The sequence below is a fragment of the Eulemur rufifrons genome, chromosome 8, assembly GCF_041146395.1.
Source record: "Eulemur rufifrons isolate Redbay chromosome 8, OSU_ERuf_1, whole genome shotgun sequence".
NCBI lineage: Eukaryota > Metazoa > Chordata > Mammalia > Primates > Lemuridae > Eulemur > Eulemur rufifrons.
The window spans coordinates 5061512-5201554 of NC_090990.1; the positions used below are offsets into that span (position 1 = coordinate 5061512).

The 140043-nt window shown below is 55.9% G+C and overlaps 2 protein-coding genes across 10 annotated transcripts; both read left to right on the top strand.

Moving 5' to 3' along the window:
• The first annotated feature begins 993 nt into the window (after positions 1–993).
• Positions 994–30497, top strand: H6PD (hexose-6-phosphate dehydrogenase/glucose 1-dehydrogenase). Of its 9 annotated transcripts, XM_069479302.1 has the most exons (7): positions 3614–4286; positions 5581–5784; positions 7219–7333; positions 10085–10721; positions 11850–11967; positions 23517–23786; positions 25224–30497. In XM_069479302.1, exons 3-7 carry the CDS (start codon positions 7281–7283, stop codon positions 26585–26587), a joined length of 2442 nt encoding a protein of 813 aa, XP_069335403.1. In that variant the 5' UTR covers positions 3614–4286; positions 5581–5784; positions 7219–7280; the 3' UTR covers positions 26588–30497. The 9 variants fall into 9 exon arrangements, with proteins under 9 accessions (XP_069335409.1, XP_069335408.1, XP_069335403.1 ...); XM_069479303.1 differs by lacking the exon at positions 5581–5784; XM_069479301.1 differs by lacking the exon at positions 3614–4286 and having other exon boundaries at positions 5077–5784.
• Positions 30498–52030: 21533 nt separating this feature from the next.
• SPSB1 (splA/ryanodine receptor domain and SOCS box containing 1) lies at positions 52031–117991 on the top strand. Its single transcript, XM_069477317.1, has 3 exons — positions 52031–52156; positions 108181–109022; positions 117497–117991. The coding sequence occupies exons 2-3, from the start codon at positions 108329–108331 to the stop codon at positions 117622–117624; spliced, it is 822 nt and encodes a 273-aa protein (XP_069333418.1). The 5' UTR covers positions 52031–52156; positions 108181–108328; the 3' UTR covers positions 117625–117991.
• The last annotated feature ends 22052 nt before the right edge of the window (positions 117992–140043 follow it).

A 140043-nucleotide genomic window follows, 5' to 3' on the forward strand; every position in this document is an offset into this window, starting at 1 on the left:
ATGAGAAAAGCTTCAGACAGGCAAAGGTGCTGGAGCCAACGGCAAGACCCACGTGGGCAGGTTTTAGGTTTTTGGTTTTGGGGGAACAATATTCTCACACCTAGATGACTGGGGTTTAGCATGACCACATTGTTTTCATGATGGAAAGAAAGCAAAGCAATTGCCCAGATCAGACTAGTAGGTACAGAGGTAGCATGAGACTGAGATGGAGACAAGGGGAGGAAGGAGAGGCAGAGAAACGAAACATCTCCGAGCCGTTTGGGAGTGGCAGTACCAGTGAGGAGAGCAGAGGTGACATTGTGGGCTCATTCCTTCCTCAGAACCCGCCCCAACAAGACCTGAGTAAGTGGACACGCAGGCATTTTCTTAGTAAGCTGATTACAGCTGCCTTGGTTTGGGGGTATTTTAAAAGATGTCCTCCAGGTAACAGAAGGTCACCCTTGTGATGGCTGCCTAGAGGTCCGGGAAATGCCCCTCAACTCTTCTGGGTCTCTGGACACCTGCCCACTCCCATCTGCGCCTTCCTTGGCCCTGGTTCTCATAGCGTGTGGGTGTATGACACACCCAGGTGATGGAACACGGGATGGGCTCTAGGCCAGGAGTCCCGGCATCACCAGAGTGTGGCTTGGCTGGCCCCTGCCCTGAATCCTCCTGCTCACGGCCAGCTGTGGAGCCCGCCCAGAGGGTGCTGGCCCCTGGCACCCCCCTCCCAGGCTCGCTTGGTATGACCTAAATCCAGCCCTCAGCTGGCGCCCCAATGGCCCCTGGCCCTGGTAACAGTGGCGCCCAGCCCCCCTTGGCTCCCCAGCCTTCCTGGAACCCCCTTGCCCAACATCCTGTGTGGTAATCACGCCTGTTGGCCTCACGCAGTCCTGCTGGCCACCGCCGAGTTCCCTCTGCTAGTTCCTGGCGCTGCCACCTCTAATGGAACCATCATGAAATAAAAAACTGCTGCAAGTTCTCTCTCAGGTCAGAATCCCCTCTCTTGGGGGGTCCAGTGTTCTGCAGCAGAGGTGACCACGCGTTCTTCTGTCCTGGAGGAGGCTGCAGGTGGGTCTGAAGAAGGGACCGAGGCCAGACGCTTCAGGAGTGGGGATGGGGCACCTACGTCAGGAGCCCTGCCTTAATTAACCCAAGGTCACTTGCTGAGGAAGGGCCACAGAGGTAAGAAGCAGCTGTCTCTTCAACCGCAGGGGCCACCCAGGGGACTGACAGAGCTCAAGAGTACAAGAACAGCAAGCACGGGGCAGGGTGAGGGTCACGGACCGACAGCCGCGATGAGCAGGATGGCGGACCATCCACCCGTGGCTGTGACAGGCAGGTGACCCGAACCTCATTTACACGCCTCTCACCCTACAGAGAAGGCCTCACTCCATGCGCTGTCTCTCTTAAAGCCACACAGGTACACGCTACCACTTACTATGCATGTATCCCCTGCCAGACAAGCCCTGACCATTCCCATTGTCCCCATCATACAGATGAACAGACTGAGTCTCAAGGTCACGCAAGTGGCGTAAGCAGAGATGTGACGCTGTCTGGTGGAGGTGTGGCAGAAGCGTGCACTCTGACCCTCTGGATAGTGAATATGGGATGGGCCAAGCCACTTATCCTACACAGGGGCAGGAGCGAGGCCTGGGGAGTCCCAAAGCTGGTGCCAGATCCTGGGGGGAGCCAGTCGCCGCCTCCCTGGTCTCCTCCAGGACACAGCCACCCTCCTCGGCCACTTCGGGCCCGCGCGCGCCTCAGACGCAGCGGGCGGCGGGCGGGAGCGCGGGGATGCGCTTGGAGGGCAGGCTCGGCAGGCCCGGGCGGCTGGGGGCGACCCCGAGCAGCGCCCCGAGGCCCCGCCCCGCCCCGGCGACCGCGAGCTGGGGGCGGAGCTCCGCGCGCCCCACCTCCGCGCGCCTCCGGCCCCCGCCCCGCGGCTCCCGGGGTCCCAGGCCCCAGCGTGCGCGCGCGCGTGCTCGAGCCGTGGCCCTGGGGCTAGGCCGCGGTGGCCTGAGACCCGGCGCGGGGCGGCCGCCGGGCTGGTCTTGGCTTCGCGCCATCCCCTCTCGCCGCCCCCGGCTCCGCGGGCGAAGTCCGAGCGGCCGTGAGGCGCGGGGCCGCGTGACGCGCGCACCTGTCGGGCGGCCCGCGGAGGAGGAGGCGCGGGCCCGGGTCGTGCTCAGGCCCGCGCCGGAAGCCCCTGGAGCGGGCTCGGCCTGGCCCGGCCCGGCCCGCCGCGCCGCCCGGCCATTTCCCGGAGCAGCGGCCGGCTCTGACGAGTGAGATGAAGTAAGCTGCAGCCCCCGCTTGCCGTCGCCGCGGCCTTCGTGCGCGGGGCCTGTCCGCCGGCCCGAGCCGGCCGCGCGCGTGCTACTCGCAGACCCGCGGCCCTCGCTTTCTGCCCTGCGGAGCCCTGGTGGCCGTGCGGTTTGGTGGCTGCTCCGTAGGAGGCAGCCAGGCCCCTTCTGGGGAGCCCTGAGGGGCCAACGCGTCCCTTTTCCCAGGCTTCCTGGAACTGAGTCCAAGGAGAGTGGGAACTCCATGCTTTTCCCCTTGGGATATGCTTAATCTTTGGCATCGGCCCTCAGGTTTCAAACAGCGTTTCCAATACACCAGTCCATGAATGGTTTTCCAGAGGCAAACCTCTCTCTGGGTCTCTGAAAACCAGCTCACCCAACCTCAAATGTTTAGCCAAAATGAGAACTTCTGAAAAGATCATAAGTCTAAGATCCTTGCCCATCCCCTCTCCCGCCCCCAACAGGCCCACGGCTCATGAAAAGTAGCAGATGAGGGAAAACTGGTATAGAATGGTCATGTTTTAAAATATGCATTATATCCCTTTAATCTTTCATCAGTATGATTGGACAAGCTGGCCATGAGTTAAGTTGTTCCTTGGCATTTTTTCTGTTTGAATAGTTAATTGGTTTTACAGTAGTTCCAAGAAGCTAGCAAGAAGGCCTTCATTCTTGACGCTAATGGCTTAATGAGAGAGGCTTACATTTCTTGAGTGCTTGCTGTTTGCCAAACATTGTGCTAAATGTATGTGGATTATCTGCTAAATGTGTGTGGACTAATTTTCCCATTCTGTGGTTGAGGTAGAGAGGTTAAATAACTCGTCTGGAGTCACAGCAAAGATTTGAATCCAGAGTTCTCTCACTTAACCAGTTCTCTAGAAACTAGCCTTCGAGGGCTTTCCAGGTTTTAACAAGGCAACTCAGGCTTAAGTGTGATGTCTTCATGGTTTCAGAAGGAAGAAGCATGAATCACAATTAGGGAAAGTGACCCCTGAGAGCCAGAGGCCAGTTGCAGCAGTTAGTGTTCAGGGCAACTTGACTTCATGGAGCAGAGAAATAGTCTATTGGGCTGAAACCACTCTTGTTCCAGTCCTTTAGAGAAGCAGAACCAGTATCTAATACAATGTTTTACATCTTGCCATTTGGGAATGTAGTCACATTTTGCAGGCGGGTGGGAGGTTAGCTCTGGAACCAGACTGCCTATATTAAAATCCTATCGCCTCTAAGCTGCCTGACCTTCAGGAAGTTATTTTACCTCTCTGCACCTTAGCTGCCTCCCTACATACTGCTAAAATGGGGATAATAATAGTACCCACCTCACAGGATTGTGGCAAGAATTAAATGGTATGAGGCATGTCAAACTCTTAGCCTAGCATTTGGCATGGAGTTAAATACTCTATAAATAACTCTTTTATTATTAGTAGTATTGTTACAAGTAGTAAGCTGCCGCTGATGTGTGCTGTGTCACAGTGCTTGAAGTCGCCATTAGCGTTATTCCTTAGTGCCATCATTCAAATGCAGAAATGACAGAGGTCCTATGCAAATGGAATTTGTTTGTTCATTCAGCAAATATTTATAGAGCGCCTTCTGTATGCCAGGCCCTGATTAGGGTACTGGAGGTACTGCAGAGAGCAAAACAAAAATCCCTGTCCTCACTGGCACCTACATTCTTGCGGGGAAGAGTGGCAGACAACAAGCAAAATAAATGTAATTATCACAGAGTATGTTAGAAAGTGGTATGTACTACAGAGAGAAATCAAGCAGGGAGAAGGATGGGGGCTGGAGGTTTACAGTTTTACAGAGCGGTTTGAGAAAGGCTCACTGAGCAGGTGCCATTTCAGCAAAGAACTGAAGTTAGCGAGAAAGTGAACCATGTGGACATCTGCAGGGAGGGGGTGGGAGTAGCCCAGGCAGAGAGAACAGCAGGTGCAAAGTCCCTGCAGCAGAAGCACGGGCAGCTGAGACCTGGAGTGGGGCCGAATAGTAGGAGAAGAGCACAAAGAGGTAACAGGTGGGAGGCCAGAGTGTGTAGACCCTGTGGACTTCTAAATAGAGAATGACATGATCTGACCAACACTGTAAAAAGGTCACTCTGACTACTGAGTTGAGGTTCAACTATAGAAGGTCCAGAGGTAGATGCTGGAGGCCGGTTAGGAGGGTGCTACAGTAATGCAGACAGAGATGATGGTGCCTTCTATTCTAGATAAATTTTGAAGGTAGAAACTGGGATTTGCTGACAGATCAGACGACCCCAAGGGCTCTGGTCTGAACACTTGGAACGTTAGAATTGCCATTTATTGAGAATGGGGAAAACTGCATTTGAAGCAGGTTGGGAGATAAATCAATTCAATTTTTTACATGTTAAGTCTGGTAAACATCCAACTAATGCTGTCAGAGTAGCAGTTGAACGTGCGAGGCTGGCGTTCAGGGGGCGAAATCCAGGCTGGAAATACAGACGGGGCAGTTGTGCGCTGGGAAATGTTTAATGACTGACCCTGCAAGGGGTGGGAGTCCGTGGTGGGAAACCTGATTTAAAACCTTTACCGACATCTGTGGTGTCACTATCGCCACGTTGGCCTATTTCAAACACACCATTACAGAATATCTCCACCGTGTAGATACAGTGGATGTAAATAATGTCAAGAGCATAGATATTAGTAAAATGTAGTCAAATGATTAGGAATTGATGAGCTTTGAGCATTTATTACCTTTGTTTTAAATATAATTTAATTATAAATTTATATAATTTCATTTTTAATAATAACAGCTGTGTTTAACGACTGGCTTGAAAAATTCCTGGAAATGTAGCATTTGAATCCTGTGTGCAGTACAAGGTGGCCTCAGCACATCCCTGATTATAGAGACCCGGGATTGGGGCCTACGCGTGGGAATGACTGGCTTCTGCCTGGACGCATTTGGCACAGATGGGCCAGAACAGGAAGGGAAGAATGCAGGAAAAATAGGTGGCTTGGGCATGATGAAAAGGACCGGGCACATCACCTCGTGCCCAGTTTAAAATGCTATTTAGTTTGAATTCTTGTTTTACTCCCACATACATGATCTTTTAAAAATTCCCAACTCATGGGCCGTGATTTGAAGAAAATTTTCTTTCTTCTTGCCTTGCACACAGCAGAAGGTAGCATTGTCAAAGGCTGGGAAAGGGGACAGGGGACAGGTTGGCAGTTGCCACTGACCTGTACCTTCCAGCTCCTTCCCACTCCCTCTCACTCCTTCTCTGCTGGGTGCGGACAGACGGACAGACGGACGATTAGAACTGCTTCCTCCCCTGGTTTACCAGAAACTCTCTGCAGCTGGAGCTGTAGCACCAGCTGGGTCAGTCTGTGCCAGGGCTGGGCAGGGACAGCTGCTTGGGTGCCGACCAGACCTGCCTCTTCCACTTGGACAAAAACACAGACCAGAACCTGGATTCTGATCCAAACCCCTGGCTGGCCAAGTCAGTGTTCCCATCTTCTGGGATGTTAGCAGAGACCTTCTTTAACAGGTGAGTCTCTCCCAGAAGGACTGATAGGAGCCCCTCAGGCTTGGACTTGGGGACAGGGAAGAGTGCTGGGGACTGGGTACGTGTGCCTACAATCAGTCCTAACTCTAAGACGAGCCTGTCATAAGAATGTCTTTTCCACCTACCTTTAGCAGCCCCCACAGCACTGTATTTTGTAGTGAGTATATTTCTGGCAAGTATTTTGAATAAGAATTGTAAATGAAATTGCATCCTCCACGCACTTAAGTCCTAACTTCAAAGAATTTTGTCTTAACTTCTGAATGACGCACAGTTGTCAGCTCTTTGCTTCCTATTTTAGTTCTCTGTTTCCCTGCCCAGCTGCGTTGGTCTAAGGCTCTAAGCACTTACCTGCCCTTACAGAACGGTGGAGGGCATCTCCCTGACAACAGGGCGGGTATCTCCTTTCCTGGGAAGACATAGGACTTAGGGGCAGTAAAATATTAACATCACAGAGATCCTTTAGCTCAGCCTCTCATTTTCTAGATGAGGAAACTGAGGCCCAGCCGGGTTAAATGACTTACTCAAGGTCACGTGTTTGTTTAGAGGGCCTGGGCAAGGATCACCACATATTCTAGTTCCCAGTCTCATACCCTGACCTCTCCTACAGCTTCTCAAACTTTTCACTAAGGCCTTTGATTTATTAATTTTGAACAAAAGAAGCAATTCATAGTTGGATCAGCCATTGGAGGGCCACTTCCATGCTTTTGGGCTAACTTCAGGCACGCAATTTTGGAAGATTTATTTCACAGCCCTCGCAGAGCAGGCAAGGAGGCAGGAGGGAGAAGCGCTTCAGAAACCCCCCTCAATTCAGAGCCTCCGCAGAGCGAGGGGAGGTTTAGAGCACAGTGGGGAGTGTTGGAACCCTCCCCTCTGCTCCCGGGCTGGGGTCCGGCTCCTGACTTTGACTTACCCGTCTTCTCTGGGCACATGTGTGTTTCCCTGTCCAGGCGGCAGGGGGGATAACTGAGCCAGCCTCCCCCTGCCTCCTACAGCATCAGGACTAGTCTTCCAGTGTCTGTTCTTCAGTGCTGTCTGCGGGGCTTGGCGCTGTAGCTGCAGGAGATGGGGGAGCGGCACAGACAAGGTTTTCCTGACAGCAAGGGTATTATGCCACCCTTGGGGGCCCCGAGGCACTTTATATTTAATTAACTTAATGTTCGTATATGTTTTTGTCACCTGTATCATCCCAGTCAGTCTTCACAACCCTCCTCCCCTTTAGGTTGGTGGTGTTAGCCCTGTTTTATAGACGAAGAAACGTGGGCCCAGACGGATTTAATAAGCTGCTTTTACTAGGTCGTACAGCTGGAAAGTGGCCTTGAGCCCAGCTCCCCGGGCCACGATCCCATGTTCTTCTCCTTGGACCCACAGTGCCTGAGGGTCCAGACTTGTGACTTCGAGGTTTATTTCACCTCCCAGTTTCCTCATCTGTAAAATGAGAATCTTCACAGAGCCTCCCTCACAGACTGCTGCGAGGAAGGATGGAGACGGTGCATCTAAGTCGTCCGGCACTTGCTGACTACTTGGTGAGCAGGTATCGGCAGTAGCCAGCAACCAGTTTCGCAGGGGATGGGCAAATTAGGCTTTTAGAGGCTGTTTTGAAATACCTGTGTCAGGACCTACCCCGAACCTACTGAATCAGAACTTCTCCGTCTTGGCGAAGGGAGTAGGAGGGTAGGTGTGTGTCTCCGTTCTGACGCCCTCCTCTGCCGAGAGCCATCGCTCTGCGCAGTACTCCAGAGTGTGCTATGCAAAGTGTGCTCTTTGGACCAGCTGTCAGCACCACAGACCCCTCCCAGACCTTCTGCATCAGAATCTGTGTTTGAAAAAGATCCCCACGAGATGCAAATGCATGTCAAAGGTTGAAACGCACTGTTAAGGTTAAGAAACATGCTAATAAAAAAACAAATGCACACACATACCACCCACACCCATTTGGGAAAGAGTTGTTTTGCAACCATGGAGTAAGCAACTGTTTTGAAATACCTGATATCTTGGGTTTGTTTAAAGGAGTGCTGGGAACATAGTCAAGAGATAAGGGAAGCTAACCCCAAACTGGAGACCAGGAACAGGCCTGGTTGGGGAGAGTCCCCGTAAAACTTCAGAGTCAGAACAGGAGTGAACAGAGGGCCGGGAGTCCATTCAGGCCAGGCGGCCACGCAGCACAGCTGTCTGTGGTGTTCTGGGAGGGCCAGGGCAGTGGTGCTGGCCCTTGGGGCTCCCCTACCTGCCCGTCCCGGCACTCTGAGGTGCCTGGGCTCCTCCTCTTGTGCCAGGCACGTCCAGGGCCCTGGATACCAGGCTCCAGTCAGGAGCTCTGGGACACAGCCTGCCAGCTGGCGCTCCTCCTTCTCCAGGCTGTTCTCTGGGCTTCAGGTTTCTCACTGCCTCTCCCGCACTGACCTTGCAGCTTTTCCGTCCCTCCAGATAGGCGATTGCCAGTTGAGAAAAAAATGCTTGAAGGACCAAGGACAGGGATTGGAAAGCAGAGGAAAGTAGAATGGTCTTGTGGTCTGTTTCTGTATTTGGGGATGAGTGCAGATGAAAGGAGAGTGGGGGAGGGAGGTGGGGGAGCCACTCACGTGGTCCCTTGCCCCTCCAGGTAAAGCTGCAGCGATGGGAATGTCGGGTGTCCTGTAGGCACTGACGCAGACACTGTCGTTGGGTCCTCATCGTGGTTTGGCCATGCACGAGGGCCATTTTAGGGATGGATCTCGAGATGGGGTCTGCTGGCAGGTCCAGAGGTGACTTGGTCCCCTTATATTACAGGGGGTATGGGGGGAAGGTAAGCTGAACGTTCTGTGGGGCCTTTTAAAAGTCCACTTATCTCTTTAAACCTCAGTTTCCCTGTTTGTATTACCAGATTACAGCCTTCTAAGGTCAGTGAAGATTTTGTTAATCCTTTATCTGGTAGGATGCCAGGCATATAAGAGGTGCTAAATCGGTGATCTTAGTTCCTTCTTTACTACTCCACCCCAGGCCGCCCCATTCCACTGTGGTGCTGGCCACGATTACTTTCCTCCTCCCTTCTACCCTTCCCTCCAAGCCTGGCTTTGGTGGGAAACTGAAACAGAGAGCAGTGGAGCAAGAATTCAGCACAGTGAGCCCTGCAAACGTGGCCAGAACAGAAAGCCAGAAAAACAAATACTCCAGTGCAGATGTGACCTGACCTAGGCTTCTGCCACTCGTACACGTCAGCCTCTTCAAATCAGGCTGAAAACCACCAGGTGGTGGGCTTACCTCGGGGAGGTTGTAGTGTGCAACTGCCGCACCTGCGGCTCAGGAGCCAGGGGGCCTGGCGTCAGCCCAGCTCCCCACTTTCTCACCGTGGGACCTTCATCTACCTGAGCCTCCATTTTCCATCTGTAAAAGGGGGGACTATGATAGAACCCACCCATGTGCTCCGTTCAGGATTCTTGTCTGGATTCAGTGAGATCTAATGCACATAAACACATAGTTTGGTATTTGGCACATACTAGCATTGAGCGTTTGCTGCTGTTGTAGCTGTTTTATGATGACAGCTACCGCTTCATAGTGCTTAGTAGGTGGTAGGCACTGTCCTAAGTGTATTATAAACATTAACTTATTTTATCTTTATAACAACTCCATGATGTAGGTACCTCTATTCCCCCCATTTCAAATGAGAAATCCGAAGTACAGCCAGGTTAAGTAATTGTCCAGTTACTAAGGGGTTGAGTTAGGATTCAAACTCAGACAGTTGGTTCCAGAATCTGTGTTTGTCATCGCTATGCTGTGGCAATTATCAGTGATCATTTTGTACTTGGAGCCTAGTAGACATAGGGAAAAGGAGAGCAAGAGGTGAGAAGAGGTGGTCATATCCTCTCACAGTCCAGCCGTCATCTGAGGGCCTGCCACCATTCCTGGGCTGGGACTGCCCTACTGGTCCTGGCGACCTGTGCTGCTCCTAGTTGAGGCTGGCCTTGTCATAAAATGGACAGCTCCACTCTCAGCCCCACGGGCCTCCCAGGTGGCTCGTGCCACTTTCTCATGAGTGCTCCTGGCGGCAAAATGGTCCATCTCTAGCAAGTGGCCTTTGACTTCCCCAGGCACAGTCCCTGTTTGCAGGGCAGGCTCCCTACTCACTGCCTGCCTGGCACAGAAGCCGAGCTGCCCAGGAGGGAAAGCTATGGGCCCGTGGCATTTTCTCAAGAAACATGTGACAGTTTCTTGCCTGGCAGGAAATGTTTGATGCCCAGGAAATGTGTTTGCTTCTGTATGTGTCTGATCCTTCCTTGTTCCTTGTCTGTCTTTCCATGCACCCCAGGCACCCAGGCACTTGGAAGATGCTCACAGTGGCCATGTGCGTGGCCCTTCTGGGCTGCCTGCAGGCCCAGGAGCCCCAGGGACATGTCTCCATAATCCTGCTGGGAGCCACCGGGGACCTAGCTAAGAAGTACTTATGGCAGGGGCTGTTCCAGCTCTACCTGGATGAGGCGGGGAAGGGCCACAGTTTTAGCTTCCATGGGGCTGCTCTGACGGCCCCCAAGCAGGGCCAAGAGCTCATGGCCAAGGCCCTGGAATCCCTCTCCTGCCCCAAGGACATGGCACCCAGTCACTGTGCTGAACACAAGGAGCAGTTCCTGCGGCTGAGCCAGTACCGCCAACTGAAGACAACTGAGGACTACCGGGCTCTGAGCAAGGACATTGAGGCACAGATCCAGCATGAAGGCCACCAGGAGGCTGGCAGGATTTTCTACTTCTCCGTGCCGCCCTTCGCCTATGCAGACATTGCCCGCAACATCAACAGCAGCTGCCGTCCAGGCCCTGGCGCCTGGCTGCGGGTGGCTCTTGAGAAACCCTTTGGCCATGACCACCTCTCGGCCCAGCAGCTGGCCACAGAACTCAGGAGCTTTTTCCAGGAGAAGGAGATGTACCGGGTGGACCATTACCTGGGCAAGCAGGTGAGCATCGGCTCGGAGCCTGCCAGTGTTGGGGCGAGCCAGTGGACCCCACCAACAGGCCCACACCACTAATGGTGAAATGAGGCCTGAGGGCGTTGTGAAGTCTGCACTTCCATGGTCTCGAAGGTGGGCAGGAGGTGAGGGGCAAAGGAAAAGCAGTGGGCCACGGGCAGGACTGTTTGCTCCTTGTCCGTGCGTCTGGCCTCTCCTATTCTTTGTGAATCCTTGGTCCTCTTTGTTTCCCAACCAGGGTCTGGGCTTTGATTTCTCAGCATGGCCCTGCATCCTCTATAGAGGTGGTCCTGGGACTTCTGGGGTCTGCACCTGGCTTCTGGTTAGGTATGCTGTGGGAATTAGAATTAGCTTTCTTATCCTGCACCCATCTGCCCTTTTTCAAAATCCTTTTCTTCCCAAGTTCTGTTTTGAGCCACAGGGTGGTAACAAGATCTCAAAACCGAATAGGGAGCAGTGGGACCCTAAGGCTATGCTTTTCAGCCAGGCCCGGGGACAGGAGCATGGGGCTGACCTCCTGGGGGACACAAATCCGCCGGCCAGTTCACTTGGATGTGCCTCGGAGCCCCTTCCTGGCATCCAGTCCCAGAAACCCCAGCAGAGAATATACCTGCAGCTGTGTTCCTGGGCACGGAGGCCGGCAGGCCTGGGGGCATGTGAACACAGTCCTCTAGGACAGAGGCATCACTGTCATGCCTCCTGTTTGGAGTTGCCTGTAACAATATTCCCAAACAGTGTTCTCAGACCCGCGCCGTCCTGTGAGTTTTCACTTGATTATGGCAAAATGGGGAAAAATACTGAATGTGTTCAGTTGGAAACTTTTCTTGCTACATTTTTGGTGTTAAAATATCTTAATTTTACTAAACGGTAACAGAAGATAGGTAATTTAAATTATTTTCTTTCTTGGCAAAGTAAAAGCTGGTTACCCTATGGAGGCCACTTGAAAGTTTTTGGAGTCTTTACTGGGCTGTGAAACGCTGAAGTCCAGGAACTGTTGCTCAGACGGCATCTTCTCCTCTGAGTGGGGGATAGAGAGGTCTGGAGCCTTCCTGGAGTCCGGGTTCCTCCTTCACTGCGAGAAGAACCTGCGGCACAACCAGTCCTCTTCCTTGACAGGCCGTGGCTCAGATCCTGCCTTTCCGAGACCAGAACCGCAAGGCTTTGGACGGCCTCTGGAACCGGCACCACGTGGAGCGGGTGGAGATCGTCATGAAGGAGACTGTGGACGCAGCAGGTGCGTGAGCAGCCCAGCGTGCTGCAGGTCCCTCGACCTCTGCCCGCCGCTGTCTGTAGCGAGGTATTGGGCCCTGCAGGGCCAGAGCCTCGGCCGGGCCTCTGTGCCTTGGCTGGCGCGTCTTGGAGGGAAGTTTTCTGCTGGTGTGTGGTCTCCTCCAGGGCCTGCTGTGTGCCCAGGGTGCCTGCTGGCAAAGCCCACGTAGCTGTTGCTGCCTGTGGGGAGTGTGTGGCCCCGTGTCCCAAGCCTGGCACAGATATGGGAGCAGCTGGCAGTCAGTGCTGGAAGTTACCCCACGTTTTACATGAGCGTGAGGGCTTCTCTGACTCTTGTTCTTGCAGGAGCTCCTGCCTGGGTTGCTCCCCTCTTCCCACCTCCCCCTAGCCTGGCCCCCCTCAGGTGTTAGGGCTCAGCTCCAGGCATGTCAGGAAGCCCGAGCTACGCTGGGACCTGCAGAGCTGCTCCCCTTTGCACTCCCCGATGGTGCCACACGTCTCCCTGCACTGCCCCTCCTCCCGTTACCCTGGTCTTGTCCTTGTCCGGTCTGTCTCTCCCACCAGACAGCAGGTTCCAGGAAGGCATCTCCCTGGCCCCTGCCACATGCCTCAGAAGTATCGAATAAACACCCAATGAACAGCGTTGGCCTGGGAGTCAGGGGCCCGAGCGTTAGGCCTGTGTCCTCCTAGAGATGACTGGGTGACCTCGGCACGCCACTCCTTCATCTGTGAGACGAGCAAGTTGTGTACATGGTGACAGCTCAGGTCCTTTCAAGCTCTGGCGTTCTGTGGTGTTACAAATATTTTGAGCATTGGCCATATATGTAAAGCATCGGTTCTCACTCAATAGTAATAAAAGCTAATTCTTATTGTGCATTTAGTCCCCCCAACAGCCGTATGAGGTGGGCTCCTCTAACAGATGAGGTTTGGTGACATGGCCAGGGTCCCATGGCAGAAAGTGGAGGAGCCCGATCCTAGACAGCAGTCTGGCCAGGTGGTGCTGGACGCACAGCGCCCGTGTCCCCCTCACCCCGTGACTGCCTTCTGCAGCTGCAGTGGGAGCACTGGAGGCTGTGGCCCCCCAGCCCCACCCCCCAGTGTGCACCTGGCCGGAGGGGAGGGCCCAGAGCCCTCAGACCTGGGGCGAACTGGAAGATCTGTCTCTTTCTTTTTTTCTCTTCACCTCATTCTTCCTCTTTGCCATTTTCTTTTCCTTTCTTTTTCCCTTGATCACTCTCTTCAGCTTTCCTCCCCCACTCTCTGAATGTGTATTTAGTGCTGGAAGCTCTCTGTGGGGCTGAGGTGCTACAGTGAGGTCTGAAATGCAGCCTCCGTCCCCTAATTCTGCACAGATTCACTGAATCTGAGGGGGTGACAATATAATCACACTCTGATGGTGGCACAGACTCCACAGTGTGTGTGCAGGCAGGCAGTGCCGTGGTGAGCAGGAGGCCAGGCAGGACTTCCCGAGCCAGGCGCTGAAGGACATCGCTGTGCTGAGAAGGTGCTGGGCTTCTCCACTCAGAACCCGATTGGAAAAGAGGCCCTGTCCCCTGCAGCAAGCCTTTGGGGAATCGTCCCCCAGCCCTTCCAAATGTCCCCTCCTGGTCCTCAGCAAGGGCCCAGGCCATGGGTTTCCTGCTGTGCCTGTGTGTGTCTGATGTCCTGGCGGCCATGTGTGCCTTGTCCTTGCTTCACCTGCAGAGAGATGAGCTGCAGATCCGGTGCAGAGAGCGTGGAGCGGGAAGGGAGCGTGGCCCTGCCACCGCGCTGCAGGCCAGCGGCGGGCACCCGCACCTCTCTCTGCCTGGTCTTGGCCCCGTCCCTGGCAGGACCGGGAAACCAGGACTCCTCTCCTCCTCCCTTTCTGGCAGCTCCTTCCTGTGCCCACCCAGGGCTGCGGAAGAGCCATCATGTCCACAGTCGCTCGTTGGCACGATGACCTCTTATTTCTTCCAATCTTTCCACCCTGTTTCCTTCTTGGTATCTCATGTTGTTTGCGGGTTCTTTGTAGGGACCCTGTGGAGCCAGGGGCTGGGCAGACTGCAGGCCTGATTATCCTAGCATAGGTACCTTTTGATCTGAGAGAAAAGAAAAGAGAAGACGTGGCAGGAAGGCAGGCAGAGGCCTGGGCAGGTCTGTTTGCTGTTTGAACAGCAGCACAACAGCCGGGGCTGGCTGTCCCCAAAGTCTGGCAGGGAGAGGCACCTGGGGCTCTGTCTAGGCCAGAGCACAGGCCTAGCTTTGCCTGAAGTGTGGGGTTCTGAGGGGGAGGGTCCCACTGCTCCTAAGACCCAGAGCACAATGCCTTTTCACTCAGCTGGGGTCTGTGCCTACAGCCCAGAGGCAAAGGGAGCCCAGGAACAGGCCAGGCAGCAGGGAATCGACCAGTCGGAGGGGACAGCAGCTAGTGAGGTGTGGCCAGAGTGGCTAGTTCAGCCCACTGTCCTTGTCAGAGTGGTCAGCAGCACTGCAGCTGTCCCGGGGCTCGGGTTTCCCTGGTCGGCCTGTTTCCCTGCCAGTTGCATACGCAGACCCAGAACAGTCGGTTAACAAGGAATAAATGTCTACCTGCTGCTGTGCCCATTCCCCACAGCAGTGGGGCCTCTGGACAAGGGGGTACTTGGCAAGAGAATGTGTGTGCTCTCTCTCTCTTTTGTGTGCACTTGCGTGCCAGAGGACAAGTTTTGTCTGCATCCCAAGAAGGTGGCCTGGTCAGCCCTGGTGGTCCAAGCACAGCTCCACACTGTCCCCTCAGGGGGGCCCCTGTCTGTAGTTCAGGCTGGAGAGAGAGGACAGGGCTGCAGACCTGCAGCCCACCCCACCAGGGCCCACCCCACCAGGGCCAGCCCACCGCAGCCCAGCACATCAGGGTAGCGGTGGGAAGCAGGCAGGGGCAAAGACTGCCTTCCTGCTGGCGTTTGGTGGGCTTAGCAGGCATGTGCCACTGCGGTGGGACTCAGCGTGGGCAGAATGTTTCCAAGGCAGGGTTCAGAGCCCTGCAGTCTGACCGTTGGGCAGGACAGAGTACACAGGCAACTCTCCCCGCATTCCCTCCACCCCTCACGTTCTGACCCTGCTGAGTGGTCGGACAGATCCCCAGCTTACCGCCTACCCTGCAGTTGTGCGACCCTAGCTGGCTCCTGTGCAGAAGCAGCACTGGACTAACCCAGCACCTGGAGGCAGCCTAGGCCACCACCCTAGCGCTGGGAAGGGAGGGGGCTGCAAGCCAGGCCTGGGAAGTGGAGCTTTCCTGGTCCAGAGCTGCCGCAGACTTTGGGACAGGGACTTCTGAGCTGCAAGGTCATTTGAACGTCTTACCCACCCCCATTCACACGTGTCCAAATGGGTAGAAGCTGGCTTCCCCAGCTCCCCCTCCGTGGCTGCATGCGAGTGCTTTTTTCTGCTGCAGCCTCTGGCCCAGAGGAGTTTGCTGCAGAGTCATGGCTGCTGCACAGGCCAGAGAGGGGGTGGTGGGGGGAGGAAAGGAAGAAGTGATCCAGGGCTCAGCTCCCTCTCAGTCTGACCTGGGGTGCTCCTCCCAAGAGTCCCAGTCCAGAGAGCCCCCGGGAGTCACAGATACCCTGGGTACCCTGGCCGGGGTCTCCTGAAGCAGCAGCATGGGCCATCGAAGGACAGTCACTTAGCCTCTTTGGGGAGATGACCCTGGCTGGCCCTTATCAAGGCGTTGGGAAAGGCTCTGCAGACAGGAGGGAGCTTGTCATTGATGGGCAAGTGTTCAGCTGTCTGGGTCAGGCTGCCTTTGCTTCTGGGAGGGCTAGAATTTGAAGCAAGGTCTCTGGCATCTCAGAACCCAGGCTTCTAACCACTGCACTGCACAGCCTCCCTGTCCCACCGGGCCCTCAGTAGTCGGCCCTCCTGCCACAGTGTGCTCAGGAACAGTCTCTCTGCTGCCCTAGTTTCCCCTCTGGGGAAAAGGCTTTCCTTTTTTGCCAGGGGAAAAAGGGAGACTTCCTGAGGATGTCCCTGCTTGGGAGGGTCCCTGTCTGGACACTGGGGAGAGGAGCCTGGTGCACGCTCACCTCTGAGGGTTGGAGTGACCATTCAGTGCCTCTCGCCAAGGGACCAAGGCAGCCAGGGTCCTCCCGGGCACACACCAGCTGTCCTGCCTTCCAGCCTGGCCTGCCAGAAGGGGCTGGGAGCTCACTCAGCAGGGCCGGGTCCCCTTCCCGCCCATCTGCAGAACTGTCTGCAAGGTGAGCCCAGGGCAGCTGCCCGGCCTCCTGTCCAGAGAGCCCGCCAGCCAGCCAGCACACCCGTGCTCTCCTTGGCCCTCACCTCTTTTTATTTTTAGTAATCCCAGAAGGTGTTGGTAGCAATTGCAGCTGGCTTTTCGTTGTTTTCCTTTTTCTTTTTTAAAAAAATACCTGTTTTTGCTGGGAAAACCTGGATCTCCCACAATGTGGAGGCAATGAGGGGTGGTGGGGGGTGTGTGTTCTGGTCCCAGTTCCGAAGGCTGTGACCTTCAGCACGCCTCTATATAATGCTGATAACCCTGGTACCTCTCTCTTGGGGTGGTTTTAAGGATTAAATCAGATAATGTACACGGAAATACTTTACAAATGGAAATGTTGTTCTCCTTCCAAGTTTGCAAGGAGAGGTAGCAGCAGTGTTCTTACAGTGTCTCTGATTTCCACGTGACACACATTGGACCATTATATATAGACCTGTACTGGGCTGTAATGCTCCTTTATGTCCGTTCTTCACCTAATATTTCTCTCTCACACATACACACACACTCTTATATACATATTTAAAATTCATACCATAGAATGTGTGGTATAAATTCTGTTATTAGGCATTTTGGTTGTTTCTAGTTTTTTTGCTATTTTAAATGGTACTTTGTGAGTTTTTTAAAAAATTGAGATACAGTCCACATACCATAAAATGTCCCCTTCTGCAGTATAAAATTCAGTGGCTTCTAGTGTATTCACAAAGTCATATACCCACTATCTAATTCTAGAACATTTATGAGCATTAAAAAATATTTTCCCTGTGAGTATACTTTTGCAGCCAAAGGGTAAACAGCACTTTCCAGCTGTTGTTGCCTCGTATCAGACTGAGCCGTGTGACCAGGGGCAGAGCAGTGGGTCTCCCCTGCTTTGCCATCCTGCAACCATGAACCAGCTCTGGATTTGCACAGATGGGAGCCGGGTTTAAGGGAGTCTTTCTTCCAATCGTCCTACCTGGTTGTGCTTTTTTCCATTCTTTTCATACACTGAAGGGTTTTAACCCTCAACTTTCAACCTAGGAAAACATACTCGGAGCCAATATATCATTAAATAGATCATTTTAAGGAAAAACCAGTCCACAATAACTGGCAGTCACTAGAAAAGATTAACATGTCGGATGTCAGCATGAGGACTGGCCCCCAACTTCCTGCCCTGTGTCCAGTGTGGTCACCTCCCCGTGGGGTGCTCTTAAGCTCTGCAGACAGAGCTGGTCAGAAGAGCAGAGTCCATAAATCTATAGGCTGTGTTAAGCACAGGCGCACCCCCTGAAGCTTGAAATTAAGGAATAAAGGAAGCTCTCTTTTACCCAGCGGGTAGTAAACCCAAAATGCATTCTCCCTGAGAATTGAGATGGGATAAAAATAGGAAAAGGACCACTTAAGGATTTGCTAAATTAATGAATAGTAAGCAGATAACCGGCTTTTTAAGGACTCTGTTGCTTTCTCTCCATCAAAAATTCATCTGTTTTTAAAGCTGTAACTATCCTCTTTACATGTAGATCCGCTGTAATTCATTGATTCTAAGGCACTCATTTTTCGTCCTTGGCCCTTTCTGAAGTTGGGTTTGCTCTTGACAGGGTGCCACAGTGGAACTGGCAGCCCATTTCTTTCTCAGTGGTTGTACAATATCGGTGCTCTCACCACTGATGGCGTTTTAGGTTTAAGGAAATCCAGTTTATCTCCAGCATCCACAGTCTCTCCAAGTCCTGGTCTTACGCTTCCAGCTGCCTTTGAGACATTTTCCTGGGATGTTACATCATTACTTCAGGTTCAGCAGATTTGGAACTAAACCGTTACAGCCCAAGCAGATTCACTGCCCGCTGCTCAAGAGGAAGCCAATACCCTGAGACAGCAGGGGTTACCGGGGAGAAAGAGTTTCGTATCGCAGGTGCCGGGCAAGGAGACGGGAGGAATTTCTCAAATCCATCTCCTTAGAATTTGGTAGCCAGGGTTTTTAAAGATAGTTTGGCAGGCCAAGGGCGAGGGAATTGGGCCTGCTGATTGGCTGGGGATGAACACGTAGGGTCAGGAAGCAGAATGTGTCTTCTTGTGCTGAGTCAGTTCCCAGCACGCAAGACCGGTGAGTCGGTTCCTTGGTATGCAGGGTCTGGAAGATATCTTGGGGACCAGCCTTAGGTTTCACAAGGGCGCTGTTATCTACGGGGGCAATGAAGCAAGGTAAGAATCTTCACGATCATCAGCTTTGTGACTCCTGAGCTGAGTCAGCAACTATGGGAAAGCAAGCGAGGGAACAATGGCTGGTTACATATATTTGAACTGTGCCTGCACCTTTGCGGAGTTCAGGCCCTCACCACAGCTCCCACCTTAGGACCTTTTAGTAATTTTACAGAGGGAGATTTCAAAGCCATCATTGCCTTTTTCTCGTGAAATGCCAACTACTCATTCTAACTTCCTTATGTCCAAATGGTAACAGTGTCCTGAGTGGCCTGGCTGGTAGCCCCTCTCTTAATAGCCCCATGGGGATAAATAGCAAAAATGCCAACCAATGTTGATCAATGTTTCCTCTTGTTCCATGCCCTGCAAATATGTTAACTCCTTGGTCTTCACACCAGCCCTCCAGGGGAGGCACAGTGACTATTGCTCTTTCATACATGCGGTCACATCACTTGCCCGGGATCACGGGGCAGAATGATGGCAGAGCGGGTATTTAACCCCAGGCAGCCTGGCTGCAGAGACCACGCTGCAGGCCACGACTCTGTGCCACCATTCTTGGATCCAACCAGTCACCAAGTAGTTTTTATCCCTCTACTAAATAACGTCTTTGCAGTTCACTGTCACTCCCTCTGATTGCCACAAAGACTGCCTGGTTGGTTTCATCACCCCAGGCCCCATCTCTGTCAGTTCATCTTGCAGATCGCAGACGGCTCCATTTTCTCGACGCTCCTCTTCCACGGTTCACTCCCATGAGATATAACTCGCATGCCATACAGTTCGCCCATTTAAAGTATACAATCCATGGGTTTTAGTCTAGTCACAAAGTTGTGCACCTGTCACAAGTTGAGAACGTTTTCATCACTCCAGAAAGAAACCTCGTACCCCTTAGTGGTCATCCCCTAAATTCCATCTCCCCCCCAGCCCCTGGAAACCGCTAACCCACATTCTCTCTGTGGATTTGCCTCTTCTGGACATTTCTTATAAATGGGGTCTTACAATATGTGGCCTTTTGCCTTTGGCTTGTATCACTTAGCATGATATTTTCAAGGTTCATCCATGTCGTAACGTGTATCAGTACTTCATTACCTTTTATTGCTGAATAACATTTTATTGTAGGAATATGCCGTGTTTTATTTATCTGGTCAGCTGCTGGTGGGCATTTGGGTTGTATCTACTTTTTGGCTGTTATGATTAATGCCGCAATGAACATTTGCGTATGAGTTTTCACGTGGACGTACGTTTTTATTTCTCCTGAGTACGAACCTGGGAGTGGAATTGCTGGATGCTAACTCTGTTTAACTGTTTGAGGCCAAGAAATCTTAAACGCTCCTTAAACTCCTCAGTCTAGTTTCCAAAGCCCTTTCCATCTGTTCTCGGTTTCTGCTTTTCTGAATCACAAACTGGCTGCTTCTGCCAGACTGCGCCCCGCTGCCGTCTGAACTGCGTGCGGAGGCCTCTGCTCGTGCTGTTCCCCCAGCCAGGGTGTGGCCGGGGGCACAGCCAGCCCCCACACACTTTACTTGGAGACACACATCATTTTAAAAAATCTGAATTATTTGTGCACATTTAAAAATCATGGGAGATTGTACTTAACAATACAAACCTTTACATTCTCCTGACAAATTGAAAGATTGGTCTTCCTGGGCCCACACTCCTGTGAGGCACCACCTGACTGCAGCCGAGGTGTGTAACTGTCCCCACGAGGGACAGCAGCCTTACCCCATCCTCCTCACTGATGCTGCCTGGTAGGCGTTGGAGCCCAGCCTCTGACCTAGACCCCTCCTTCTAGAGCTCGGCTCTGCTGGCTTCTTCCCCCATCCCTGGGCTCCGCTCTAAGAGCCAGCTGTGCTCATGCCGCTCAGCTTCACGCAGAGTCCACCGTTCTTTTGTACAGTGGGGTAGCAGGGAATTAAAAGGGAGATGTCTTGGTGGTCAGGATTGCAGGCTCTGGGGCCAACTTGCCTGGGCTTGAATCTCATTTTTACCTCTTTACCAGCTGTGTGACCTTGGGCAAGTTACTTAACTTCTCTGAACCTCAGACTCCTTACGTTTTAACACGAGGGTGTTAGTAGATTCTTCTTATGTATCGTTATTGTGAGGGATAAATAATATACATACATTGTTATTATTATCTTTTTCTCAACGTCGTCTCAACACTGTTGTAAGAACTTGGAGGACCAGAACACTATGGGGGTCGGGGAGCTCAGCCGTCGTTTCCTCACACACTTGCCATTTTTTTGCATGATCCAGTTGGATTGTCCTGCTCAATTCAGGGTTTAGCATCTCAGGCCACAGCTGTGCCCTCAAGCTCTGGCTGAGAACAAAGCAGTCAGGTTTCTGTCCCTGGGGACGAGGGTGCCTTCCTGCCAGCGGCCGCCAGCTTCATTTCTTGCCCACAACACCGGCGCTACTGTCGGGAACGGCATATCGGGCTGAACTGGGGCAGGTGGTTCTACCGGCAGAGGCCCGGCCTTGCTTGCTGTGCGGCCAGCCCGAGCCAGGGTGGCCGCTGGGATGGAGTGTGCCAGGCCCGGCAGGAATGACGGGATCTACCATTTTTTATCTATTTGAATTAAATATTAACTAGACACTGGGTAAAACTAATGTTTACAAAATACATGTAGGATCTATAGAGCTATGATACAACGAACACCAACGCACCTACCACCCAGTTTTTATAAAAGAACTTCATCCTCTCCTGTGTGTCCCTTCCCAAATTCTATCTCATTTCTTCTCCTTTACTATTGCAAATTTGGGGTAGATTATTTCTTTGCTTCTCTTTATTATTTTCTCATATGCCTGATTCCCTAAACAATCTGTTGTTTAATTTCGAAGAAGAGATCATACCGTAGGTGTCCAAGTGTGGATCTTTTTGTCTCTTTAGGGTAATTGATGCAGACCTGTCTTCTATGAGCTGACTCTTTGCAACTGTTTTTCTAATCTGTAAAAGCCGTCTATTGAATGTCTAATTTCCAATTATATTTTCCATTTATTGAAGTTCTGTTTATTCTGGTCACTTTATATCCTATTTTCAAATTAATTTTTATTTTATCAAAATAATCATGTTTCTTTCTCACAATATCCAGTTTTTGAGATTTATCCATGCTGACTGACATGTGTATTTTCACTCTCTCTGCTGTCGCTGCATGAGTAGCACTGTATTTGGAGCCGGGGATGCAGCTTTGGGAAGATGGATATAGTTCTTACTCTGGTGGAGCTTCAAGGGTAGTAGGGAAGAGAGAAACAGGTGCTGAATTACAGTCAGGTGGGCCAGGAGACGACAGGGCCCCTCAGGAGGGGTAGGCCGAAGCTCCTGGGAGCCGAGACTATAAGGATGAGTAGGAGTTAGCTGGGCGAACAGACTGATCCCATGATACAGATATGCACACAGACGCATGTGAGAAATGGTCGCTCTTCATGTCATGACATCGGGCTCTGTGTGTGTAAGGCATGCATGGACTTTGGTGTTTGCCAGGCAGTGGCATGTGATATCGCATGCGAGGTGGTGTGCACTTGAACCCTAACCTTTGAGACTGTCGTGTGCATTTGAGTCCCTGACAAATGGAGGGAGCCTTGAAAGAGGGAGCCTTGGAGGAGGGAGCGGAGTGGAGCTCGCGGCTAACCAGCTCCGGACCCTGCCCTGACCAGCCCTGGCCATCTGTCTCCTTCCTGGCGTGCAGAGCCGGAGTGACTGTGGCGCCTGCTGCGGGGGGCCTTTGTGAGTGTGGGGAAGAGTGGCCCGTGTCTGGGGCTCAGCTCCGTGCCAGGCCCGCGGTCAACATCAGGGCTGCGTGCTCCGTGCCCTCCAGGAGCTACTTCCTTTCTCCCCCACAATAACCCTGTGCACCTGCCAACTTGACATCTCCACCTGGATGTCTTAAGCTTAAACCTACTAAAACGGAATGCGTGATTTTCCCTCCATCGAGCCACACCTCTCCCATCCTTCCCATGTCTGCAAATGCCACCACTGTCTGTCCCACTGCTCAGGCCCCCGTTCCAGGGGTCATCTTTGGGGCCTTCTTTTTGCCCAGGCTCTTCCTGTCTTCAGCAAGTCCAGTCAGTTCTGACCCCAGGGTGCATCTCCCCTCCCCCCTACCCCGCTGCTTCAGAAGTGCTCCTGCTTTAGTGACACTTTCGTTCATGCCCTGTCATCTCTCCTCTGGGCAGCTGCGTGGCCTCCTCCTTGGTTTCCCTGCTTCCACACCCATTCTCCCCCAGCAGGCCAGGGACCCATTCTAAACATGGATCAGCCGTCCTCTTCTCGTGCTTCACACCCTCCAGGGCTTCCCCCCTGGAGTTTAGACAAGGCCAGCCTCCTTGCTGCGCCCTACTGGGCCCCGGGACCCCCCACCTCGTCTCATCCCCTCCCTCTGCTCACTTCCGGACCCAGCACACCAAGTTCTTTCCTGCCTCAGGGCTTGTACACTTGAAGGTCTTGCACTTGAAGGTCTTGCACTTGAAGGTCCCTCCATCTGAGAGGCTCTCTCCCTGGCTCTTTGCAGGGCTGACTCTTCAGGTCTCGGAGGGGCTTCCCGTTACCCTCTGTCATAATTGGTCTGTAATATTATTTAATTCCTTTTGTTCTCCTTCCCACTTTCCCTGCCTCCCACTTCCCTGCACATTACCTGGCACGTAGTATTGGGGTGGCATTTGTTAGCCTCACCTAAGGGTGGGACGCAGAAACAAAAGTCGAACAACCCGCCCAAGATCACACACTAGTAAGCAGCAGGCAGACTGGGGGGCCCTCGTGGTAGTGCCATGGCCTCCTACTGCCAAATTTCTGCTGGCCGGTGCCTGGGGAGGGCAGGGCAGAGAGCTGGCCACACACCTGCAGATGCAGTCTGGCCTTTGCTGGGTGTGGAGCCTTCCCCGTGCTCATGCCTGGCGAGGCCCAAGGACTTGACACCTTCTCTTAGTAGAATAGTTCTCATCTACGGGAGGTGGCTCCAAGACGTCCCTCGCTTCTCTTGTTGAGGTTGCTTCTGGGGTGCATAGTTTTGTAGGCTCTTTGGACTGCGGAATGAGGGTGCAGGACCAGTGTGTGGGGTGGGGGTCTTGGTGGATCTCAGCTTGGGGGAATCTGATGCGTTGGCCCCTTCATGACATCCCACCCCCACCCCGCTCAGGTCGCATCAGCTTCTACGAGGAGTACGGCGTCATTCGAGACGTCCTCCAGAACCACCTGACCGAGGTCCTCACCCTCGTGGCCATGGAGCTGCCTCACAACATCAGCAACGCGGAGGCCGTGCTGCGGCACAAACTCCAGGTCTTCCAGGCACTGCGGGGCCTGCAGAAGGGCAGTGCCGTCGTGGGCCAGTACCAGGCTTACAGCCAGCAGGTGCGCAGAGAGCTGCAGAAGCCAGACAGCTTCCACAGCCTGACGCCAACCTTTGCAGGTGGGCCCTGGCCCCGGGCAGGGGCTGCCTTTCCCCTCACCCCCAGCTGCAGGCAGCTGTCCAGACCCAGGTGCCCTTTGGTTTGGGGCGGAGGGGACTTAACCTGGGATTTTCACAAGGCTGCTCAGTGGCAAGGATGACACTCCGCTGCCTCTCTGGCCTTCCGCCCGCCTAAAGCAGCAGGTCCCCTGTTGGCGCTGTCTGGGGGAAGGACATCCCAATGGCTGCCTTCTCGCATCAGCCAGTTCAGTCCAAGTCCGAGCTGTGTCCTGAGGGTTTGCTGGGCGAGGCTCAGCCCCCGGTTCCTGCCATCTCAGGGCTCACTTCTGGCCTCCCACGTGAGGCTGCAGACCTCCTGCCCAGCCTCAGCTGGCCACACTGCGGTGGGCGAGCACCACGCTGGTCAGCAGACGGCAGGGCGTCCTCTGGCAGTTTGAACAGCTCAGAGCTTTCTGGGGGAGGGGAGCTCCTCAGCACGTAATAACCACACACCCAGAGCTGTACTTAATCCCCACGTGCACGAGCCATGGGGTAGGTACGTTACCGTCCCTCTTTTATGGGAAGGAAACATGAGGCTTAGTGAAGTTGTGGAAGCCAAACCAGACCCAGAACTTGGACGTGGGTCTAGTCAGCATCTGGCTCTTACCACCATGTCCCCGGTCCCCCCACAGCCCCGTCATCCTACACACCACCCTGGCCTCTGGGGAGGGCCCTGCCCCCCACCCCATACCTGACCTTGCTTCAGGTGCATCCCTGTGCTGCACAAACGGGAGGGAAAGGAGGGAAGCGCCTCTCTGTAGCACCCCCTACCGTGAGACTCCAGGCTGGAGGCTCTCAGCCTGGTTCTCCTCTGCCTGGGGACTGTGACTCTAAGGGGCTTCAAGGGATGTAAATGTCCAGGCTGCAGAGACGGCCCCAGAGACTATTTTTCGAACACTGACTAGGAAGAGAAGATGATGGAATGGATGGAAGGTGAGGGGTGGATGTGGCAAGGCTGGGGGCTGGCTGGGTGGGGGCTACCCAGAGGAGAGGCCTGCAGGAGAGAGGGCTACAGAGGAGAGGGCTGCAGGGGAGAGGGCTGCAGAGGAGAGGGCTGCAGGGGAGAGGGCCTGCAGGGAAGAGGGCCTACAGAGGAGAAGGCTGCAGAGGAGAGGGCCTACAGAGGAGAGGGCTGCAGAGGAGAGGCCTGCAGGGGAGAGGGCCTACAGAGGAGAAGGCTGCAGAGGAGAGGGCCTACAGAGGAGAGGGCTGCAGAGGAGAGGCCTGCAGGGGAGAGGGCTGCAGAGGAGAGGGTTGCAGAGGAGTGGCCTGCAGAGGAGAGGAATGGAGAGGAGAGGGCTACAGAGGAGGGGCCTGCAGGGGAGAGGGCTGCAGAGGAGAGGGCCGGGCATGCTGGTCCTGCCGGCGCGTCACCTTCTGCCGTTCCCCTCACCCCAGGCATCCTGGTCCACATCGACAACCTTCGCTGGGAGGGCGTTCCTTTCATCCTGACGTCTGGCAAAGCCTTGGACGAGAGAGTGAGCTACGTTCGGGTCTTGTTCAAGAACCGGGCGTTTTGTGTCCAGAACGAGAAGCACTGGGACGCGGAGCAGAGCCAGTGCCTGCCCCGACAGATCATCTTCCACATCGGACACGGTGACCTGGGTGGCCCCGTCGTGCTGGTCAGCAGGAACCTGTTCAGGCCCTCGCTGCCCTCCGAGAGCTGGGTGGAGATGGGGGACCGGCCCGGGCTCCGCCTCTTTGGCCGCCCTCTGTCCGACTACTACGCCTACAGCCCCGTGAGGGAGCGGGACGCCTACTCCATCCTCTTAGCGCATATCTTCCACTGCCGGAAGGACTCCTTCATCACCACAGAGAACCTGCTGGCCTCCTGGGTCTTCTGGACCCCTGTGCTGGACAGCCTGGCCCACGAGGTCCCACGCCTCTACCCGGGAGGAGCTGAGAATGGCCGCCTGTTGGACTTTGAGTTCAGTGGCAGCCAGTTGTCCTTTTCCCAGCAGCAGCTGGAGCAGCTGGTCCCCGGGCCAGGGTCTGTCCCGGTGCCCAGTGAGTTCCAGGTCCTCAGGGCCAAGTACCGAGAGAGCCCACTGATCTCCGCCTGGCCCGAGGAGCTGATCTCTAAGCTGGCCGACGACATCGAGGCCACAGCCGTGCGGGCCGTGCAGCGCTCCGGCGAGTTCCACCTGGCGCTCTCGGGTGGCTCAAGCCCGGTGGCCCTGTTCCAGCAGCTGGCCACGGGGCACTATGGCTTCCCCTGGGCCCACACGCACCTGTGGCTGGTCGACGAGCGCTGCGTCCCACTTTCAGACCCTGAGTCAAACTTCCAGGGCCTGCAGGCTCACCTGCTGCAGCACATCAGGGTCCCCTACTACAACATCCACCCCATGCCCGTGCACCTGCACCAGCGGCTCTGCGCCGAGGAGGACCAGGGCACCCAGCTCTACGCCGGGGAGATCTCAGCCCTGGTGACCAACAGCAGCTTCGACCTGGTGCTGCTGGGCATGGGCACCGACGGGCACACGGCCTCGCTCTTCCCGCAGTCGCCCGCCGGCCTGGACGGCGAGCAGCTGGTGGTGCTGACTAAGAGCCCCTTCCGGCCGCACCACCGCATGAGCCTCAGCCTGCCCCTCATCAACCGTGCCAAGAAGGTGGTAGTCCTGGTCATGGGCAAGATGAAGCGTGAGATCACCCTGCTGGTGAGCCGTGTGGGCCACGAGCCCAAGAAGTGGCCCATCTCGGGCGTCCTGCCTGGTTCTGGCCAGCTGGTTTGGTACATGGACTACGAGGCATTCCTGGGATGAGGGTGCCTTTTCCCTTTGCCCACTCCACTCCCGAGCTGTCCCCACCTGCCTCATTCCCTGCCCTCTTAGCCCCGCCACCTGCCCGGTATGCCCCCGTTCTCTGGAGTCTGATGCCCCGGAGTCAGGCCCCAGCGAGGGCAGGACGGGGCCCAGTCCCAGTGCCTTTGGCAGTCATCCTGTCTAGCTGTGGTGGATAGGTGCAGACACAAGGGGGAAATGGAATCTCTGCTCCCAAGAAGCTTCAAATCCAGGCCAGGAGGGAACCCTTAAGAAAAAGCCTACAGCAGTCACATGTTAACATCAACTGCCCAAAATAGGAAGGAGTGAAAGCTCCCAGGTTCGGAAGAGGGAACGTGGTGGCCTGAGCTTAATCAGGGAGTTTCCTGGAGTAGGTGATCCTTGAACTGGCTCCTGTGGAAAAGAACAGTGTGATTGGCAGAGAGAGGGACGCAAAGGCACCCAAGGGAGTACAGCGCCCTGTGCAAAGCAGAAACGCTGGGACTGTTCTGAGACCTTGAGCAGGTTGGGGCCTTGCTTCCTCCCAGAGCCTCTGCACGGTCGGCCTCTGTCCCTGCCTCTTTCAGCGGCCTCCATCTGCTCCCCGTCGCTGGTCCCTCCCTCTCCCCTCCACCCTGACGGTGCAGTGGGTGTTTCTGGTGCCCCTTGCTTCTTTGCTGTTGCTCAGATTTCTAGAGAGACAAGGGGTGATGAAGGAATGTGGCAGCAAATACTAGTCAAAAGCTTCCGGAACTCTTACAGCTGTTGTTTGGAGGCCCCACTCTCAGTTGCTGAACTGCTCTGCAAGGGAGGGTGGGGTCCAGTTCCCCAGCTTCCCGGGGAGGACCTCTGCCCTCCGTCCTCTCTCAAGCTGGCCTCCCTCTCTGGAGCACGCTGGGTACAGACGGTCAGGCCGTTCCAGGGATCCCTAACGTAAGAGGGCCGCTTGCATCTCAGGGGACTCCCAAGTGGCTGTTTCCACTCTCCATAGCCTCTCTTGTAAAGATCCAGTTAAATCATTTACCAATGGCGACAACTCACTTGGCCAGAGAGATGTGCATCGAGTGATGCTGGGCCGTCCAGGGGGCTCTGATCCGACCACACGAGAGCCCGCCCTCCCTGGTGGGCAGCAGCTGCCCACAGCCTTTTCAGGGCCCTAATTGGCGGGTTATAGGGCTGCAGCTAGCCCTGCTCACTCTGACAGCCTGCCACCTCCTGCTGGTCTCGCCTGCCACCTCTCCAGCACACTGGGACAGTGAATAGGTAGCTTCTCTGCGAGCACAGGCTACAGGCAACGGAGTCTCTGCTCCTGGGAAGCCACGGGCCAGTAATACCTGTTTTTCTGAAACCCCCAAGAAGGGTTCTGAAATTCTCTTAAAAAACAACAGAAAGCAAAATTCCCAGGACACCTGTAATTTTGTTTGTTCAACTTCCCACATAGTCACACCCCCGAGACGCACTCTGAAGGGTTAAGGCAGATTTTTCTGCGTGACTTCCCCCATCTTAAAGTCACACTCGGTGTCAGGCAAGCACGGTTTCATGTCATGCAGAATGTTCCAGGAGAGGGCTTTCATTTGGTGAGGAGCATCACGAAGTCTGTTTCTCTACTTTGGATTGTTTACACTTTCTTCAAGGCTACGGATTTGAAAGAATTCCGGCTTTCCTTTGAGCTGTGTCCCTGTGAAATGGTTCCAGAGCCAGTGGCTCTCGTGGGACAGGCACTTTGACCCAGGCCAGACGGAACATCTCTTTATACCCAGAGAGCTACCGTTGGCCAAATAGAACCACAGCGCCCGGCCCAGAGGCCTCCCTTTCTGTCTGCTGGGCTGGGCCGGCACTCGGGGGTGGGCGCGGTGCCTGTGGTCAAAGTCCCGCCTCTGGCCACATGGGGGAGCCCTTGCACTGTCCCGCCGCCGGGCCATCTAGGGTGGTGGCCTCCCCTGGAGGCCGGTTCCTGGCCGTGCTGCCTCCCCGGGCGCCCGGTCCCAGCACTGCCCATCTGTTCTTTAGGAACTTACTCTGCGGTTGCAACACCGGAGAGAAAGGGGCCTTCACATGCCCAAGTATCCCTCCAGGATCAAGGGTGAGCAGGCCCCTGATGTCACTGTTTCTGAATAATAGTGAGTCACTGCCCGGCCTGGGCCTAGAATGTCCTGTTCTTACTCAGAGGAATGACTTGCCTCAGCGCGTACCGTTTATCTGTGGACAGTGCGTGTATGGGAGTGGGGTGGGGGCCAAAATGCCAAAGGGCTCCTTCCCAGAATCAAGTGCTCTCTGCAAATCACACTGGGCAAGTCCGAATTCCTCTGCTCCCACCCAGCCCTTCTCCCGCCCCCCTGCGTTAGGAAGGGGAGAGCCTCAGAGCCAGGAGCCCCCAGGCTGGCGGTTCCCACACTGTTCAGACCATGATCCACAGCAGAACGTGTTTCCACCGTGCCTCAGCCCATTTATACATAAATCTCTGTCTCAGGTTTTATAAAGAATTTCTTGCCCGTAGGACCTGAGGCACCCTCTGTTTTCTAGTTTTCCTTTTGGAAAAACTGCTGCTTGTAATTCACTAAATTGAGTTGATACAGAATTTGCAAAACACCGCTCTAGGCCCACTTTCTCCCCAGTTCTGAAGGGAGGACCTTTGCCCAGCCCACACGGGGAGGCCGGACTGCGCCGGCCTCAGGTCGGCGCAGAGGCTGTGCCCTTGGGCTGCCCGGCCCTCGGTGCTGGGATCTTGTCTGAGCCTTTGACAACCCCGTGAGGTAGGTGCTGGGATCCTGGGCCCCTGATGAGTTTGGACCTGAAGCTCAGGTTAGGGAACTGCTGTGTAAAGACAACAGGACAGTGAGCCGCCCACTTGGAACCCAGGTCTCTAGGATCCCAGAGCTGTGTTCCCAGACGCCCTGCTGTGCAGCCGCAGCCACCAGGGTCCAGGCTGGGGTCGGGACCAGTGATTCATCCTGAGGAGCCCACATGTGCACTCGGGGGCCCGGAAGGGCAGAAGGGCCCCTCCTTTGGGAGACCGTGTTAGTCAGCATCTCCAGAGCAAGCAGTCTTATCTTTTGGGGCAGGGAAGGACTCGAGGGGCCTGCTAGGCTGTCGTAGGCTGATTCTGTTCCCAATCTGGGGGCAAATTTTTCTGCTAACTGCAAGTTGAAATAGTCTCTTCTTGTTGCTTTCCCCTGTTGCTTGTTTCTCTTCAGACAATGCTTCTTCCCACTCTTGGGCCCCCAAATTAGCAGCATAACCAGAGCATCCTACCATTTGGACCGATGTCCTGGCATGTTCCCTGGAATACTCCAAACGTGCAGGGCCTGAGCTCCCTGGCTCGGGAGAGCCACTTGCTGTGCGTGCTGCTCCTGTCCCGGGCGTCACAGGGCCCAGGCGGAGCAGGGAGCGTGTGACGGAGAAAGAAGGCAGAGGCTTCCATCAGGGGCTAATTCCTAGAATTTAGTTTTCAGGAACAAATATCTTTTCCTGCGAGATAGATGCCGCCTCACATAAGCAGCTTCCGCAGCAGCGTTACCCAGCCCTAAGCACACGGGGCTCCCATGGACCCCACTCCACGGTGGGGAAGCTGCTCCGCACCATCCAGTGTCAGAGAACAGACACGGCCCAGGAAAGGCCAGTAGGGAGGAGGACGGGGTGGCCATGGTGGCGGGCCATCATCGCACCTGTTCACCCTGCAGATGAGACTCTGGAGGGGGAAAGGGCCTCGGAAGATCTGTTGCCTCCAAATGTCTCGGGCCATGTGGCCCACGGGGGGCCATTCACCCCCACCATCCGCCGGCAGGACTGAAAAGTGTCTGCCTCAGTGTGTTCCCTCTCCCTGCGACTGTTCCACTCTGAGCACCACTGGCCATGAAGAGGCCTTGGCGCCTGGAGAGGTGCTAATCCAGTTGTGCCAGTGACATTTCCATGGGGAAGAAGGTAGCTCCTCCAACCTTACCAGCATTTGGCAGCTAATCGGAACCCGAGAGGGCATCTAAACTAATAATGCAATAAGAACATCTCAGTTGGTGCTGCTCTGCCCTTGGGGCTCCGAGCATTTTAACCGCAGCGATTGGAGTTGCCTAGGTCAAGTGCAGATTTATTCCTGTGATGGTCCTGCCTGCTTTTATCTCTTGCCCACTGGCCAGGCAGCAGTCAGTGCAGTCCCGTTTCCGTCTTCAGTTGCTTGGATGAAGGTTTGCGTTGGACGCTGGTGTGTTCTTTGCTTCCCTTTGCTGCATACTGTGTAGTCTCCATATAAAACGAAAACCCCACACCCCGCCGTTTCTAGAGCAGAACTCTCCGTCCTCGAGTATATCAGTCTTCCCTGCAAAACGTGTCTCCCCCCGGGTGAAGAGAGCGGGAACCCAGGGCAGCATGTGTTCTTGGAAGACTCACGACAGCAGATGCCGTCCAGGAACACGCGCATACTCGGTTCTCCAGGCCTGGGTCAGCAGCTCGGGTGGGGTGCGAATGAGAAACTGAAGCTCCCTCAGTTTGTCACTGAGCAAAGTGCAAACTCACGCTGTCACCAGCACAAGACAGGGAGGGCGAGGAAGTTGAGGATGCATTTCTGACACTGCAGCCAGCCATGGGAAAATGATCCCTTGGATGAAAGCTCCCTCCAGCCAACTTTTGGGAGTTGCCTCCGTTTGTAGAGCAGGTCAGTGGGGATGTGCGTGTCTGTGTGTGACCCACGCGTGGGAAGGGGAGATTTGGATTAATTACACTCCTGTTTATTTGATTCCCAAGGATGATCTCCTTTCCAACCCTTGTCTTTCTCTCACGTGTCTCCAAGGCAGTCTCTGCATCTTTTCTGTCCCTTGGCATGGGAGGGGTCGACACATTTTCACTTGCTGAGAGCTGTATCCAGCGTATTTGAATGGCCAGTAGTTAGCTTTGAAAGTGTGAACGGTTTTGATCCTTAGCTTTACCCCCAAGAAGTCTAGAAGTGTCCATTGTAAAGTGTTAGGAGGTGCATGAGTGCTGGAGGAAAGGACCCTGGATTAGCTGACAATCAAGAACCTCGTTTGCCTCCATTTCTCCGGGACGTGCCGTGTACAGTCTGCCCCTCCCGATTCTGTTCACCCAGAAGACCCCAGGGCAGAGCCTCTGCTGGGTCCCAGGAGCTCGTCCCTGCCTGTGCCTGCCTGAGAGCAGAGATTCCAGCCCAGGAGGTCAAGTTGGAACAGAGCTGAGAGGCTGCAGCAGCAGCAGGACTAGGCAGGGGCGGGGCCCCGGTGCCTCTGGGTCGAGTCCCTGCACTCCCTGCCCTGCGCTGGGGACTTGGGGTCTGGGCTTCTGCAGGTGAGGAGCAGAGGGACCATTCCCTGTGGGGTGGGAGGCGTGAGCGTGAGGGCCACACACTGCCAAGCAGCAAGAATGTGCCATGCTTCAGCGAGGGAAACTGCCACTGTTTTTTATGGAAATACTGGAAACTTAAAGATGCCTGAGATGATGAGACACATTCAGAACAAATGCCTTTTTAAAAAGTTTTTAAAACGCCTTTTTGTATGTCAGATGTAACATTTATTTTTTAAACAATCAAACTGTTTTGCCAAAACCTATGCTGTAATTCTTTCTTTGGGGGTGGGATGGGGTGTGTGTGTGTTGTGGGCCTCAGTGTTGTGCTGTGTGTTCTTGGAGGAAGGGGAAGGGGAAGGGTGGGCCCCGGGGCCTGAGGACAGCTGCGAGCTGCCTCGAGTGTGGGTCTGTCTGCGGGCCTCGGGGGAGAGACAGCAGTGGGTGAGGCAACCGGGCCTCACAGATTCCCAAGCAGCCGTCCCTACAGCCCCCTGGGCGGGAAGGAGCTCACCCCAGTGGAGTGTGTCGGGTGCCTGAGAGATGTCGGGAGGGACAGGGAGGGGAGGGGTTTGGGAAGCAGCCGTGCCCGACACCATTGCTTATCTTCTCTTCTGTCCCTGCCTGTCCCACTTCCAACCTGTGTCATGTGCCCAGGAACCTAAGTGTTTTGGGAGATTTGCACGTTGTCACAAATACCAGGCAGGACCCAAGCAGGTTTGGTGACATCAAGAGGCAGCAACAGGAGCATCGCAAGAGGGGGGCTCCGGGCAGGGACCCCACGGCAAAGCGGATGGAGACAGATGTGAAACACACCAGCACCTCCAAGGCAAGAGGTCAATGGAGGCTAGAAACCAGAGGCTGCAGTGACCGTCCCTGCCGTCCCCTCCGACAGGGAAGCACCCAGGAATGTACTTGCTGGGGGAGAAGCCCAGAGCTCTCCTCTGGCAATGGCTGGTGGTTCTGCAGTGCTCAGGGAACACGGCAGGGGCTCGCTGCCCCCCAGCGCTTGAGTCTGGGAGGGCAGCACTGGAGGGTTCCCTGGTGCCACCCCCACCCCCGCCCCGGGCCTGCCCTGTACATGTGTTCTGGGGGATTCAGATGCAGGTATGGGGCGTGGGACCCAGGGACTGGTCAGAACGTCAGTGCCCAGAGCTGCGGGAGGGATTGGGAGGGCTCGAGGACCCAGTTGGTCAGGTCAGAGGGACCCCATGGACTCAGGCTGACGAGACTCCATCTCTCTGGGGTCAGACCGGAGGCGGTGTAGCCCTGGAGCTGCTGGCAGCCATCCGGGTGCTGCTGGGGACCTGAGGATGAGGCTGGAAGAGAGCAGAGCCCCAGAGTGCCCCGGGGTGCCACGTCAGGGGCTGTCACCAGGGGCCTGATTTCAGTCTCGCCTGAAGTCTGCCTGCAGGCCTTTCATTTTCCTAAACTAGTTAAGATTGGGCTGTACTTCGTAACAGAAAAACCTAATAGATAAGAGAAGCCCAGCAGAAACCCCACGCTGACCTAAAAGAAGGTGATTCAGGCTAATCAAGAGGGCAAAACTTCCTGTTTGGGGTCAGGACCGTGTAGGTCCAGTACCATGCAACTTCAGTTGTTTTCCTATTGCTTAATTGGCGTCATATTCCTGATAGACCATAGTTTTTGAAACGCAGAGATGGGAGGGCAGGAGGGGAAGAGTTGTGCAAATAGTAAAAGGAGTCGTGGTGGAGAAAAGCTCAGAAACTGCTGGCCCGAGCCCGCCTTCCCCAGGGTCCCTTGCAAGCTCTTTGGATGCACAGCCAGAGCCCCGGCGGGGCCAGCTGGCCTGCCCCACTCCCAGCAGAAGGGGAGGGCCTGCAGCTCCACCAGATGTCCCTGTCTCCCCGCCATCTCCCCACTCACCTGTCTGGCTGAGGACGCACACTCTGCAGACTCCACATGTACAGGCTGCCCTGCAGGGAGTGTGTGAGTCCGGGAGTGAATGAATGAATGGCAATAATGACAGCAAGGCAAGAACTGCTGGATGCTGCCAGGAGAGCTCTGAGATTGTCCGGGGGTTGTCAGGTTGTCTTCCACAGGTTGCCTGGACACTCGCTGGGGTTTGGTGCTCTGGACACCAAAACCCTGTGCCCTCTCCTTCTGAAGGGGGCGTTGAGCAGGGCTGTCTTCAGAGAGGCTGTGCCAGCAGCTGTCCCGCCATCGCTCATGCCCTGAGGGTGAGTCCCAGGAGAGGCTCCGGCAGGGTCTGCTAGCGGGACCCGAGGCCCCGGCCCGGTGTCTGTAGACGAGGAGAGAACAGGAGCTGGTGGCTGCAGCGCGAGGCTTCCACAAGGGTGTGGGCAGCAGATGGGAGAGGGGGAGGGGTGGAAGACAGGGCAGGTGTGGCAGCCAGAGGGGAGCCGGCCTGTGGCATCATCTCTAGGGGAGGGAGGTTCTGAGAACATGGATCTCCTGCGTTCAGAGCAGGCCAGGGGTACAATGAGTGGGCAGCCAGCCACGACAGGGCCATCACGCCCCTCGCCTGGCGGTTTCCTTAGGGCTGGAGGTGGAGAGTAAGGCCGGGGTCAGTGCCCACAGTCAGGGGCCGCTCTGCCCTCTGGGGCGCGTTTGCCACAGCCACTTCCTCTTCCCCTTCCCTACTGCTTGCAGTGGAAACCCACCCTGACATTTTCTGTCTGGAGAAGCATTGTCGGAAATAAAAACCATAAAGCAAGGCCCATGCTGTCAGGCCCGCCCTGCTGCTCCATAGTCTTTACCTTTTACTCAAAAAAATAAATAAATAAATACAGAAAAGCACCAAGATAGGAATACTAATCCATGCAGATTACCTCCACTCAGCATAACGACTGTAAGATCTTTTACGTTGCTTATTTATATATGTAGACAGAGTCTCGCTCTGTTGCCTGGGTAGAGTACAGTGGCGTCATAATAGCTCATAGCAACCTCCAACTCCTGGGCTCAAGTGATCCTCCTGCCTCAGCCTTCCGAGTAGCTGGGACTATAGGTGCATGCCACCACCACACCCAACTGATTTTTTTCTATTTTTGGTAGAGACGGGGTCTCGCTCTTGCTCAGGCTGGTCTTTTTTTTTTTTTTTTTTTTTGTTGAGACAGAGTCTCACTTTGTTGCCCAGGCTAGAGTGAGTGCCGTGGCGTCAGCTTAGCTCACAGCAACCTCAGACTCCTCGGCTTAAGCGATCCTCCTGCCTCAGCCTCCCGAGTAGCTGGGACTACAGGCATGCGCCACTATGCCCGGCTAATTTTTTCTATATAGATTTTTAGTTGTCCATATAATGTCTTTCTATTTTTAGTAGAGACGGGGTCTCGCTCAGGCTGGTCTCGAACTCCTGACCTCGAGCGATCCACCCGCCTCGGCCTCCCAGAGTGCTAGGATTACAGGCGTGAGCCACCGCGCCCGGCCTCAGGCTGGTCTTGAACTCCTGACCTCAAGCCATCCTCCCACCTCGGTCTCCCAGAGTGCTGGGATTACAGGCATGAGCCACCGTACCCTGCCTTATATTGCTTTTTGAAGGAAAAACAAAATCACAAATATTTTTGCAAAAATCATTCATACTTGCTCTAAATGAATGCGAACAGTACAGAAAAGTACACAAATGAATGTTAAAAAAAAAAAAAACCACTGTAGTCTAACCCCCTAGAAATTAACAACAGTAGCATTTCAAGACCCAGATACAAACAGAAGAGATTTAAAATATTTTATAAAAATAAGATCCTTCTCTTGATGTTAATTTTAATTTTAATAGTGCATTAACAATTTTACTTAAAACTGAAGGTATTGCTGAACTTCAAAAGAACATTTTGTCACACCATAAATATCATTTCCCAGAATGTTGGAAGTGTATGAAAAACACTGAGAGGCTGGAGTCCTTAGTGGTTTTTAATGTGATGTCTAACTCACTGCCTCAGTTTTGGTTTTGGGGTCTGTTGACCTTGACCGTTCCAGACACTGATTCTCCATCAGCTCCTGTTGCCTGGCTCCCAACTCTGGGTGTTTGTAGGCACATTGTTTTCATCTTGTTCTTGTCCAGGGTCCTCAACTGTTCCTTCCTTGCCGGTTCTCTTGCCCCCTGCTGCTTCCCATGGGCTCCCGCCGCTGCCTCCCACTCTCCTGAGGCCCAGACTGGAGACCCTCCCTGCCAGCAGGACGGAGGCATGACTCTGCATCCCCTTTGTCTTCCTGCCTGGAGTGTGCCCGCCCTCTCCATGTCCTTCTCTTGTCAGGGCTGGGGCTGCACCATGTGCTGGCCCCGCACACGGGGTCGGCTGCCCGCACGGCCCTCACAACTGCCGGCTCAGGGCCAGGCCCCATTCCAGGGCCAGGGGCTACAAGAGGGACCAAAGACCCTGTCCTCATTGGGCTTATGTTCTTTGTTCTTGAATCCTGTATTTCTCCTTTATTTGGGGTCCATCTGTCCATCTTCAAAAGAGCCTTCCTTCCCCTTTGCTGCCTCTGCCAGTTCTCACCATTTTCACCCAAAGACTGTTTTGCAGGGATGTCTCCATGTGCTCCGCCCTGGAGGACCCCTCCGTGGCCTCCTGGCTACTTCCACCCCCCTGTCCTACTAGGAGAACTGTCTGGAAGGCCACTACTGACCTCCCACTGGACCCATCTTCAGTGTGAAGTTTGCTGGCACAGTAAGGTAAGAGGCCACCACCCCACAGCACCTACCCCTTACAGCTCAGGTGAGAGACCCTCCATCTGCAGAGGAGAAACCAAGGCATCAAGAGGTCACCTAACTTGCCCAAGGGTCACAGCTACCAAGTGGCAGCGCCACTAGAGTCAGCCCAACCCCGAGTCCACTCTCTTAACCACCACATCACATCAGGAGCAGTTGCTCCGGGGAGAGAAAGCGCTGGGCAGACCAAGGGCTCTTGGTCAGTGGCTGCCCCATCGCCAGGCCATCTGCCATGTCTCAGCCTCTGTCGGGCCCAGGTAGGGCTCCAACCAAGTCCGGGGATCTACTTTGCCCCGCTTGCTTCCTCTTCGGGGAAGCTCGTTTCTACTGAGCCACAGCAGAGAGAGCAGCCTTAAGCTGGCACAGGAGTTGTCACCAAGACCTCCCGGCTGCTACCAAATCTGGGAGACTGGAACAGTGTCCACCAATCCTGGGAGCAGGTCCCAAGGGTGTAGCCTGTTTTTATTGCTCGGGCTGCTGCATCTTCCCCGTCATCTGTTCAGTTCGTGGATTTAATTCTGGGTGTCACGTAGCTAAGCTTTGTCCCCTCCTCACGTCTACCCAAGAGGGAAGGCGGTTTGTAAGAGGTGAATTTCCTCCCCTTCAGGTTTCTATTTATCTATAAAAAGTGCCATAAAAGACTCAAAATGACCGGAAACCATCCGCTGTGCCTGCCACTCTGCCTGTGAGTTGTTTCAGCGATTCCTTCTCTCCTGGGAGTTTGACATCTTAGCAATCTTTGTCAGCACAGCCTCGCATCCTGCTCTGTTTTGTTTACACCCTATCCTGAGCATTCTCCTTGCCGCCTCCTGGTCCCCATGCCTATGGCTTCTGCACGTGCATGACGCCCCACGGAAGTGGCCGGGCCAGTCTTCTATTGCTGAACGTCTAGGTGAGTCATGATGCTTAGATGGAGATGATGTGGCAACACGGGTATTTATAATGCAAATGCCTCCCTCCCCCCCTTTTTTTATTGTTTTCTAAATGATGGAAGTATGAGGTTTAAAATGACCTGGTCAAGGTGAATTACTTCGTAATGGAAAACAAACCCCCAATGTGATGATGATTTTAGCTGCAATCATAACCAATGGCTTAGAAAAGGAAGGAAGGAGAGTTAGAAGATGCGGTGTATCCCAGGCACGGGCAGAGACCCGAAAGCTCTCGGTCAGGGTCAGTGCAGGTTACATGCTGTGCAGGCGGCAGCCCGGTGCGCCCACCATGGGAGAGACGTGAGAAGAAGCTGTCGGGGCTGGAGGCCACGACACCAGGCCCAGAAACCCCCTTCAAGAGTTCTGGAGCCCTGGTCCTAAACTTTGGGTCCCCAAGACACTGGATTTTCATGCCGTGGATTATACTACTTCGTTCCTGAATTTTGGCCATCACTTGCTGTATTCACCAGGACTCCTTTGGTTGCAAGGGACAGAAACCCAGCTCAAACTAGATTAAAGAAGGAGAAAAGGGAAAAAAAGGAAATGCCCTGGCTCCTGTCCTTGGAAGGTCCCGGAGTGGAAACAGCTTCAGCGTGACTGGATCCAGGGAAGTCGGCGACGGAGCCAGGAAACTTTGAGTCCAGCTCCCTGTGCACTGGGGTTGCCAGAGGTAGCAAATAAACCCTCAGGGTGCCCAGTTAAACCTGAATTTCAGATAAAGAACAAATAAAATTTTAGTGTAAGTATGTCCCATGCGACATTTGGGACATACTTATACTAAAAAGTATCTGCTGTTTATTTGAAATTCAGATTTACCTGGGTTCCTGTGTTTTCTTTGGCAACGTTGCTGTGTGTATTGGCCTCATTCTTGCCTCCTCCGTTTGGCTTTTCCTGTAAGGGAAAATGGCTGCGAGCAGCTCACAGCATCTTGATGGCCCCAGATGCCAGAGGAAGAGAGGGCATCAGGCCTCGTGGCTCCGTCCCGGACACGCTGGGGAGGCCTCTGTTGGGTCCAGCGTGGGTCGCTGTGGTAGCAGCACTAGGAGGTGCCTGGGGAGCCCTCTCACTTCCCCCGCCTCCTGCAGCCTCCCGACCCCCGGCCACCTCCTGGCTATGAACAGCTGAGAGCTTCCCTCTGCCAGGGGCTGTGCCAAGGCAGCTCCCAGGCAAGTGCCACACTCCCTCTTCTAATCAGAGTCTGCCCCGAAGCCCCTCCCCTTGGGGGTCCTGGCGGGACCCCTCTCCGAGTCAGTGACTGCAGGGGGCTGGGGGGGGTGGCTGTCCATCCTGGGGGCGTTGCTTCCCCCCTCTCGCCCCCGGCGAGACACTCCCAGAAAGGGAAGATGCGGCGCAGAACCACACAGAGCCACCCCACGGGCTGGGTGTGAAAGCTCGTGAGGGATCTTGGAACTTTCCACTGCATGTCTCCTGGTCCATAGAAGCGCAGTTTAGTAGAAATAACAACCGTAGCAGTCGTTACTCCATGTTCCAGGGAAGGGAACATCCACCCAAAAGTTTTTCTAATCATGAAGTTATTTCAGAAGCAAGTCACCCCCCAAGAAAACCCAGCCGAGGGGTGTGTTTACAACAGAGTCTGGCAGGCAGTCTGCTCCGCCGCCCACCAGCGCTGGAGACCAAGCTCAGGAGAGGGAGGGAGGGGAAGAAGCCTCTTCCTGCTCTCGAAAAGCAACACGGGCGGCAGCGCTTTACTTAGCTCCCCCGCAGCAAACTGCTAAAATTACTCCTAGTGCCTCAAAAATTCCAGGGCCACCACAGCCTCTCCGTGCTTAGCCACGGTTTGATTCCTTATAAATATTATGACTTCATGCGCTGCCGTGGAGGATTTTCACAAAATCCTAAAATGCGGTGTAGCGGGCCAGGGAAGAGGGACGTTGTCTCTTGGATGCAAGTGACATTCTAAGCTGGCTTGGATGCCAATGGACCGGCCGAGAGCTGCTGTAGATGTGGAAAGGTTGGTCACCTGAGGCAGGAAGCCCCCTGAGCCAGACTCCAGGTGACACAGAGGCTGACTGTGGGCCGGGGTCCACCTGCAGCCCCCACACTTCCCCTGGAGAAAGTAGAGAAGGCCCGTGGGGGGCCTGACCCCCTGAGGCCAGACCCTAAGGCCTAGAAGCTCAGATGTTATCCCGGGTGAGCCCGGGCTTCTCAGACTGGAGCCCGCCATAGACCTAAAGCCACAGGGCAAATGAGACACTACCTGCCAGAACAAAGACCGTACCCCAAGAGTTGAAAGAAAATATTTTTACGATAAAACAAGCCCGGAGCAGAGTGCAAAATCCCATCCCTTTCAAATATGAAACACACTTGAGGCGGGTTCGGGCGGTCTGGGGGAGTCTGAGACTCACTTGCTGGGCGCTGGGGAATCAGCACAGGGTTTCTGACTGGGGAGGTGCCACGCCAGCTCGCCACGGAGTGGTTCGCTCATTCACTCAACAGGTAAGTGCCGAGGGCCAGGCATGTGGTGAGTGGCGGGTTCCAGCCGTGAGCAGGGCAGGCCAGGTCCCCCTTCCACCTGGCTGGAACTGCCCGGGGACGAACCTCCCCCCGCGGTGGGGCGAGGGCCAAGTGCTCGTCTCCGTGGCCTCGCTGCAGGGTCCCGGCCAATGCTCAGCGAGTGCCTGCTGACTGAGTCAGCCACTGAATCAGTGATGGCTTGTCAGGTCTGAGCCGGGCCCAGCGTGTTGTGCTGCCCGTGGGCGTCTCCTCTTCATGTGTTTTCGATCAGCGGCGGCAGCGGCTGCAAGGTCCGCGCGCCCAGCGGCTGCCAGCCCCACACTCTGCTCCGAGCTCTGCCCACACACCCGGCCCCGGCTCGCACAGGGCTCCTGCCAAGAGCGATTTCCTTTCAGAGCGAGGCCTGTCCAAAACACGCAAGGGATGCTCGACTTGGCCTGTGGTGCATTTTCCGCCCTCTTTGTAGGATGGAAGGAGCAAGGATATGGGGTCCCTGTTGTCCTTGGCCTTTTGAGGACACCTGGGAGGAGACAGCACCTTGTAAGGGTAACAGTTGGACGCTGAATCAGAAAGTTCTGAGTTCAAATCCTGACCCTGCTGCTTAGCAGTGGGGGACACAGGACAATGTCACCACTGTGAGCTCCGGCGTCCTCCTTTGGGAACTGGAATTATAAACCCTGCTTTCCAGAAAGGAGGCACAAAGATGAGGCTGCATCGTGGCCCCAGGGTCCGAGCGAGAGAGACCTGAGGCACCCCGCGGTGGCAGGGCCACATGTCTACACGCACGCACGCACGCACGCACACCAGCCCCGTTCAACTGCCCCGCGCAGGGTTCTCCTGTGCCAGGGCTTTGTCTTATATAAGGATGACCGAGACATGGCCCTGCACTCAGGAAATGACAGACAAGGAGTGTTCTCGGGCTTGCAGGTGTCATGAGAGAACGTGGGACGGGAGCAGCAGGGCAGTCAGGAAAGATCCCCGTTAAGTTCATGGCCACAGTTTAGTTCAGCAGACGCCACAGACTGATTTCACATCACTCCACAAGCATTTCTTGCCCGCCTACTTGGTGCTGGGATGTGCAGGCAGCAGGACAGAGGGGGACCCTGCCCCGGGGCTCCCGGTCTGGTGGGGAGACAGACAAGCACCAGGCGATGGCAACGCCACAGGGCCAGGGCTGCGCTGCGGGTGCTGCGGGAGCACCTGGCAGGGGCAGCCAGCCCCCCTGGGGAGCAGCACAGGATGGGATTCCAGCCTGGCAGAGAGGATGCTTCCGCTGGGCGCAGACATGAGGAAAGCCCTGCTGTGTGACACCGGACTGCCGCGCTCCCACTTCATGACCTGGAAGCCCTTTGAAAGCTCAGCTCTCTCAGTGTAGGAATCGCGGCTTGTGGAGGCAGGTTTGCCGGCAAAGATGCACACACAGAAGCTCCACCCAGGCCGGGGGTCTGCTCAGCGGGCTTCCTCTGCACCTGCATTGCCCACGTGCCCAGGCCTTGCCACACAGCACACCTCTCTCCCCAGCTACAGCCCCAGAGCCTCCCTGCGGGGGGCGGGAGCAGAACTTCTCTCTGGGCCCTTGCTGTAGCTCCGTGTCCTCCCGGTTGCCCCAGGAGCCACGTGTGACCCCACCGAGCTGCAGAATCACCTTGTGCACCTTCCTGCAGTCAGCCCTGCTGGGCACGGACGGCCTTGGAGGCCTGGACTTGAGGAACACAGGCTGACGGTCCTGGAGCCGGCCTGGCTTTAGGCATCCCAGATGCAGCTTCCAGACAGAGTTCAGCCTGCTCTCGGTAAGTGCCAGCCGCCTGGGTGGTCTGGTATCGGAATGAAATCCAGAGGCCAGAAGGAGCCCGGGTTCAAATTGCCACCAGTTTCCTGAAAGCTCCTCTGGAGCTCCAGGCAAACCCACCAGTTGAGTGTGGAAAATAACAGAGCCCCTCACTTAAAACCAGATGTCAGTGTCTGTCCTGAACCAGCCAGGGAGACGGAGGCCCCCCTGCTCTCTCCCCTCCTTCTCTACCTCTGCCTGTCCTAACTCTGCAGACAGCGTCAGCCACCACCCAGCCACACAACAGACCCTCTGCAAAGGAAGCAACTTCTTAGCTGGCACCTAAAAATATTGACTTGTGTTTTTCTTTAGATAGAAAGGAAATTCAGTAACTCACTCCACCCCAGCACTGCTCCTTCTGGATTCCGAGTGGGCACCCTGGAACCTCACCCAGACTCAGCCACCCCCACCCTGAGCTACTGGCCTGGAGGGATGAGCAGTGTCAGGGTGGGGGACAGGGTGGGGCCAGCCTGCTCCTGAGAGGCTTCCCGGGAGGGATGGCAGCGGGGCTGACCTGATAGCCCAAAGCACCATCCGTCCAGAGAGGGAGGTCTCTGATCGCGGCACGGGGCGTCTCCGTGGCACATAGAAACCAGAGCACGGGGGCCGGGCTGCCAGACAACCCACCAAACAAGAAGGGGGACAGGGAGGCGCTGGTGGTCAGCTAGCAGGGCCTCACCCAGGGCCACCGGGCTTGCCTTCCCAGCTCCCCTACTGGGCCTGCGTGGACAGCGAGAGTCAGTGGGCAGTGGCCGGGGCAGGAGCGTCTCCCTCTGGGCTGGGCACCGGGGCCCTGAGCTCTGCCTGTAAGGAGGGGCTGCCGGGCCCAATGGCTCTGCTCTGGTGTCTCTGTGGCTGGCTCCATGCAGGTCCTCGGGGCACACATGGAAGAGCTGCCCCCGAGCCCCCTGCAGCCAGGAGACCCTGCTTGATGACAAGCCATGACCATGCTACGGACACTAGGGAGAGGCCTGCACCCCGATGGGAGCCGTCTCCAGGGCAGACTGCTGGGGGCAAGAGGCAGCACCCACGTCAGAGAGCACAGGTGAGTCTGGAAAGTTCTGCTGGTATGAGGCTGGCCTCTGGGGAGGGGGACTGGGGTACTGTTGGAACGAATCTCCTTGTCTCGATTTGATTTACGTTTTAACCAAAATAATGCATGCTGTTAGGGTCTGAATGCTTGTGTCCCTCAAAATGCATTTGTTGAAACCCTAAGGCCCCAGGCAAAGGCATTAGGAGGTGGGGCCTTTGGGAGGTGATTAGGTGGTGAGGATGGAGCCCTCATGGTTGGATTTAGTGCTCTTGTAAAAGAGTCTCCCGAGAGATCCTTCGCCCCTCCCACCAGCCACAGGAAGCCAGCCCGCACTGCCTCTTGGGCTTGCCAGCCTCCAGAACGGAGAGAAACAAATGTCTGTTGTCTGTGGTATTTTGGTATAGCAGCCTGGGCAGACTAAGACACGTGCAAATAGTTTTTTAAAATATCAGAGTGCTACAAGTAAAACAAAACCCCCCAGCACCTTCCTGCTGCGCTCTTCCCATGACCAATCGGTACACCCTGCAGGTGACAGCTTGCAAATCTTTTTAGCTGTTCTGAAATTTACCACCGTATTTCTCCAATAGCTGGCTTATACACTTCTGTTTTATAATTTTTTCATTTTTGAATTCACCCAGAGAGGGATGGTCTCTGATCAGAGCATGGGACGTCTTTGTGGCATATATAAACCAGAGGACAGGTGGCCATAATTTAGGCTACATAGCATAATGGTTAAGATGCTGACTTTTGAGCCAAACTACCTGGGTTCAAATCCAGGTTCGCCACTTACTGGCTGCGCTACCCTAATCAAGTTACTTTTCTTACCTGTGCCTCAGTTTCCTTGCCTATAATATGGAACAGTAGTACCTACACCATAGGGCTAATGTAAGGATTAAAGGAGCTGACACATGTAAGTACATATTCTGTGCCTGGAACATAACAAGCTCCCAAGAATGTTGGTGCTTATTATTATCATCATTGTCATCCTCTTCCGTGTATGAGAGATGAGGAGTAACACTCTTCTCCTGCCAACTTCATAATATGGTTATATCACAATTTTTGTTTAAATCAATATTGCTTGTGTCCATTATGATGAATATATAAATATTGTTTACAGCTGAGCCATGTGGTGTACTATGATTATACTTCCTTTCTAGTAGTTTTGTTTGTTTTTCCTATGATTAATTATTGCCTTGTCTTTTAATTTCCTATCACTAATTCTTCCTTTGGAATCTCTGACAGAACTGTGACTCTCCTCTCAATACAGCCCGCACATTAGACCACCCATTAGTTCTACTTCTGGAGGCTCCTGGCCTCCTGCTCCAACCCATGGGCAAGGGCCACTCTCAATGAACACCTAGATCCTGGGTTCCAAATGTCTCTCTCCAGTCAAAGGAATCAGGGCTCCTTGGAGAAATGGCTGGTTCCAGGGCAGGGAAAGTATAAACTGGGCCTGAAACATCTTTCTGTGCAGAAAAAGAAATGCTCGAAGGGCGGTGGGGACATGTCAAAAGGGCATGACAGAAATCAGCTTGAAGGGGCTCCCACTGTTAGACTGGGTACAATTTAAGCATTAAAATAAATAATGACAGAAATGGATTATCATCCCTTGAAGTAGGAGGTCACAGGTTTGCTCCTGTCGTGTTAACCACCCCGTACTCTGGGTTGCCCACACCTGGGTGCCAACAAGGGTCCCATGGCTTCTCAAGCCGCAGTGTCAACAGGAAGGTAAAGGAAGCACCCAGGGATCACTCTCAGGTCACACCTGTGAGGCCAGTGTTCCTGCAGAGTGGGGGAGGGTTTTAGTCACGGTGACGCCTCAGCCTAGAGATGGGAGAGGCACAGGAGGGGCTTGCCACGGGTGTTCTGAGGTGTTCTCCATTCTTACCCCCATTTTACAGAGAGGACCCTAGGACACAGAGATGAGATGGCTCTCCTAAAGTCCTGGTCGAGCTAGAATCTGCCCCTGGCAGTTGGATACCTGAGCCTGCCCGGCCACCCGGCCTTTCTGAGAATTGCCTGTAGAGCAGAAATTACAATCGAAATAACAGACTCCTACAGGGCCAAGCTGAGGGCTCACTCTGGAGGGAGGAGGGGGCTTCAGAGTTTGCTGGACGTCAGTGGCACAAAGAGAGACTTCACACACATTTCTGCTTCCAGTCTTGGAATTCAAATCTAAAGCCCTAAGGATAATTTCTGGCTTTTGTCACCAGCTAGTTTTGAGGTCTTGAGCAAATCACATATGTCTGCATGCCTCAGTTTCCCCACCTGGCCATGATGGGTGTTTCAGGATCATCCCCTCCCCCCTCCGGTGTGCTGACATTAGAGGCTTTTGTGATTTCAGGGCTGCTCAGCTACTGTTCCAGGCAGGTAAGGAAAAGGTCGGCCCACTCCGGCCTGCCTCTGGGGAAGGGGTCTGTGAGGTAACTTCCTGACCATGGGACACACAGCTCTCTTGCCGCAAGGAGCGGGAGGGGACAGCAGTCACTGCCGGGGCGCAGGGCTGGCTGGAGAACACCTCGCTCTTGCCTTTCGGCTCTCAGGTGCGCTGCAGCCAGGGCTGATGCTCCAGGCCGGAGGCTCGTGCGGGGTGGCGTGATTAGGGCAGAACCCACGGGAGCTGTGGGGACGGTGAGTCGGAGAAGAGTCCTGTCCCAGGGTCCCCCTCTGTGGCCACTGGCGGGGCCAGTGCTTCTCACCCCACAGTGAAGCGGGGCAGGCACCCCAAGTCCTTCCACAGGAGCTTAACGCTGACCTTTGCAGCGTCCCCTGCAGAGACCTTCCTGAAGGCCACCTCAGGAAACCAGGGCCTGGGGCGTGTCCAACTTGCGAAGCACCCAGGACCCTCCTTCAGTTCTTCAGCCGCCATCCCTCTGCTTCTGTTTGACTAAGTTTGCTTGAGCAAATGTCTCCATTTATTCAACAAATATTGATTGAGGACAGTGAGAGATTAGATTATCATTAAGAAAATATTTACTGTCCCCCCCCCCCCCGCCCCGGGCCCCCAATGGGGCAGCGTCCTTCTCTGCCCCAAGACCTGGGGCTCGGCCAGGTGACTCATTTTGGCCACTGGGAAATGAGCGCACGAGACTCAGGCAGAGACTTGAAAGGCACTGGCTCCTCCAGGCTTTCCTTCCTGGGTCCTCTGCTGTCGCTAGGAGAGGAGCTTCCCCAGGGTCTCCACGGCGCCGCCAGCCCAAGTCCCAGGACAGCAAGCCAAGCCCCAGCATCTCTGTAGCCCAGAGCAGAGTCACCCAGTCAAGCCCAGGGTGACCAGCTGACCCCTGCCACCCTACAGAAATGGGAGTGAGAATAAATGACTGTGATGCGAAGCCACTAAGTTTGGGGGTAGTTCCGCCCACAGCAATGGACGACTGACACAAGGGCCTACTATGTGCCGAGGTCTGAGATAAGCTTTGGGGATTCAGTGGGAAGCAAACACAGACCCTCATGAAATGCACCGTCTGGTAAGATGCAGATTCATCAGAGAATGAGAAATACGTGTAAAAATCACCCCCAAGACAAGTGCAATGAGGGAGGGGTCCACAGAAGAGTGTCAGTAAGGGGCAATGAGCAAGTCAGACCTCCTCAAGCCCAGTGGGCACGTTAAGATTTCTGGATGCTATTTTAAGAGCGGTGGGTGGGGGTCTGTGTGAAATGTGACTTTTGCGAATATCACTTCTGCTGAGTGGGAAACAGATTGGAGGCGCCGTGAATGCAGGGAGGTGGGTGAGGAAGCCTGATGCGGGGTGATGGTGGTCTGTGGCTGCCAAGGTCAAGATCTAGGTGTGGGCAAGGCCACGCTCTCTCCGAAGGCTCTCAGGGGTGGATCCTTCCTTGCCACTTGCAGAGTCTGATGGTTGCTGGCAGTCCTTGTGGACTGGACATGCATCACTCCAGTCTCTGCCTCCCGCATCACATTCGGTATGTTCTCTGTGTGTCTGCATCCAAATCTGCCTCCTCTTTTAAGGACACCTGTCATTGGATTAGGGCCCACCCTAATCCAGTATGACCTCATCTTAACTTGATTATATCTGCAAAGACGATATTTCCAGATAAGGTCACACTCACAGGTTCCAGGTGGACATGAATTTTAGGAGCACACTATTCACCCCAGTACAGTGTGGCCCAGGGTGGGGGTAGAGGAGGTGATGGGTAGACACTGTTGGGAGTTGCTTAGTGGGTAAAATGCGTGGAACGTGGAGCTGGGCCCACCTGCAATGCCCCTTCCTCTCTTGACTCCCCTCCTGACCCCTGTATTCGAACATGGAGCCACTCCTTACAGCTGTGTCTGCTCATTTCCTGCCACATGGTCAGGCTTGTCTCCAACTTGCACAGGTCTTTTGTTTGGCAGTTGTCACCCATGACCCCTTCCAGAGGCTGGGAAGTCAGCACTCACCCTTTTCTTTGCCACCTGGTGCTCCTGATGACCTGGTTCTCAAGGGTCACACTCAATCTGAACTTGGCCAACACGCAGCTTGGGCTTTGAGTAGCTCTGGGTTCAAGTCCTGGCTCTACCACTTACTGGCTTGGTGACTCTGGGTGATCTGCTTAACTCCTTTGTGTCTCAGCTTCCCCACTATAAAACGGAGATCATCATAGTCCCCACCTCACACGAGGGTCACACAGGATACTACATGTAAAGCATGGGGCATGGTGCCTGGTGTGTAGCAAGCACTCAATAAATGTCAGCTTTAAAAAAAAATCTGTTGTCATCCTGTGCCTTAATTATTTCTTCTTCCAATCTGATATACCCTGGAGAGAAAGATCCAGGACATCCCCACTGAAGAAAAAGCCCTCCCAGGGCCAGGATCACCACGCCCCCAGATGGAAGGTGCCAGGCTCTGTGCAGAAGGGTGACAGGACTGATGCTCTTGGAGGTATTTTTCCAGGAAGAGGCAGAATGGGAGGTCTCTCATGGGACCAACACTGACTTTACAAGCTCCCAGCACAGAGCAGGCCTTATGGCTTACAACCAATAAATGCTTACTGAATGAATAAGGCAGCCGACCTGCCGGCTGGGGACCGGGGCATCCTGAACTGAAGAAGGAACAGAGAAACTGGACCTGTGAGTTTGCACTCATTGTCAAGGTGTCCACGAAACCAGCAAGCCCTGCAGTGGGAGAAATGTGTCCCTGACTATCGGAGGTATCTGATCTGGTATTTGGGATAGAAAGGTGACCTTTCCAGAATCTTTATATAAAGTCTTAAAATTTGAACTGAAGCCACTGAATACAGGTCTTCTCTTCCTCTCTCTCTCCCTCCCTAAGTTAAATAGAAATAGACCACAGAACAAATTTATATAAACAGTTCTTTGTTCACACTCTTACTAACTGAAATTATCTCATTTATTGTTTATTGTCAGTCACTCCCACTTAAATGGAAATTCTTTAAGGCCAGGACTCTGGTCCATTTTCATTTACCACGCCCTCTCCAGCATGCAGAACAGTACTGCTCAATATTTTTTCACTGGGCTTATAATTACAGAATTATATTATAATATATATAATATTCAAGATGTCCCATGGAAAAAATACACTGAAAGACTGTTACAAACGTCTGGTGAAGAGTTAAGGTAAGTACCAAGATCCCAGCTTGCTCACTTCTATTTCACTGGAAGTGTTTTTGAAGAACTTTGCAATAATTACTGTCACAAGCCCAACATAATATCTTTATTTATTTCTTCTCAAAGTCACAGGAACTCTTCCCAAGCCTGGTTATCATCCAATGTCTCATTTAAAAATACTGAAACTTTGCTCTGAATCTTTTCCTTTATTCATGACTAGCAATGTCTGATAGAGCTATACTGCAATCTCATACTTGGCCAGCAGGTGTCATTGTCTAACAATGCTACTTCTTGTGAAAGCTACGGCAGTTTAAAGCCAAAGAATGTGAAATGAATCAATGTACTAATTAATGGATGCTATGAGGTCAAAATTCTGTAACATAAAAACCACTCTACTTCACCTACTCCACTTTACCCCGTGAGATAAGTATATCTTATGCTAGGGATGCATCACGGGTTTAAATTTTATTAAGATGCCTTCATATTCTTTCTGTTCTGGTGGATCTTGCTACAATTACGTGTTATGGATCCCAAACTTTTCTAGGAAACTTTATTTTAGAACTCCCCAAACCGGCCGGGTGCAGTGGCTCACGCCTGTAATCCTAGCACTCTGGGAGGCTGAGGCAGGAGGATCGATCGAGGTCAGGAGTTCAAGACCAGCCTGAGCAAGAGCAAGACCCCCGTCTCTACTAAAAAAAAAAAAAAAATAGAAAGAAATTAGCTGGACAACTAAAAATATATAGAAAAAATTAGCCGGACATGGTGGCGCATGCCTGTAGTCCCAGCTACTTGGGAGGCTGAGGCACAAGGATTGCTTAAGCCCAGGAGTTTGAGGTTGCTGTGAGCTAGGCTGGCGCCATGGCACTCTAGCCAGGGCAAAAGCGCGAGACTCTGTCTCCAAAAAAAATCACCGAAGAACTCCCCAAACTCTTTGATTTCATGCTAACACAATGCCCTGCACATGTTTTGCTCAATTAATGGTTCTTGAATGATTGCTCCCCCTCCCCAAATACAGATAAGAAAACTGAAATCTCAGAAAGATTAAGTAACTTATTCAAGGTCACACAGCTGGTGAATGGCAGAAGTGGGGTTTGCATTAGGTTTGTCTAATTCCAAATCCTTTGCCAGTTCACTCCAATCAGCAAAAGGGACTCAAAGAAGATGGGAGCCCCTGACACTTGTGAGGGCGGCAGGATTCTGCTCTAAGGCCGAAAGGGTGTCCAAGACATCTGTACACAGGCTCAGAACAATCGTCAGAAAAAGTACCTGATGCTAATTTGCTATCTAACAATTTCTCATCATTTTCCTGAGACAGATTAAAGAGGTGAGCAAATCGTACTGATGCAAGTGATACAATGTCTGTGGGGGTAGGGATAGAGTTGGACAGTTTGGGAGGGGCACCACTGGGACCCCAGAGCCACCCACTCCCTGTGCACCTCCGTGGAACACAGATACTTGGTTTAAGACTCAAGTCAGTCTTCAAATTCCTGGAGAGTGTTTACCAGCTAATGTTACAATGTTGCAAGATTATGTATCTTCTTAACAAACACTAGCACCAGCACTGATACAGTGATCCTGTGCCCTTCTCACAGTCTGGCCTCCAGGATTGCTCGCCACTGCTCCATGCCTCTGCGGTCACTACTGCATGACCAGCTTTCCATCATCTCGCCTACCTGCCCAGTGTCCTGCAGGAGAGGAAGGTTCACTCCCCAGGGGTTCCTCTGGGAAACTTAGGTCAGTGGGATCTAATTACCCAACTGGATCAGAGCTGAGATTTCAAGATTAATGCTGAAGGGGGGTGGGGTGGGGTGGGGGTCCTGAAGACTTTTAATTGGGAGCTGTCTCTTTCAGGGCACTCACATCTAAAGGTGAGGTCTTTAGCTCCAAAGTAGCCCTTGCCACTTGAATTCCAGGAAGTGTGCCCCAGTCTGCCCTGGAAGCTCTCCCCCAGGACAAGAGGCGATGGCTGGAGGAGTTGCCCTTACGAAAGCCCACAGCACCATGACCCAGGCCCTGTGGCTGCAGCACCAGCCCCATAAAAGGATGGCACCTGATAGGGGACACACACTTCCTGAATAACACACCCAACAGGCCTGCTCTTCCAAGGGGGAGAGATGAGCCTAGTGGAGGGACCTGTGAGTTTCATCAGTGAGACTGCCCTGGAGTGCACCAGGAACCGGGAAAAACCTACTGCTGTCCCAGGAGCTCTCACAGGTCTCCGAAGTGCCCTTGCATGAATAGTAGTTCTCAAACTGCAGAGCAGCTGGAGGGAGCCATGTGCTCTTTTAAATTGGAGGCTCCCCTAGGTTGCTGACAGTGGCTGCCCATCTGAGCAGGGTGGCTTTGACGTTCCTAGGTAACTTGAACCTAGAAAGTCAGAATGCCCCTTCAGACTCCCCTGCCCGTGGCAGTCAGTTGAGCCTCTATTTTTATTCTGGGTTCAAAACAAAGCTAAACTGATTTTCAGCGCAGTGAGATGAGAAGACATCAAACTTTGGGATCTAACAGTCCAGTTGGGTTCCAAACTCTGCTACCCCAGGCGTCTGGCCACTGACTGCTTTCGCACCTTTACAGTAACACAAGTCCTGCCCTGGTTAGGGTTATGGGAAAGATTAAATAACTAGGGAAGCCACATTGCTCACTACAGCTTCTCCAGTAATGCTAATTCCCCACCCCTCGCAGTGGACACTACACACAGTGAGGAGTGGGGAATGTAAGGGGAATGTAAGGAGGTTTTGCTCTTAAAACAGTAATTTCTCTACAATCTTCCCCGTCCCAGCGACTGCTCTGTCGGGGGCAGGCGGAGGAAAATCCCTTTGATGAGCCAGAGCCACAGGACACTCGGATGAGGACGTCCTCACGGGCGGGGACCGGCCGGCACTCACTCATCCGTCCCAAACCTGCGGGAGCACCCAGCCGTGAGCGCCCTTCCGGGTGCAGGTAGTGTTGCGGGGGGCTCCGCAGCGCCCACCGCCCGCCCGTGCCCCGCACGTGCGGGCTTCCGACCGCTGAGCATTTCGGACGGGGCAAGCGACGCCTTGCTCCTGAGGCTACCGAACAACCCCGTCTCCCCAAAGATTTGTTTTAATTAGTGAGGCCCCACCCCTTCTCCCAGGCCCGCACCGCTGCGGCCCCCCAGGGTTGCAACCCTGACCCCTCGCCGGGCGTTTCCCAAACAGGCCGCCCGCGGGACCCAAGCGTTAGACGGCAACGCCCAGGCCGTCGGCCCCGACAGCAGGGCCGGAAGCGCAGCCGCGGCCTCGGGCGCCCCAGGCGGCCTCCGGGAGAGCAGAGGGCGGCGCCGGGCAGAGCTGGGCGGGCGGCGGGGACGGCCGAGCGAGCGCGGGTCACGTGACGCGCCGCAGCCCCCGCCCGCCGGGGATGCCGGCCCGGCCCAGCTCCGCGCTCCGCGCGCCCGCGAGGCCGAGGAGGGGCGGGGCCTGGGGAGGGCGGGGCCGGGACGTGGGTGGGGCGGGGCGAGGCCGGGGCCGGGCCGGGGGCGGGGGCGAGGAGGGGAGGGCAGGCTGGCCCCGCCCACCGCACTCTGTGGGTTTTTTTTTTTTTTTTTTTCTTCCACTTTAAAGCCGTCGGATGCTTTTTTCTCCGCGCACAAGTCGCGCTGGGCAGCCCGCGCGCTCTCAGAAGGAACCAGGCTCCAGGCGCTGGCGCCGGGGCCGCGGGGAGGAGGCGACTTCGCTCCCTGCGGCGGGCGCGGCCGGGGCGCCCGAGCGTCCTCGGCCGGAGACGGCGGCAGCGGCGGCGGCCTTCCCGGGCGCGGTAGGCAGCTCCGGGCACCTGGGACCCGGCGGGTGGGGGTCCGGACCGGGTGGACGCGGGGCAGGCGGAGGGGACGCGGGCATAGCGGCACGGGGGACCGAGTGGGTGGCGGGAGTCCGGGCCCCGGGGACCGGAGAAGGGTCTGGGCTGGGGACCCAGCAGTGGGCGCGGGGAGTGCGGCCCCTCCCGCTGCGGCTCCGGGAGCCCGTCCCCCGCCGCGGGTCCCGGGAGAGGGGCCGGGCGCCGCCCAGCGCTGCGGCCGCTGCAGGCGCCGGCGGGTCCTGGTGCTCCCGGGTCCCACCTGCGGGGGCGAGACGGGGCGGGAGTCGGGGCGGCCGCGAGGACCGTCGTGCCCGGAGTTGAGCCTCGGCGGCTGCAGACCCTCGGAGGGAGCCTGGGGCGCTCCGCGGCCCCGCCGACTTTCTGGTGCCCGGGCGCTCCGGGGCCTCTGTCCCCGAGACTGTCCCCGCGGCCGAGGCTGGGACATCGACCCGCCATTCCCCCTCACGGGGGCAGAGCGACCCCGCTCCGCAAAGTTAGTTTCGCTTTTCCCGCCGGTTCGGGTCAGGATTTGCAGAGCGGCCCGACTGGCCCCCTCGGGCCTCCCCACCCGGCCTGCAGCGCCTCCCCCAGGGAGCCCGCCGGGCGACAACCCGGGCGGCGCCGCCCTCCCCGCCGCCCCGGAGCCGCCGCGGCTTCTCCCAGCAACGAAGGGAGAGCCCGAGTGTTAGGTCAGGAAATCGATTAAAACAGAAAAACAAGAGCGCCTGGCCCGTCGGTGGAACCATGGGATGGGTCACCCCGCGCCCCGGGTGTGTGCAGGGACTTGGTAACTGTCCTGTTAAGTGATGGATCGGAGGGCAAAGTCTCCCACTGATGACGGCTCCGTGGGCCGCCGCTGGTCTCCCAAGAAGGGGTGTGTGACAGTGTGTGACAGTGTGTGTATCTTTGTGAATGTGTCCGTGTATATGAGTGTGTTTTTGTGCGTTCATGTGGGTGTGTGGAAGTGAATGTGTCTGTCTCTTTGAGTGTGTTGTCCTGTCCGTGGTAACTGGGCAGTGGGGCCACTGGTTCCTGAGAATTGCTTGACTTGACTTCTTTGCTTGGTCCTTGCAAGTGGGCTGTGGGGACCACCAGCCCCGCACTAGGGCCGCTCCTGCTGGTGCCAGCTGAGAGTGCAGGCTCTTTCTTCCTCTCTCCTTTTCTCTGAAAATGAACTATACAGTTTGGGGGTGAGTTGGCAGGGGCTGCTTCCTGAGTGAGTAATATTTAATTAAATACTCCAGCCCATAGCATCAGAAACTGGTCATGAGTTGAGTTTTAACAGGTGTTTGTGGTAAAAATGCCATCCCTGGTGACTAAGGTTCGGTGTCCTTGGAAGAATTTTCTCTCCAGGGGGTAGGACGGTTGGGGGTGGGGGCTGGGCCCACAACTTCATCCCTAGCTGTTGGGTGCAAGGAGAGCACGGGGAAGGGGGCAAGGGGAGCTCCTCCTCCTCTGCCCGTCTTTTCCTAACGCTTCTGCTTCCCTCTGAGTGGTGGACGGTGCTAGATTGGTGGCACAGGTAGCCTCCATCCTGGTGAGGAATCTCGGAGTGAGGGAAGCCCTGACTTACTTACAGGGCGTTTTTCTAGGCCAGCAGAGGCCCAGAGAGCATGGCTGACTTACCCAAATTGCACAGCCAGGGCTATGCACCAAGACTCCCAAGTCCTGGCTGTTGCTGTTGGTTACTGTCCCCAGCTCTGAGGTCATAGGCCAGGCACTTTGTGTCTCCCCAGCTGTGAAGTGATGGGCTGGATTAGATCATTTTAAGCACTCCTCCTGTCCTCTTACTGCCTTTTTCTTCTGCAGGGAGCACTTTATCCAGTAGATGGAGTGAGTGTGTGTATGTGTCTGTGTGTGTGTGTGTGTGTGTTTGCCCAAGGGGAGGTGTGGAGTCACCTAAGGCAATAACTTTGCAAGTCTTTCCTTCCCAGCCTGGCTACTGCCCTAGCAGCAGAGAAAACAAAAAAGTGGTACCACGTTAGGCCCAGTGGCTCTGACAGCCCCGAGCAGGGGGCCAGGCTTGGTGTGGGCTTCAGGGAGGTTGAGCCCTAAGGAGAGTCAGTGGATTTCAGGGCTCTTAGGAAGGAGTGGTCCTGCCTGGGGCCCTGAGTGATGTCACTTGGAGCTGGGTGAGGCTGTTTCTTAGGCTGCTCCAGTAAAGCTGGATCCACCCTTCAGCGGGTTCCTTGGGGCTGCGGCATCAAACTCACCCCCTTGGAATCAGCACAGATGTGTAATTTCCCCAACAGAGCTGGGGAGCGGGGCGGGGGCCCAGTGGAGGCCAGCGCTGCCCCCACCCCCAGCAGACGTGCTGTGCTCTCTTGTGCCTGCTCCTTCCTTGCACCTACCCCTCCTCCTGGGTGGGTGGAAACTTGCCTGCAGACGCATTTTCAAATTTAGCAGAACCTCAGATTCTTACGGTGTTCATGAGTATAGTCTGGGTATCTTGCACCAATTCTTCTCAAGAAATAGGTTGCGGCTGGTGTGTGTGAATCGATGTATCTTTTTGTTCTGAAAAGTTTTATCAGACAAAAGCACAAAGGCAGGTAAAGGTGTGCCTCAGTCTGCCTTGGGGTGCATAATACGTTCCTCCCCCTAAACCTAGATCGATGAAATCCAGACTTAAAGGGACTCTGATTTTGGACTTTCAATGGAGTGCTGTACCCTCTGTCAGCTATCTGATAGCATCCTTCCCAATGTAAAGTTCCATTCGTAGCCAGGTGCCACGCACTGTGCTGCTAAGTGCTTTAGGGGTATGACCTTGTTTGAGTCCTAATCGTAATAATAGTGGGAAACAGTCTCACGGTGCATGCTAGTCCCCAGCTCTGATCTGAGTCCTTGACACAGTAACTCTTGAACACATCCTAAGAACCCTGGGAAGCAGGTTCTCCCTCCATCCGCATTCTCCTGTGGCTCAGAACAGGCAGGTGACTTGGCCAAGGTCTTGCTACTGCTAAGTGGTGAACCCAAAACTCTAGTCCAGATTTGGTACCCAAGCCCTTAACCAGCACAGTTTGCCACCTCCGCTGCCTCAGCCTTTCCTTTAAGAAACGTGTCTTAATGTTTTTAATGAACATTTTTTATTATTATGGAAAATATCAACTTTTCTACCAAAGTAGAAAGGAGTATAATGAGCCTCCAGGTTTCCACACCAGTTTCCAATGTCAATGCACACATGCATGCACGCACACTTCCTACATATGTGTGTACGCACACACACTCACGTCCGTACACATGCACACACACTTTGGATTATTTCGAAGCAAATACAACATGTTGGGTCATCTGGAGCTACTTCCTAAGAAGCAGTTAAGGGAAGACTCAAGCGTCAAAGGGGTTGACTGTTACTCTGCGTGGGGGCAAGAGTCAGGTAGCATGTCCTCTCTGCCTGGGGCCGCTCTGACCAAGGCAGGCTGGCGAGACTCAGGGGCTCATTGGGGGATCTGGCTTGTTTCCACCCCCTGAGACTTTGAGACGCTTGTTGCTTGTTTTGTGTTTCAAAGGTTCTGTTTATTGCCCAACATTAAAAATAAATGAGTCCGATGGTCATGAGACAAACCACATCAACAGCAGGCCTGGCTCTGCGGACCTCCCCTGGAGATGGGGAAGAGAACCCACCACGGCACAGCCCGGCGCTGCCTGCCGTCGAGGTCTGGCCTTGTGCAACGCAGGCGTGGGATTTGTGGCCGGGCTGGGCGTTAGGATGTGAGAATGGTTTGTCAACAAATGTTTGCTCGGACCTAAACCCAAGCCCAACCCTCTCGAATTTACTGTACAGGCGACAGTGGAGGAGTCCGGGAACCTCTGCCACCCACGGGCACCTTTTGGAAAACAGGGAGGCAGTGGGTGGTTTGGGCCCAAGATGAAAGGGTTGGGATGTGAACCCCACACCTGGGAAAGGACTGCTAAGTGGGAATATGGGACTCCAGGGTTGGAAGGACCACCTGTGACAAGGTCTCAACAGGTGCCCCAGTTGTGAACATCCCTTGCCAGACAGGCTGCATGTGGCTCTGATGGTTAAAAACCCATCCTGGCACGGTACCCGTCTGTTTCTTCCACTTGTGGTCTGGTCTCACCCTTTCTGAGGGGCAAGGTATCTTTTCCATGGGTCACCCCACCTTAGAGGTGAGGCTTACAAAGTGTGACTCACGAGGTGATGTGCTACACTCCAAAAGAACTACTTGAGTTTTCTAATCTGTACAAGCAGACGTCCAGGGAGCACGTATGGGGACAGATATTAAGGGTGTGGGAGAAGGGTGGGAAGAACGTAAAGTTGGATCAGGCTGGACTTACTGATAGGGGCCCACTAAGCAGTGAGTCTACATTTAATGCTGCAGCTCAGGGACTTAAGAAGGAAACTCACTGGCTGGTTGGTTGCTGAAACGTAGATTAATCAACGGCTCACAGTGAGTGAGTTGGGGTTGCTGGATCCCTTTGGTTTAATGCGGAGGAAGGGATGCAAAGGCTTAGGGAGATCGGAATGCTGGAGCGGAGTTGTCGCTTAGACTACTCACCCACGGGGAGGGTCTGGCAGACACACTTTTCACCAGTACTGTGAGAAATAGATTTGTGAGGGGAGCCTGGCATCGCTGAAGAGCTCTGTGATTGGTCTACCTGTAGGCTGGCTCTTACAGTAGATGCTGCAGTCACACAATTGGAAAACATAAATGCAAAGGGAATAATTGGATCCCGGGGAGGCAGGGCCAAGTGGCAGCTCAACCGCCAAGGCAGGGTGGGCGTGGTTACCATGATGGACAGCAGAGGCAGAGTGGCGTCAGAACGGTCTGTCCACCTTGGTGTCCCAGAAGTGAAATAGATAGGGAACATACTGAATTCTTACCTGATCTATATAAGCAGAACACTTTCAGGTCAAGTGAACAAAAGCCTAACTTGAATCATAAAACCAGAGAATCACGGCCCCTCCCTCAAACTCCCAGACCTGAGCCAGTTTACACACCTAAGCCCCCGAATGAAGGGAGGCTGGGTTCCCTTGAAGAAGGACCCTGGTGCACTTCTGAAAATTTATGCTGTTCATCTTACCCCCTTCCCTGAAGGAACCTATGGACTTTCACGAGGGTAACTGTGCACTGGGGAAGGGAAAAATCCGACCTTTGGGGGACTACTGGACGCTGGCTCTGAACTGGCATCGATTCCAGGAGACTCGGAACATCACTGTGGCCTCCAGTCAGAGCAGGGGCTCACGGAGGTCAGGTGAGCAATGGAGTTTTAGCTCAGGTCCAACTCACAGTGGGTCCAGTGGGTCTCCGAATCGATTCTGTGGTTATTTGCCTGGTTCCAGAATGCATGGTTGGAATACTTAGCAGCTGTCCCCGCACTGGTTCCCTGACCATTTTGGTGGGAAAGGCCAAATGTGAGCCATTAGAGCTGCCTCTATGTAGGAAATAGTAGATCACAAGCAACATCGCGTACCTGGAGGGACTGCAGAGATGAGCGCCACCATCAAGGGCTTGAGTGATGTGGGAGTGGTGATCCCACCACACCCCACTCTGCTGTCCTGTCTGGCCTGTGCAGAAGGCAGTGGACTGTCGTAAGCTTAACTGAGTGGTGACTCCCATTTTTTTTGCAGCTGTTATACGAGATGTGGTTTCATTGTGTGGGCAAATTAACACATGTCCTGATACCTGGAACACAGCTATTGATCTAGCAAATACCTTGTCTCCGTACCTGTCTATAAGGCCCACCAGAAGCCGTTTGCTTTCAGCTAACAAGGCTAGCGGTACACCTTCACTGTTCCCCCTCGAGGGATAGCCCCTCTCCAGCACTCTGTCATAATCACCTTTCTCTTCCACAAGAAGTCACACGGGGGTCCATGACACTGATGACATTATGCTGATTGGACTTAGTGAGCAAGAAGTAGCAACCACTCTGGACTTACTCCTAAGGAATTTGCATGCCAAAGGGTGGGAAATAACTTACACTGGAAATTCAGGGGCCTTCTACTTCAGTGAAATTTCTGGGGGCCCAGTGGTGTGGGGCAAGGCCCTGCCATCACCTGCGGGTAACTACTCTCCTTTTAAGAGGCAGCGCTCGGCCTGCTGCTGGCCTAGAAACTAAATGTTAGACCACGGCCACCAAGTTACCTGCAGCCTGACTGCCCATCACGAACTGGGTATCGTCCGACCCTTCAGGCTGTAAAGTGGGGTGCGCATAGTGGCACTCCACCGTCAGATGGAAGCGGTGTGTGCGTGCTTGGGCCTGACCTGGCCCTGGAGGCACACATAAGTTATGTGAACACGTGGCCCAAATGCCCATGGTCCCCACTCCTGCTACGCTGCCTTCTCTCCCCCAGCCTGCACCTCTGGCCCCTCGGGGAGTGTCCTGTGGTCAGGAGACGGAGCAGAGAAGGTGTGGGCCTGCCTCACAGGTGGCTGGGTACCACAGCACTGCAGCCCCTTTCTGGGACATCCCGCAAGGACAGTGGCGAAGGGAAGTCCTTCTGGGCAGAGCTCTGGGCAGTGCAGCTGGTTGAATACTTTGCTTGGGAGGAGAAGTGGCCAATGAGCAATTCCGTACCGATTCACGGCTGTGCCAGTGGTTTAGCTAGAAGGTCAGGGACTTGGAAGGAACATGACTGGAAGATTGGTGACAAAGAAATTTAGAGAAGAGGTATGTGGATAGACCTCTCTGAGTGGGCAAAGAATGTGAAGATACCTGTGTCCCATGTAAGCGCTCACCAAAGGGTGATCTCAGCCATGGGGGACTAACAGGTGGACAGGGTGGCCTGTGGCATGGATACTAGTCACCCCTGTCATCGCCCAATGGACTCATGGACAGACGGGCTGTGGGGGCAGGGATGGAGGTTATGCATGGGCTCAGAGACATAGACTCCCACTCCCCCAGGCTGACCTAGCTGTGGCCACCACTGTTGCACAGTCTGCCAGCAGCAGGGACTGACACTGAGCCTCTGGTGTGGCACCGTTCCCTGGGGCACCCAGCTAGGTACCTGGTGGCAGGTTGATTACATTGGGCCGCTTCCCTCCTGAAAGGGGCAGGATTTTGTCCTTACTAGAGTAGACACTGACTCTGGATGTGGATTTGCCTGCCCTGCATGCAATGCTTTTGCCAAAACTACCATCCGAGGACTTACCGACGTCCTCACCCACCGTCTCGGTGTTCCGCACACATTGCTCCGACCGTGGGTCTCACTTCACAGCAAAAGACGTGCGGCTGCGGGCTCGCGCTTGCAGGATTGGCCGAGCGTGCTGTGTCCCCAGCATCCTGCAGCAGCTGGCCTGATAGAACAGTGGAATGGGCGTTTGAAGTTGCAGTTTCAGTGCCAGCTAGGTGGCAATGTCTTGCATGGCTGGGGCAGGGCTCTTCAGAAGGCTGTGTGTGCTCTATTTCTCCCATCGCCAGGATTCCCGGGCCCAGGAATCAAGGGTGAAAATGGGAGTGGCACCATCACCATCATTTCTAGTGACCCACGAGCAAAATCTTTGCTTTCTGTTCCCATGCTGGCCTGGAGGTCTTGCTTCCAGGGGGAGGAGACACAACAATGGTTCCGTCGAACTGGAGGTTAAGATTGCTACCGGGCCACTATGGGCTCCTCATGCCTCCACGTCAGCAGGCTAAGAGGGCGTGGTGGCGTCGGCTGGGGTTATTGATCTGGACCGCCAAGGGGGAATTGGACTCCTGCTCTGCAGTGGAGGTAAGGAAGGGTATGTCTGAAACACAGGTGGTCCCTTAGGGTATCTGTCCCCAACCCCCTGGCCAAGGCCTGGTACCAGACTGTGGCCTGTTAGGAACCGGGCCTCCCATCACCACCTGAGCTCTGCCCCCCACAATCCCTCCACCCCGTCTGTGGAAAAATTGCCTTCCATGAAACCGGTCCCCAGTGCCAAGGTTGGGAACTGCTGCCTTAGGGCACCTCTTAGTATTACCTGCCCTGCGAGTAAGTCAGTGGGAAGTGACAACAGTCCAATCCAGGCAGGACTGCGAATGACTCAGCTTCTTCAGGAGTGAGCGTTTGGGTCACTCTGCCACATGGAGAACCACAGCCAGCTGAAGTGCCTGCCACAGGCGAGGGGAACGCAGAGCGGGTAGTACAAGAGGGTGTTAGAAGTCCCGGCTGCAGCCCCGTGACCAGTTACAGAAACAAGGGCCGCGATTGCCACAAATGTGCCCTCCTGTTTGCTCGGGGTATGATTGTGTGCACATACACACAGTAGGCAGATATGTCTGTGCTTTCTTCCTCCTCTTACTCCTTATCGTATAACATGTGTTGAGTTTACATCAGTATTTAAGTATTAACTTTACGTTACAATCTGTAAATTCTTGGTTGTATGCAGGACAGCATATGCTAGGTGGAAGTATGATGCTGTTGTTATCTTTATTTGGCAATTAAATATGGTTTAAGGAGATGCCTGTGGGTACCAGGCTGACAAGGGGAGGACGCATGATCGATTTTGGTGTCAGTTGGGCTGGATTAAGGGATACCCTGACGGCCGGCAGAGTGTTAATTATCGCCAGTGATCAGCGCACACAGCCCATCCCTCTTCTGCTGAACAGGACACCCAGCTAGCTTGACATGGGATTAGAACTATAGGGCTGCCCAGGAGTGTCTGTGAGCGTGTTTTAGGATAGAGTGGCGTTTGGGTCAGAGGACCGAGTGGGGAAGATCCACCTTCGATGTGTGTGGGCACCATCCCATCAGCTGGGGGCCTGGGTAGAACAAAACAGGCAGAGAAAAGGCAATTTCCTCTCTCGCTCCTGGAGCTGGAACATTCTTCTTCTCCTGCACTTGGGCATCAGAACTCCAGGCTCGCTGGCCTTTGGACTCCAGAACTGACACCAGCAGCCGCCCAGACTGTCAGGCCTTCAGCTTCAGTCTGAGAATTACACTGTCGGCTGTCCCGGTCCTGAGGCTTTTGAGCTTGGCCTGAGCCGCACCACCAGCACCCCAGGGTCTCCAGCTTGCAGGCGGCCTGTTGTGGGACTTCTTGGCCTCCATAATCATGGGAGCCGAGTCCCCCAATAAATCCTCTCTCATTTATCTCTCTCTGTGTGTATCCTACCCATCTGCCACTCCGGAGAAGCCTGATAAGACAGTCTGGAGGCTGTTAGACTCTGGCAGGGAGGAGGCTGAGCTGGAAGGCCTCGGAGGCCGTGGTCCCCAGCCCACCCTGCCAGTCGGGATGGAAGCTGGTGGCATTGCCAAGGTAGAGTGGGCGAGTTTGGTAACTAGCTATATGTGAGGCATAAAGAAGGCTGGATAATTACAAGTGTCTCCGAGGTTCCCAGCTAGTTTGGGGGTCATAGTGGATGATGGCCCTGTAGAGAGGGCAGGGGACTGGGTACATAGAGGTGCTTTGAACTGTCCCGAGAGGAAATGGTCCCACTGGGCGTGTCCAGATGGGAGCCAGGTCTGGGGCCTGACAGAGGAATCTTCTTTCAAAGGGGGTTGATGCCATCGGCAGGCAGGAGAGCATGAGGTGGACGTGCCCAGGGTGTGGAACCTCACTCCTGGCATTTTCCTCTGGAACCGGGGCAGGGACCCTAGGCTGGCTCCGCAGTCTAGTGTGCCTGCCCAGACCCCTGTGTTTGGGGAGAGTCTGCCTCTGACAGTCACCTGACACTTATCTGACACTCATTGCCTGCCACGTGCTGGGGTCTCCAAGGTGGGTGCCAGGGTGCGCACGAGCATCTTCCTGGGAAGGCCTCTTGATTTAGGGGTTTTATGGTTTTCGTTCTTTCTTTTTTAAAATGTAGCAAAATACAAATAATATAAAATTTACCATCATAACCATGTTTAAGTGTACAGTTCAGTGGCATTAAGTACATTCACATTGTACAGCCATCACCACCATCCGTCTCTAGAACTCTTTTCATCTTCCCAAACTGAAACCCTATACCCCCAAACACTAACTCCCCCTCCCTCTCCCCCAGACCCTGGCACCCACCACTCTACTGTCTGTCTCTATGCATTGCACGACTCTGGGGACCTCAGATAGGTGGAATCGTACAGTATTTGTCCTTCTGTGTCTGGCTGCCCTCACTTGGCCTAATGTCCTTAAGGTCACGGATGTTGTAGCATGTGTCGGAATTCCTACCTTTAGGGGCTGAATGATATTCATCATGTGGATGGACCATGCTTTGCCCACTCATCCGTGGGGGGTGCTCAGGCTCTGTGGCTTTTGATTACAGCCGTTAAGAGTTGCAGGTCCAGGGAGGGTGGCCCATCCTGTGTTTCCAGGGTACTTGTGGGACTGCAGGCAAAGGGGACTCCAGCTAGTGGGCAGATGAAGCAAGGCTGCTTTTTTGTTTGTTTGCTTGCTTGAGACAGGGTCTTGCTCTGTTGTCCTGGCTAGAGTGCAGTAGCATCAGCCTAGCTCATAACAACCTCAAACTCCTGGGCTCAAACGATCATCCTGCATCCACCTCCCCAGTAGCTGGGACTACAGGTGTGCGCCACCACACCTGGCCTATTTTTCTATTTTTAGCAGAGACGGGTCTCACTCTTGTTCAGGCTGGTCTTGAACTCCTGAGCTCAAGCAATCCTCCCGCCTTGGCCTCCCACAGTGCTAGGATTACAGGCGTGAGCCACCGCACCTGGCCTTTGTGGGAGCTTTTGAGGGCCTGGGAGCCAGGGTTTCAGTGGCAGGTCCCCACAGCTCTGGCTTCTCTTGGCTGTCACCTGCTAGAGCTGCTGCTACCAGGGCGAGAGGAGCCAGCCCTCTGGCCACTGCCCAGCCCCTTTTCCCAGGTCTCAACACACCTGGCCTCCACTTCCTTACCTCCCTGGCTCTCCTAGTCCTTTCCAGCAGCCTTTGTGGCCAAAACTGCTCAGGGGAGGTCACCAGGGACCTGTCCCAACTGCTGACACTCACCCTGTGCTGCTTTGGTGCCGTCGGCCCCTCCCTGCCTAGAAAGCTCTGGCCACTCCCTGGGCGCCCTCTCCTGCCTCCACCAGAGCCTTTGGGCCCTTCGGCTCTGTCTCCTCCATGAGGTCCTCTCCCCCAACCCCTCCTTCCCACTCAGGTCTTCAGGAGGGTCTCTCTCTCGTTCGCTCATGGGTTCAGTCTCTGTCATCTGTATTCTACCACCCCTGCCTCTGTCTCTGGCATAGACGTCCACTCCTGTGATGTCCCTGTTGGCGGGTCACCCTGCCGTCCACTGTCTACCCAGTAACCCAGACCCTTGCTCACCCCTTGTGGCACCCTGGGCAGTGCCGAGACAGCTGCAGTCGTCCCACAGCCTGTGGGCTCCAGGAGGGCAGGACTCGGCGAGCAGTACTTGCTCACCACTGTGTCTCCCCTGCTCAGTGTTCACAGGGGAGTCTTGGACACCTGCTGGACGAACAAGCGGAGGCCAGGCCCGTGGCTTAGTAAATACCAGCAAGGACTTGGAGAGAGCTCCACGCCACGCAGGCCCTGGGTGACACCAGCACTTCCTGGCCAGGTAGCCGGGCACAGGCTTCCTCTCTGACTGTGGTGTGGCTGCCATCTCGTGGGTGGCTGTGAGGCATCAGGAAGGTGACATGCATTAGCACTGGCCAAGGTGCATGGCCCATGGTGGGTGCTGGAGGTGGTGGCCCTTACCAGGCCTCCCCGGGGACTCTCCCTCACAGAACCCGGCTGCCAGGTGTTCAGTTCTCAGACCCAAATTTCCTCCATGACCTCCAAAGCCCCCTTTCTTGGGAGTTATCATTGGATCACTTGCCATTCATTCTTTCATTCAAACGTTTACTGAGCACCTACTGTATGCAGCCAGTTTGCTGGGACTGAGGATACACTTGCTGTCAGAGACCTCTCTGACTAGTGGGTGAGACAGGCCTGTCTCCAGAGGTGATGTGCTCAGGGCATCGTGGGGACCTCACAGTGAGGGGTGGGCAGTTGGCTGATGTGTGGCTGGAGTGGGACAGAGAGGCAGGGGCGCCCGCAGGCCCACGTGGGAGGGGGTTGGTGCTTCAGGGAGCTCCCTCCGGCATGGTGGGGTGGGAGGAGCGGTTTGGAGCATTGGAAGGCCAGCTGGGTCCCAGCACTCCTGCAGGAGTGGGGCCAGGACGCCGAGGCTCTGCAGGGGGCTCCCCAAGGCAGGGTCTGAGAGCCTCTCAGGGGACTGCTTATTCCTGGCAATGGCCTTCTCCTTTTGTGGCCCTGTGGTGGGATGGCTGAGTCCCTGGGCCTCCCTCATCGTGAGGCCGCGTCCTGCCGTAGCTTGCTTAGCGCTTCTCCACCCTGCACGGTCAGGTGTCCTGCATGGAGATTGGTACGGCAGGTTGGTATTGGGGTCATAGCCAGTTTTCCTTTGTGATGCCTCCTACCCTCCTGGCCCTGCCTGTGGAAGGGGCATGGCCTGGGGTCAGTCCACAGTGGTGGCAGTAGCAGCAGCCACCAGCCTGAGGCTGGCATGTGCAGGCAGCTTCTCTCAGCTGTACATGTACAAAGTCATTCCATCTTCGTGAGCCAGTGATTAGGTGCTATCCCATTTTACAGATGAGAAAACTAGGACTAGTTCAGAGCCTCCCAGCTAGAGAGGGGAAGAGCCAGGAGCTCCTGGGTCTACACCCTTAGCCACCATTCCCTGCCACAAAGAAGGAATGAGGAGGAAATGAGTGACCTGAGAGGCAGGTCAGCAAAGCCAGTGTCACCGGTGGCCTGGTAAATTGTATGCAGGAGGCTGGGGAGAGTCAGGAGTGCCCTGGGTATGGGGCTCAATGGCTCCCTGGTCTCAGTGGAGACCGAGCAGAGGCGTGGATGTACTCTGTGATGCTGGGTAATTAAGGTGGTTTTTTCAATTGAGGTAAAATTCACATAATATAAAACGAGGCATTTTAAAATTAACGATTCAGTGGCATTTAGTACATTCCCAATGTTACGCAGTCATCCCTTCTGTCTAGTTGCAAAACATCTCCATCACCCCGAAAAGGAAACCCCCTCCACATTGGCTGTCATTCCCTGGCCCCTGGTGGCCACCAGTCTGCGTCCTGACCCCACGGATTTGCCCATGAAATGTTCATTTCATGTAACTGGAGTGAATGGAATCGCGGGATAGGTGGCCTCCCGTGCCTGGCTCTGCCTAATCAGGTTTCGTGAGGAAGGTTGAGCGTTTCCTGAGTGGAAGCTGGTCTCCCGTCTTGGCTCAGTCACGGGCCACCTGGAGGTGGGAAGGTCGCCCGCACTGCACACACCTGCCTTTTCTCCACGCCCATCGCCCATGGCCGCGGAGACCCAGCCACCGTCCACTTGCAGCCAGTGATCTTTGTTCTTGTTTTCATTTTTCCATTGATTCTTTTAAAATGAACACCTGATATGATGTCAACTCCCTTCTCAAAGCCCTTCAGGTTCCCTCTGCTCTCAGGGTAAATCCCCAGACCCGCACATGCCCTTTGGCCCACGTGACCTCGTGCCAGGCTTATCTTGTGCCCCCCCCATAGCCCATCTCAAGCCGCCATGCCAGATGTGTCCCCGGGGGACCAGCTCTGAGGCTGGGGGTCCGGAACCCGTGCTGCTCCTTCTCTTTGGGGATTTCCACGATTGGTTACTGACGGTATTGCAATTTGGTGTCACCTCCAAATCCTGTTGACCCAATCTGGGGCCAGAGCTCCAGCTTTAGCAAGTCCCCTTCTTTTCTCCTTTCCTCCTCGTGTTTTCTAAGACCTGACTGTCAGGACCCGAAAGGCGGGGGGTGGGGGGCTGTCTCCATCTCATCTGACGTGTGACTGAGAGCTTTCTGCTAAGGCTTTGGGGGCAGTGATGCAGTTGCCCTGACCCTTGTCAACCAGCAAGTGTGCCATTGCCCCATGCCCACCCTTGGCTGGGTCATGGGCGTTCTGGCTGTGGGTCCTTCCTGCCCAGGGCCCCCTGGAGCCATGGTGCCCTGGCTGTGGCTGGGGGGACAGTTTGTAGAAAGGAAACTGGGGGGTTGCCTCAAGAATGGGAGAAAACCCCCCAAGCTGTCATCACCTGAGGGATCACTGGCCCTTTTGTCATTGGAGCTCCTGACACTTCCCTGCCTGTTCACTCCCGGGCTCGGGCCATCGTTTCGGCGTCTGAAATCCCCTCTGCTCTGAGTACGATTCTGCCAGAAATAGTCTTAGCCTTTATCGAATACCTACCGCGTGCCAGACACTGTGCTCGCCGCTGCAGATGGACCTCCGATCCTTTACACACTCCTGCGAGTTGGGTCTTACTGCCTGGTCTACAGGGGAGAAAAGTGAGCTTTAGAGAGCTTCCTGCATTGGAAGAGGCGGCACGGCTACCTGGCGGTAGAGGTGGGCCTGACTCCATGGCCTGCGTTCTTTCTTCTGTGACTGTCGAACACAGCCTGGGAGGTGTGTTTGGCAGCCCAGGGCCCTCGCAAGTCTGTGCCCCAGCAGGTGCGTGCTGGAAGCATTAGCTGACCGCCACGGTGCTGGGTGGGCCGCAGACGTTTGTGGGCATGGAAGGCCTCGCGTGACTGCTCAGGAGGGTTTGTTCCAGGCCAGGGGTTTCATGCTGGGGGGCCGGGAGATGGGCTGTCATGAGGAGACTGGGGGCAAGGCTGCGGAGCAGTAGAGCAGGGAGGGCATCAAATGCCAGGCCCGGGGATTGTCAGTGGGTACAGGGAGTCCTCGCACCCCTCCCCTGCTCCATTCACCCCAAAGTTGTTCCTGGGACACATGGATGAACTGGAGTTTCTTTCCTCTTATTTCCTCTGTGCTCCCTTGCATTTAAAACACGGCAACCAGGGCCCCCACCGGTCTCCCTTGGGAGACCCAAGTCAACCCCTGGTCCTTTGGCCACCTTGGGGGCTCTCCCACCCAGGCTGTGGGTCTGACCAAGGCATGGGGGTTCTGGCTGGGGAGGGGCTGCTCTGTTGCCCTGACTGTGTCCTCGTGTGGGGGGTGGTGAGGAGGCCCCGCTCCTGCCATGGGAAGGCCACAGAGGCTAGAGCCGTGTTGGTGGGATTTGCCTGCTAGGTTGATCCCGGGAAGCGTCACGAACTCGAGATTAAGCACGGGATCCAGCGGTTTTTGCGAAGGGCTAGGCACCCGTGTCAGGTTCGTGGGGCGCTGCCTGGATCGCTGGGGGATGAGCTCCCAGATGGCTCAGGAAGACTTGGGAGTTGGGGCCTTGTCCCTTAATTCCCCCGAAGATGGGGTCGGGGGAGACCCATGTATGTGTCTCCTTGTCCAGGGTCTTCTCAGTCGGGAGATTTTAAGGAAGCTCTAACGAGAAAGGTCGCCTCACGTGTGAGAAGCTTGGAAGAGTCCCCCTAAGGGAGCCAGGCCAGCGTTCAATTTATTCTAATCCTGTATAAATTATATATAAATGTCAGGCTTCCTTTAAAAAGACTTCCTCATCTTTGGAGAAATACAATTTTTAAAAAGATAAATCCCCCCTGTCTTCCAGTTGTGTGCCGTCGGGCCAGTTTCGAGCTGTTTTGTATGAACAGAGCCTTTCCCTCCCCTGCCTCCCTGGAAGCCACGTCTTCCTCACGCCCGTGCCACCCTCAGGGGCGTCTAGACAGCTCGGGATAAAGGGTTTTTTTTTTTAATTTCTTCATCGTTCAGCCAGTATTCCCTGAATGCCGGCTCTGTCCGGCTGTCTCGGCCGCGTCCCGACGATGACTGGGGTTTCTTTCTTCCCCTGATGTGTCGCGCCACGGCTGAGGTTTTGCTCTGCTGTCAGCGTTTGTGTATATTTTTATAATGGAAAATTTCGAACATGGGCCAGAGCAGAGAGACTGATACCTTGAACCCCACACCCTCATCCCCCGCATCCACAATTATCACTCACTCATCTTGTTAATGTGCACGGGCCGTCCTCCTTTCTGGAAGGACGGATTAGGCTTAGGGACAACATTGAAGTCCTAGAAAGGGTCAGACAGAGCTCTCGTGCTTTGGGGTTTAGAACGGAGCTCCCTGGAATGGCTAATCCTTTGGACACGGCATTCCCTGGTCATTCATTTCCCGCAGGGGCTTGGGCTGCCATGCCGGAGTGGGGAAGACAGGCCGTTTGGACCGGAGCAGTCCCACTTTTGCCTGTTGGCTTTTTTTTTTTTTTTTTGAGGGACAGGGTCTTGCTGTGTTGCCCAGGCTGGACTTGAATTCCTACCTCAGCCTCCTGAGTCGCCGGGACTACGGGCATGAACCACTGTGCCCTGCTCTTTTGGCTTTTTTTGTTGGGGGGAAATAGTTTGAACTGTTAGAAATAAGTTTGGAGACCCCTCCCCTAGAGGCTGACTGTGAGTGGTTGTCTCCCACCCTTCCCTGCCTTTGCCATCTCCCCAAAACGCCTGTGGGATCCAGGCAGGAATAGGTGAGGGTCCACACCTGGGGCCAAGCAGGCAGCACCCAGATGTTTCTGCCCGAGTTGCCGAGTGTTTTGAGTGTTTGGGATGTGACCTCTATTTTCTTCTGGGAAGGTGGGTTTTGAGTGTCCCTGGAGAACATGGTTTTTTTTCACTGTGCTGCTGAGCCGTGCTTCAGCCCTCGCCAGGTGCAAGAACGTGCTTAGACAAAGCAGAAACCCGGGGCCAGCTTCTCTCCTTAAGCTGCAACTAAGTATTGAGATACAGGAGCACTCATGATGCTGAGGTTCTTTTCTTGGTGTAGGCTGGAGAGGCTGTTTCCCCTGCCTCTCTCTCTCTCTGGTTTTTAAAATAAGATAAAGCAGGTTGAACCCGACCTTTCTGAAGATTGTAGGCAGTGGGGTACTGTGGCTTCAGGGTTCAGGGTGTATACAGTGGGAGCTAATGCAGGATTCACTTCCAGCAGTCTTACCGAGGTATAATTTACAGGCACGCAGTTCACCTGTTACAGACGTACACATAGGTGGTTTTAGTACACGTGTGCAGCCAGGCAGCCGTGGACACCATCCTAGACCTCATGTCTTCTCACTACTTCCCACACGGGTGGCAGCTGGGGGAAAGGTGCGGTTCTCTCAAGTTCTGCAACTGCAGGACGGCGCAGGAAGGTGCCATCATGGAGGTTTCTTGAACGAGCAGCTCATGAGCTGAATTTTGTGACAGTCTCACATTGTCTTATCTCACTAAAGTGTCACAGTTTTGGAAAGCACCTGGGGAAGGCTGCCTGGGTGGAGTTTTGGACTGTGTGGCGGGATCTGTGTGCATGGACCCCTGCCCCCACCCGCCACCCCCACTGGCTTTAGAAATGAGAGCAGTTCGCTCCGTGTTTACGGAGCACTTGCTCTGTGCCCGGCACCACTCTGCGTGCTTTCCGTGCATTAACTTATTTACTGCCGCCCAGAGCCCCGTCGACTGGGGATTACTGTGCCCATTTTACAGATAGTAAAACCAAAGTTTAAAAAAAAAGTCAAATAACTTGCCTGGGGTCACACAGCCAAGAAGTCAAGCTGGATGCAGACGCAGGCAGTCTACGCTCTGAACCTCTGCCCGCACGGCCCCTGAGCGGGGACGGGCTCCCGATCTGGGAGGTGGGAGCAGAGCAGCAGGCCCCGCAGTGCCACACCGCGCAGATTCTGGGATGGCGCGACCCCAGGCTGCTGTGGGGGGAGGAGTTTCTGATGGAGGGAAGCTCAGGTGGGCAGAGGAGCGGGCATGGGAGGGTGCCCGGGAGGAAGCAGGTCCAGCTTGCCCACTGCTGGTTTTGGTGGCCGGCCCTTAGCAGGAGCTTGGTGAAGGCTGAATGACCGAGGGGAGTCATTGGAGAGGCTAAAGGCTGCAGATCCTGAACCCTTGCTTCCCTTCAGCAGTGACCAAATCTCTTCTAAGTGCAGGAGTGACCGAGACAACTGGAAAGTGCCCCAAATGCCCCTTGACATTTCAGCGTCTCTGCTGGGCCAGGAGTAGATCTGGCCATGTCCTGGTGAATCCTCCCTCCCCCACCCCAAGTGCACACAGCAGCTGGGGGCTCACTGCCCTGCGAGCGGCTGTCCTGGGCCCTCCTGACGGGAAGATGAACGTCGGGCTGCCCACTCCTCAGCATGTCACCCCGACTGCCTTCTGCATGTCCAGAGGGGCAAGGGCACAGGGAAAGGCCATCTGTGGTTCATAACCACAGGAGAGGGACGCAGGACAGGGGAGGGACAGCAGGGCCCGGGACATCGGGCTCTACTCTTTGTCTAGTAAATCACATAAAGAATTTCAGAAAATGACAGCCTCATCCCTGGGTTTCCCTTGGCCAGACTCGGACCTAGGTCTTTCTACATCGTCTTATTTTTCTCCAAGAAAAATCAGCCTTAAGCATCAGACTTTAATTACCTTCCCAAGGGACACTTCCTGTGGATATTTCTAGTGGCAAGTGGCTGAGGTCATGCTCCTAAATAAAATTAGGGTTTTAAACTGGGTCACAAACTCAGATGCCCCCAGGGGCTGGGAAGGGGGCACAAATGAGGGACGCTGCCCAAGGAAGGCCATAGGGCAGGGGGAGGAGTGCGGCAAAGCAGGAGAGGCATGTCCTGTTTGAGGGGGTGGCCTCTCCTACCTGAGGGAGCAGAGGCCATTGCCACTACAATGTCCATTTTTACCACCTAAAATAAGCCAAGAGTCCAGACTTTTTAAAAAGTTGGCAAATAATTCAAGGAAATGACACTGTATTGGTTTAAAATAAAATGTCTGTGAGATGGATCTGCCCTCCCTGTAGAGATGCGGAGGCTGAGAAGCCCAGTGGGACTGCACAGCTTGTGCCCCAGGGGGCTGGACCAGACTTGCACCTGCTGGTGCCCGGCCCACTGCCCACCCACCGTGCCATGCTGGGAGCCCACTCAGCAGATGCCACCGCTACAAGAGACCCCATGCTGGCTCTGAGATGCGGAGCCCCATGGCAGTCCCCTCTGCCCCCCCTTGGCTCTCCTGCACAAGGACCCCATCGAGAGCTGGCCTTTCGTGGCTTCCTTTTGGGTGCCAGGCACGAAGGGCCTCAGGTAGATGGTCTCTCGTGGTCCTGGTGACACAACACACACACCTGATTGATTCTGTTGTCCCCATTTTACAGATGAGGAAACTCTGAGACCCAGAGAGGCTCAGGACTTGGGGGTTGGGATTGAATGTGAATGTGATTCCTGAGCCAGCTCCCAGCCGTGGAACGATTCACACTCGGTGGCCCGTGGAGGGGAATGCGTTGCCCTCCCTACCTGGCACCAGCCCGCCAGCCCTCGGTGCGTGGCTGCGTTCCCATTTTGACCCATTCCTGGGGCATCACCTGCAGTCCACGGAGCCCTGAGTGGGGAGTGCTGGGAGCCCCACCTACGGAGGACTGCGCTGCTCACAAGGTTGCTGACTAATTCTCTTTGCAAACGGTTCAGTTTCACATGCTTGCGTTTCCAGTAACTACGTGGGTGGATTTGTTTCATTTAAGGGGAAAACAAAACAAAACAAAACATGGAGGGGGTTTTCTTTCCCAAGAAGAGGACTTGCCAATTACGGGTTTAGCGCGTGCGGCTCCGGGCAGCCTGGTGCAGTTCTGCAGCCAGCGGGCTCCTGGCAGACGGGCTCCGAGGTAGAAATCGCTTAGTCACTTGCAAGCCGGGACCAGGTGCCGGAGGTCAGGGAGGTGGAGGGGCCGTGGGGACACAGCGGCCACCTGGTCCTGCCGAGGAGACCACAGCCACCCTGTGCTCTCTCTGGCTCAGCCCTGCCCTGGAGTGGGCAGGGGGAGGGGAGCTGGGTGAAGAGGAAGGTGCCAGGTGGGACAGCTGGCCTCACCCACTGTGGGGCTCACAGGCACCCCCAGGAGACCTGGCCTGGCAAAGAGACACTTCCTGCTGGCTGAGCCACCCGCTCCAGGTGAGCTGAGGATGGGGTATGCTGAGACGTGCTGGACTCTGCTGGGGAAGGGGTGACAGCTCCCGGGGGATGGGGCACAGGTGTGCGTGTCATCCCACGGGGCTCACCAGGTGACATTAGCACACTGGACATTAGCACAGAGACGGGTCTTGGTATAGGGCGGGAGCCTGGGGGCCTCTGCTGTGCCAGGCACAACCCCTTGCGCTGCCTGATGGTGAGGGGGCGTGGGGAAGAGGCTGATTGATGGGGGGACAGGTAGAGAGTTTGGGACGTCTCCATTTACCAGAAGGTGCAGGGGTGTTTCTGTGTCTTAGAGTCCATCAGTTCCGCTGCCTCAGAGCACAGACGCGAGTGGTCTGTCTGTGACGCCCCTGGGTCTGCGTGGAGCAGCGTGGCCCTTCTTCGAGACAGAGCTACTTCTCCAGGGGAGGCTGCCCTGGGAAGCGTCTGGTCTGGGTGGGGGCTGAAGCAGTTACGAGCCTGGCTGGGGAGGTGGCCGGAGTCCAACTCTGGTACTTCCAGTGACCTGGCTGTGCCGTGGAACCTCTCTGAGCCTCAGTTTCTCATCTGTGAAATGGGGGTGTAAGAGTACCTGGTGGGGCTGGGTGCAGTGGCTCATGCCTGTAGTCCCAGCTACTCGGGAGGCTGAGGCAGGAGGATTGCTTGAGCCCAGGAGTGTGAGGTTGCAGCGAGCTATGATGACGCCAGGGCACTCTAGCCCAGGTGACAGAGCAAGACCCTGTCTCGAAAGAGTACCCCACGGGTGGGATGAGGTGATACAGGCAGGCTGCCTTGTGCTCTCCTGATGGCCGGGATCCCAGGCCTGAGGCAGTGCACCACCCCCCAGGTACCTCCTGCTCCGAGGTGGAACATGCTCTGGAATGTCTGACAATCCTTAATCCTGATCTTTGGGGTTTGCTTCCTGTGCTCTCTGGAGGGGGAGAGAGAATTCACAGATACATTAAGCAGAGAGTGATAAGGTCCTAGAGGCTTTTGATGGGGATCAGGGTTTACTCTCAGCAGGTGAATCTGAGAAGGCTTCTTAGAGGAGGTGACACTGAAGCTGGGCCTTGGGATGGTGAGAACTGGAGAGGGAGGGGGAAGGGACGAAGGGAAGAAGGTCGTCATGGTGGAAGGTGGTGCGCGTATGCAAAACCACCAGGGGCTTGGGTGGTACCCGGCGTATAAGTGCTTAATAAACGTCCTCACCAAAATCAATATGACTCCAGGATTTTCAGTTTGGGTATCTGGGAGAAGGGGGTGTGTGGGGGTGTGGCAGAGATTTTCAGGCCACCAGGTGGGAAGAGACAGCTCCAAAGCCACACGTAGGTGATTTCCTGTAGCGAGGGAACCGAGGTTTGTTTGAGCCTCTGCAGGTCAACGGGTAGCTTGAGTGGGAGCTTTTTATTCTTCTTTGACTTTCAGTTTGACTTTCCATTCGTTCCATGTTTGCTACGGGCCCCTGTGTGCAGGGCTGTGCCCGAGTGTCCCCCTGAGCCAGAGGAAGCTGAGTGGACAGTCGCGGGCTTGGTGACAAGCCAGGTGGGGACAGGAAGCAGCTGTGCTCATTCGCCTTCCTGGGCAGGTTGGGGAAATGCAGCGACGGTTCTGGGAAGCTGCAGTTCGGGGAGAGAAGGCATTTCCTGTGGCCCAGCGAGGGCGCGGTCGTGGGGTCCAAGCAAGGGTGAAGGTGGGCGTGGGCACCCACATACCTGGGACGCACACCCTCCCCCGCTCCTCCACCAGGGAGGTGGCCGGTGGCAGAGCAGTGATGGGCCTTCCCCTGACTTGGGTCTCTGCCCATCGGGGCGTCCCTGGCTGTTCATTCCTCCCGCCTCCGCCTCCTTGCCCTTTGTCCCTCAGCAGTGTGGACCCTGCCTGAGGCACAGCAGCTCCAGGCTGCCTTGGGAAGGGGGACGGTGTCCTGTCCTATGGCCCACGAAGCCTTCCTGCCATGTTCTGTTTTCCCCAAAGCCACCCTCCACTTCCACCCTGGGTTTCCAGCATCTGGGGAAGACCACGAATTTGATGCTGGCTTCTGATCTGGATCCTGGGCAAATTGCTCGGCCTCTTTGAACCTCAGTTTCCACATCTGTGAAAATGGAAGTGCGACTCATCTTGCAGAATCTCTCGGGTCTAACTGAAGGCAGGCAGCTGTTTCCGTCATTCAGAGGAATATTATTCCATCTGTTTAACAATTTGGGCAGCTTACAAAGATCAGGGCCTCTGCCAGTCTCTGGACACACCGCAGGATGAGGCAGGGTCCCTGTCCCCAAGGACTCACCACCCATGCCAGGCAACTGTCACACGAGCCTCTGATCATAACACGGCATGACAAAGGAGGGGCCCTGGCCAGGAGCCCAGCCTGGGGGTGTCCTGCAGTGAGTCCTAAAGAGATGTTAGGGCCTGGGAGGTGGGGGAGCCCGAAGGGGCAGTGCTGGGAGGGCACCGAGCTGGGCAACATCGTGGGGGCTGCAGGCCGGTGTGTGGCCACATGAGCAGCGTCAGCCACAGCCCATGATTCACTGTGGCCGGGGACCACACCAAGTCCCCACGGCTCCTCCTCCTACTCCACATCTGGTATCTTGGAGTTTGGGGGCGGGAGGAGAGGCTGGCAGGACTGGATGGCCCCAGAGGCCCCACTCCCCCACCCCTCCTCGGGACTCTGGTGGCTGCTGTTCGCCTGTGGAGGATGCGGCAGGGAGCCGCTCAGGGCAGGCACTTGGGGGAATCTCCGCCTGCACGTGCCTGTGTCGCACCATGGCCGGTGTTGAGTTATGGGTGACCCCAAGGACGCCGCAGACGGCCAAGCCGGCCTGCCCCAGCCAGGCCAGAGCTGCACCCTGAGGCCTTGACTGGGAGCAGCCCCAAGTGTCAGCCGCAGTGAGGAGAGGGAACTGCAGGGTGGCCGGCAAGGGGGAGAGGGGAGGGTAGCAGGGGTGACTGGTCTTATGAGCTTGTCAGTGAGTTCCCACATCCACACCTGCTGCTTCTGTGGCCACTCAGCTGCTGGCCCAGCTGCCCTCCCCTGGCCGGCTTGAGGTGGGGAGCTGCCTCCCTGCCTTTCCTGTCCCCAAGCATCCAGCCCCAGACCTCCCAGGAGGACCACGGCTGGGCTCTGGCCTTGAGCTGGCCACTGGCCTGCCTTGTCCCTGGGCTCAGAGGGAGGACCCCCTCCTCCTCCAAAGGCTAGAGGGGAGCCCACATTTTCAAGTCCTCTGTGCAGCCAGACCTGCCTGTTCTGGACAGGGCCAGAGACCCCCTGCCAGGGACCCCAGATGTCTGGGTGTCTGTTTCTCACTGTTCCCACCCCCCACTATAGTTTCTCTTTGTCTCCCTCCTAAATTTGCATGGCAGACATTTCCTTGTACAAATGTTTACAGAGCCCCCACTGTGTGCCAGACATTGTTCTGGGGGGGTGGGCAGGTTATAGCAGGAGCAGGACAGACCAGAGGGTGATACTGAGCCATCATTGTCTCTTGGGCCTGGGCTGCCCGAGCCCCATGGCTTTAACCTCCAAGGACTTCTCTCATCTGGCCTTTCCTCTCCGCCCTACCCCAGGTGTGTGCAGATGTGGGGAGGCCCTGGAGGGCCAGGAGAACCCCTTTCCTCTCGGGGTTCCATAGTCACTGTTGCGGGAATGTTTTGTATATAGCGGGTTGCTCAGAGCATCCAATTTATTCCTTGATTTGCTGGGGAAGCACGCACCTCCCCCTTCCACTTTGCAGGTATTTCTGGCAATGCAGCCGGAGAAACCGGCCAGCCCAGGTCGCTGAGGGAGCTGACGAGACAGAGCTGGGCCTGGCTGGGGGCTTGTGAGGGTTTCCACAGTGCTGGAGGAGGTGCTGATACAGCCTCAGGCAGAGGCCTTGTGGGTCACTGTTGGGCCCCTGCTGCAGGCCTAGCGAGGAGGGTGCTCAGTGGGGTTTGAGCAGAGGGATGAATGAACAAACGAGCTAGCCGGCCCCTTCACGGAAGAGTTGACACTTTTGACCCAATCAGCTCATATTCCGTGGCTGCCCATCGACTGGCTCTTTTTCTCCTTGCGGGCAGGGGCTCCGTCCACCTGGCTCTGCAGCCCTGTGCCTAAGAGAGCGTGTGGCGCAGTGTGTGTTGGAGCCACTGAGCTGGAGAGAAAGATGGAACTGGCCGATCGTTCTCTAACTGTGGCTGTGTCCGTGCCGTAGGACCCTGAGCGCACCCCCCGCTTGCCTCTCCCTGCTCAGGCCGACCCCCACCTTCTTTTGAAGGTGCCCTGGAGGGTGGGCTTCGTGTGTCTTGTTCCCTCGTGGGGGACTTTTCTTATGTCACTGGCGGTTTTGAGGTCACAGGCTCCCGTGGCTGGGTTTGGTGAGGTGGAGCTACAGTCAGCTGTGGGCAGGAAAGGTTGACGTGCTGGGGAGGGGCCCCCTCCAGGCTGCGGCGGAGGATCCCCCCACCCATTTGTAAAATAAGCATCTCGTGTCTCTGCTCCACGCATGTCTCTGAACTCCCGAGTCTCTGACTCCCACTCCAGGCTTGGCAGGGAGAGTGGCTTCACTGGGGACTCTGGCTGGAAAAGGCAGCCGTGTAATTACAGGTACTGGAAATAGTCCCGTCTCCCTTTCAACCTTCCCCTCCTACCACCTCAGAAAGCGAAAACAACAACAACGAAAATCCCCAAAAAAACACAAAGCTCAAAAAAGCTCTTAAACTGTCTTAGTTTAGTCTGCAGAGGCGTCTGGGGCGGTGGGCCTTGCATATTTGCATTCCTTGGGCTTAGCCGACTCTTTTGAGTGTCGAGTTTCTGGGTTAATGGTACACGGAGGGGGAGCAGGAACTCCGCACAAAGGCAGTGTGTGCGCAGTGGAATTCCAGATATCCCGGGTGGCACGGGGAGGGCTCCCAGGGCCCGTTCCTGGGAGAGAGCGGATCCTGTGTGATTTTATCTCAATTTGCCCGGCCTGTTTATTGTCACCTTGGGACCCGACAGAGAAGTGTTCCAGCAGTCCAGGTCTTCAGACCTTTACTGAGCACCTACTATGTGCCCAGGATTCAGCCTAACATAGGGGGTAAGAAGGCGTTTGAGAAGCTCATGAGTCGGTGAGGGGGGTGGACACTGGGTGGCCCATTAATGCTATATTTCATCACATCTGAGACCCGTCGAAAGTGAGGGTCACCTATTTTGTATGTGCTGGTGATTGTCAGTGTCATGTGCTGTTGGCTTCAGGGCCAGCCCAATGGCAGAGATGTTAAGATGTGAATTATGTGACCTTGAGTCGGTGAGAGACAGAGAAGGGTGGACAGGCGGGGGCACTGCCACGATCACGGGTGAGGTCCTCCAGTGGCAGAGGGTATCTGGGTGGCGTTTTATGGGCAGAGTGGGGTTGGGGGGTTCAGCAGCAGCGATATTAATACCAGTAGGTGCTGCTGGCAGGTGGCCCCTCTGGGCTTTCAGTGCATCTCGAACCCTATGGGGGACAGCCATAATGTCTCTGTTTTACACATGGGCCACGGCTGTGCCCAGGTGATGCATGCGTGGGAATTGCGTTGGGTAGGTGATTTAACTACCTGCCCTCTCTGAGCTCCCTTCCTGGAAGGGGCTTGGTTGGCCCTGTATTAACACCCCATATCCCTGGGACTTAGTCCCCGGTGATCTGGTCTTGCTCCTTCTTTGTCTTGGAACCATCTCTGTAGCTTCTCTTTAACCGGCACTTAATAATGTACCAGGCACCGGGCGGAGTGGGCACCAGCATCATCTGTCTACTCCTCAAATCATCCCCGTGAGACAGGGCTATTATCCCGGGTTTGCAGACGGGGAAACTGTAGTCCACGGCCAGCGAAGGGTCGGAGCTGGGATCTGAACCCAGAGTTGTCAGCTCCAAAGCCTGTGCCTGCCTCTCATGTTTGCAAGGTTTTTGCAGAGTCTCGTTTGTTATTCCTGTCTAGAAAACTACCTACTCACCTGCCTGGGCTGTATCATCTACCAAGTTCTTGGCAAGAGGGATTTAAAAGTCCTAACCTGATGGTTAAGGATAGATGTCTATTTATGAAGAGGGCCCAGGGCTCACGGCCGACGCGTTTTCTCTAAAGCCTATGAGAATTGGAGTCACTGCTGGACAGAAGTGGGAGGTGGGCTGGGGAGGGTCTGCTTGAAGGGGGCCTTGGCCCGGTTCTGGGGAGGCCAGGACCACCTGCTGGTTCCACCATGGCTGAAAATTGGCAGAGTATTCCAGAGGGTCAGGAGAGCCGGCACATAGGTGGCAGGTGGCAGAGAGGGACGGTGACATGTGGGTTGGGCCTTGCGCTAACCACTCTGACAGTCGGGAGGCGGCGGGAGCCCCTGTCGTGGAGGGAAGCCCGGTGTCAGCCCTCGCCTGCCCCGCCCTTCCTGCCGCTCTCCTCAGCCCTTCCTTTTGTTGTCTGGCTTCGTCAGACGTCTGGGCTCGCAGGGAGGTTCCTGAATGGGCCTTGGGAATAGCTCACTCCCTTCCCGTGCCGCCAGCACTGACCCAGATGTGACCTTCCCTGTGGTGACAGTGTCTGGCTGTCACTCTTTGATGCTGGCAGTGGACGGGCTGGGTGGCCACCTCTTCCCAGCTCTGGCCGTCGGGGACTTTGCTACCTCAGCAGTCGCCGGCCGGACACCCCTTCCCGCTGCCATGTTGGAACGGGAACCCCGCAGACCTGCTGTCCGAGCATCCGGCCTTTTCCGCTCCCGTGAGCTGCCCCGGCTGAGCTGACGGCTTCGAGTGTCGAGTATCGGGACAAAACAGACCAGTTCCACGCGGGCCCTCTCCGGCCCCAGCCCCCTCGCCGGGCGCTCATCCTCCGTAGAACTGTGGCATCGCTGGGGCTTGTCCGTCCCCGCCCCTGGCCTGTGTGCACAGCCGTCCTTCAGGGCCTTTGGCAGGGGGCTCAGCGGTCTCGGGAGATGCTCTCTGTGGAGCCCGGGTACCAAGGCTGACCCAAAGGTCAGAAGTCAGGGCTGGGCCACGTTTCCCTTCGCCCGGGCCTGGAGCTCTGTGGCAAGGGGTGGCTTCATCGGAGCTTAATGTTTAGTCTTCATGGAATCCAGCCGTGAACAAACCAGAAATGGAAGAAGACCAGACCCATCGCCCTGCAAGGAGATGGTCCCCCTCTCACACGCGGCTGCCCTCATGTCTTCGGGCACCGGGAGCCCAGGTTGGGCAGGTTCTGGGGAGATGGTCTTTGCCGATCCTCAGAGAGCTCCACAGAGAGGTCGCTTGCAGGTGACATGTACGAGCTCCTTCGGCCACCCGAAATCCAGCCGTGGGATCCCTCCTCAGGGCATCTGGGTTGCTCGATCTGGGTCACAATTCCTGGGGCTTTCAGTCCGTGCCAAAGTTGGGAACTGAATTCCTGGTAGATAATCACACACCTGTACTTTCCCCATCCAGCAAGTCGACGCCTCTGACGCAGCTGGAATGGGCTCCAGGTGGGCAGGACTTTGTCCTTATCACCCTGGGGACCCACCGCAGCATAGGCCTGGCACGTAGGAGGACTCACAACTATTTGTGGCATCAGTGAATTGCGCCCCAGTTAGCTGTCCGTGTGGTCCCCCCTGCTGTGCGGCGGGTTCCACCGTGATCGTGTTGCTCGGTGCGTGGTAGATCCTCAGCGAGGTTTTGATGCGGAGCGTGGGGGTGTCCGGTGGCTGGGTACACGTCCCTTGCCATCTGCTATGGTGTCTCCCTCTGCCCGGCCTCGGAAGGGTCGGCTTGGAGGGCTGTGGGGCCCGGACTCGGTGTGCCCGCCTAGGAGGCCGGCCCGGGTGGGGATGGGCCAGCGTCGAGACAAAAGCCTGGTTGTGCCCTCGGAGAAAACCCAAACCTGGGTTTCCCTGAGGCTGCAACTGCCAGTGCCCGCCTGTCTTGTTCCCATAAAGGGAACTTTGTGTGTGGCTCCTGGGGGAGGAGGCGGCCAGCCAGCATCTCCCGGCGCCCAGACTCTCTCTGGGAATGGGCGTGACCACCTCGGAGCCACAGCTCACTGCGACGATAACTCTCGTGACCCTTGACTTCTTTAGAGCCGACGCCAGGCCAGACGGTCGTGCTTGGGACAAGGCTGTTTGCCATGCCACGGGGCCAGCGTGGTCTTGTCGGATCCAGACCAGACACATTCTTTCTTGGGAGAGCGAGTGGGGTGGGGGAGCAGGACGCCGCCCGGGCGGGCTGGCGGATGGGAGGCGCCTGGCGAGTGGGTCTGTGCCGGGTGGGCAGCCTCGCCAGGAAGCTCAGCCGCCCGCTGGCTGCTGCCCCCTGAATGGACGGCTTGTGTGGACGCGGCCGTGGCAGCACAGCGGCGCACGCTGGGAGCTGGGATCCCAGGGCTTGGTACAGAGGGGCTGTTGGAGCCTCCCCTGCCCCGGTGCAGACTTGATTTCCCCGGCTGGGCGCTGGGTGTGCAGAGGGGCCTGTGCTCTGCCACCAGCCTGAGCTAATGCCCCGCTCTGGCCAGTGCAGACGGAGGGAAGGGGCCCAGGCTGCTCCCTGCTTTCTGGGTGCTGGCTGGCCCTGCACACTGGGAATTGTTGGGCTGTGTAGAGTTCAGCTCTTGCCACGTTTAGGGACTGAGTTCTCAAGGAATGGGGGGTGCGGAGGGTAGGCCTGGGGCAAGAGAGCTTTGGATCCACTGGGGAAGGTTCCATAGCAGGTCAGGGACAGACAGATGGACGCCTGACCACCCCTTCAGGAAGGTGGTGTGGTCAGAGAGGCCGTTGGGAATGGCATTTCCATGGAGCATGGTGGTGTGGGCAGGTGGCATTGTGGTACAGAAAGAGTTGCTCACTGACTCAACAAACGTTTATTGAGCACTTACCATGTGGGCACTGTGCCAGGCTCTGAGGCACAGTGTGAACAAGACAAAGTCCCTGTCCTCATGGAGCAGGTGTTCTTGTTGGGGAACAAGTCATAAGCAGAGAAGCAAATGAAGATCATTGCAAGTTGCCGTGGAATGTGCAGAGCAGGGCACAGGGCGGGAGAGCTGGGGGCAGAGATCGTTTGCCATCTTAAGTGGGATGGCTGGGAAAGGCCACAATGGTGTGGTGACCTCTGTGCAGAGCCCTGAGGGTATAGCCACCTGGGCACCCAGGCCCAGTGTACCCAGAGCCAGGCAGAGGCCTTGGGACACACAAAGCCCCTGGACAGGAGCTGGGCATGTGCTGAGGACAGCTAGAAGGCTGTGGGGCAGGAGAGAGGGTGGTGGGGGGAGAAGAGGTGACAGAGGCTGATCCGGGAGCCACTGTGAGCCACTGGCTCATCATGGAGTGGAGCCACAGGGCAGGCTGGGCAGAGGAGGGACGAGAGCCCACTGGGGGTTCAAACTGGGAAGGGGGAGGCTGCTGCTGTCACAAGGTGCCAGGGGCTGGTGCTGGGCCCCAGAGGGAGCAGTGAAGTCATGAGGGCAGCTGGATTCTGGATAGATGAAAGACAGGACTGACAGGGTTTGCTCCTAGACAGGCTTGGATTTCTGCCCCATAACTTGCACCTTGGATGAGGGTCGCTCCCTCTGGGCATTTATCTGGCACCTTCTGTGTGCCAGGCTCTGGGCCAAGTGCTAGAGCAGCCTGGTCCCTGCCTTCAGGAGGGAGACAGTAAGAAAATGAGGTGTTGCAGCATCTCTCTGCGAGACTAAGCCCACCCAGGGACAGCGACCGTGGGGCTCAGCACATGTCCGAGGGCAGATGAAAGGAAAGAATGCGCCGGTGCTGTGAGGACGCAGCAGCAGCATCCACACAAGACCAGGCAGAGGTCAGAAGACTTTCCAGAGGGAACCTGAGCCTGTTTCAAAGGCTCCGTGAGGCAGAGCTTGATAAGGAAGAGAGAACATTCCAGGTGGAAGAAACAGCATGAACAAAGAAGTGGTGTCTTCAGCGAGCTTGACTTGTGACTTGGTTAGGATTTTCCAGTTGCAAGGGCCAGAAAATCCAATCCAAACAGGCTCAAACAAAATGAGATTGGTTTGCTGAACTGTGTGTAGCTAAAAAGTCAAGGGGTTTCAGGCACAGCTGCATCCAGGGTCTCAAACCCTGGCATTAGCAATCACATATCTCTCTAGCTAAGCACGTGCTTTCTTTCTTTTTGGCCCCTTTCTCAGAAGGTCATTTAAGCAAGAGTCCCAGCATTGGCTGTCCTATGTATTCACTGTCCCGGGTGTATGTGACACTCTGATGCAGCAGACTGAGCTCATACCCCTACCCCTAGAGCTCGGGGTAGACCAAGGCCCACCCTGGGAGGAGAGGAAAGGGGTCCTCAAAATCAGAGTTGAGGTGCGTCACCAGAATGAGACAAACCAGGTGCTGGGACAAAGGAGTCAGATACCCGCCCCCACAGCTTGTTGAGGACACTGTCAGTGTTTTCATGTTTTGTTGGGGGAGGGTGGTAGCAGGGAAGGGGTGGGGAATGAGGTTGGAAAGGCTGAGAGTCCCACTGTTGTCCTGGAGGGGGCCAGCGCAGGCGGTAGGTGAGCAGGGTGTTTCTAAAAGCAGCCAGCTGTCCGGTAAGGCTGCCTTTCCCTTGGGTGGTCCTGCCTCCTGGGCTGGCACTAAGCAACCTGCAGTTGAATTTTTTTCTCCATAAAAAGTCATGGGGAAGATGTATCCAGGTCCCCATATCCGCCCTGACTCCTCCTCAGGAGCAGAGCAGAGGCTTGTTCCTGCCACCCAGAGGGATGTGGTCCTGTGAATTCTTGTTCTGTCTGGATCAAATGTCACTGTGGCAAGCAGGGGAGGCTGGGACAGAGTGTCCTGGGTCAAAAGGAGTGTTGGGTCCATGAGGTCACAGTGACCTGACCCCCCCACACACCTTATTCCCTCTGTCCCCAGGAGCGTGGCTGGGCTGGCACTGGCATTGGAGGTCAGGTAGCATGTTCTTGGTGGGGCTGAATTTGCCCTTCCCTGCCTGGGGTGGCTGGGCCTTTGGTGCTCATGAGAAGACGTCTTGGGCAACAAAGAATCACCCTGTGGGACCTTTGGAAAGATCTTAATTTATTCCTGGTACCACTCCGAGGGCTGGACATGTCACTTTTCTGAGCCCCAGGCTCCTGGTGCTGTGGGGTGGACACCTGTGTGAGCCACTGACCCTGTGGAAGCGCTTGGAGCTGCCTGAAGTGACCACAGGAAAGTGGGTGGGTGGCATCCAAGCAGGCACTCCAGACCACCCCAGGCACGGTGGCTAAAGGCACGACCAGAGTGGACGTAGAGGTGGGAGGTTGGCCTTGCTACCCCCGAGATTGCTGTCTGCATGAAGCTGAATGTTCTTCCTGCTGGGTGGGCTGGCCCGGGAGGGCTGCGTGGCCCAGAGCAGGAGCCGGGAGCTGGGTGTGCAAAGCCCAGAAGCTGAGGCTCCCACAGGACCTGCTGCAGCTGCCGGGCCCCCTTCCAGCAGGGAGCCGCTGGGCCACAGCCCCCTTGCTCAGGCGCCTCCAGAGCTAGACACCAGCCGAGCAGAAGTGGTGAGCCCGACTATTTCCAAGGGGCTTTCCTCATTCCTGCAGTTTAGTCTGCGCTGGTTTAGTTTGAAAGACTTATTGCCTCTGAGTCAAAACACAAAAATCCCCCTGGATGCACCATGGTGTTTGCTGCCAGGGGAGCAGCTGGCGCCTTCTCTGGGGGGGTCCCTAATCCTTCCTTCCCAACTTGCAGCCCTCATCCACTCCAGGTTGGGAATGCACCCTAACCTTAGCTGCATCTGCCATCATTTCTCGGGAATGAGATGACCACACCCCCCGTGCCTGCATGCAGGGCATTCGAGGCTCACCCGGTGATCCTTTAAGCCTGGGCTGTGGTCTGGTGCTGGTCCGTGGCCTATTAGGGGCTGGGCTGCAGACCTCTACCACCCCACCTTCCTGTGGAAAAATTATCTTCCATGAAACTTAGGAAGAGGGGAGCAGAGCAGGAGGTGAGCAGCAGGCTAGCAAGCGAGGCTTCATCTACACAGCCACTCCCCGTCACTCGCACCACTGCCTGAGCCCCACCTCCAACCCCCCGCACCCCCCCCCACACACCCCACACCCTCTCCGTGGAAAAATTGTCTGCCATGAAACCGATCCCTGGTCTGGGACCTCTGCTTAAAGCCAATGGCCTCCACAGCAGCTACTCATAGGATGACCCGCTAGGGTGTGGGAAGAAATTACTAGCTTTATTTTTCTCTCATCTGGTTTCATTTCTATTTTGGGGGTTTCATAATGTTCATCATCTATCGATACAGAAGCACGTGTGTATCAGGTATGCATAAGTACACGTCTTTGGGAGGGGACTCAGGCCTCCAAGTTGATCGCCAGTCAGGTGCGTGGCCAGGAAAGGATGGTACCTGCTGGAAGTGAGGTTTGTAAAGGGAGGGGGCGCCGCTGGGGGTCCAGGGAAGGTTAGTCAGGGAGTTCACCTTACAAGGCGGAGCAGGTGGAGGGGGAGGCAGGATTGGGCACGGGGTGGGCAGACAGCAGGGTGTCAGCGCTTGTCTGTGCTGTGGGTGCAGCTTATCATCCCAGCGCACGAAGGTGCAAGTGCCTGTGCCCACTGGACCAGACCCTTGGCGGACCTTGCGGGGGAGGTTTGGCCCATGTTTCTCCAGTGGTAGACACCATTTCCTAATATCTCAACCAAGGGTCGGCAAACTTTAAGGGCCGGATAGTAAATATTTAGGTTTTGTGGACCATATGCATGAAAGCAGCCACAGACAATTTGTAAACAATGAACCTGGCTGTTTGCCAATAAAGCTTTATTTACAAAAACAGACAGTGGGCCACATTTGGCTCATGGGCCATAATTTGCCCAATCCTGGTCTAGATTAAGAGGATGTGCCCTAATGGGGTTCAGAACCAGCCCAGTTTCCCACCAAAGTGCAAGCCCCTGACCCTGGATTCATGAATGGGGTGCTCTAGTCAGACCTATATTTTGGGAGATTTGGGGGGGCATGGCTGGACCCCACAGAGAGTTTGTGCAGCTGGAGCAGGTAGGCAAACAGCCCCTGACCTCAGAGGCACACTTTACACCACCTCCTTTAGCGCCAGATGAACATGGTGTGGGGGAGGATTCCGTACTGGAGCCGAGGGAGGAGGCAGGGCCCAGCACATCATAGCAGCTGAGCCAAAAGAGATTTGGAGGCCCTCCAAACTGGTGTCCCTCGGTACATTGTGAAAAGATGTGCTTCAGGAAGAATGTCCCCTTCTCTTCAAGTTTGGGAACTGCTAAAGTTAGAACCTATGAGTTTCTGTCCTGCAGGACTTCTCAGAGCTTTTAAGATGGGCTTTGTGAGTCTCTAGGAGGGGATATAATATTTCCCCAAACTCAGAAACAATTTTCAGGTGCTTAAGAATCTGTCATGCACACTTTGGAGAAGAAGTGATCTGCCCTGCCTCCTCTTGCTGCTGAAGGGTTCGTGGGTGGGGGGAGACACAGCTGGGGAGGGAGGCAGAGGCGCTATTCTGAGTGTGCCTCTGTCCGAGGACCTCATGCCGAGGGCTGGAGGGCGGTGACAGAGAGTTCAGGGGAGGCGATGCAGGGTGGGAGGTAGGGCGGGTAAGAGGACCCAAGGAAGGCAGTGGGGTGAAGAGTGTTTCGGGAGATGGGCCTGGCCTGGCTGCCAGTCAGAAGTTAGCGCTGGAGACCTCCCAGATCTTGAACTTGGATAGACAGCAGGTGGGACCACTGTTGGGCTGGGAGGACGGTAGGCTTGGGTGTGGTCATGTTGGGGGAGGTTGGAGAGAACATTCTGTAGGTAGTGTGACTCTATAGACATTTTATTCCCAAAACTTTGATGCTGTGAAGCTTTTGGAGTCTTTTCTGGGACTGATTCCTAGAGTCCAGGGAGGAAAATTGCTGCGGATGGCGGGACAGCTGTGTGGGTGCAGAGTGGCCCAGGAGCAGGTGGGGCCACATGTTTTGCACAGAGGAAAAGGGACACCCGGCCTTCTGCGTGGGTCTCCTACCACCATTCTGGGTACACAAGGTGTCTCTTCTATAGGAGTTTGTTGCACGTCAGTAGCTTAAATAAATGCTCGTTGTGAAGCGTCTGAATGATGTGTTATGTGTGAACATGAAGTACAAACCGCCTGACTCCTCCCACCCCAGGGAAGCACATTAGCGTATCCCTGACGTTACACGGGCACATTCGCGGGCAGTATTTTGTGTTTGCCGCCACCTCCCTCCTCCTTCTCTCTCTCACTCCATCCCAAACTGATGTTAACCTGGAACGTGTTCTTCCATACCTTTTTTAAAAATTGTGGTAAAATACACATAAACATAAAATTCACCATCACCCATTGTAAGTCTGCATTTCAGTAGTGTTAAGTACACTGCTGGATCACGATAATTCTATTTTGAATGTTTTAGGGACCACCATGCTGTTTTCCACCGTGGCGACTCCAGTTTGCATTTCCACCAATAAGGCACAAGTGTTCCGATTTTGCCGCATCCTTGCCAACACTTGTAATTTTCTCTCGTTTGTTTTGTTACAGACTTTTTTAAAAAACATAAACCTTTTCTTGAAGGACAGTATACCCAAAATAATCCCACACCTCCCTGCCTGCCCAGGCATGTATGCACGGATCTTTGGGGCTGCCATAATTTTGTTAAAATGGGCTTGTCTTGTTCCACCCTGCTCTGCCCACACAAGGCCTGGAAGCGTGTCCAGGCCCCCGATGTGGCCCTGCCTCGCCTTTGCATCGCTGGCTGGTGGTTTACGGTGCAGGCGCATCAGAGCGGCTCACCCAGGTGACCTTCCGCCAGTGACGACTCACTTCATCTGGAGTTGCAGAAAATGGCCACAGCTCTGTGATAAACACCCTTTTAGGGATGTCCTTCAGTGTGCCGGGGCTTAGTCTTACCAGCTCAAGTGCCAGGAATGGAATTGCTGGGCCCCTCCTCATTGGTTTCCCCCAAGCTGCGGGATTCAGAGTCCACCAGCCACGCGGGCGCTCACTCCTCCCCTCCCCCAGCAGGAGGCGCCACCTCTGTACCGGCTGCAGAAATCTGGGGGCGGAAGGGGGGGGTAGGTGCAAAGTGATGCGTCATTATTCCTTTAATTTTACATCCCTCTGTCTGCTTGGGAAGTTGGGCATCTTTTTGTACAAGTTTATTTGCTATTTGCGTTTACTTTTCCTCTGAATTGTCTGTTCATATCCTCTGGACATTTGACTAGAGAGCAATAAAGGGACCAAAAACTAATGTGACAGACTGTTGACAGTTACTCATTTTAAGTGTTGAAAATATGCACGTTTTTGTACATGTTTGACTTACAAATTTTCAAGATTAAAAGCAATCTCAATGAGAGTGTTTTAGGAAGATTGGTTTGAGTGGGCTGGGGTCAGAGAGCGAGAACAATTTGGAGACTCTTGCGGTAGCCTTGCAAGTGACAATGACTTGAACAGTAAGAGTGAAGGAGGCTTTGAGCAATTGTGGGGGTGGGTGGGAGCCAACAAGAGGAATTGGGGAGATGAGAGGTTTGAATCTAGGTGAGCTGGAAGTTGACAGAAATCGGCAGCAGTGTGAGGCGGGGAGGGGACCCGTTTGAGTCTATGTGGTGTAGGGGAGGGGTGAGTGGGAGGCAGGGTCGCTGCTAGGAAGATGCTGTTTGATCGACAGGTCAAGTTCAAGAGGAGGCACTTCTAGAGCCATGAGAGCAGGGGAGCCCAGGATGAGGCCGTGTGTAGGGCGGGACCCTAGAGAACATGTGTGTGTGAGGAGCAGGAAGAAGAAGGGGCAGAGGAGGTGGGACAGAGCCTTAGAGAGTGAGTAGTACACTGTCACGGAGACTAAGGAGCCTCCAGGTCAAGGGCATGGTGGGTATTTTCAGACACAGTTGAGAGGTAGAGAGGATGTTTTTTTTTAGGCCTGGTCAATGTATCGATTAGGAGGCCATGACCTTGGAAGAGCAGTTTCCCTACAGGGGCTGGAGCCTGAAGTTAGCCTGCTGGCTCCGCAGCCCGAGTATGTGGAGGGTGACGGAGGCCACAGGAAGTATGGTGGCAGCGGCAGGAGAGGACATCAGCCTCTGGCAGTGTTGACGCCCCCGGGCCGTGTCCTGGGCTCTGTGACTCAGACTTGGTGTCAACGCTCTTCACCAGCAAGTGTGGGCTGAGCCCCTGCCCTCGTGAGCCGTGTCAGGCACCAGCAATCCCCAGGTGTCCGGCAATCGGCCTCCCAGGTTCACGGTCCACGGGGGAAATGGCCAGAACCCCAGAAAGCACCTCCTCGGTGAGAACCTCCGTCTACCCCATTCAGTGTCTGCTCCCAGCAGACCCAAGGGACCAGTGGAGACTTGAGTCATTTCCTGGACAGCAAACCTGTCCCAGCATCTTAGCTGTTTGGGGCTTGGTCTTTTCCACATTTATCTTCTTTTTCAAGTCCACCTCAATTTCCTGCCAGTGCCGTCTCCTTGTCAGCTCCGTGAAGCACCGGCAGTGTGCGGTAGGTTGTGCACACCGCGCTGCTGGCCCCGGGAGCAGCCTGGGAGACTGAAGCCCTCTTTCCTATTCTAACGGAAAAGAAAGGAGGGTGGCCAAGAGGGCCAAGGAGCCCGTTAGCCAAACAAACGGTGACCTTCTCCTCTGCTAGGCGGATCTTGCTCTGCAGCCCAGTCAAGGGTAGACGGCCTTGCTGGTGGGTTACGGAGCAGACAGGCCGTGGCCAGGGAGGACCCGCTGCTGCTCTTAGCGTTTCTTAGCGTTTGTCCCAGTAGCTTCAGCTTAGAGAGGCTCCTCTTTCATCACTTAGTTTTCCTATACCTCAGGTTTTTCTTCCTTTTTTTCATATAAAACAAAGCATCTCTTATTGTGGCAAATATACATGGCATGCAATTTACCATTTTAAAACCATTTTTAAGAGTATAGCTCGAGTGCGGTGGCTCACGCCTGTAATCCTAGCACTCTGGGAGACTGAGGAGGGAGGATCGCTTGAGCTCAGGAGTTTGAGATCAGCCTGAGAGAGAGTGAAACTCCATGTCTACTAAAAATAGAAAAATATTAGCCGGGCATGGTAGTGCACACCTGCAGTCCCAGCTCCTCGGGAGGCTGAGGCAGGAGGATCACTTGAGCCCAGGACTTTGAGGTTGCTGTGAGGTAGGCTGATGCCACGGCACTCTAGCCTGGGCAACGAAGTGAGACTCTGTCTCAAAGAACGTTGTGCTTCTTTGGTCAATGGCCGGAAGGTGATGTTAAGATTTGACCGCTTGATGTCATGTGAACGGTGATAATGACAGCCACCACCTAACGCATTAATGCGGGCCAAGTCCACCACGTTCAGAGGTGCCCCCTGCACCGTGGGAGCCCCATAAGCATCCGGCATCGCTCAAGGACCCGTGACGTGCTGGGGGCTGTTAGACTCTGCGCGTGTGTTCATTATCCCCTTTGGTTCTCTTTGCAGTCTTCCAGAGTAAGCATTTATTGTTCTGCTCGTTTCTGCAGGTGAAAAATGAGCGATGCTGTCTCATGCTGTTAGTTTGAAGTGTCATTTCTTGGGCTGTCAGCTCATTTCAAATTTTCTGTATACCTAAAAGCACATTTCTAATCCTTCCTTCCTGGTCCCTTACCGACCTCCTCCAAAGCAAGAGAAAGAGGAGCGGAGGATTATCAGCCCCGGCACTCAAGGAGGTGTCTCGGGGCAGGAGCAGGAGGCCACCGCCTCCGCGTGCTAGGTTAGTGAGGATGCGACTCGAGGCTGACCCCAGCAGGCCCCTCACTTTGGGACAGTAAAAAAGCATCGGTTGCTGTGTTCATGGAACCCCTGCCCCTCACTGCCCTTTTCATTAGGTAGTGAAGCTGCCGCTGCTCCGTGTACGGATGCCGACATGAGCTCTCCATCTCCATTTCTAGTTCTTTCTGGTTCCTGTCGGGAAACCCAGGGATGAACTTGTGGAGGAAACTTTCCAATCTGCCGCCTCCCCGTCTGGTGCTGGCCGGTCCCCATGGGGGGCGGGCGGGGGCTGCTCCCCAGGGCCAGGTCCCAACTCCCTGTTGTGGCATTCGAGGCCCTTGACATCTGGCTGCAGACCGTGTTTCTAGCTCTCTCTAGCACTATGGCCCTGAATGCTCCTGTCTTTCTAGCAAACTTCTCCATCAGTTCTGCTTGCCCTGGCATGGGAAGAGATGGCCAGGGGGGCTAAATGCGGGGTGGGGGGCTTTCTGGTAGTTTCTGTCTGGTTGTCCTAGAAATGTTCCGTTTAAATTCTCAGCACATCAAGATCGAGATCTGAGACTCTAACCCACAGTATTGACTCCAGCAACTTGGCCTTCTCCCTGCCTCTTGGACTGGGTTCAGGGGAGGCAGACATGGGCCCCGAAGTCCCTCTGAGACAAGCAAGGACTGCAGCTGAGATAGGAGGGTGGGAAGTGAGCTCCTCTGCCTCCAAAGGGGAACTCACTCTGCCCCTCACCTCCCAGGAGGACCAGTGGCCCCCTGGCCTGTGCCTACTGGAGCTGCCACTGCCGCTGTGGCACCACTGCTGCCTCCCCCACCCCGGAAAGCACGGCCCAGGGCAGGCCCCTCGCACCTGGCCAGCAACCAGCCTGCCTGGTCAGTGAGGTTGTTAACTTGTTTTGACTCTAAGAGCTCTCTGGTTTGGGAACAGGAAACCCTCTTTAGGGGGATGGGGAGCCGTATCCCAAGATCCCCCTGACCCCGGCCCAACACCCCAGCCCTCTGCCAGCTCTTCTTCCCTCTGCTTGTGAGCGCTGAGCCCCTGGCCTTGCTGGGGTAGAGCCCCAACTCCGCAGCTCTGTGGGGTGGCTCCTACTCAGAGCCAAAGTCTGCCCTCCTGATAGTGACACCCCAGCCACCAGGGCCCTGAGCTGACAGCTGTTTAGGCTGCAGTGCTGCTGGTAGGGATGAGTCCCCCCCCCATCCCTGTCTCCCACTCATTCGCCTCCTTTCCCTTCTCTCTGCCTCTTTGTCTCTCTTGGGAGGTCCTCCCTAGCCCGAGACCAGCAGGGCTCAAGGCTGGGGAAAAACTGACCCAAGTGTGCCTTTAGGAGCGGGGCTAAGTTAAGAGGGTAGGCATGTATCGGGGGGGCTCCTCCTGTGTGTAGGGGAGAGGGTGGGTGGGGTCCTCCTTCCTTCCCAGTCAGGTGCAGGGAAGAGCCCCCGTGGCTTGAGTGGCTTGAATCAGTGCCTGGAAGACAGGAGGGCTCAGGTGGGGGCGGGCAACACCTCTCCCTGCTGGGGGCAGACCTGGAGTCGGGGTGGGGCCGGGGGTTGTCACTCAGCTCTTCCCCACCCCCATTCCACTCAGGCTTGCCCCCAGCATCTGCTGATGGGGACCTGGGACACAGCCAAGGTGCCAGGAGCTCTCTGTGGGGTGCCCTGCACGGGCAGACCCTGTCCCTGGGGAGGAGGTGTGTGGCTCTCTGGGGGTTCCAGGTGTGCTGTGACAGGAGGCAGTTGGGGGTCAGTGCCCAGGCTGTGCCCCTCAGGACAGCACTTGGAGGGGTGGCACGGCCAGGTGCTGACCTGGCCCCTCTCCTGCCAGCCCAGGCCAGAGCCTGGGAGGGGGAGGTTCTCTCCCTTGTTGGTGAGTTTCTTTTCCTTTCAAGACAAGTCGCTTGGGGACCAGAGAGTTGGTCACAGCAGGAAGAGGGTCTGGGAAGGGGCTAAGGGAACAGGGAACAGAGCTGTCATCGAGTCTGCCCCCACGGCCCCTGCTGAGGTCTTCGTGACACCCTTTTAAGGTCTGATGTGGGTGTCACCTCTGCACCTGCCAGCCTGGGCCCCTTTGTCATTTTGAAAACTTGACTTCATGGCTCTGAAACGTGGACGGTGCCTCTGCCTCAGTTCCCCTGGGTTCCCGCCTTGCTTGGCTCTGCTTCCCTGAATGGGATGAGGGAGGGTCTCCGGGTCTCGGGGAGGGTGCAGGAGCAGGAAGGGGACGAGTTAGGGACGGGTCTCCCCTTGGGCCCACAACCTCCACTCTGGAGGGCTTTTCAAACCCAGCTGATCACCTTGTAATTGTTTCCAGCCGTGGGGAACGAGTCCGGACCCGGGAGCGGCCTCCAGTGTTTGTTTTGCCTTCTGTGTTCTCCCGGCCAGTGGTAACCAAGGGCCGCTTCCCCTTGGTGACGGCGGAGCTCGCGCGGGCCAAGGCCAATCCCGCCCGGGCAAGGCAGGCCTGGGGACCCAGCGGGGAAGGCACCCGCTGCCGGGGCGCCAGGGTGCAGCCTTCCCCGTCCTGTAATTCTCCCCCAGTGGTGAGGACCCGAGGGGCTCTTCTCCTGGCTCTCTCCCCAGGCACTTGCCTGGAACATTCCAGAACTCCAGATCCTCTGGTAGGTGTCTGGGAGACCGTGAGGACACTCGCTGGCCGGCCACGTGTGGGTGGGTCTCAGGCAGGGAATGGACCTCAGGCAGGACTCTGCCATGAGTGACACTGGTCAACGTTGTGGCAGGACCCAGCGTCTCGAGGTAATTGTCGGGGGCAGTTTGGAGCAGATGTGTCCTGAGACAGCCGCAGCCACGGAGGCCAACCAGGGAGGGCTCCGTGGGGGAGGGGGCCTGGGCAGACAGGCTTCCTGTCAGGGGGTTGTTTGAAGTGAAAAGAACATCATTGTAACAGGTGTGGTGGCTCGTAGGGCCTGGCAGGGCCGGCGTGGCAACCGCGTCTGAAGGATACTCAGAGAGGCCAAGGAAGCAGAGAGGGCTTGCTGGGGCGTGGAGTGTGGAGCGTGGACAGTGCGGAGCCCACGAGGAACTGTGAGCAGAGGAGGCGCCTTGGGGTGGGGGGGCCGTGTCCTTTGTCCTTGGGCTTCTGGCAGGTCTGCGAGGGAACCGACAGCCTGGTTTATGTGCCCCACTGCCCACCTCCTGAGGGTCTGGCAGCAGGACAGGGGCCTGTCCTGTGACAGGGGACACTTCCCACTACTTCTGTTATACCAGTGGGCCTCTACATTTGGTTGGTTGAAGTCAGTTGTGTTTCGGGACTGGCCTCCTGGAGAGAGATGGAAGCCCCCCGTCTTCCCTCTTTGTGGTATGTGCCTCCTCCAAGCCTCCCTCCATCCTGCAGGACCCCCCTGCATCCCCCGCCCACTTGGACACACAGGTCACCTGGGGATCTGGTGCCAGTGCCATCGCAGGCAGCGGGCTGGGTGGGACCCGAGACTCAGCATTTCCAACAAGCTCCCAGGTGATGCAGGAGCAGCCGCTCTGCGGGCCGCCCTGGCTGTCCCCGGGCGCGGGGCACGCAGGGCGAATGGTTCCCTCGCCCCTAAGGGACTGTTCTTGAGAAAGGAGACAGACGTGCAGTTCCTCAGTCCTGTCTGGTTTTCCATTTGGGGGCCTGGAGCGGGGTTGCTGTCAATCAGGAGAGGTGGGGGGGGGGGGCGCCGGGGCCACTGGTGTATGGGGACGGCCTGAGCTCCGCAGTCGACTTTCACACGGATTCCTGCCACCAGCCCAGCTGCCGATACTATTAAACCTCAGTGATTCATTGTTGTGCGTCTCAAGGCAAGGCGTTGTGTTACAAAAACGTGGGTCCCAGCGGCTTGTTTTGTTGGCAGGTCTTGCTGCCTCAGCAGAAAAGAGGCACTTTTGATATGGGAACGGAAACTTGGGACAGCCTTAGAAATACTCAGCGTGTTCGGCAGCGAGGGCCCGCGGTCCTCCAGCTGTGGAAACTGGCCGCCTGGCGGGAAGGCTGCAGCACGTGGGGGTGGGAGGGGTCCCCACTCCCGGGTCTGTGGTCTGAGCCGCCCGCGCTGTGATGTGGCAGGCCTTCCTCGCCACCGAGGGGCGTGGGACACATCTGTCCTCTGCTCGCCCTCCTGCCTGCGAAGGTAACATGCCGCTGTTTTTATTTCACAGACAGTCCGGCGTGCGGGCTGTGCAGTGCTGCCCAAGGCGAGCACGCGGAGTGCACGTTTGCAGTCCTCGAGAACTGGGGGGCGCGGGGGGCACAGGGTCTAGCACAGGTGGCTGGTCCTGGGTGCGCTTATGTTTCCGACGTTGGCTGACTTTGCCAGGACAGGCAAGTGCCTTCACTCTTGTTCCTCCCTCCCTCAGCCAATTGCCATCCTGGACCAGCCATCGAATGGATATTGAGCCAATTTCCCTTTTTGTCACTTCCCCTTTTTCCTTTTGTGTTCTCAGAACGTGATAAAGGGAACAGAGTCAGCCCAGATCCAAGTTGCTTTCCTGAGAAACTTCCCACGATGCCCAGGGCCCACCACCTGGCCCCAGAGAGCAGAGGGGGGCACACCCACCCCTCCCCACCCAGGATGCTGCAGACCCCAACCCCCCGCCACAGCTGCCACCCCTCCCCAAGGGCACACTGCTGGGGGAGGCACCAAGGCAGAGTTGAAAGAGACAGGCAAAGCCACTGCCAGCTGTGGGCAGCCTTGGCTTCAGCAGCACCTGAGGGCTTCTGGAAAAGGGCCTCTCTGTTGCTATTAATGAGCTTGAGATGTGGCCACAGAATTGAGTGACGGGTACCCCGAAGCAGACGTTCTTTGCTGAGATTGCTGAGTTTGGGGTAGGAAGTGGGTTTTAGGATTTGCACGGCTGCGTTCCACCACTGGGAGACAACCAGATACCCCGCTTCTCAAAAAACCGACCCTTCCTTCCCTCCCTCTTTCCTTCCTTCTTTCCCCTCTAAATTTCCACTAAATTACAAATATATCACCAGTGATGGCTGTTTGTTAAGTGCTAAGCTTTCCTTGGGATCCTCATTTAACCCCTAAAGTAAACCAGTGAGGCTGAACGATCATCACCCCCATTTCAATGGGTGAGGAACCTGAGGCTCAGAGAGGTTAGGAAACTTGCTCAAGGTCACCCAGCTTGTAGAGCTGAAGTTTAAGCCCAGGCAACCCAACTCCAGACTCCACGTGTCTTTTCCACCTTTGTAGGTACTTGGTAAATAGGTCTCCCTTCGCTGACTCTGTTTCAGTTCTAAGAAGTCCTGGATAGAGGCAGCGAAGCTACTCACATTAGGATCCCAAAGGGGTAGTCTGGGTCCTTGGGGTTATGATGGCCCACCCACATTTTGTGGATTCAGAAACTAGATTTTTTCCGTGGTGTATTCAATGTTGATGTGGTTTAGAGGTACCCACCAAACTCACAAGAGACTGATATAAAAACCTGAGGAAATCTGTTCACACACAGTAAGGAGAGTCAGGTGTGCAAAAGATTTCTGTTCACCTCTGAAGGTGGCAAATGGCAGGTGCAGAACCAGAGCTCAGGGGAGCCAAGTGACCATAATGACTCGTGCCTCAAGCCCAGTGTCTCTGTTGTCACCATTAGGGTACACCTAACAAGAGCTGGAGGCCTCGCGTCCATGGCTGCCATCTTCCGGGGTCCTTACTAAGCCCTGCTCACCACACCTTGCTGAAGCAGCACTTTCCTTAGGCAAGTGACAACATCACTGATTGGGTGACAACTAGTTCTGGCTACATTCTGGGTCCTGCTGCTTCTGCCTCCCCTAGTCCAGGCTGCAACCTCGCACCTCCCTGGCTGCCGACAGCCCTTCCCAGCACAGCAGCCGGGAGTCTGTTAGAAAGGAACCCAGACTGCGTCCTGAGCCTGCTGACAGCCCTCCAAGGCTTCTCCTCACGCTGAACATAAAATACAAAGTCCTTATGTTGCCCACAGGACCTGGTGTTCCTTGTCCTCTGCCTGTCACCCACCTGTCTTCTCCCACGGCCCCTCCCTCCTGCCTCACGGCCTCTCCACTGCTCTCCCACCTCTGTCCACATACTGCTATATCAGGGCAGCCTACCCTCCCCCACTGTCCTGTCACTTGCTCCGTCCTCACTACTCTCATTTATTTTCCTTTGACATTTATAGTAGATACTGATTCATTCATCACTTGTTTATTGAGCACCTACTATGTACCATGCACTGTTCTAGGCATTGGGGCCACCACAGTGAGCACAACAGATGGAAGCCCCTCTCCTTGCGGCTTTTGTCGGTTGTTCAAATGATTGTGTGTTTTCTGGCCCCACTAAACTGTAAGCTCCGTGTGGGCAGCAAGTTCCACCTGTTCTGTGTACGTAGTAGGTGCCTAATAAGTAGTTTTGAAATCAGTTCCAACCCTGAGGCACATCATTTGGATTGGGTGTTTTCCACATGTTCGTCAGCTAAATATTTGCAGACCGTCTCCTGGGTTGGGTCGCTTCTGCCAGTGACATCTCGTCTGTTTTGTTAGTTCTGGCCGGTTTCCGCTTAGGGAAGATGTTTGCTGGCAGTTTGGGGGAACCCTATTCCCCTTTACTGGACATGACCCTGTGTAGCTACGTTTTTGAACAGCCAACCTTGTTGGGGCACTCGGGGACTAAGAAACAAAGGTATTGAGAAGCCATGTAGCCTGTCTTAGGGGCGTAGCAGGTTCTGGTGGGATGGGTGAGCAAGCAGTCGGAGCACAGGCCTGAGCACGGCCCTGCTGGCCAACTTGCCACGTGTCACTTGAGCAAGGCTGGCCAGAAAAAGATCTGTGGGAAACGGTGGCACCTGGCATGCGACACCTGGGTTGCGCCAGGTCCGTGAGTGGTAATCCTCACGGCGATGCAGAAACCCAACCCCTTAGCAGAGGTTTTCATGTGGCAACAAGTCCGGTTCAACTGTGCATGAACCCGGGCCCTCCTGGCCAGGGGCAGAAACTCTGTCCTGTGGCATCATAGCGGCAGCAGGCCCTGACGTCATCGGCAGGGGAGCAAGCAGGATCCCAATGGCTGGGATGACTTCCTGGTGTCAGAGAGTAGAGCCTTTGCCACTTGGAGCAGCCTCAGGATGTCAACCTGCTCTGCAAGGACGAGGACGCAGCGGCCTGGGAATTCAAGCGTGTCCCTCCCTCCTCTTCCTGCCCCATTCCCAGAGTCGGGAGCATTTTGAGGAGTGATCGCCTTGACATCGGTTCTCCCACGTCCTCATCCTCCCCCAGCAAGGCTTGAGCGGGTGCTGGTCGCCCTTCCCCAGACCACAGTCGGGTGCGGGCACAGAGATGCAGGCACACGTTCCGGATTCCTCCAGAGAAACCCGATCTACAGGTGCCGTCTCAAGGCAGCAAGGGCTGCCAAACCGCAGCTCTGCACTCTTTCCTTTGGAGGAAAGGAAGGGGAGGGGCGCGGACATCTGAATTGCAGCAATTCTGCTCTCGAAGGCTCTTAACTCCCCACAGCTGAACATCGTTAGCCATGTCCTTGCATGTAACTCTGGCTGACAAGCTGGGCCCAGTCGGCCGGGTCTCCCCACGCCGCTTGCTTCTCTCTGCTCCGTGCCCCCCCATGTGGATTTCAGAGGGGTGGACATTTTTCATCCATTTATTTTTTATTTATTGAGGTAAAACTCATATAACATTAACCTTCTGAGAGTGCAATCCAGTGGCGTCTCGTACATTGACAATGTTGTGCAACCACCACCTCTGTCTTGTCCCAAAACATTTTCATCACCCCCAAGAGACCCCCGTGACCCCCCATCTTCCTCCCTTCCTGGCCCCTGGCAACCGCCATCTGCTTTCTGTCTCTATTCTGGCTGTTTCTTAGCTATGGAGTCATAAGATATGTGACCTGTTGTACCTGGCTTCTTGCACTTGGCATAAAGTTTTTGAGGTTCGTCCACACTGTCGCATGTACCAGTGCTTTGCTCATCACACTAAACCCGGCAACACTGTCATTTTTCTGGGTTCCTTTCTACCTCTTTCTCGTGTGTGCCGGTTTAATTTTTTCTAGGTTTTAGTCTCGGGGCGGATACAGTTGTGTCCTTTGTTCCACTTGACATAGCAAACTTTTTCACTGCCTCTTGCACAGAGCTCCCTCCCGCTGACATTTCTGACAGCTGAGTAACACTCCCGCAGTTCCTCTCTCCTTGCCTAATCCTGCACGTGACGAGCTGGGGCCTTGCCACTCTGGCCCCCGACCCTTCAGCTTACCTGGAAGTTTCGGATTCATTTATCCACAGTCTTTGGACTTGCCGGGGCCCTTCCCGCTCGAGTGTTGGCTCAGGTGTTTGGGACTTTCCCAGTTGACAGGATTGGAGGCGGGAGGCCGGCACCATGTGAAGGGAAGTTCCTGAAGGCTGCTGTGGCCTGGAAAGTATGTTTAGGTCCCCTTTTTCACCAACTGTCTGTGAGGCCCCGGGATTTACCTCTCCCTTGGCATCCTGTTCAGTCCCATGAAATCCCACGTAGGGATGGTGATGAAGTTGCGCAAGGAGACACGCTGCCCAATTCTCTTAGAATCCTTTCCAAGTTCCTTGGCTGAGGTCCAGCCGAGGTCCAGTTGGGAAACCTTCAGTCCAACTGGCTCCACAGACACTCCCAAGCACCCTTGGCCTGCTGTGACCGGTTGCAAAGATCAGGAAGCCTGGACATAAGTTACTTGGACATTCATTTTCTCCTACAAAAAGTGGACAATGGGGTGAGGGGTTCTGAGGTTCAAGATTTTAAGGATAGGAGGAGAGGTGTCCATGAATTAAATTAAAAGGAACTGGGCCAAGCATGGTGGCTCACACCTGTAATCCTAGCACTCCGGGAGGCTGAGGTGGGAGGATCACTTGAGCTCAGGAGTTCGAGACTAGCCTGAGCAAGAATAAGACCCTTGTCTCTAGTAAAAATAGGAAAATTAGCCGGGCATTGTGGTACATGCCTCTAGTCCCAGCTACTTTGGAGGCTGAGCCAAGAGGATCACTTGAGCCCAGGAGTTTGAGGTTGCAGTGAGCTATGATGATGTCACTGCACTCTAGCCTGGGCAATAGAGTGAGACCCTGTCTCAAAAAAAAAAAAAAAAAGAGAGAGAAAGAAACTGCTGTAAGGCCTTCCTACTATGGAGAAATTCTTAACTCCCCACGAGGGACCATCATTACAGTCAAACAACCTAGATGTTCATCTATCAAGGAATATTATAAAAATTATAATAGCACATGATGGAATATTATATAGCCACTAACATGTAAAATTGATGTAGGAGCTAGTATATCATGACTTGGAAGAAGTAAACTGTGGAGTAGTATATGTGGTGTGATCCTTTGCTATACGTGAACCGTCCTTGCACTTGTGTGAGCACCAGAATGGTCTGGAAGGACACATGCACCTCTGGGCTTCCCTCTGGGCAATGGGAGAGAGGGAACACTTTAATTTTATACTTTATACATTTCTGTCTTGAGATTTCTTATGGTCATGTATAACATTTGAAATATTGCATATCAAAATATAATGAGAAGTTTTTAAAAATTATGGCATAAGTATAATCCTGGTGGTTTTCATTTAAGATAGATTTGAGATTCTACAATGTTGAGATATAATTTCTTTAAACCAGTAGTTCTCAACCCTTAGCATCCTCCTAATCCCCCGGAGGGCTCCTGCTGGGCCCCACGCCGAGGTTCCGATTCAGAAGGTCTGGTGGGGCCAAGAATTTGCATCTCGAGCAGTTCCCAGGGGATGCTGATGTTGCTGATCTGGGACCCCACTTTGAGAACCACTCCTGTAAACCTAGTTACAGGAGAACATCCCTATGGGCCCTTCCCCCATGGGGAACTTATGGGCCACCTGCCCCTGCTTCTGACCTAAGGGGTTTACGTGATTGAATTTGGGGTTTTCAAGGGCCTGCAGCCTCAGGCAGGGCCCTCCTGTCTCCCTGTCTCCCCCATCCACCCCGCAGAGGGCCGCCCAGGTCCCGTAACGGGGCGAGCAACTGGGGAGGACCCGCGCCTGCCTTGGCAATGCCTGGCTGAGCGCTCTCCCACACTTGGCATTCAAGAGCCAATGAATGACCTTGGGTGTCCCTTTGTGTTGAGGGGTGGCAGGAAGTGAGAACAGTGTGTGTTAAGCTCCTACTGTGTGTCTGCTACTGTGCCAGGCACTTTAGCCACCCAATTCCACATTGAGATCATGAGTGCCACCCTCTTCTTCCTCTTACGTCCCTAGTGGTTTGAGAGCATTGACCTGGGTGTGCAGGGTGGGATGAGCAGACCCCGGGCCCCTCTAACTCTCACACAGGCTGCGGGGTGTGCCCCTCGAATCTGTCTGGGAATTGATGCTTCCTGGGGCCTTAGATCCTCCCCCGGGCACTGTCCTACTCATTCTCCCTGGAAGGACAAGGGGGTGACCCAAGGCCCCACTCCCACAGGTGACCTTTGCCAGTTGGCACATACCACAGAAAGAGGTCAAAGTGTCACCTGCTCCCATTCAGGCCCCCTTGAAGGAGGACAGTTCAGACTTGCTCCTGCCTCCTGCTCCCAAGCCAGGCAGCTCTGAAGCCCTGGAGTCCCAGGGAGGCCCGGCTGGAGGGAGGCCTGGCTGGAGGGAGGCCCGGCTGGAGGGAGGCCCGGCTGGAGCGAGGCCCGGCCTTCTGCGGGAACAGCTTCCCTGCGGCGTCTCCTCCTGGAGTGAACTCGCTGCGGCCACCTGACCCACCCTGAGCGTTGCAGGCTTCCCCGTCTCCAGCTTCCTGGGGAGCTGGTGGGGAGCGTTGGGGGGTGAGAGGAGCCAGAGTCTCTGAGCCTTCCCTTGCGGGTGCCCTGTTGGCAGCTTGTCCCCTGGAGATGGCCACGGGGCTGCTCTCAGCCCTGCCTTTCTGCGTCTGCTCTTTGGGACGCCCCAGCTCCCCTGTGGAACAGGCAGGTCCAGGTTGTGGCAGACGCCCCAACCCTGGGCTGGGTGGTGTGGGTGGTCTGCAGGCTGGACTTATTCCCACTGCCCCTTGCAAGTGCATCTGCCGCTGTCTGGGTGACCTTCGGGGAAGGTCGCTATGTGTCACCAAGGCCCCTCCAAGAACGGGCTTTTCTTCTGAACGAGGCAAGTCCGTTGTCCTCACCACCCTGACGAGGCTACAGCCGTGACTTGTTTTAATTTTCAGTCTCTGTATGAATGTGAGGCTGCTTTCCCAGGGCCCTGGCCCAACTGATTTGAGCCCTTTCTGAAAGTGCCGTGAGTAATCTGGGTCCTTCCGTAGGTGTTTACAGCAGGTGTGTTTTTGGTCTTTTGAGGTTAGAGGCTAGAGCTCTGGACCATGTGGGATTTTTTTCTCCAAAATCGCTTGTCAGAACTTTCCAGAAGAGTCCAAATCCTTTTTGTTGCTTCTAGGAGCTGAGACTTATTTTTATATCGCCACTTAAGGGGTCCCTCCTCAAGTGGACTATTGGGGTGGAGTGGAGGGAGTGGTAGCCACATGTCACAAGTCCTGGTGGTGGCACCTTCGCCAGGGTATCATGGCCTGGCTTGCACGGAGCACGCCCTGAGTGCTCCCCCCACCGAGCCTGGCCCGGGAGGCTGCGGGAGCACAGACCCTGCTGTGCAGGCAGAGCCCGGGCTGCTCCACCAGGCTGCAGAGGTTGCATTCTGATATAATAACAGATTGCTCGGGGCACGTCTCTCTTGCAAAATCCTGGGCTGTAACCACCGATGCATGAGGCGGGGAGGCAGAGGGAGGGAACGTCTGTGATCTTCAGGTGAAAGGAGGCTTTATAAATAGGTCACCTTGTTCCACATCCTGAATTTCATTCTTTCCCCATCTTGGGTCAAAACAATGGTGTTAGTGTTCTGGGGTCAGTCGGACGCACCGTGGGGGAACTGAGCTCAAGGGGGTGGGAGTGCGTCTGCCCCTCTGGTGACCCCCTCAGTGCATCACCTACCGGCCCCCCCCATCCATTTGTGCCTTGGATATGTCTCCAACAGAGGGTACTGCTCCTTCAACAGACCTTTTCTTATTAACACAGAGGGTAATTTTTAGTGGAAGTGGGGCTCTAGGGGCAGTTGATCTGGAAGCACTTTGGGGGAAGGTGGGGTCTGCAGGGTTGTGGGTGTAACTGAAGGGACATCATCGGGTTTCAGGCAGGTGCCGTGCAGGCTGTCCCAGCTGGGGCTCTGCTGTTTCTGATGGGGCAGCCTCACCTGGCCTTTGCCAAGTGCAGAGTCACTGCACAGCCGCCTCCTGGCCGGCTTTGGGGACGGAACAGCTATTCTCTTCTTGTGTTTTGGACCGGCAGAGACAGACAGTGGCCCCATTTTTACTGGGCAAATTAAAATTTGTGGTTTTGAAGCAGTGTAATTGGAAATCTTAGGAGAAATCATTATAGAAATAATGTCCCTGTTTGAGATGGCCCCAAAGCTTTCCCGAGGATTATCGTCCTTTACTTTAAATGTCCTCCTGCTGATTACAAACCCTAGCCTGTATCTTCAAGCTTAACCATTACCCTGCACCTGCTTTATAGCAAGCAACACAGGTGGAGCACATTTACGAATTGCTTTGGGGACAACTTGTTCTTGTGAATGTAGTGTGTTAAATCAGTGTCTCCAAGCCTGTGATTCTCTTTTGTGTGCTTAAAAATCATTTTCGTTCCAAACGTAATATACTTTAAAAAAAATTTCCGTTCAAAAAATGTTTAAAGTGAGCACATCTTTCCTCCTGTCCCACCCTCTAGGATTAACCATTGTGAAAAGTTTGACGGTTATTCCTTTAGAGCTTTCTGTGTGCCACAAACAGAGAGACATGCACAGAGAGAATCTGTTCAATCCTGTTCTTTCAGACCCGGGATCGTGCACTGCATGTTGTTCTGCAATTTGCTTTTTTAGATGGAGCAGCGTCACGTTACATTTTATACTATGTCAGCACATTCAGGGGCTGCCTCCTCCTCGCCAAGGGCTGCATGTTCCCTGGAGTGGACCAGGTGGGGCTGATGCCACCTGAGCTTCCTCATCCACGTGTCCCATGCAGGCCTGCAGGGTTTCGTAGGCGAGACCCCAGGAGACGGGTGCTTGCTGGCTGAGTGCTGGGCATTTTGCACCTGGATGGGGACTGCCACGTCGCACCTGCATGCCAAGAAAGTTGTCCCAGTTCAGGGTCTGTCTGCCTCTCTCCGATACACACCCACACCTGCGTAGAGTGGCCTTTCCCCACATCCTTTCTAAGACCCGCAACTTTTTTTAACCCTGTGCATCCCACAGGCCTCCCTGGTCCCTCTCTCACGCGTGGTGCTCTGCCCAGTTTCACTTTTCTCTGTGACTTGTGCAAAGAAAACAAACAGCGGAGCATCCAGCAGGCATTCTCTGAACACATGCCTATGTTGTCTCTCCTGCCTCTTCAGAGAGAGTCGCCGTCTTAGATCATTAAATGCTTTGGGTTAACAAGTGCTCTCCCCTGTCCCAGGTGTCAGACTCCCAAACAGTGCACTTTGGGGATGCTTTTGACTCCTCCCCAGCCCCTGGTATGAAGTAGCACCCAGGTGTGGGCTCCCCCATCTGCACCTGCCGATTCACGTGCTGGGCCCCCTACCCACCCCCCCACATACCTGGAGGAGCACGTGAAACTGCAGGGAGGTGGTCTGTGAGGTGCTTTTCTCCCTGCCTGGGCAGCTCCGTGGCCCCTGGCAAGTCTGCTCTGAAGCAGGCCGTATTCCTGTGAGAGCAGCGCTGGTCCCTGGACAAAGAGTCCTTTAAAGGGCTGTCCGAGGCCGTGGGATCTCATGTGCTCAGAGCCTGGGCTGCCCCACTGGTGCCATTACGAACACGCCGTTCTGGTGGGTGTTCGGAGCCGCAAGCCACCCCCATCCCATGGCTGCTGTCGGGGGCACTGGCTGTTGAAGGCTTTTGCCCCTTAGGGGTCTAAGAGACACCCCTTTCACCCCAGCGAGGGTTATATGTGTGTGGCAGTCATAGGGTGGGATGGGGGCTCCTCCCAATGGGAAAAGGAGATTAAATGAAGCTGAACCACAGAGCTCAGTGTCATCTGGTATCATAGCAGACGTCCCCCACCCCAGAGCTTTTGGTCTCGTTTACTCTGTTGTTAGTAAATGCAGAATCTTGAAGGCCTTGCCAGGCTTCTGGCGTGTGTGTGTGTGTGTGTGTGTGTGTCCATGTCCCTCTGCAGGGTCAGACAAGGCAGTTCACAGCCCGTGTTTGACGGGCAGGTGTCCTGCTCTCTGGCCGTGGGGGTCCCGGCTGTGGTTCCTGCTTCTGCCCGTGTCGTACTCCTCTCTGCCTCCTTCCCCGCAGCCCCCGCGTCTCAGTGCCATGGCCCTGGCTGTGGTCCTGGCGGCGGGTCCTCCTCCCTTTATCCCCACCTGAGTGTGGCCCGTTGGGGCCGCTGAGCTGTGAGCGGAGGAGCAGAGGGACGTGGAGCCGGCACAGGCCGGGGCCTCGGTGCCGCCACCATAGACGCTGACCAGCGCAGGCAAAGTCGACAGCCCATCCCTGGCGAGAGAAGGGCACACAGTGACAGTCGGGGGAAGCTCCTGCAGGGCCTGTCCTGAGCCCTCCTGTGGCACGAGGTCCTGCCACCAGCATCGCCTCTTAGACCCCGAATGAGATGCGGCTGTCTCGTGACTCACAGACTCGCGGACGGTTGTCAAGAGTGTCATTTCCCTCATAAGCTCCCAGCCCAACCTTCTGTGGGGATTTTTCTCCATCGTCCCTTTTGATCTTTACTTTAATCTGGTTTTACCTGTAGAAAACTGTTGCTAGGGGTTCCCGACCCGGAATGACTGGCCGTCTCCCCACAGCCCCCGTGAGGATCACGGTCCTGCGGTTTCACACTCACGCATGTACATGCACATACACAAACACATGTGCACCTCCCCAAAGACATATCCACACTATACACACATACACACCACACATGCTCACACATGTGTACACACACATGTACACCCTCCAAATACACATACACACCACACACACACACATACACCCCTCTAATACACATCCGTATCTACACCACACACATATACACATACACACCACACACACATACACATGCATACACACATACATACATGCACAAATATACCCCCACAAACACACATACACACACATATACATACTCACCACACATACATACTCATGACACACACTCTCACATGTATGCATAAACACCATACACGCATAAACACACAGCCACATCCACACGTGCATACCCACCACACACACATCCCGGGGCAAGAGGGGTACAAACCAGGAATTTGTCTGTCTTGGGGGTGGTTTGAGAGCCGTGAGGAGGAACAGGCAGATGCGGTTTAGGGGGACCCGGTGGCTAATGCGAGAACGTGCTTTCTAGGAATGAAAACTTCCCATAAGGGAGGGAAGAGCAGGTGCCGCCCGCCAGGACACTGCCTAGACTGTCACGCCTCTGTCCTGCTCATTAGCCTTGGCTGCTGCCATCGCTCCAAGCATGTGTCTGCATGGAGGATGCCTGCGTGTGACTGATGGGTGGTGGCGGCAGCCCGGGGTCACCTCTGTCCTCTGCTGTCCAGTTCCAGCGTTACAGGGCACTACATGGCCACACCCTTCACACCCTTGGTGGCTTTGCTCCTCCTGGGTAGAGATGAGGGCTGAGTCCTCCCATCTCTTGGAGACTCAACATCCACTTGCTTGGCAGTCCCAGGACTTGATGTTCCTGTGGCACCTCTGGGCCCCACCAGGCCTGGGCATTTGCTTCTCAGAACAGCAGGAAACAGGGTGGCCCCAGGGCCATGGTGTGTCCTGTTCTCCCACCTCCTGCCTGAAGTTTGGTACTCACAGCTCGATCCCCCTCTGGCCCAGTGGTGTCTGTCTTGGCCCAGTGTTAATAGGAGCTGCTCAGGCCCACCAGCACCTGTCACTCAGCCCCTGTGGGGTGCACCCCTCACCCATCCTGAGCACCACCGCCAGGTGTTTTGGTGATGAATGTTTGCAGCTTTGCATGGGTTTAGAACAGGGCTCAGCAAACTATGGCCCCTGGGCCAAATCAGGCCCACTGTCTGTTTTTGTAAATAAAGTTTTATTGAAACGTACCCATGCCCATTCATTCATGTACATTCTGGAAAGTTGTAAACAGTTACTATCTGGTCTTTTACGGAACAAGTTTGCTGACCACTGCTGTAGAAAGGACCTTGAACTTGATCTGCTCTAGCCCAGACTTCTGAGCACTTGGGTCTTGGCCCAAAGATAGCATCTGTCTGCAGGGCCAGACGTGGTGACCAGGACGGAGGTCTTTGTTCAGTGAATGGAGCACAGTCTAGAAAACAGAAACAAAAGTAAAACTTTCAGTCACACCAGACCCTCTCTGGAACGTTGTCTCCACTGAGTATTAAGTAAGCCTGTGACGCACAGGTGGCTCCCATCTCACAGATGAGCACACAAAAGCTCAGGAGAGCTAAGGGTGCATCTTAGTGGCCCAAGCCACCGTTGCAGTGTGTGAACTTGGGCTCCCCAGGAAGAGGGCTGGGGGTGCCCCCCAGGATGCAGCCCCAGGGCAGGGGGGCAGGGGAAGCACCTGGGGGACCCGCAGGAAGGGCGGATCTGTGTAGCCATGTTTTAAAATAGGAGGAGGAGGGCAGCTGGATAGCTTTGGTGTCCTTGCACAGCAAGGAGGTGGCAAGGCGTGGACAACAGGAAGGTGAGGAGAAGAAAGTGTCATCTTTAACCATAGCCTGCACACAGGGTCCATGGCAGATGAGTCAGAGTGGCCCTGGGGTCACCACAGTGATTCAGGTGGCAAGAGGGCCCAGAAGTGGCCAAGTGGGTGGCGCACATCCCCTGCTAGGCCCTGGGGTGCCCTTGTGAGAGAGTCACCCACAATGCTGCAGGCACCTTTACCTGCCCACCCTGCCCTGTCCCCACTCTGTCCCCGGCCTCCTTCCTCCCAGGCCCACCCTGCCACACTGGGCGTTGTGGGCCAGGCCAGGAGGGGCCTCCTCTCTGACACTTCCCCAAGCGGGAGGCCAGGGAGGGAAGATGCGCCACACAGGCTGGTGTTGGTGCCTTTGCTGGGCCTTCATGAGCTGACAGATAGTGGACACTCCATGTCTTTTCTGCCGTCTTTTCTGGTGACTCTTTCTGGGGCTGGGCCAACCTCACTGCTGTGAGATTCCTCCCTCCCGACATCCATCTCACGCCGTCTCCATAGCGCTGTCTCCATAGCACTGTCTTCAGTGGAGCCAACACGTGGGGCACTGTCTAGCACAGGGGTTGGTAGACTATGGGCCGGCCTGTTCTTATAAATAAAGCTTTATTGGGACATGGCCATGCTCATGTATTTATGTCCCTCTGTGGCTGCTTTTGTGCTATAATGGCAGAGCTGAAGAGTTGCACAGAGACTGTCTGGCCCTCAAAGCCCAAGATATTTACTATCTAACCCTTTACAGAAAAAGTATCTCCAGTATCTCCTCTCTCCTCCCCCAGCCTCCTCACTCTCCCCACCTGTTCCCCTGCATGGAAAGAGGGTAGATCTTCCATGACAGGTGACATCCTGGGAGAAATGTCCTTCCTGCGGTGACGATAGAGCTGGCAGAGGGGCTATAGGAAGCGAGAGGTGGTAAAATGAACTCTCTTAGAAAGTTAATTCCCTGCTCACCCTCCCAGGGAGCTGACCCCTGTCCCCACAGGGTCCTGTAGAATTGAGGACAGGTAGAAGTCTCTGGGCACCAAGCCAGAGGGGAGGTTTAGGCAGGGGTGGGAGCAGGTGTGTCTGTGGCCTGCTCCATACATGCTGACTTTGGGAGCCACCTCGGACCAGTCTTCCTGCAGCTCAGAGAGATGCTCAAGTGGAAGTGGGGGGGGGTTCAGGGAAGGCTGCGGCCATGCCACACTGGACCCCACTTCTCTCCACCCTCCCATGGTCAGCCATGGGTGACCCCTCAGCAGGGGCATAGAGGGAGTCCTAGAGGTTTTGATGGCTTCGGGGAGAGGAGATGCGACCAAAAACTTGAGATTGGGATTTTCCTAGGAGATCCAGGACATGAGGTGACAGTATCCACAGAACTTTCCAGAACCAGGGCAGTCCCCCCGCCCAAGCTTGGCTGCAGAGGGACACCTCTGCTGTGTACTGGCTTTACATACATTGGACACAAGGAGTCCTGCCTGTCTCTGAAGAGAGGATGGTGCCTGTCTCACACCAGAAAGGGGAGAGCTGGGATTTGTGTCTTTAACAACCTCTGCTACTACTTGGGGCTCCACCTCCCCTCTGAACAGCGAGGCAAGAGCAGTCCACCGCCCTCTGTTTTGACCACGAAAATGCCCACTGTGCTGTGGCTGATTCCAAATTCGGTGGAATCGTGGCCTTCTGCCCTGTGAAGCCCCAGTGAGATATTTGATGGGCATCAGCTGCCCGTCTCAGACTGCAGTTGAGAGTGACGCCTGCCCCAAAAGCCACCCCTCCACGCAGACCACTGGGTGACAGACAGCCCCTTTCCCCTGTGACAACGTAGCCAAGAGGACAGAGAGAGTTTCATTCCGTGCCGAGGCTCCAGCCTGCCCGGATCCGGCGTGACAGAGCTTGGTGCAGGCTGGGGAACGTGTGGCGTGGCCAGCCTTGCCCTCCCGATTAACTTTCCCGCTTCGTCCTACAGCCCGCTCACGGCCTCTGTTTTTCTTTCCATCCATTAGGCAACCCTGAACGCTCCACAACTCACGGAGGTCTCCTAGCAACCCTCCGTAGGAATTCCGTCTGGCCCTGGTTAGAAAACCGGAGACGCGGCCCCGAGATTGATGAGTTTGCCTGGGGGGTCCGTGAGGAGCTGAAACCAAGGCGAACATGGGTCAGAAGGTCACCGGAGGGATCAAGACCGTGGACATGAGAGACCCCGCGTACCGGCCGCTGAAGCAGGAGCTCCAGGGCCTGGACTACTGCAAACCCACGCGGCTGGACCTGCTGCTGGACATGCCCCCCGTGTCCTACGACGTGCAGCTGCTGCACTCGTGGAACAACAACGACCGCTCGCTCAACGTCTTCGTGAAGGAGGACGACAAGCTGATCTTTCACCGGCATCCCGTGGCCCAGAGCACAGACGCAATCAGGGGCAAAGTTGGGTACACGCGAGGGCTGCACGTGTGGCAGATCACGTGGGCCATGAGGCAGCGGGGCACGCACGCTGTGGTGGGAGTGGCGACGGCGGACGCCCCCCTGCACTCCGTGGGGTACACGACCCTCGTGGGGAACAACCATGAGTCCTGGGGCTGGGACTTGGGGCGCAACCGGCTCTACCACGATGGCAAGAACCAGCCAAGCAAAACGTACCCGGCCTTTCTGGAGCCGGACGAGACGTTCATCGTCCCTGACTCCTTCCTGGTGGCCCTGGACATGGACGATGGGACCCTGAGCTTCATTGTGGATGGACAGTACATGGGAGTGGCTTTTCGGGGACTCAAAGGCAAAAAACTGTATCCCGTAGTGAGTGCCGTCTGGGGCCACTGTGAGATCCGCATGCGCTACTTGAACGGACTTGATCGTAAGTGTCCCCTGGGCTGTCCGAGGTGGTGCCCTCCCCACGCTCCTGTGCACCTGGGTGGGCCTGGGCCAGAAGTTTCTACAGTCGTTGGAATTAAAGTATCTTTAAGTCGATACCCTAGTGTATTCAGACCCTCAGAGGCAAGTTTGCCTAGGTCTGGTTAAATGAGGAATTCTAGGCAGAGTCTGCTAGATTACCCAGCAGTGCCTCACGAGTGGCTGGACGGTGGAGGATGAATGTGTAGGTGGATGGATGAGTGTTGGATGGATGGATAGATGGATGAATAAGCGAATGGATGGATGGATGAGTGGATGAAAAGATGAATGAATGGATGGATGGTCTTTGTCTCAGGTTAACCTGCCTCCAGGTGTGATCTGCCGGTCTAGCCAGGAGCCAGCCTGTTGTCGGGCTGGGGTTTGTAGCCTTGGGGATAGCAGGGCCTCTCCGATAAATGAAAGCCAGTGACCTCTCACTCATCAGACGGGCTTAAGGTCTTTCTCTCCTGCTGCCGGAGGCTTCTGAATGGGCTCCAGTGGGACACTGTTTGGAGAGGGGCTGTCCAGTCACATTGCCAGGAGACTGGGAAGAGCACATGGATTAGAAACAGGCTGAGTCAGCAGCTGTTTCCGCCTGTCCCTTTGGAAAGGAAAGTGGCCTTTCTCAGGCCATATGCGGTGGCACTGTGCTGGCATGGGAGGCTGGGAGCCTGGGGTAGCAGGAGGTCCTGGAGCAGCAGCACTGTCTACCCCCATGCTTGGGCCTCCCCCTCTCCCCCTCCCCCTCCCCCACCTCCTCTCCCTTCTCTTCCTCCCCACTTCAGCCTTGGAAAGATACTGGAGAAAACGTCCAGCGGGTCGGGCATGAGTGAACGCTTAAGCATTTCTCTTTGGAAGCCTCCATGCCCCTCCTTCTCCCGGACCTCTGCTCTGGCTTTGACTGGGTAGTGACAGGGAGCTGGTAGCTGCACTGGGGCCGGGGGAGGGGCGGGGGGGTCTGGTGCAGGCTCCCAGGGCTGCTTGGTCCTCCCTTGTGCAGCGTAGCACCCCGAGGCCATGGGACTCCTGGCAGGGGTGGCCAGGGTGCATCCAGCAGGCAACCTCCCTAAGGAAGTAACCTCAGCCCTGGGCTAGGGAACCTGCAGAGCAAGTTCTGTGAGTCCATGTCCCCAGGTAATAGAGTGAGTGGCACTAAATCCACATTAAATTTGCCTCCAGCAGGGATGGGTAGGGATGGGGAGCCCTGGTCCTCTGTCCCCCAGGACCTAGGATCTTGGGGAACCCTGGCCCTCAGCCCTGCCTGCCTCCTGGCAGAGAGTGGTCATGGACCGAGGGCGGTTACCGTCTGTTCCGTGCAGACAGACGGACGCCGGGATTGCTGAGCCTACTGTTGTTGCTTGGCCACCAAGACTGGTGTCCACCACAAGAGTGTCCAGCCCCGTCCCCTCTGGAAACAGGCCTGCTAACACTCCCGTGAGCTCTGTGAGTCCATGTGGCTTTGTTCTTGGTGTGTCCCAGCTCTAGTGCAGAACACAGACCCCAGAGTGGCAGGAGGAGCACTGGGGCCTGCTCACCCCTGGCATGTCAGGGCACAGCCCGAACAGAGGGTTCTGCCAGAACCATCCTAGAGGCGCAGACACTGTCTTGTGAGTGGATGATGCCCTGCTCAGCTCTGCAGCAGGTGGGAAGCTAGATGCTTGCGTAATTGTAATTGTTTGGAAATTTTTACAGGCATTGTGTGAAGGGGGTCATGAGAACAGGGATAGGTTGTTAGGAACTGAATCTGCCCTGGAATATGGCCGGAGACTCGGAGTGTCAGCTCAGGGCACTCTTGGCCCATGACGAGGGCCTGCCCCGGCCAGAACCGCGCTGCCAGGCCGTGTGCGGCCCCTGGCTTCTTGGCCTCCCCGGCTGGTAGATGTGGTGAGCCCTGCTGCATGCGGTCAGTTGACTTTGGAGGATCGTGATTGGAAAATACATAGATGTGGTCAGTTCTTTGGTCAGTTCTTGCCGAGCAGAACATGTGGGGGTGATGCATTGTCCTGAGCCCACTGCAGGGTGCCATGTGTCAGAGCCACTGGCCTCAGCCTGCTTAGACGGGCACCTCAGGGCCTTCATTGAGGGGCGTCTTGTGTCCCAGAAGGACCACGCTGGCTGCTCCGCAGAAACGGACAGACGGTAGGGAAAAGAGTGGCCACTGGGAGGCCGAGAGGAGCCATGGCAGTTGTCCCGGTGATAGGTGGCACCCGCTCGGGCCAGGGAGGAGGAAGTCTTGAGGTGGTGAGAGGGGGCCAGTCCTGGGGCTCCCTAGAAGGGCGCATCAGCGGATTGAGTGTGAGACGGGAGAGGGAAGTGTCCAGGTGAGCCCAGGAGATTCCAGGTGCTCGGCCTGAGCAGGTGGAAGGACAGGGCCGCTGCCCACCACGATGGGGAAGCGCAAGGGAGCAGGTTGAAGGGTGGAGGTTAAACTTGAGATGCTTTCTCGACACGTCCAGGAGAAGCTGCAGGCCCGGAGTCCAGGGTAGTGGTCAGCGGGGAGTGGTCCACGTGTAGACGGCTTTGGAACCATGCCTTGGATGAAGTCACCGAGAGAGTGAGGGACAGAGAACGGGGAGAGGAGGGCCGAGGCCGAGCCTGCCTAGAGGTTGGGAGGCCAAGGAGGAGGCAGAGGGGCTCCGCCATGGGGCGGGGGTCCCGGGTGGGGGGACCCAGGAGATTGGTGTTCTGGGCACCAGGTGAAGAAGGAACTTCAAGGAGGGCAGAGAGGTGCCGGTCAGGTAGGTCAGCAGCGGAGAATTGTCCTTCAGCTTTTGCGACAAGGAGGTCACTAGTGACCGAGACAGGAGTGGTTTGGGTGGGGCGGCGCTGGAGGGGCTGCTTTACGAGAGGAACAGGGAGGCTGGCGCGTTCGTTTCCTGGGGCTGCTGCAGCAAATCGCCACAGACAGGGTGGCTTAAAACACCAGGCGGGTGTTCTCCACAGTCCAGGAGGCCACATTCCAAAATCAAGGTGGCAGCAGGGTCCACCCCACCTCTGCCCAGGCTGCTGGGGCTGCTGGCAACCCTCGGCCTCCCTGGGCCTGGAGAGGCCTCCGCAGTCTCTGCGGCTGTCTGCACGTGGCGTCTCCTGCGTGTGTCTCTCTGTGCCCTCCCCTCTGCCTAGAGGGACACTAGCCATTGGATTTAGGGCCCACCCTAGCCCAGTGTGACCTCATTGGAGCTAAGCGCAACTGCAAAGACTCTATTTCTAAATAAGGCAGCCCTCTGAGGCTGAGGGTGACCGTGAATGAGGGGCACACTCAACCCACTACAGATGTGCAGACAGCCAGTATAGACCATGCTCACGAGGCCATCCTCACCCCACACTGCCACCTGGGGGTAGGGACAGATGAGCCCGGCGCTCCCTCCCTCACGTCACCCCCTCAGATGGTGGGGTGCCCATCAGGGAGGTCAAAGGCTGCCTTCCAGGGTCCACGCAGGGAGCAGGGCATGGCAGGTGGAAGCTCTGGCCAGGTCTGGTTAGACCCGTCTTCTTGGTGTCAGGCCTGTGTCAGGGCTTTGCTGTCACCATCCGGGAAGTGGTTCTGCTTCCTGGGACGTCTGGGAAGTTGTCGTGCCCCTCCCCACACCCAGGTCTGACCTCAGCAGGGAGCGGCTGTCTGTAGAGAGGGTCAGCCCAAGTCGCCCGGCATGTGCCCCCTTCCTGGGATCTCCAGAGATCCGCGCCATCTTCTGTGCCTGCTCTCCTGCGTGCCAGAGTCCCTGCTGCCATGCTGGGGCCAAGCAAAGGCAGTGAGTATGCCTGTGTGACCTCCCTGCTGTCCAGCCAGCTCTGACCACAGCCTGTTTGCTCTCATTTCTCCTCGAGGCCCTGGTGCTGGGGCTGCAACCAGGGATGCCGCTGCGTCACCTGCTCTCTTTCTTGGGGACAGGGGTGGAGATGGCCGTTGCTGAGTGGGAAGACAGGGCCACATGTGGCCCCTGCCCACTACCCTCCCTGGAGATGCAGAAGGAAAAGGCCATTTGCAAGTGGCAGGCTGGCTGCCATTCCAGGGGGGCCTCTGACCTCGTGGGTCCTCCTGCCCCCCCATGCTTTGAAAGGAGTCTCCTGCTAAGGGAAGCATCTGCCCTGCGGCATTTAGAAACTTTCTCCCACACTCCTGGTGAGCCAGGCGTGGTTTGTTGGGGTCGAGGGTTCAGGGAGGGCTCAGCTCTGTCCCTCAGGAGACGTGTTTAGTGACCTCCTCCCAGGTGCCTCACCCCAATGGTAGCACCTTCCTGCACCCCATTCCACCTGGGCTCTGGGGGGAGCCCCTCGTCGGGGAGACTGATCACCCCACCCTGCCAGGGGCTTCCTTCTGCAGTGAGGGGCCATGTGGAGGAGGAGTTGTTCTAGACCTTTCCCCCTAGAAAGGCTGGTCCTATGAGGACAGCAGGTTCTCAGAGTGGAGGGGACAGGGGATGACAGGTGCCTCCACCCTTCCCTGACTGAGGCCACGGGGTTGATGTTTGGTTTGTCTCTTTGTTTTTGTAAGAACCGCTCAGTGTAAAGGGAGAATGCACACGCATCCCTCGATGGCCACCCCTGCCCCCGACGTTCTAGAACCCACTTCCTGGAGCATTTTGGCTGCAAGCTGCTCGCAGAGTAAGCGGCATGCACATGGCTGCATCCAGGCGTTTCCTGGCCCCGCAGACCCGCCGCCTGTTCACTGGGCCTTTGAAGCAGGCACAGCGCGGCACCCTTGAGGCTTGAGTTGGATTGAAATCTCTCCCAGAACCACGAGAGTCATGGGCTGGGGCTCTGGGGCGGTGCATGTTCAGTTAGGCCACCAGGTAGCTGTTCCTCATCGGCGGGGAAGTCGGCACACAGGCTCTGCCGCTCCTCGGCCTGCTGCTCCCGGAAGTAGCGCCTGGTTCCCGTCCTGACTTGTTTGCTGCACGGTCAGCGCCAACCCCTCTCTCATTCGTGTAAATTATTTAAATGAATGAAGCCTGAGCTTCGCAGGGTAGGTGTGGTGGCCAGAGGCCCCAGGCAACAGGACAGGTACCCACGAGCTTGGTGGCATTTCAGTGGGTGCCTGGGATTGTGGACGGAACTGGACGCATAGACCGCGGCCCCCAGTTGCAAGTATTGCAGCGAGGGAGGCCTGCACGGGTCCTGGTAGTGACCAGGAAAATTGATGGGAGGGACGTTTCTCCATGGCCTGGTGCCCACGTCTGTTTCTGTGGCCGGGCGTTGCCTCTGAGAAGCAATCAGAGCGCCGCCCTGGGCGCCACCCCTGTCCTCCGGCAAGGTCAGGGGGCGAGACCTGTTTGTGCACTTGAGGCCCAGAGAATAGACCCATCCGCGGGCTGCCGAGGCGACTCTGGTCATGTTTTCAGCTCATAACACATCACTGCTGCCATCAGCTGCCACTTCTGCAGCCGGTCTTGGAAGGGGTAGAAACTCCTCACCTTCAGCTGCTTTCAGCTGGGGATGGGATGAGGTCGCTGTCGGGCCTCGGCCCTTTGGAGTCCTTGGCCCTCCGACCTCCGACCTCCGACCCCTCAGTCTCACCGCCTGAGCCCATTTCCCCATGCGCAGGTTGGGGCCACAGTCTCTACCAGACACACAGTAGGTGCTGCAGAGACCACGCTGCTACGGGGGCTGTGGTGTCAGCCACCCGAAGTGAGGGGCTGGGTGGAGCTGGGGCTCGTTCAGGCCTCTGCTGGTTAGAGACGCTTCGTGAGGGCATTCGGACGGGGCCTGGAGCCCAGTGAGCCGAGAGGGCGGGGATAGGAGCTCCCTCTCAGCCCCACTGCCACAGCCTGGCTCTTGGGCCACACTCAGTGGCTCTCGGTGCTTTCTCAAGTGCCATCCAGCCACCGGGGGAGTCCCCACCATCCCCGAGAGGGGCCGAGCCACCTCGTCCAGGGAGGGAGCTGGGGCAGCCCGGGCTCTCTGGCCCCGAAGAGGGCAGATGCAAGAGCGCTCCTGCGCAGAGACGAGGACACACAGCCCAGTGTCCCCACCCCATCGGGCAGAAGGGCCACTTCTCCACAGCCACGTCACTTCTGGCCATCAAGATCTTAGCTGGGCTGGGCGCGGTGGCTCACGCCTGTAATCCTAGCACTCTGGGAGGCCGAGGCGGGTGGATCGCTCGAGGTCAGGAGTTTGAGACCAGCCTGAGCAAGAGTGAGACCCCGTCTCTACTAAAAATAGAAAGAAATTATATGGACAACTAAAATATATATATATATACAAAAAATTAGCCGGGCATGGTGGCGCATGCCTGTAGTCCCAGCTACTCGGGAGGCTGAGGCAGTAGGATCGCTTAAGTCCAGGAGTTTGAGGTTGCTGTGAGCTAGGCTGACGCCATGGCACTCACTCTAGCCCGGGCAACAAAGCGAGACTCTGTCTCAAAAAAAAAAAAAAAAAAAAGATCTTAGCTGGACAGAACCGTGGGGAGAATCTGGTCCAGATGCCTCATCTTACAGATGGGGAAACTGAGGCTCATGCAGAGGGAGTGATCTGCTCTGGGTCAGGCTGCTGCTCAGGCCGAAAGTGAGGAGCCAGGCCTGGCATCGTCAGGGTGGGACTAGCCCTACCCCGTCACTCCAGGGGTCTGTGGGATCCTTGACCCTAAAGGACCCAGAGTCATTTAGTTATTCCTCCTGCCTCCAGGCGGGGTTCCCCTCAATCATCCTAAGTTTGGAAGCTTTCCATTAAATCTTTCACCGCTTCAGCTCCTCCGCACCTGTGGCTGTGTCTGTCCTCGGGAGATGATGGCATTTGTCTCTCTTCTTTTAAAGCCTGGAATTTAGTAAATGCATGATCCAGCCTAAGGTTTATTCCTTTTTTTTTATAACAGCTTCATTGAGCTGTCATTCACATGCCATACAATTCAGCCAGTTAGGGTGTCAACCCGGCGGCCCCTCCTGCAGTCAGACTTGTGCAGCCGTCACTACCAAGACTAGAACGCGTTTATCAGCCCCAGAAGAAGCCTGTGCCTGTTAGCACTCAGTCCCCCTTCTCCCCCAGTCCCCACCCCAGCCTGGGATTTGGTTTTCAATAACTTGAGTTTCTTAATGCAATTTTTAATATTTTTGAGACACAGTGAATTTTAAAGAATTTTAATCCATTTTCTACTGGAGGGATGGGGTTTGTGGGGTTTTTCAGTTTTTTGGTCTGACCTTTATTTTGCTCATGAAAGAGTCTCAAAGTCAGGGAAGACCATGGGAGCCACAAATCATTCATCTCTGCCCTTCCCGTCTCCAAACACTGTGGGGTGGCCCCAGCAGCTCCAGGTGTGCTCACCTGAACCTGGCTTCAGGGAAGAGAGCAGAAAGGGGTCAGCATCCACCCTCCCCCACTCACCCCATCCCCCCATTCCTCTTCCCATCCCGGCCCCGGCAGCCCCCACGGTGATTTTCAGAATCCTGAAATCTGGAGCCCAGAGTTCATCTGAGACATGGGCTGAATGAACAGAACCTCCTTTGTGGGAAGGCAGGGCCCGGGCCCTCTGGGGACACAGGACGGAGGTGCCCAGAGGGCTGCAGCTAGAAGCCACTCTGCCTTGAGCCCCCTGGCTGGGACATAGCCCCATGGTTCCTGGGGCAGCTGGAGGAGGTTCCGCCACAGCTGGGCTGGCATTTCCAGTTTCCCCCAGCCTAGGCCCTCAGCTTTGCTGTCCGGCGGACAGAAGCACTGGGGTTTCTCTAGGTTGGCGTGGTACAGACATGACACTGCCAAGCCGGGCCGGTAACGTGCGACTCTGGGCCAGTGTTTCTTACATCGCATTGGCAGCGTGTTTGGTGGCCAAGAACGTGGACTCTGGGCCCAGGCTGCTGCATTCAGATCTCAGCCTTTAGCCCTGGCACATTAGCTCCCCACTGTGTGCCTCAGTGTCCTCGGCTGTAAGAGAGTTGAGGACAGTCCCTGAGAGCGGTTGGTGACACAGAATGATTCCCCTCCTAAAGCCTGCATGGGGTCCAGTGCTGCGGTGCGTGCTGGAGAGCTGCTCCCACGTTCCTGGACCGACCAGCGCCGAAGGCTGCGGCTGGTCCACACAGGCGGTGGGGGGGGGGGTGCTGTAGGGAAGAGCAGGATGGCCAGAGTTCGAATCCCAGCTCCTGCTCCTATTTGCCAGCGCACACCCTAGGCAGTGAGTTAGACTCTGTCTCTCGTTTCCTCATCTGTAAAATGGGGATGATGGTAATGGTACGTCTCTGTGATTATTAAACCCTTCATAAGGAACCATAGTGCGGATTAAATGAGTTAGTGTTTGCAGAGGGCTCCCCAAGGGGCCCCACCCAGAGTGGGCTCTCTGTGTTAGCTATTCATAGGAATTTAAAATGAAAAATCAAATTATTGGGTTTCCATTGTCTATTTATTGGAATGAGTACCAGTCGATGATAGCGTTGCCCTTGCTGTTAGTACTGTTTGCTCTGGAGCCAGCCGGCCGTGCTGACCTGCAGTTCTCTCTCTCGGTCTCCGCAGCCGAGCCGCTGCCGCTCATGGACCTCTGCCGCCGCTCCGTGCGCCTGGCCCTGGGGAAGGAGCGGCTGGGGGAGATCCACTCGCTGCCGCTGCCTGCCTCCCTCAAGGCCTACCTCCTCTACCAGTGACGCGCTCCCCAGGACCACCAGCGCGACAGCCACCTGGTGCCAACTCACTGAGCCGCCCGCCGCAGGGGCCGCCGCACCCCACGCCTTGGACCAGCGTCCGCAGCCATGGACAGAAGTCCCTGCTCTTCCCTTCACCCTCCCTGGCTGCCTCCACCAGACAAGGACCTATTGCAACACAGGCTCCTCTTTCCCTCTCCTGACACTGGCGGAAGGCAGTGTCCCTGCATGCCATAAACAGCCCCTCCTCGACGAGGGACACAGAGGATAAACCCCTGCCAAGGGCCTACACTGAGCTCCGACCTGCTCTCAGAGTGGGATGTGTGCTGCAGCCACCTGGGGGTCCCGGGGCAGGGCCACCACTCCGAGAGCAGAGACCAGGAGTGCTAAGAGGTGCTTAGACAAGGGCTGGCACCAGGCCACAGGTGCCCAGCCCAGCGGGGCCATGCGCAGCAGATGAAGCTCAGGACATCAGACACTCACCACGGACACCAAGGCAGAAACCAAGATTGGACCCTCCGCAGGCAAAAGCACCCAGCATCAATCCCAGCTGCCGGTGCCCCGTACCCTGTATTTATTCTTTTAACAATAACAAAAGCCATTTATTTATTCCATTTAGAAAGGAAATTTTGTTTCGGTCACTTCTCTCTGGCGTGTTCCGTTGCTTCCCTCCCACCTGCACCCTCCCCAGGATGTGTGTGCCTCACCTGTCGTCCTCCCTGGGCCCTGCCTGTGGCACGTGTGTACGTGGGCACGGGCACAAGGGTGTGTTTGTTTGGGTCCCTTGACCTACAGTTTCCAGGGGGCTCTGCTCCGAGTTCCCAAGCGGGCCCCTGGGGGAGAACTAGCCTCACGTGCAATATGGTGTCTTGGGGAGCCCCCTGAAAGGGCAGTGGCAGTTCCCCCATGTCTCCAGGTAGCCCCTTACCTCTCGGGCTCATACGTCTTTGCACACGCTTGCATTTCTTTAGTCTTCTATGGGTTTTTTGGTGTGGGTTTGCTTTTGCTTTTGCTTTTCTAGCTGAGATTTCCCAAGTGCATCCTCAGAAACTCTGGGTGTGCCAGAAGACTCCAGAACTAAGAAGGGAGAAGGAGTGGGTCTCCATCCCCTAAGCAGCCAATGGCAGGGTGGGACAGGGGGGTCAGGAACAGACAGTCAAACGCCACAGAAGCCAGCGTGGGTCTCTGCTTGGCACCCTGCCAGGGCCCTGGGCTAGGGGAGCAGCCCCAGGTCTTCACGACCCCCTCAGGGCCTCGAGAAGGGTGGCACGGCTGCCAGCAGGAGAGGGACACCCTGTCCCCAGCACCTCCCCCACGTAGCAGCCCCCAGCCCCTGCCACCACCTTCGCCATTTCTTTGATCTTGAAGTCAGCTCTCTCTGAGTCTGGCTCTGGTTCATTTCTGCACAGGTACAATAGATGACTTTATTTGTTTAAAATGTTTAATATATACATATATATATTTGTCCGTAAAAATTATGTTTTAAACAGCTGCTATAGGGTACCTTAAAAAAAAAAAAAAAAGAACTCTTCCAGTGGAGTATATTTTTTAAAGCACAAAATTGGTGCCAAGGCTGGGTGAGGAATGTAAATGACCTTCTTATTATTCTGAGGGTTCATTTTTTTTTTTCCTTTTGGGGGCAGGAGACCGTACCTGTAAGACTTTTAAAGATGTTCCTCACCCCTGCTTCAGGGCGGGTCACGCTCTGATGAATGTCCCCAGGGAGTTTCACGTGTGCAGATCCCAGCCGTGGCCTTGACCCGGCCGGCCCCAGGGACGCCGGAGGAACTGCGAGCTCCGCGAGCTCTGTCGCATCTCCCGCCCCGACTCCCCCGGGGGCTGAGACCCCCACCTTTCTTCCCTATCAGCCCAGAGCCTTGTGGCTTGTACAGTTTTGAAACTCCCGTTCTATTTTATGATGGTTGATAATAGTCAGTAACCTAATAAATAAAGGAAAGTTTTTAAAACATAAAACCACTTTTGAGTCCCTCCTTTGTGCCTTGGGGGAGGGGACAGAGGCACAGCTGACCCCTCCTCGGTTCCTCCAGCTCAGCCCAGTTTTCAGCAGATGAGGCTGACTGCCCGCACCCCTAACATCCTCTCCCTGTCGGAAGTTGGCGAGCCCGACAGCCCGAACTAAGGGACCCTGCTGAGCCTGACAGAAAGTGATTCTGACAGTAACGGGCACCTCTGGTTCCTTTGTACTATTCCCACGGGGGCTTTTTAGGAGCAGAGTGTGAGCCACTGTGGGCGTCCTCAGAGTCCAGGCTCTGGGCGCTGGGGGTTGGGGGGGAGGCGCAGATCTTTGTACCCCTGGCACCAAGCGCACAGTGATGCTTGGTGGGCCTTGGCTGAGTGGACCCATCCTGCCAGCGCTGTGGGAGAGGAGGGCTCCCAGCCAAAAGGAAGGAAATTCTGGTTTATCTAGAGGATCAATGAGTGATAACGTGAACAGTCAAGAAATTTACTAGATGCCATCCCACGTCATGCCAAGTTTCTAAAGAATTGTCGAGAGTGCCTTCTGCTTGCGGTAGGGATGTTCCGTTTTAAAGGCACAGAAGGGTCTGACGGTGCTGTGAAGAGTGCCTGGCAGAGGGCCCAAGAGCCCTGGGCCCAAAGTCCCATGTCCCTTTCTCTAGGAGCCTCCTGGCCAGCTGTCCTCAGACCACCTCTATGAGCAGCCCCTGGGAGGGGTTTGTTATTAATAAAATGCAGATTCCAGGGTCCTGCCTCAGTTGGACCCAATCAACAGTTCTGGGACCAGGCCCAGGAATCTTCATTTTCCCAAACTCCCCAGGTGACCTTGCCTAAGAGAGCTTGAACACCACCGTCTGTGACTGTGTCGGCTCTTAATCTTGCAAAGTTGCTGAATAAAGGGAAATCATTTCCATGTGTCAGTGGATTGGACTCCTGGGTCAGACCTGGCTTCAGATATTGGCTTTGTGGCCTCAGACACAAGGACAGGCCAGTCATCATAGCGCCTCTCTCATAGGAGGGCAGCAAGGTGAGATGAGGCTCTCAGAACAGGGCCTGGCCTCGTAGCAGGCGTGCAAACAAATGCTGTAGGAGCCCGTGCACGTCTGGAAAACGGCAGTTCCTGGACTGGGACTTTGTCTTTGAGGATGGACCAAACACTTCCAAGCCAACCTCCTGATAAAGGTTCCTTCTCCCTCCCCAGGTAAAGTCTCCAAAGGTCAAAGTGGGCATTGAGAAGAGGGTCTCCTGGGTGCTTTTCCCAGACACGGTGGGAGGAAAGGGGTGGTCTGAAGTTATTTTTAGGTTGGAGTTCATGTCTGGGTTGCAGTTGCAACTCCGGCTTCCCTTGAAGGGGGCGGCAGGGGAGTAGCGGGGTCAGGCCTGGGGTTGGGGGGGCATGGGGAAAATCGGGGCCTTTGTGCTGCCAGGAGACTTCTGGGGGAGCAGAGTTTGGTGCTGAAGGGAGTGGTATTAATAAAACCATCTGTGCAGACTTGGCCCATGTGGTTGTAATTAATCCCCTGCCTTTGAGCAGGTAGCAGACTCTCAGGGCTTGGCCATAGATGGGAAGAGCCCTCCCGTCCCACCCTCTGCACACAGCTTCCCTCCCGCCTTCTCCTGCTCCTCGGCGGGATGAGGAATGTGGACTTTACTGAACCATAAACTATGCCGGGGGAGCTGGGGAGGGGCCGAAGACAGAGCAATTAGTTCATGCTCCAGTCCAGACACCCAAACATGGTTGGATTCCAGCTGCAAGGAATATTTGAAATAAATGAGCTGCCCAGGGCCAGGAGTTTGCTGTGTTTTCTGTGCGGGGCCATGGCAACCAGGGAGGAAATCGTGAGCTGGGGATTGGACTCTAGGATCAACAAATGATGTCCTGGCCGAGCAAACCCAGAGGAAGCCGCTCATGGCTCTCCTAGGGTTTCCCAGGACTCAGATGCTGGCAGGCAGGACGCGGCCCAACCATCCTCCTGGCGCACTCAGACCTCCGTGTCCTGTCCTCTGATTTTTTTTGGTAAGAAAAGAGAAAACTAACTCTTCTCTAGAACCTTTTTTCTTGGGCCAGGAACAGCTGCTGCTGTCGCTGCCAGTCTGATAATGATTTTCCTGGGCAGAGGAATATTGTCCGTGGAGAAGCCCAGGCTGAGGGCAGCTGGCTGGGCAGAAGGTGGCACCGACCTGGCTCTGGGTCTGTCTTCCCGCTCAGACCTGGCCTGCAGCCTCTTCCGGGTCTACTTGGTGGGGAGAAAAGGCAGAGAGCTCCCCCATCTCCCTGATGGCATTTGAGGATGAACCTTGCAACTGTCCCTAAGGATATGTCTTATGAACATAGATGAGTAACAGGACCTCGCTGGGGGTTTCTGCCTGAAGTTCACAAATGCCCCCTGCATCTGAATCACCAGGGGAACTTGGGGTTGGGGGGAAGCAAAGAAAAACCCTCCCAGCAGGGCCAACCCCGGAAGCTCTCACAGAGATTTCCCACGACCGCGGTGCAGGGTGCGGGACGAGGGTGTCCACCCAGGACTGTGCCTCTGCTCAGACCGCGTCTCCCTGTCTCGTTACAGCCTAAGCAACGTTCCGCTCCCCTCCACCACCTACACCCCTGGGCCCACCTTTCGAAAGACGTTTCAACCTTGCCAGTGATTTCTGGTAAGCAAAGTGGCCACACCAGGGCTTCTGAAATGTACAGGTGGAATAAACTCCAGCCGAGAAGGGATGGACCCTCACCCTCCAGTCTGGTCCATGTGTTGGGGCTTCGTAACTGGGAGAAGGGGCCTAGGCTTCATGTCAGGCCTCCCCCGCCTCACTGCTCAGGACGGTGGCTCTAAACTCATGAGCCTTGCAGCCTCCGTCGTGGGACGGGAACAACGCCTTCGCCCCTGGGTGCCGTGGAGACCCCACAAGCTTAGGGCCAGGCACATTGGGTCCAGTCCAGCGTGTTCCCACCCTACCCTTGATTCACACAGCATCAAACTCACCATTTCAGGGTATCCACTTCAGTGGCAGCTAATACTTTCACCATGCTGTGCAGCCGTCACCTCTACCTAGCTCCAAACGCCCAGGGGACCGCACACCCATTGAGCAGTCACTCCCAATCCCCCCCCCCACCAGCCCCTGGCAGCCACCGATCTACTGTCTGTCTGGATGGATTTGCCTAATCTGGACATTTCATAATCAATGGGATCAAACATGTGGCGTCTGTGTCTGGCTTCTTTCACTTTCAATCAGCGCTTCAGGGAGAGATGTCCCGGGCGCCCTCCCCGTCACCTCCCCGTGTCTTCATTTCCTCAATTGTCAAGTGGAAAGAATATTTCCTCTTATTAGGGTTGTTGTGAGGATTAAGTGAGCCACATCTGTAAAAAACAAACGCTGTCTGGTTATGGAGGGTGGCGGATGAAAACAGCCAGTGTGATTAAGCCTCATCCCCTGGCGCCCGGGGACCCCTGAGCTCGCCAGGGTCATCTTGTCCGTGACGACCTTTTTGGGGGGTGCATCTTGCAGGGAAGTTGATTGGGCCCCAGAGCTTCAGTTCCTCTAGAGGGAAAGGAGATCCAGTCTTCTAAAAAGCAGTCTGGTTGGTAACCAGGGGTAGCGGGCAGCGGGCGCTGAGAGCTCACTCAGCCTCTCTGATCCCGTTTCCAAACTGCCTTCATTTCCTGGGACCTTCCCGTTTCCATAACCAGGTACCACCCACCGGGTGACTTAGAACAGCACACTTCTGTTCTCTCTTGGCTCTGGAGACCAGAAGTCCAAAGTCAAGGTGGGACAGGGCTGCGCCAAGGGGAGGGTCCTTTCTCGCCTCTTCCAGATCCTGGTGGCTCCAGGCATTCCTGGGCATGTGGCAGTATCACTCCAGTCTCTGCCTCTGTCTCACGTGGCCTCCTCCTCTGTGTCTCCGTGTTCCTATAAGACATTTGTCATTAGACTTAGGGCCCACCCAGATAATCCAGAATGATCTCATCTCAACATCCTCGATGATATCTACTAAGACCCTTTTTCCAGATAAGGTCACATTCACAGGTACCCAGATGGGGACACAGACATACATTTCATGGGGCCGCCATACAACACACACACCTTCAGACCGCAGTTCACAATAGCACCGGATCCTAGGGTGGCCACGAAGATGTATGAAATGACGCAGGTGGGAAACGAAGCCCAGTGCCAGGCCCGTGGTGGCTGCTGCCAAACAGGCCAGGTGTCCGCTTGTTGCTGACAACACACCGTCTCCCTCCCACCCCAGCCTCTGACAACCAGTCTCACGAGACCAGATTTGCTCTAGAACTGATCGATGTCCTATGAGGTGAGTGCCCAGAGTTTGCTTGGAAGCCACAGGGCCAGGGCCAGGCCAGAGACCTGTTAGTGGACGGAGGACTTGGACTCTCTCTCGATCTCATCACCCCTCTGCCCGCCAGCAGCGAGTGGGTCCCGGGCCTGGGAAGAGTGGGCACTGCTCAGGCATTGGAAAGGGAGCTGAGCCCTGGACATCGTGCCCTGGGTGCCAAGCTCCCTCCATCTGTCTTTGGGACGTGAGGATGTAGTTTGCATCCCTCCACTTTTGCAGCCAGGGCTGCCCTGAGCTGATCGTACAAGGAAATGGAATGTGAACCCCGGGCTATTTAAAGAGCGAGAGAGGCTGGGGGCTTGGCAGGGGCCCGGCCAAGCGGGGGTGCCTCAGGTCGGCACAGGGCTCCTCTGTGCACATGGTTTGATTTACAGGAGGGCCGAGAGCGACTGCAACTTCAGACAGAGAACTATTTGAAGCAGCTGCCAGATGTTGTGTCTGAGTTGGGTTTTTACAACTTGCTTACTGGTTAGCAGCCTGCCTCCCGCCAGAGTTCAGCTCGCCCCGGCGGGTTCAGAGCCCTGGCGCTGGCCCACAGGCCTTTGCTCAGCGGCCTCGAGGCTTCCTCCCGCTCAGCCGGAGCCTGTTCTCCTTCAAGTGCAGCCACGGTGGGAGCCTGGTTTCCAAAGCATCCCACCTTCCCAGAGTGGCAGCATGGCCCTGATTTCAGGACATCTTTCAGGCACCCTAAGAATGTTCTGGTATCTTCTGTCTGATCTCACTGCTGGACACTCTAGGAGAGGTAGAGACTTCACAAACAGCTTTGCAATGAGGCACCCCTTGGAGCAGACCCTCCACACCAGGGCTGTCCCTAGGCTCTTGGGCGTGGCCTGGGAGGCGGGACGCAGACACCAGTAGGTCCTGTTCTTCCATCCTGGTCCCTCCCACTCATGTCACTTTGGCCACTTGATGCCAGCCTCTTTAAATGAACCATGGAAGGCCACAGGGGACCAGGGTTGGGACCATACCTCGGCCAGGAGCTTCTGAAATGTTTCCAACCCTCTGGGAATCCCAATGACCCAGGGAAGTCCCAGGGAGGCACCAGTGGGACCAACCTGTGGATCGAGGCCACTGTGTCAGGCCAGGCCAACCCCATCGTGGTGGGCGGGATTTCTCCAACACGAGATATTTGGGGTTCACCTGGAGTTGGGGGTGTTTCTCAGCCCCGCCCCCTGCCGGGAGGGGCACATGGCGAGAGGCACATGACTCAGTGTTCGCTGCCTGAGGTCACTGGGAATGGACTTCTCAGGAGGTTTGCTCTGGAGCAAACGGGTGACCAGGGAAGGGTGCAGGCCAGGCGGGGCGGGAGGGAGGAGGTTGTGTAATTAATCTTGTTGCATGTGAAGAGCACACTTGTGTCTGTCCAGGAATCCCGAATGCGCCAGAGTGGACAGAGTGTTCAGTCCCCTCCCAAAAGCGCCAGAAATGTTTTGTCCACTGGGAAGGAAAACATCCTCTGCCTGTGTGCTAGAATTTGGCTCTGCCTCTCGGGAGACGCCCCCGAGAGCCGTGTGGGAGCAGAGGGGCCCGGAGACTGCCGGGCCGGGGGTGGGGTACAGCGAGCCCTGGGGACCCTGGGCACCCTGGCTCCCTGGGGTGCGAGGGGCGACCCCTCCAGCCTGCGTGTGTGGCAGCCCTGAGGAACTCCACTTTCTGTGCCCCTGCCCCAGGCCGGTGCCCGTTTTCTGCTTCGGAATCCCCCAAAGAGTCAGAAAGAGAAAAGACCGTGAGCCCTTTCCCCAGAGCCCAGACAGGGTGGTGGCATTTGGAAAGTGCCCCGGCCGGCCCACTGCGGGGGTGAAGCCGGCAGAAGTGCGAACAGACCCCGGTCAGGAGCTCTGGGGTTTGGACTCAGAACTCCAGCCGCCTCCGTGACTGGGACTAGTTGCTGCCTTAGGGAGCCTGAATTTCCAACTCCACGAAGTGGGAATAATGACGCCTTCACGCCAAGCTCGTTGTGTCTCGAAGAGCACATGGGGCCCAGGTGTAGGCAATGCGTTGAGAGGCTGCAAAGCCCACACGTGCGCAGGGTCTGGTTATTACACTATTTACTTACGGGAAAGTGGGAAAGGCGAGTGCCCTCCAAATGCCTCCCCCTCCCAGAGAAACCCCTCCCTCTGGCCCAGTAGCTTCTCCTTCTTGGCCTCCTGCAGCCACCCCTGCAAGCTGGGGCCCCCTCGGGGCACCCCCACACCTAGCTTCCTGGAAGGACGAGCTGAAGGTGTCACTTCCCCTGGGAGAAGCAGCCCAGCCCAGACTCACCTTCAGAGGACGGGCCCTCGAGGACAGCCTGGCCACCTGAGAGGTAAACAAGCAGCCTTTCCCTTCGGGGTAGCACCCATGCCAGGAAGGCCCCGTAGGGGTGGGAGTGGGGTGCTGCTGCATACCCACGGTCTCTGTCATCCCATTTGGCAAACATGTCCTGGCATCCTTGTCTGTGCCAGATACTCATGGACGCCAAGATTTAGACACAGAAAACCAGAGAGTCCAGCGGGTGGGCACAGACCAGCAAACAGGGGAGATGGGGCTTCAAGTGATGCAGAGGAGGGAGCAATGGACTCTGCTAAGCAAGCAGGGTAGCAATGCCCTAGCAGGGTTTTGAAGGATGGATAGGAGTTTGCCAGGGAAGGAAAATGAGTCCATTTGTGTAGGTTCCTCTATAAAATGGGGGCCTCATTAGGTGATCCTTTGTAAGGTACTGGGAACAGTGTCTGGCACACAATGTCATTTAAGGGTTGGGTGGATACAGTAATAATAATAATATGTTATCTAAGCCCACAGCCTCTCTGCCTCCCACGGGCAGTGCCTTGAAGGAGCCTTAGACCCAGAACTTCAGGAATCCAGGGTCACTTACTCTGCTTAAGTGCAGAGGTTCTTCCGCCTCCAGGCAGCTCCTGCTCCAGGCTCTGACTCTGAATTCCCACTGGGTGCTCCAGTTTCAAAATCCACCAGCAGTCAATGTTCTGAGTGTTTTCCCTGGAGAGGCCAGCCCCTGCCTCTCGTGAGAAGAGCCTGGGCCTGCCTGGGTGGCTCTCTGAGCCCCGCCCTTTGGGAGCAGGCTGCTCAGGGCCCACTCAGCACAGTGCAGGACAGCCAGCCCAGGGCTGTCCTGGATCCCAGACCTCTCCTGTGCCTGGAGATCATCCCCTTGGGCACTCTGGGGGTGCCGGTGGGCCAGCCCAGCAACGCTGTTGCCACACACTGGAGCATGGTGGGGGACACGGCCCCAGCACCCCCAGGCTCCTGAATGGCTGCCTTCCTCCTAAAGTGGTTTTCTGGGCAGGAGCCCAGGAGGAGGTGGGGTTCAAGCCTCCTGAGGGTGGTAGGTTGAAAAAAGGATTCTAGTGGAAGACCCAGGACTCAGGTGGAGGACAAAGGCTGCAGCTCTGCTACTCATCTGTGATCCTAGGAAAATGCCCCCACCTCTCTGAGCCTCCACATCCACCCTCCAAAGTGGGTGTGATCACAGTATCTGCATCTTAGCAATAACGCAATCCTGACAGCCTGCCCAGGCCAGCGAAAGCCCTTGGTGTGCATGAACGCCTGCGGCCCCTTGACAGCGCGCTATGGCAGCTGCTGCTGTGACTTCGGAAGCTCAGGGAGGCTCATTCACTTGCTTAAGGTCCACAGCTGGTAGGTGGTGAAGCTGGAACTTAAAACCAGGCCTCCCTGGCACCAAAGCCTGTGCTCTGACCCCGTGCGGTGCGCGCCCTCGGTGGACCCCGGGCCCCTTGCAGGAGGTCGCGGCTTCCTGAGACGCAGCAGTCTTGCTCTCACTCATTCGGAGGCGCTCCCCTTGCTCCGTGCTGGGCCCTGGGTGTGGCCCTTGGCCGAGGACTGAGCTCTGCCCACAGGGCGTCCTGCCACAGGAATGACCAGGCCTGACCAGGTCAGAGCCCCCTCTGTTCCGCCCAGGGCCGTGTCCACACAGAAGCCTTAAGCTGCAGCTGCTTTGTCCCTTGGGAAGGGCTGGGTCAAGGCCACTCTAGCTGCCTTCCCTGTCTTCCTTTTCCCGGGAACTGACATTTGTGTTTGGAGCTGAGGACCGGAACCCTGAGAAAGCTACAGAGAGGGGAACTTTCCGCCAACCCTCTCCTCTCACTCTGTCCGTGTGATCAGCAAACACTTGGGGCTCCCCCGCCTTGAGTCAGGCCTAGCACCAGGCTCGGAAGGTAGAAAGAGGAAAAGTGAGTGGCTGAAGCAGCATTGAGCTGATGACACTTGCCGACACAGATGAAGCCTCACTGTGTGCCGGAACCTTCCTAACTCCCTTTTGCCTGTCATCCCTGTTGTCCTTACCCTGAGACAGAGGCTCCGTCCTCACCCCCACTTTGCAGATGGGGCCGTGAGGCTCAGGCAGCGAGGCACATCGTCCAAGGTCGCACAGACAGCAGGGCCAGACCCAAGTCCCCAGGGCTCACACACACGCTGCGCTCAGCTTCCCGGGCCCAGGGAGTGAGGGCGACACCCACGGGCTTCCAGGACCCTGCTCAGGGCATGGGCGGCCAGGCTTGCCCGACTGGGGACATCTGAGATGGGTTTCCGGGTGGGGCTGGGGAGGTCCCATGCAGAGCCAAGGATGGAAAGGGTTCAGGCGTCCACCTGCGTCTCCCAGGCGCAGGCAGCCTTTCAACCGGATCAGACGATTCGGGAGTCTCCAGTATTTCACTCGGGACGCGGTCTGTGTTTTCATGTCTGCCTGGAAGCCTCTTGAAGACAAGACTGAGTCTCGGCCAGGCCTCCGCAAGTGCTCAGTGTGTGTTTGGAGATTGAATGAGCCGAAGAAGGAGCAAATGATCAGATAAATGCACTAGCAAGGTGGTGAATGAGCGACCAGGACACGTGAGTCCTCAATCAATCACCCGGGGGCCCAGATAACTGGGGTGACCAACGATGGCCTCAGTGCCAAGGGCAGGAGCCCAAGGAGAGGGCAGTGGCTGCCCGCCCTGGCTCCCAGGCCCAGGGGAGGCCGAGCTTTCCACAGAGTCCAAGCTGTTCCAGAAGGCCCGTCCCAGCCAAGGTGGCCGCTCTGTCCCCTCCTGCAGCTGCGCGCTCTCATTGGCAAGTCCTGCGGCCTCCCTAGGCGCATCTCATCTCTGCCCGGGGGGCACCAGCAAGGCCCTTCGGCTTCCCTGGGGCCACATCTCTCCTTGTTTTCTCTGAAAACATTGCCATGTCCAAAACAAGCGAGGACAATTGACCTAGCTGAGGTTACCTTGGTCTTCCTGGCCCAGTGTCGGTTCCCAGCTTATTTTTATGAGCTGTTTAATCTGCACACTGTCCTCTGTTCTCAATAAATGGGGCTGCACATTCCAGGATGGCCTCGAATGATAACACCAGCTGTCTAGACGGAGGCCAGCCCACTGACAGTATCATAAATAAAAATAGCTTTGTGTTCCAGTCTCTCGCCAGAGCCCAGGGAGGGGCCTACAGACACCCCACGGGCTGGCAGCGGCAGAGCTCGCCTGGTCTCCCTGCCTGGCTCTGTCCCCCACCCCCCACCCACCACCCCATGCCCCGGGGAGCCTGGCAGAGCCCGTGGGCGGGAGGGAGGAGGCAGGGGTGTTCCTGGAGGGGCCCTCTGGGTCCCATGCTGGCCAAGCATCACCCCCTCCTTGGTGCTCCCTGCTCCTTGCGGCCTGTGGGAGCTGCTTGGGCAGTGGACACCCAGGTGGTGAGTTGGGGCTTTTACTTTGGACCCCAAAGTCAGTGCTCCACCCACCATTCCTGCGCCTGTGTCTGGGCTGGGAGAGGCTGCAGGACCCAGGCCCAGAGCCACTTGGGGTTAGCCAGAGAGAAAAGGTGCTCAGCCCAAAAACCAAGGCCTGCAGTCAGGGATCGGCCCCTTGCCCCTCCTTCCATCATCCGTTTGCTCCAGCACCCCTGCTCCCTCCGGCACTTGTTCACTGATTTGTCCTCTGCTTGTTCCTTGAACGCTGACTCCAGGCCTGCCCTTGGGGAGCCAGGTAAGGGTGGCCTCAAGTCTGAGAGCAGGCAGGCAGAGGGACCTCGGGTGTCCCCTGAGCTCAGGGACAGGAGCAGAGGGGAAGGATGGAGGTGAAGGTGGCCCACCTAGAGAGGACAAAGACCAGGGCAGGGTGAATCCCACGGGTCTGTGACTGTCACCCCCCTCCCCAGCCCCCAACGCATAGGAGGAGCTAAAACAGAAGCAGAAGGGGAGAGTGAAGAAGAGACTAGAACATTCCAGTGCTCAGGCCAGGCCTAGGCCCTTCAGATTGGAAAGTGATTGGACACCTGCGAGTCACGGGCCAGGAAAGAGGGTTTGACCCAGCACCCAGGGGGCAGCAACCAAATTAAAATCAAGCCCCTCCAGGCTGTTCCATAAACCAGCAAAGCACCATCAGAGTTCTGTCCTCATTTTACAGAGAAGGAAACTGAGGCACAGAGGAGGAAAGGCGTGGCCAAAGTGTGACCCGGAGCCGGCAGGAGGCAGGGCTGCGATGCAGACAGAGACTGCTCTGATTCCGAGCCAGGGCCCGTCCCCTCGGCCGCCCGGAGTCCTGCACCGCCTGGCACCGCAGTCGGCACAAAACGAGTTTGTTCAACGCATGACCTGGAATGGACAGAGCCCTCCCTGCCCCCCTCCCGAGTTCAACTCTCCCGTCTCACACATCAGCCGCTCAAACGAGCGTTTGTTGAGGATGCGAGGGTGACAAGGACAGCGTTAGACTAGCGGCCCTGCCTTCTGTGCCTCCAGCCTGCCAGGCACGGGCTGGTGGGAGAGGAGACAAAACGGAGACACCCAAAGATGAGGCCTGATTGTAGAGCTACAGGTCCTCGGCCACCCTGGGGACAAGGCTCAGAGGCTGGGACTTTGGATTTGGTCGCAGCACTTGCTGAAGGTCTCCCGAGGCCTGGGCAATCTTCTCACAGCCAAAGTCCCATTAGAGCCCCCTTTCACAGCAGAGGAAACAGGCCCAGAGGCTTAGAGGAGGCCCAAGGTCACACAGCTGGAGTGTGGTGGGTGGGTCCCATAGAGCCTTCGTGGGGAGAAGTCAGGGAGGTCTGGGGCCACAGTGCCTGAAGCTAAAAGGCCACACTTTGAAGTAGCAGCCCGGTCGGCCAGGGTCGAACTGCATCACCTGTGCCTTGGGAGGGTTTAAGGTGTTAAAGTCCTTGGGATCAGGCTTCTGGGGGTGGGGGTTCACACGTAGCAGCCTGTGTCTTCTGCATGTGACACACAACCTCCAAGTGCTTGCGTCCCCTCCCCAAACAGCCCCTGACTCCCCCCTGCCCGTCCCCAGACCTCTGGCCTGGGAGGACCCTGTGCTGTGAAGGAAGAATCCCCCTCCCATGCCAGCCCCCCCTCCACCGCTCCCTCGGCCAAACTGACCCATGAAACCCCTACCACCTTCCCCACCAAGCTGAGCCCCTAAGCCCAGGCCACACCTGCTCTTTCCAGAATCCTCGGTGGTGCTCTGATTTTGCTTTGGGGAACCACCAGCTGGGCATGTGGCCCAACCCACCAGTGTCCCCCCTGAGCTCTCTTTGAAAGAAGCTCTCTCAGCCGAGAGCCTGAGACTGGCGGGAGCACAGCCTGCAGACGCCGGGGGGGGGGGGGGGGTCCTGGCTGGGCTGCACGGGGGTGGGGGACACAGAACCGAGGGGGAAGACGTGCCTATCTGAGGCCGTCACCTGCACACCTGAGTCCTTAGGCCAGGCCACCCCAGACTTTCGAGGCGCACAAGCCAATAAATCATCTTGTGCTGAAGGCAGCTGGGGCTGAGTTTCCATCGCCGTTAGCAGCAGGAGTCTAGGACCACAGCCCAAGGACCCGTAGTCAGGCCTCACCTGCCTCCCACCTCCACACCCCACAGGACCCCTCCCAGCGCAGACTGGCTTTTCCTGGGACCCTGAGGGAGGGTGGGCATCACCCACGGCAGTGACCTGTGGTCAGAAGCGGGGTGTCGAGGCAACCTCGGCACATCTCAGCTGCCAGGCCTGGGGCAAGTGACGAACCCTCGGAGGGCGTCCGTGTCCTGACTGCAAGTGGGAAAACAATGATTGTGAGCAGGGAAGGAGATGGAGCAAGTGCTCAGCGTTGGTCACTGTACCCCTCGTGTCCCGACAGGAATCGGATGGCACCTTCGGAGTAATTCAGAGAGGGTTTATTTTATGAGGTGGGTGTAGAGGAATCTCAAGAGAGAAATGGGGAGTGAGGAACCCAGGGCTGGGAATAGCAGAGCTGTCACCCGCAGGCTCAAAGGGACAATGATGAGAAGCAGTACCCCAAGCCCAGAATGAGAGAGTCGGGCACAGCGCGACACCGAGGGAACAGTGACCTCAAGGACACAGCCAGGCCAGCGGGTCCTTGCAGTGGGTTGAGTTAGAGCCCCAAAGATTCCCATCCACCCAGAACCTCAGAATGTCACCTTCCTTGAAAATAGGTTCTCCGCAGGTGTAGCTACTTAAGGATCACAAGACAAAGTCATCCTGGATTTAGGGTGGGCCTAACTGTAGCGACTGCTGTCCCTCCAAGGAGATGAGAGGACACGCACACACAGCAGGAGGCCACATGAAGACGGGGGCAGAGATTGGATTGATGCAGCCGCAAGCCACGGAGCCACCAGAAGCTGGAAGAGGCCCAGCGGCATCCTCCCCTGGAGGGTGGGGACACCTGACCCTGCGGCCACCTTGCTTTTAGACTTCCAGCCTTCTGAACTGTGAGGGAATAAGTGCGTGCTGTTTTAAGCCACAGAGCTCATGGTCATTTATTCCGGCAGCTCCAGGAAACAAGCACAAGCCTGGAAAGGAGGGAGCCGGGAGAATGAACATGCTGTCCTTTGTCTCCTCCCTCCCTCGGCCTGCTGTGGGCTCCCCACTGAAAGCAAGGGGGCCTGGGGACCCCCTGATGTGGTCCACACCGCTCAGCCTCCAGGGCGGGGTGTGGTGGGAAGCGAAGCCAGGACCTGGAGGGGCCAGGGGAAGAGGAAAGAGGATAGTTGCCATTACGGTGGAGACACGCCCAGGTGTCCAGAGGACACCTGTGGCTCTTCTGTTCCCACGGAGGCCATGGAGACCTCAGTGGACCCTCGCCGACCCTCGCCGTGCAGGGAGTGAGAACGTGGGCACCTTGGCCTTGCCCTTCCTGCCAGTTATCACGTGGCATCCACGAGATTTCTCCAGAGACCCACCCTGTGCTTTCTCCTCCCATGCCCGCGTGTCCTCTGTCCTAGACCACACGGAATAAAACATCAGGAGAGAGGGCTCGGTCTGCAGGAGGGAGAACGGAGGGAGGCGTTCACCTGGGGAAAGGGCAGCGAGGAGGACTGCCAGAGCTTTCTCCACCCTTTTGCCAGCTCCTCACCAAACACCAACCCAAGCCGCTTGGCCGTCCCCTGCCCGCGTCCCAGGAGACCGTGTGATTCCCCAGCTGCTGCGTGACCACCAGCTTGCATGGCTCCTACCAAGCTGGTGCCAGGACCTGAGTCCAGCACGCACTTCCTGACGACAACGCGCCAGAGAAAGACTAAGCGTGTCACTGCCGCTCGGGCCTCGGGAATTGCGGTTCTCCGTCTTTTTTCCCACGCACTGCACATAACAGATGGAAGACATTCGTGCAGGGCACACACTCAGGTTTTCATGGACGCTCCCAGCGTGAGACTGCCCAGGGGGCAGAGCAGTAATTCACCACCTACGCGCTGCGGCCGAGACAGGGCCCGGCTGGCCCAGGGTGGCAGGTGGCGGGCAGTTCCTGCTCTGCTGCCTGCAACTCCGCCCTCTCTCCCACCTGAGGAAACTGCTCTCGGTACAGGCTGGGAGTGACATTAGCCAGTTGTGAGTGACAGAGTCCCACCTCAAATTGGGTTAAGCAGAACACAGGCTTTAGTGTTTTGTGCATCAGAAGTGTTCTGGCTCGGCTTGGCAGGGGTCAGCGGGGACACCCCCTCACCTCTCTTGGCCCAGGGGTCCCTGTTTTCCTGTGTGGGCTCCATCTCGAGGCGGCTGTCACCCCGTGGTGGCCAGATGGCCACCAGCTCCTCCCCATGTTGATCCTCAGCCACCTCAGAGAGACACCTGTTGTTCTGTTTGTTTTAATTTTCTGGGCACATGCCCCACCCAAGAGCTGGGGTGTGGTCAGCTCCACCCAAACCCGGGGGAGGGGAGGCTCCCATGGGAAGGGCCAGGGGCCGACGCCAGGCAGGGCAGGCGAGAGCACAGGTGGCCCGGTAGTTTCCTGGGGCTGCTGTCACAAACAGCCACCAAGTTCATGGCTTAGAACAGCACAGCGTGTCAGCCTGCTGTTCTGGAGTCCAAAAGTGCTTGAAGCAGTTCGCCGGGCTGGCTCCTTCCGGAGGCCCCGGGGGAGTCTGTCTCCTCGAGTTTTCCCGCTTGCAGAGCCCCCAGCGTCCCTGGCTTGTGGGCCCGTCCATCGTCAAAGCCAGCAGAATGTAGCATCTTCCCATCTCTCTTCCTTTCTCTCCGTCTCTGTCTTTGTCTCTTTGTGTCTCTATCTTTTTGTATCTCTCTGTCTTTCTGCCTCTGTCCTCTCTAATCCTGTCTCTCTGTCTCCCTCTCTGTCCCTCTGTGTCCCTGTCTCTGACCCTCCTGCCTGTTCTCTCGGAAGGACGCTCACAGCCACATTAGGACCACATACATAATCCAAGACAGTCTCCCTGTCTCAAGGTCCTTAACTTGATCACACTGCAAAGTCCCTTTTGCCATGTGAACATCTCCAGAGGGCCATCATCCTACCACATCCCCTGTAAGAATTAGCCTCCCGCCCACCCTAATGTGCTTACCATGGAGCCCAACTCTCACTAACTGCAAATTATTTGGCCCTGCCTCAGAGGACCGTCTGGCAAGTTTGACCCCTGCAGCTGAGAGTGCTGCCCCTCACCTTTGACCTGTGCACACGGGCCTGGCCCTCAGTCCAGTGGCAGACAGAGAACCGTCCCCCAGAGCACCAGGGGGTGGAGGCTCAGAAGCCCAGTGGCCAGACGCAAGGGCTCACTGTGTCCTTGCAGGTCACAGCCCCAGCTCTCAGGAAGTCTCGAGAAGGTGAAACCGTGAAGAGTCCCTAGGAGGAGGGAGAGGACTCCACTGGCTTCCTGAGTTTCCACTTGCATTGAATCTTGGGGCAGAATTCCAGATTTAGTAAGAGCTTTAGGACTTTTTTTGAAGGTAAATGATTTATGACAGAAGAGGAAGAGTGGGATCTGACACAGGTCACCCTTCCCAGAGTTGGCATCTACAGGATTGGCTCCCCCCACCCAGAGACCTGGCCTCGGCCAGCAGTGGGGTCCTGGCTCCCCAGCCCTGGACAATCTGGGCCTTGGCAAAGCTGCAGTTGACAGGGGCGGGGCCCTGCCAGACACACCCTGGATGGTCTCAGCAATCCCCAGGAAGAGGAAAGAAAGCAAAATACTGCCCAAAAAGAATGCTCAGCAGAGGTGGCTGTCCCCAGGGCCAGCTGCCATGATACCTCCTGCTTCCTCAAGGGCCACCCCATAAAAGCCCAGGGCCCCCCTGGGTCCAGTTAAACTGGGCTTCTAAGGATGGAGGCCTCCCATGGCTTAGTCACCAGGCGTGGGCTGGGCCTTGCTGCTGCCCCCCACCCCGGGGGGGAGCACCGCTCCGTGGGGCTGGGGACTGGAGGCCGGTCTCCTGCAGGCTTGTCCCCGGGGGCAGGTTCCAGCGCCCAGGATCCTCTATCAGGCCTCCACAGCCCACGGCGGGAGAGACTGAAAGTTACTTTTCAATCAGGTCGTCGAGGGCTCAGAGCACCCCCAGTGCACGGTGAGCAGGCCCAGGGCCCTGCAGCGAGACTCGGTTGGCAGGGGCCTCTGGCCAGGGCCGCCAGCCACGCCCTGGGGCGAGCCAGGTCTTTCCTGAGTGGAAGCAGGATTCAGACCCCACGTGCCCTGCAGGCCCGACGAGCCTGGCAGGCCATCCGGGTCCCATGGTAAAGGTGGGGACTTCTGGCCCACAGCCGGCAGGGGATGAGGGAGGATGCTGAGAAGCTTCCAGGCTGTGTCTCCACCCTCCTGAGTCACACGGGAATGTGAGACCAGGAGGCAGGTGGGGGGCAGGGGGCAGGGCCTTTTCACAGCCTCTGCCAGGAGCCGTGGGGGCTGGGGCAGGAGGAGGGACGGCCAGGGCCGGTGAGGGAAGGCTGGGAAGAGGCTGCGAGGAGGATACAGCTGCAGCCTCGGCCCAGACAGCACTTCCTCTCTGCCGCCCCTCCCTCCTTTCCAGGGATGTGGCCCACCAAAGACCTCATCCTCTGGAAACACTGACGGGCCCCACCCACAAGGACAGGGGCCTCAGGCCCCACCTCCGCAGCTGGTCCTAGGGCAGCCGGACTCACGTCCCACCACTCTCCCACCCCACGGCTGCTGCCCCCACTGTAGCTTCTAGACAGTAACCTCCTCCTTCGTTCTATCCCCGACATCCAGGGCAAGTCAGGAATACAGTTGGGGCTTAATAAATGTCAGTGTCCTCTTCTCGGCAGCACCATGCAGAGCCTGTCTAGGCCCCCACTTTGGATATGCACAAATTAGTAGCAACTAAATAATCAGCAAGAGCCAGCCTGCCTCCCAGGGAAGAGGCAACTGAGGACCAGCCACGACCACATTATGCTGGGAGTCCCCACCCTGCCCAGCCCCACAGGGACACTGATGCAAGCCCTCTCATACCCCCACTTCCCGGGAGGACTCCCATTCTTGAGCGGCCTTTGCTTGCGAATCGTCCCTGTTTGCTATTTGGTGCTTGGAGCAAGCAGAACCGTGTTTTGCCAGCTGTTGGCTGGCAGCTCAGCCCATCCTACAGCTGGAGGCCCAGGTGGGGGGCCCCAGGAGCCCTTTGAAGTCCCTGTCTCAGCTGACAGCCCTTCCCTCTGGCCTCCCACCGGGGAATCCCACTGCCTCTGGTATGGACAAACACCCCCAAAGTTCAGGAAAGAGTAGCCATCTTTCCAGAAAACATCCAGCCAGGGCCAGCCCTGCTGGAAGCCACTGCATGCAATTCTGCGGGCTGGGACCATGGCTTTCTGCAAATTGACGTGACTTCTAGGTGCAGGAGGGGAGCCCGAAGACATCAGGGTGCTCAGCCCAGAACCCGGGCCCCGGCCACCTCTCACACAGGCCAGGCTGAGGAGAAGCCGGGAGGAAATTTAGTGGCAGCTGCTCCCTTTGCACCCAGGGACTAGAGGTCGGACAGTTGGGATTAGTCAGAGATTCCGAGTTGGGTCCTCGGCCAGCCCAACCATGGGGACCTTCTCCAAGTGGAAACCTTGGCCTGGGCTTGGCCAGAGTTGGCTTACGAGCTGGAATCAGCCCCGTCCACCTGGCTGGAGACGTCGGTGGCCCAGGCCACGCCAGCCTCTCGAGGTCCACGGGAAGAGGGAGTGCAGCTCTGACACCTCTGGCTCCCGTAGGAGGGGTGGGCTCCCTCCTGCCAGAGCCAGGTGACTCAAGAGGGGTTTCGGCGCCCCTAATTCAGCTACCTGGCAGACCTCCCCGGACCCCATGCCAAGCCCGTGGTGGGTGCTGAGATATAGAGATAGACAAAACTCGGTCCCTACCCTGAGGAATTCCCAGAGAGACAAGTGAAATAACGGCAGCACAGTAGGTCTGCGCCCAGAGAAGCCAAGAGAAGCAGCCCACGGGCCACCTGGGGAGGCCCCCTGAGGCTGGGCCTTGCAGAAGCAGGAGCTGGCAGGGCAGACTGGCTTTGCAGGAAGAGGGCAAGTATGCTGCCGAGGCCTGGGAGGCAGGTGGCCAGGCCTCCGGCAGTGGGGGCTCTTCCATTCAGCAGTCCCTTCCCAGCACCCACAGAGTGCCAGGCCCTGGGAGGGCCAGCCCTGCTCCCCAAAGCTGCTAACTTTGGTCTGGGAGGCCAGTGGCTGCAGCTGCACCTGCCCAGCCCTCAGCCAGGGGAAGTGACTCGCCTCCCAGGCTCCTGCAGGCTGCATCCCGGGAGAGCCCACAGGAAAGAGTTTTGCAAGTTTTATGGCCACTGAAGTCGGGCCTGGGCCTGAGGAGGGCGCAGGCCAAGCCTGCCGGTTCTAATTAGGGGATTGGGCTCCTTGCAGCAGCCCTGGGGGCTGGGGGCTTCGCCAGGTTTGCAGAACAGCCACACTGTTTTGCACAGTGTCTCCCAGCAACCAGGGCCACTCTGACGGGGAGGGGATGCCCTGGGAGCCAGTGCGGGTGGCAGCCAGCCTGGCTGAACAGCCTGGACTCATTCTTGCGGTCCCCTGTGGGGGCTGCCCCACTACCAGGCTGCCCTTGGGGGACACAGATCCCTGCTGGAGGCTGGGGGCAAACTGCCCTCTCCCAGCCCAGGGCAGCACTATGCTTTGCTTTATTGCTTTGCTTTACTGCTTTGGGTCACCCTGGCGAGCATTCTACATCTAAAACAAATGAAGAACAAGTACCCAGGACCCAGGATCTAGACCATACCTGCAACACAGTAGGTGCTCACAACCAAGCTCAGTGCTTAGAACCTTGTCTGGCACACAGTAGGTGCACAATCTACATGGTAAACTAAGGAGTGAAGTTTGTCTTTAGACCATGCAGTAAGTCACAGAAAGCAGGCAGCCTGTGTCTGCAGCGCCTGATACAGGACCCAAGATTGCCAGAGCCTGGCAGGACCAGCCCCAGCCAAGGTTCCTGCCCTGGTGCTGGGGGGCGGGGCGGGGGGCCCCCAGCAGGCGGCTGGTCAGACAGTGTGAGTCTGGCCTTTGAATGCTATTCCCGGCAGTTCCTCTGATTCACAGCTGTCCCAGGAACAGTCATGGCTGTGTCAATAAATATTGGTGACTCTGAATGACCTCTCTGTCTCGCAGGGCTGTCGGGCCTTCCTGCCCCTCCAAAGACCCTGTCCGGGCTGTTGTTATTCTAGCCAGCGCATAACACTTCATGCCAGTGAGAGCGCCTTGGGGAGTGAGTGACCCAGCGAGCTGATAACTCGGGAAGCATTTTCTAGTTCTGCAGTCTCGCTCCAGCCGGGACTCCCCAGACCTTCTGGGAATTCATGACCCTGGGTGCAGAGGGGTAGGCAACGCTGCAGGCCCCGGCTCAGAAAGAGCCAGAAAGGAGCCCACTCTTGACCCTGCCCTTCCCCCACACCCCACCTGCATGTCCCTTGTTCCGCTTCCATGTTAGAAAAAAGGACGCTGTCGTGTCTGAGACCGACACAACACACGAGACAAAGACAGGCTGTCTTTTCTCCTTCCGTGGTTCACACTTTCCATGGTTTAGACAGAGTGAGCGTTTGAGTGAAAAGTATTTCCTCACTGGGCTGGGTGTGGTGGCGCGTTCCTATAGTCCCAGCTGCTCGGGAGGCTGAGACGGGAGGATCACTTGAGCCCAGGAGTTCGAGGGTGCAGTGAGCTATGATCGCACCACTGAACTCCAGCCTGGGCGACAGAGCGAGACCTCATCTCTAAAAAAAAAAAAATTATTTATTTTTTTTAATTTAAAAAGTATTTCCTCAGCTGCACACCCTCCCACTTCTTGACTGGGCAGCAGATTTTATCGTGAAAGGAAAGGATAGTTACGAGCAAGCAGGATTTGTGTCATCTCCTTGATTCCACTTCAGAGAATATTTATTGCCTGCTTTCTGGATGCCAGGCACTCTAGAGAGGTGGGGATGCCACCAACCCAAGACAGACTCAGCTCTGCCCTCAAAAATCTCGCAGCTGAGGGGCAGCTCAGATTCAGCAAGCTGCTCCACAGCACAGGTCTGGCGCTGCGGGGGTCTGGATGCTGCCAGGGGGACTGACAGGGACTAAAGGGGTATGTAGTGAAATACGTTGTGTGATTTCTTTTCTTTTTTTTTTTTTCAGTCAGAGTCTCACTCTGTCACCCCAGGTAGAATGCAGTGGCATCATCGTAGCTCACTGCAACCTCCAACTCCTGGGCTCAGGCGATCCTCCTGCCTCAGCCTCCTGGGTGGCTGGGAGTACAGGTGTGTGCCGCAATGCCTGGCTGGGTTTTTTTCTTTCTTTCTTTTTGATAGAGACAGGGTCTCACTCTTGCTCAGGCTGGTCTCGAACTCCTGAGCTCAAGCAATCCTCTCACCTCAGCCTCCCAGAGTTCGAGGATCACAGGCGTGAGCCACCACGCCCA

Bases quoted from the DNA above. Each gene is read 5' to 3' on its own strand.
- H6PD (XM_069479302.1), top strand. From the start codon at position 7,281: ATGGAGACGGTGCATCTAAGTCGTCCGGCACTTGCTGACTACTTGGTG. The intron at 10,722-11,849 runs GTGAGCATCGGC...CTTCCTTGACAG, and splicing joins ACCATTACCTGGGCAAGCAG to GCCGTGGCTCAGATCCTGCC. The intron at 11,968-23,516 runs GTGCGTGAGCAG...CACCCCGCTCAG, and splicing joins GGAGACTGTGGACGCAGCAG to GTCGCATCAGCTTCTACGAG.
- SPSB1 (XM_069477317.1), top strand. From the start codon at position 108,329: ATGGGTCAGAAGGTCACCGGAGGGATCAAGACCGTGGACATGAGAGAC. The intron at 109,023-117,496 runs GTAAGTGTCCCC...CGGTCTCCGCAG, and splicing joins CTACTTGAACGGACTTGATC to CCGAGCCGCTGCCGCTCATG.